The sequence below is a fragment of the Lepidochelys kempii genome, chromosome 2, assembly GCF_965140285.1.
Source record: "Lepidochelys kempii isolate rLepKem1 chromosome 2, rLepKem1.hap1, whole genome shotgun sequence".
NCBI classification, from domain to species: Eukaryota; Metazoa; Chordata; order Testudines; family Cheloniidae; genus Lepidochelys; species Lepidochelys kempii.
The window spans coordinates 45,775,436-45,895,534 of record NC_136381.1 but is presented as its reverse complement, the minus strand read 5'-3'; the positions used below and the strand labels follow the sequence as shown (position 1 = coordinate 45,895,534).

General features: G+C 42.9%; 3 protein-coding genes across 9 annotated transcripts in view; all 3 read left to right on the top strand.

Annotated features, from left to right (window-relative positions):
- Positions 1-11,458: 11,458 nt before the first annotated feature.
- Positions 11,459-36,179, top strand: OTUD6B (OTU deubiquitinase 6B). Of its 4 annotated transcripts, XR_012157135.2 has the most exons (9): positions 11,459-11,649; positions 14,219-14,373; positions 20,754-20,849; positions 23,307-23,619; positions 27,219-27,280; positions 28,131-28,237; positions 29,404-31,314; positions 33,062-33,255; positions 35,765-36,179. XR_012157135.2 is itself a non-coding variant. In XM_073330604.2 (7 exons), exons 1-7 carry the CDS (start codon positions 11,556-11,558, stop codon positions 29,486-29,488), a joined length of 912 nt encoding a protein of 303 aa, XP_073186705.1. In that variant the 5' UTR covers positions 11,459-11,555; the 3' UTR covers positions 29,489-31,863. The 4 variants fall into 4 exon arrangements, 1 of the variants encoding a protein (XP_073186705.1); XR_012157134.2 differs by having other exon boundaries at positions 33,062-36,179; XR_012157136.2 differs by lacking the exons at positions 33,062-33,255; positions 35,765-36,179 and having other exon boundaries at positions 29,404-29,582; positions 31,237-31,863.
- A 4,024-nt stretch (positions 36,180-40,203) lies between these two features.
- LRRC69 (leucine rich repeat containing 69) lies at positions 40,204-94,320 on the top strand. Of its 2 annotated transcripts, XM_073330603.2 has the most exons (8): positions 40,264-40,506; positions 44,480-44,606; positions 52,482-52,554; positions 57,642-57,837; positions 60,246-60,317; positions 64,992-65,093; positions 73,497-73,676; positions 93,986-94,320. In XM_073330603.2, the coding sequence occupies exons 1-8, from the start codon at positions 40,324-40,326 to the stop codon at positions 94,094-94,096; spliced, it is 1,044 nt and encodes a 347-aa protein (XP_073186704.1). In that variant the 5' UTR covers positions 40,264-40,323; the 3' UTR covers positions 94,097-94,320. The 2 variants fall into 2 exon arrangements, with proteins under 2 accessions (XP_078707611.1, XP_073186704.1); XM_078851485.1 differs by lacking the exon at positions 44,480-44,606 and having other exon boundaries at positions 40,204-40,506.
- A 21,345-nt stretch (positions 94,321-115,665) lies between these two features.
- The window catches only part of SLC26A7 (solute carrier family 26 member 7), a 795,743-nt gene continuing 791,309 nt past the window's right edge, over positions 115,666-120,099 (top strand). For all 3 annotated transcript variants that reach the window (XR_013635291.1, XM_078851484.1, XM_073330600.2), the window contains exon 1: positions 115,666-116,173. Coding sequence is in view for 2 of the 3 variants with exons in the window: in XM_078851484.1 (XP_078707610.1) it covers positions 115,981-116,173 (193 nt within the window). In the remaining variant the exon portion in view is untranslated. The remainder of the gene's footprint in view (positions 116,174-120,099) is intronic.

Here is a 120,099-nt window from a genome sequence, read left to right as displayed (position 1 = left end):
TGGCAGCAGCTCCTAGGTGGGGAGCCGGAGGGGTCTCCACATGCCACTGCCTGCAGGTACCATCCCCGCAGCTCCCATTGGGCACAGCTCAGGACGGAGGCAGCGTGTGGAGACACCCCCCCCCGCGGAACATGCCGGCTGCTTCCAGAAATGGAGCGGGTGGGCAGGAAACTGCCTTAGCCCTGTTGCACTGCCGGTGGTAGCGGCGGCCCTCCCGGGCCCTTTTAAATTGTCTAGGGGCGGCAGGCAGGGCTGGGGGGGAACTTTCTGGGGGAGGCACGTGGGGGTGGCAGGCGGGGCCGGAGGAGAGACCCAGCCCCTAATTTTGGTGGAGCTGGGTCCCCGTGCTCTCATATTGGTGAAGCACGGGCACCACGGGCCTACACAACTCGCCACCCAGACTGCTTTTTCCTAAAGGGGTTCCTGCTTTTTCCACATGTTCACAACTTCCTTAGAGCCACCCACAACTGGGCTTTGAGTGCTCTAGAAAAACCATAGGCATTGATTTCAGAAGACTGAGATGAGCTTAGTGTTGCCAGCTTTCACAAATTTACTGTGAGTCTTGCAATAATTGGGGTTCTTAAAGCTCCAGTTTCTGGAGTCAAGTGGTTATGTGAGAATTTTTTTAAGTTTCTAGCCTTTACAATTGAGAAATGTCACCCAAAAATGACAAAATATGACTCAAATGACCCATCAAGGCTCCGAAACCAGAAGGCAAAGAAAAAACAAACAAACAAATTATTTTTTCCTAAATTGTTGATTTTGTCCAGGAACAATGTCAGTCTAACTGATTCCCTGTTACCCAAGTTATCTCATTTATCCTTTTAAAATATTGAAACAATATTAGCTTTCTTCCCAGTCCTTACTCAGTATTCCACATTTGTTAAATATCAAGATCAAAGGGCCCAATATTTCTCAAGTTGGGCACTGAAACATTGAGGCACTCAGAATAAATGCAAAAAGAAAAGGAGGACTTGTGGCACCTTAGAGATGAACAAATTTGTTTGAGCATAAGCTACAGATGAAGTGAGCTGTAGCTCACGAAAGCTTATGCTCAAATAAATTTGTTCATCTCTAAGGTGCCACAAATCCTCCGTTTCTTTTTGCAGATACAGATTAACACAGCTGCTACTCTGAAACCTCTCAGAATAAATGGTTACTTTTGAAAATATTGGCCTAACAGCTCAATTATAGGTCCTAGACTAACAGCTGTGTTGGAGAAAGAAGCAGTTACCAAATGCTCAATTTTTAATGGTATGTTCTCATAACTACAGGCTTCTTACATGGACCTACATATTCACATTGTGTTCTCCTATGTCATGGGTCATTTAGCCTATCTCATAGTCAATTACCAAGTGGTACAGTCCATAACATCATAATTTTGTACTTTAATATTTGTAGACACTGGGCTACCTTTGCAGCTGTTATAGATTGGCATAGCTCCGTTGAAGTTAATGTATCTAGCAGGGCCAGATTTACACCTTACGTGCCCCTAGGCACAGCTAGCTGTTTGCTGCAGACCGGTTAGCTCAGCTCAGGCTGTTCTGGCACCGCAGCGGCCCCTCGTGGGCAAAAGGCAGAACTGTAGCAAATTTTTTGCAGGAAAAAAATCTGCTTCCCTCCCTCAAGAATTCTGCGCATGCTGCAAACGTCACTTAAGAGGAGGGGGCACAACGTGAGACTAGTTTCAGAGTAGCAGCCGTGTTAGTCTGTATCCGCAAAAAGAAAAGGAGGACTTGTGGCACCTTAGAGACTAATAAATGTATTTGAGCATAAGCTTTTGTGAGCTACAGCTCACTTCATCGGATGAGACTAGAGGCTTGTGAGGCTTCTAGGCAGGGGGTGGGACAGATCAGGAGGCTCTCTTCCTCTGGAGAACTAATCACTGCCACCAGCAGCAGCAAAATAGCCCCAAATACTGTAACAGGCAACTGCTAATACCCCCGGCAGCTGGCAGCTAAAAATAGCCCAGTTGGGCTAGAAAATTGCAAGCTTAGCAACTTGTTCTCCTAGAACACCAGCAACCCTATGTGCCTACTGTGTCTAATTGGAAATGTGCTGCTGGTACATAGGCATATTTTGCAATGTGAGGATCGGAAGATCTGGACTAATGTTTTTTAAAGGTTTCTGTCATTTTTGTTTGCATTATACATTTTAGCTCACCCCGTAGGAAATTTGTTGGTTATAGTACTGCCATGACAGTTAAGTATGAAATAAACTTCTCTACTGTATAACCTTTGCCAAATTTGAAAACATTTTAAAAACAACTGAAACTATCAAAATTCACTGATTGTATTCTGCCCATCTATGGCGATATTCCAAAGAAGAATTTTAGTGATAGCACCAAGGAATTTGTGGCAAAGTGCACTTATACTCAAATGAATGTCTATAAATGGGTTTCCATTCTCTTCAGGACAGAGACTGAGCAACTAGCATGATAGGGCCTTTATCCTAAGGACTTTGATCACACAATCACATAACTGCTCTGGAGTGACACACAGTGCCATATCCCACCACCTGAGGACTCAAGACACTTGGGCCTTGCCTTCACTAGGAAAAAGGTGTATTCTTAAACTGAGTTAGCAAACTTGAAATAAAATCCTAGAAAAGACAAGGCAATTTGTAGTTTTCACATGTTTTAGCAGGATGAGTTCAGTGCTTGCTTATGATATGTGTGAAAACTACAAGCTACCCTAACTTCACTAGGCTTTTACCTCCAGTCAGGTAAGTCAAGTTAAAGACACATTTTTTTCCCTAGTGAAGATAAACCCATGAACATGAGTGGACTGAGCAAGAAGGTTAACAAATGATGCTGTTGATTTATTCTAGAATGGATTCTTCTTCAAGTGCTGTCCCTATAGGTGCTCCACTCTAGGGGTATGTCTACACTATGAAATTAGGTCAAATTTATAGAAGTCATTTTTTTTAGAAATCGGTTTTATATATTTGAGTGTGTGTGTCCCCACAGAAAATGCTCTAAGTGCATTAAGTGCATTAACTCGGCGGAGTGCTTCCACAGTACGGAGGCTAGAGTCGACTTCCGGAGCGTTGCACTGTGGGTAGCTATCCCACAGTTCCCGCAGTCTCCACTGCCCATTGGAATTCTGGGTTGAGATCCCAATCCCTGATGGGGCTAAAACATTGTCGCGGGTGGTTCTGGGTACATATCGTCAGGCCCCCGTTCCCTCCCTCCCTCCGTGAAAGCAAGGGCAGACAATCGTTTTGCGCCTTTTTTCCTGAGTTACTTGTGCAGACGCCATACCATGGCAAGCATGGAGCCCGCTCAGGTAACCGTCTCCGTATGTCTCCTGGGTGCTGGCAGACGTGGTACTGCATTGCTACACAGCAGCAGCAACCCATTGCCTTGTGGCAGCAGACGGTACAGTACGACTGGTAGCTGTCATCGTCATGTCCAAGGTGCTCCTAGTCGCCTGTGTGAGGTCAATCAGGAGCACCTGGGCAGACATGGGCACAGGGACTAAATTTGGAGTGACTTGATCAAGTCATTCTCTTTAGTCCTGCAGTCAGTCCTATTGAACCATCTTATGGTGAGCAGGCAGGTGATACAGATTGCTAGCAGTCCTATTGCATCATCTTCTGCCGGGCAGGCAAGAGATGAGGATGGCTAGCAGTCCTATTGTACCATCTTCTGCCGAGCAGCCATGAGATGTGGATGGCATGCAGTCCTTCTGCACCATCTGCTGCCAGTCAAAGATGTAAAAGATAGATGGAGTGTATCAAAACAAGAAATAGACGAGATTTGTTTTGTACTCATTTGCAAACCCCTCCTTTTGCCCCCCGTCTAGGGGACTCATTCCTCTAGGTCACACTGCAGTCACTCACAGATCTAGCCATGTAAATCTAGCCATGTATCAACCAGAGGCCAGACCAACCTGTTTGTTCCAATAAGAACAATAACTTAGGTGCACCATTTCTTATTGGAACCCTCCGTGAAGTCCTGCCTGAAATACTCCTTGATGTAAAGCCACCCCCTTTGTTGATTTTAGCTCCCTGTAAGCCAACCCTGTAAGCCGTGTCGTCAGTCGCCCCTCCCTGCATCAGAGCAAAAGCAAACAATCGTGCATCTGAGTTGAGAGTGCAATCCAGAGCAGTCACAATGGAGCACTCTGGGATAGCTCCCGGAAGCCAATACCGTCGAATTGTGTCCACAGTACCCCAAATTCGACCCGGCAAGGCCGATTTAAGCGCTAATCCACTTGTCGGGTGGAGTAAGGAAATCGATTTTAAGAGCCCTTTAAGTCGAAATAAAGGGCTTCATCGTGTGGACAGGTGCAGGTTTACATCGATTTAAAGCTGCTAAATTCGACCTAAAGTCCTAGTGTAGACCAGGGCTAGGTGATGGTGCATCCCGGCGCCGTTGATCAGAGATCTTCGCTAACAGTGACTGGTCGGGACTCAAGCATCTCCCGTCTTCTTGGAATCTTCCTGAGTGTGTGCGTCGTGCACCCTCCTCAGTTCCTTCACAACTGTCCTCGGCTGAAGACGGGACTTGGGGCAGTGCTGATCCTCTTCCCTGGTTTCTGAAGGGAACAATTAGGAAGAACATTGAAATAGTTAGTAACATCCCAGTTGTTTCCTTTTCTTTAGGATAGTTACTTAGTTTTAAAAAAAAACAACTTTTTTCTTCAAGTTTGTCTTCCTCTGAGACACTCTCTCCTGGCATTATTAGTGGAATAAAGGATTCAAGAAATGCACTTCCAGTCAGAATTTTATGCCAAGGTCCAATGGACACTCATGTTGTGTGAAGTGCCTCAGCGAGACACACGTCCCTGCCAAGTGTGTCCACTGCACGAGCCTCAAAACCAGGCCTCGTCGTGACAGGGACCTGCGGCTGAAAATGCTTCTCATGCAGAAATCCCTGCAGCTGCCTCTGGAGACGGGCAATGGCAAATCCTCTCTCTCACGCTCCCCGGCCAGGTCCGAACGGACTGGGAGCCCGGCTTCACCCTCTCTGGAGCAGAGGCAAGAAGCTCTGCAGGTGCCTACGGAGCAGGGCAATAAACCCTCTCCCTCAGGCTCCCCTACCAGATCAGAACCCACCAGGAGCCCGGCTTCATCCTCTCAGGTGAAGAGGCAAGAAGCCCTAACGTCTCCTCTCAGAGACACTCAAGAGGGTAAAGGATCTCCCGCAGGGTCTTTACCCTTGGGGCTGTCAGCGCTGAGAGCAGGCAACTCTGACCGCCCCTGCACTTCACAAGCAACTTACACAGGGCTCAAAAGCAGGGACCCGACTTCCCGCAGCGGGAAGCTCTCCTCGGCACTGACAATTGACCCAGTGCAGACAAGCATGTCGGCAGCGAGCCTGCCTGCCACCCCCGGAGCAGATTCACACCCCCTGCGGGGCTCTGACAAACGGCTCTCCGCTCCTGCAAAAGTGAAACTAAAATCACTCCAGGCTCCAGCTCACGCTTCATGCTCTGCAGCACACCAGCCTAGGGAACAGCAACAATTCCTGCATCAGCAGGATATCTCTGTGGCCCCTAAGCCTGACTCCGCTCCTAGACATGGAGCACTCACTGTTTGAACAGCAGCTCTCACCACCTTACCTGGATACTTTCACTGATCGTGAGAAGGACACACAGCAGCAGGCAGAGTTTTCCCTGCCTGAGTCTTCCCCTCCACTGGAGCCATACATACCCCAAGACATGGGGCATCATAACAATGAGCCTCAGTTTCCCTACTTTGTGCCCCATGGCCGGGACCCAACTTTTTCCTACCCGGTGCCCTGGCCTCAGTGGTACCCATGGTTGGTTCCTGCCACCACTCCTCCTTGCGCCCCTTCTACCAGACCGCAAGCTCATACTACGCCTATATCTCCAGCTCTATCAACATCTAGAGCTCCTGAACCCCCTCCTGAAGACATGGGATATGAACCCTTCCTGGTTTTACCGGCTCCTGCCTCACCATCAGCCGCAGAAGTCGCCCTCATGCCTCCACCTCCACAAAACGTGAACGACTTTAAGCAATTCCAGGAACTTTTTAAGAGAATAGCACTCAGCCAGGACATCCCTTTGGAGGAAGTCCAGGAGACAGAACATAGGCTTCTCAAAATCCTCCAACCCTCTGCACCTTCGAAGATAACACTACCCATAAAGGAAGCTCTCCTAGAACCAGCTGGTTCTCTCTGGCAGACCCCGCCTCCATTCCACCAACATGCAAGAAAGCTGAACATAAATACGACATGACCGCAAGGGACATCAATTTCTTATTTTCCCACCCACAACTCAATTCTATTGTGGTGGATGCAGCGACGCAGAGAACAAAGCAGCCACACTACCGGCCCACTCCGCAGGACAAGGACTCAAACGCCTTGACCTCCTGGACCGCAAGGTTTATACCTCTTCTACTCTACAATTTAGAATTACAAATTATTCCGCCCTCCTTGCAAGCTATGACCATGACAACTACAACAAGCTCTTTGATTTGCCTCCCATATACCGGACAGGAGAGCGGACTTCAAGTTAGTCCTCGTCGAAGGTCAATTGGTGTCTAGGACGGCACTACAAGTGTCCATGGACATGGCTGATGCAGCAGCCCGCACCACTGCCGTGGCGATGTGCTGCTCTTCCTGGCTCTTGGCATCCGGTATCCCCAAAGATTTGTAGTCCAAAGTGGAGGATCTCCCCTTTGACAAAGATAAACTCTTTTCAAAAAACAAACAAACAAACAAACAAATGATGAAGTCCTTCACACTATGAAAGACTCTAGAGCCACTTTGCGCACACTGGGCATATACCTATTCATCCCCAGGAGACCACGGTATCAACCTTATCAGAGTCCCAGCGCACAACAATATCACTGACCCCAGTCCAGACTGTATGACACTGGGGAAAACCGCAACAGACCTCCTAGGCACAGGCAAAACCAGGCGAAACCAATTACTTCCCACTGCTGGGTAACAAATAATTTTGAAGTGCTGGTCAAGGGTCTGTGCCACCACCCCTTGACTCCGCCGCCTATTTGCCCATTTGGCTACCGCCTCCAAGCTTTCCACCATGTCTGGCAACTGATCACACAGGACTGCTGGGTCCTGGAAATAGCTCAATTTAGGTTATTCCATCCCTTTCCTATCTTCCCCGCCCACCCTTTCCTCTTCCCCTTCGGGACCCCTCTCATGAGCACCTTCTCTACGTGGAGGTGGCTCATCTTCTCCACCTAAGTGCAGTCGAACATGTACCACTGCAACATCGGGGAAAAGGATTCTACTCCCACTACTTTCTAACCCAAAAGAAAGGTGGGGGCTGGAGATCTATATTGGACCTATGCAGACTGAACAAGTTGGTACATGTACAAAAATTTAAGATGGTCACATTGGACACAATAATACCCATGCTGGAACAAGGGCACTGGTTCACAGACCTCGTCCTACAAGACGCCTATTTCCATATATCCATTCATCCAACCCAGCAGACATAGTTTCTGCATAACACTGACTCCATTGTTGGATCATATTAAAGAAGTTCTGTATTAAAATCACAAATGAGTTTGATTCCCCAGAGTTTAAATTCCAGGGTATTACTAATTAAGAGGTCTCTTGGTTTTTGGTACTGTTTCTCTCCCTCTATGTGTGAAACTTGCAAGCTGCTAATTGCGTTAGTACATTCTAAGACAGAGTCTGTTCTCAAAGCAATTCACACAGAGAGAGACTCAAAGCAATACTCTAACAACAGAAACAGCACCCAGAGACTCCCCGCCCTTTTGTTGTATTAACAATTGTGATTAAAATAGAGATAGAGGATGTATGTGGTGGATGCTTGGTGTGGATAATAACTGAATGATCAGGGAGGTGCCAGCCTAAGAATCCAGTGTCCATCGACTGAAGAAGGCGTCAAGTGGAAATAACCAGACGACCCCCCCGGAGGGCAGATTGGAATCCACCCAACAGCCTCAAGGATGGGAGAACCAAAGAACAAGATAACATCTTGGAGCCGTCAGGAATGTGACATCTGCTGATTGATTCAGCAACAGCATGATGAAGCAATTCCCATAGACTGGCATAGGAAGAAATTCCTATAAAAATAGACTCTAAAAAGTGAGAACTTTGGGGTCTGATTCTGCAAACCAACTTCCAGGAGCATCAGATGAACATCTGACAAGGCCCTGCTCCCTCCTCATGTCCAGGCCACCTGGTCAGTGGCTTGGCATGAGCAACTCTAAGGCTGGTAACTATGATAACAACCTTGCAGAACGTGTGTGTGTGTGTGTGTGTGAATGAATGTGAGAATAAATTTGAGATTGAATGGAATGTTATAACTATAACTAACTGCTTACTATGATTCTTTCTGTATTCACAATAAATGTGGTATTTTGCCTTTTTCCCTTTAATAAGATCCTGCTGGTTTTTATTTTATTGGTACAACACCATCACCGAACGCATTGGCCTCCCTACATTGGTGGACAAAACCAGAGAACCTATGCATGGGTGTTCCCCTCCATCCACACTCCCCAGTACTCATGCTTAGCACGGACGCTTCCCAGATAGATTGCGGCGCGCACTTAGGCGACCACAAGGCTTGGGGCTGCTGGTCCCTATCAGAGACGCGTCTGCACATCAATCTCCTAGAACTCAGAGCTGTCAGGCAGGGAGGCACAATATCACTCCCTATGCACAGCAGCCATTAAACTATGGAATTGGTGCATACAACACCACATAAAAGTCACCGCTTCCTACCTGCCCGCGTGTCACAACACTACCACAGACACACTCAGCAGACACTTCTCGGAGGAACACGAATGGGAATTACATCCCACGTTACTCTGACAGCTCTCCTCCCACTGGGGCACTCTGTTGATAGACCTGTTTGCCACTCCTCAAAACTGCAAATGCCATCTATTTTACTCCAGAACGGGACTCAGAAATGCATCTCTAGGGGATGCATTCCTCATTCCTTGAAACAACTCCCTCATGTATGCTTTTTCACTGATTCCACTCATACACAGGGTTCTACACAACATCACAGAGGACAAGGCCCAGGTCATACTTATTGCCCCAGCTTGGCCCAAGCAGACATGTTATCCTTACCTGCTACACATGTCCATCCGTCCTCCCCGGACTCTCCCCAACAGACCAGATCTCCTCTCCCAGAACTCCGGTCGGCTTCTTCATCTGCAGCTCTGGAAACTTCATCTGACGGCGTCGTTCCTTCGTGGTTTCAATCCCACGAATTAGCCTGCTTGGAACAGGTCCAGCATGTTCTCCTGCACAGTGGAAGCGACTCCACTCCTAAGACTTACCCGCAAAAGTGAAAACGCTTCTCCATCTGGTGCTTCCACAGAAGCCTAATATCGCAGACTGCAACCCTCCCTGACATCTTAGACTATCTTTTTGAACTAAAGAGGATGGGCTTTCGCTCAGTTCTATCAGAGTACACCTCACAGCCCTTACCACCTTCCATGACATTCTGGACGGCTATTCACTTTCACCCACCCCACCATGAAACGCTTCCTCACAGGCCTGCAGAATCTCTACCCTGAGATTCATTCACCAGTAGCCTCCTGGAGTCTCAACCTAGTTCTCTGCGCTGTTATGAAACCCCCTTTCAAGCCCCTGGCCACCTCATCCCTGCTCCACATGTCCATGAAAGTGGCTTTCTTGGTTGTCATAACGTGAACGAGAAGGGTTGGTGAAATAAGTGCCCTGATGGCCTACCCTCCCTACACCATTTTCTCTAAACACAAGCTTACTATACGAACCCGCTCCAAATTCCTCCCCAAGGTGGCATCTACCTTCCACCTTAACCAGTCAATACATTTACCTGTATTCCATCCCAAGCCTCACACGACTCCACAGGAAGCTGCATTACATACCTTCAACGTCGGACAGGCTCTTGCATTCTATCTTGACAGAACTAAACCATTTTGTGAATCCCCTAGGCTATTTGTTTCTACAACCGAGAGATCAAAGGGTGATGCTATCTCTAAGCAAAGACTCTCCAAGTGGATCTCAGTCTGCATCAGATCCTGCTATCAGAGTCAGAATGTTCAACCACCAGAGGGTGTTAGGACTCATTTTACTAGAGCAATGTCAACATCCATTGCCTTCCTCCAAAACGGACCTGTTACAGACATATGCAAGGTGGCCACGTGGACAACTACACATTTGCCACACATTTGCCAAACATTGTGCTATCACACGGGATACCATAGCAGACACCATAGTTGGTCATACGGTACTGTCTACCGTTGTCCCTCATACAACTCCAAAATCCCACCAACCATAGTGGGTACTGCTTCACATTCACCTACAGTGGAGCACCCACAGGGACAGCACTCGAAGAAGAAGAGAAAGTTACTCACCTTGCAATAACTGAGGTTCTTAGAGATGTGTCCCCCTGTGGGTGCTCCACTCCCCGCCCTCCACCCCTCTACTTTGGAGTACTAGTACGATTTCTCCCCTGTAGAGAAGGAACTGAGGAGGGTGCAGGACGCACGTGCTCAGGAAGATTCCAACGAGACGGGAGATACCAACTCAGTGCATGTGTCCAGACCAGGCACTGCTACGGAAGATCTCCGATCAATGGCGCCAGGACGCACCGTCACCGAGAGTGGAGCACCCACAGGGACACACATCTCGAAGAACCTCAGTTACTGCAAGGTGAGTAACCTTCTCTTCTTAACTGTTTCCTTTTGGAGTCCCCAGGCCCCCCAACATGCTATAAAAACTTCAGGGCCCACCTGTGCCGCAACAACTTCTGTATAGCCAGTAGATTAAAAGCCAGGGCAGGGGTAGCAAGCAGGGAAATTGCCTGGGGCCTTGTTACTCCGGCTTCTGTTTCAGGCCCCGGCCATGAGCCTTGGGCCTGGGGCCCCAACGAGTCTAATGGTGGCCCTAATTTCTGGTTCATTTGGGCGGACCCCCTGAAACATGATCGCGGTCCCCCCAGAGCCCTGGCTGGGAACCACTGTTCTAGAACTGGTTGAACTGTTACAAACAAAATGAAGGGTTCCCCCCGAGAAAAACGGCCCTTGCTGGCAAACAGAAATTTCGGGGGGGGGGGGGGAATCGTGGCTCTGACACTTCCCAGCACTTGCTAGGGGCGTTGATTATAATGCGTTTCTCCCCCGCACCCCCGATATCAGCGGCCAGGGGGCGGGGGGGGGGGGGACAGACCCAACAAACCCCGAACGAGTCTCACTGGCCTGTCAAACAGAGGCGGGTCGGGTCTCTCCCGCTCTGAGCGACCGACCCCAGGCTCCGCGCCCGGGCAGACCAAGCGGCACAGCCTGGCGCCCGGCGCGGCGGGAGCCCGATCGAGCCGCCCCTAGGGGCAAAGGAACCCCCGCTGCACTGAGCCCCGGCATTCGGCGGCGCTAGGACCGCCTGGGAACGATCCCTGCCCCTGGCTCTCCCCGGCGCGCGTCCCACGGGCAGCCTCCGAACGCCTGAGAGGCGCGGCCCGGGAGGAGCGGGCTGCGTGCGCGCTCCCGGCTGCGCGCGAGCGGGGCCGTCTCCCTCTCACGTCGGGTGCGGTGCCGGGGCCTGGGGGCGCGGTGTGGCGCTGTGCGGGGCCGCCGCCCGGCTCGAGCTCGGGGTCATGGAGGGGCACGGGGGGGAGGAGCCGGCGGCGGCGGCGGGCGACTTCGAGCTGCTCGTCAGGAATCAGCGCAGGGAGAAGCGGGAGCTGCAAGGCGAGGAGCGGCCGTGGGGTCCGGGCGGGCGCGGGGCTTGAGGAGAGGGAGGGCCCAAGGGCAGGGGCGCGTGTGCGGGGCGTGGGGGCGCAGCGGGGCGGGGGTGTCTGTCTGTGCGGGGCGGGGGGACAGGGAGGGCCCAGGGGTCGGGTGGGGTGGAGGGGTGAATGCAGGGCGTGGGGTTGCGGGAGTCGCGGAGGGGTGTGTGCGGGGTGTTGGGGCAGGGGCGGTAGAAAGGGGGTGGAGGGGAAGAGGGGGGGTGTGCCGGACATGGAGTCAGAGAGAATCCTAGAATCATAGAATATCAGGGTTGGAAGGGACCCCTGAAGGTCATCTAGTCCAACCCCCTGCTCGAAGCAGGACCAATTCCCAGTTAAATCATCCCAGCCAGGGCTTTGTCAAGCCTGACCTTAAAAACCTCTAAGGAAGGAGATTCTACCACCTCCCTAGGTAACGCATTCCAGTGTTTCATCACCCTCTTAGTGAAAAAGTTTTTCCTAATATCCAATCTAAACCTCCCCCACTGCAACTTGAGACCATTACTCCTCGTTCTGTCATCTGCTACCACTGAGAACAGTCTAGAGCCATCCTCTTTGGAACCCCCTTTCAGGTAGTTGAAAGCAGCTATCAAATCCCCCCTCATTCTTCTCTTCTGCAGACTAAACAATCCCAGCTCCCTCAGCCTCTCCTCATAACTCATGTGTTCCAGTCCCCTAATCATTTTTGTTGCCCTTCGCTGGACTCTCTCCAATTTATCCACAGGGCAGATGAGAGCTCCTGGTCTGGCCTGGGAAGGGTGGCGGGCAGTGTTGCCTGTAATTTTTGACAGGCCATGTGCGCAAACAATTTCTTCTGTGCAGATTGTTATGGTTCTGTGCAAATTTCTGTGCGCATGGTGTTTTGCCGTGTTTGTGGGGTTTAGGATCTGTGTGCGTGTGCACACGTGCACGGCTTAGAAGGAAACAGTGGTGGGGGGCACCACGTCTGTGCTGGGACCCTAGGCTGTGCTGCTGCCAGAGCTAGCTTTCTCTGCTGGTAGCAGTGCAGCATGTACGTCGCACTTCAAAGCAGTTCATGAGTGTTAACTAAACGTCAAGACCCTTCTGGGAAGTAGGAAATAATTCTTTTTACAGACGAAGAAAGAGAAGCAGAGTGGTGAAGTGATTTCCCCACTTGGTGAATCATTTTGAGAGGCAGGGTTAGGGCCCAGGAATTTGTCTCCCAGTCTATATCTCTGTGTAGCTTTTTTACTGCATTATGGACAACACTTAACTTGAATAAAAGGTACAAAAACTACTACTGGTGCAGTTATGAACAATGAAACCCACAAGTATCAGGACCCAGGCAATTTCCCTGCTTGCTACCCCTGCACTTCATTTCTGTTTTTAATTTAAAAAAAAGAGAAACTGAGGATGTCTGGTCTTCTACGCTATTCTAGGGTAAAGGGAGTTACAAAAAAAGTTCTAATGTCCACTTGCAAACATGCCAATCTTAAAATCTTATTCCCGCAAAGCTAATCAATTTAAAAAGAGTTATAGGGTACTACATCTGCCAGTGATTTTTACAGTCATATCATATTGTGTGAAAGACCACCCAAACCAAAGAGGAAACGAGCTAGCTGACCATACACAAAGTACTGTCAAAGGACCAAAGTCAATACTTAAATAAACCCCCAAACAAACCAAAACTGTTCATTTATAGTAATTTATTGTTATAATAGGTATATTAAAACAAATCACAGATGTGTGATTTTTCTAAGTTGATTTCCATTTAAATATTAATAACAGAGTGGCTCAGATAGTAGGATTCACATCTAGATTTCAAAACTCCAAGATTTGTTCAAAATCTCAGCCCCACTCATTATAGTGCTCTGAATCTATCTGCATAATTTTAATTTTGCGCATCCTTGAAGTATGGGGGTAATGGAATGCAGGGTTTTGATTTGAGCCCATCTGTAGACCCCCAATCCTGCAAACATGTACATATTTTAAGTTCTGATTGGATTCAATGGGGCTTCTCAGATGTGTGATGTTGAATGGTCCGTATTTTCAGAATCGGACCCATAGTTCATTATTTTAAAAATACTGAACTAACTTTCATAAGTCTTGAATATTTATGTTCTTCAATAGAGATTGTAAAACAATCCAAATTCAGAGTTTTTGGTTCCAGACATTTGAGTTATGCAAACAAATTTCTACAGACTTTTCACTAGCTTTTCAAAATAAACAGTTTGCTGAGGCAAAGTATGGAAAATTTTAGCCCCATATAATTTTGAGAAGGCTATGGCTGAGTTCCATACAGGTAGCAAATACTTTAATAATGATGGGGCTGGAATATTTTCTTGCTTTCCCTGGGGTTGATAATTGTATCTTTCAGAATGTATAGCTATTTTAAAATGTAGTAATCATGCTAGGCAGTCTCATAACCTAACTGTTATGACATACTAGTATGTCAGATCTTGATTACCTTATTTATATAGCCCAATTTTAATCACAGTTGCACCAATAAATTTAGCATATTTCATTTATTAGAGGTAAACCATTGATCATTCTACTGGGTGTTCCTACAGCAAAAATTCAAGGTATGAAAAATGCTGTTCCTAAGAATGACAAAAAGAGAAGAAAACAATTGATTGATGATGTTGCCAAACTGGAGGCAGAAATGGAACAGAAGCACAAGGAAGAACTGAAGCAGCTAAAGGAAACTTTACCTGAGCAGAATAAGGTACTAGTCATGTTTAGTCTTGTCTGTAAGGTTTTGGGAGCGAATATGAACTTCAATCAGCTTTCATTGAAATTGTGTAACTGTATATATATGTAACTGAGGATAGAACTATTAAAGGGTTTAATCATAGATTAATAGATTTCAGGTCTGAACCCAGTCGTCGTTGTCGCGCCCCCCGCTGCCGCTCTATCAGGATTATGGTGATAATAAAGCTTGTGTGGTGTTCAGATACTGAGGGTAATGAGTGCTATAGAAAAAACCATATCAACAAATTATTTTTGAGAGAGTTTTAAGAGCAAAATCATATGTCCAATTAAGAGTGTTAGCAGCTCATTCTTTTCTGTCTTTGCTTTTAAAAAAAAATTTAACTTTTAGCTCCCATAGTATGTCTTCATGCTAAATACCTAATCTAGTTGTGTGTCAGTTTATTGATGCTGCTTTTGTGAGAGGTTCAGTGATGTGGTTCTTGTATTGTGATTCTTGTCAAGAATTTGTGCCTGAACTCTGAGCACTTCCTATATCGGGGTGGGCAAACTACGGTCTGGGGGCTGCATCCAGCCCTTCAGACATTTTAATCGGGCCCTTGAGATCCCACCAGGGAGCAGGGTCCAGGGCTTGCCCTGCTCTGACTCTCCAGCCAGGGAGCAGGGTTGAGGGCTTACCCCACTCCATGCATGCTGTGGCTCTGCGCGGCTCCTGGAAGCAGCGGCATGTCCTCCATCCGGCTCCTACATATAGCGGCAGCCAGGGGGCTCCGCACGCTGCCGCTGCCCCAAGCACCACGCCCGCAGCTCCAATTGGCCGGGAGCCATGGCCAGTGGGAACTGCAGGGGTAACGCCTGCGGATGGGGCAGCGCACAGAGCCACGGGGCAGTACGCAGAGCCACCTGGCTCCGCCGCCGCATAAGAGCCAGATGGGGGACATGCCCCTGCTTCCAGGAGCTGCTTGGGGTAAGCGCCGCCAGAAGCCTGCACCTCTCCAGCCCTGCAAACCCCTCGGTCCCAACCGGGAGTACCTTCCTGCACCCCCAACTCCTCATCCCCAGAGCCCACACCCCCAGCCGGAGCTCTCGCTCCCCCTCCCCCCAACCCCAACCTCCAACCCGGAGTCCCCTCCCGCACCCTGAACTCCTTGTTTCTGGCCCCATTCCACAGCCCGCACCCCCAGCCAGAGCCCACACCCCAACCCCCAATTTCATGAGCATTTATGGACCACCATACAATTTCCATACCCAGCTGTGGCCCTCGGGCCAAAAAGTTTGCCGACCCCGTCCTATATGTTCTGTACCAAAAACATTAAAATATTGCGTGCAAAATTTTCAAGTTCTGCAAAATTCTTCATATTGTATCTGTCAAAATAACACAAAATAATCATGTCTGTTTCAATTATTTTGGTAATTTATTTCAAAATATCTGTCTGCAGGTACATCTGTAACAAAACAGACAAATAAGATTCAGGAAATGTTTTTTGACCAATAGATTTCTTACTAGGCATATTAGTACTGAACTTTGAGTAATAATTCATTTAAACTGCAATACAGACATGTATTTCTTACACCCCTGAGAAGCAGTGCAAAGGCTCAGGGGAGTCAGAGGTAGTGTAGGAGCTGAGGGAGAGGGAAGTAATTCCTGGGAAGAAGGAGTGAACCTGGAGGGTTGTTGGGAATGGGTGGGATAAATTTGGGGTGTGTGTGAGGGATTGTTAGGGATTTGGGGGAGCCTCTCTCTCACTGACCCCTAGCCCCTCTCATTCATTCAGATCGACGGACACATCTGCCCCTGCGCATCCTCATCTGTCCCATCACCCCCTCCCCCACTCCCATTTAGCCCCCGACCCAGTCTGTCCCTACCCACTTGGCCCTATGAAACCCAGTCTGTGATCTCCCAGCAGCCCCATGTGCCCCACTCTGTCAATCCCTCCAATATCCCAAGCCTCCTGACCTGGCCCCATGGGCAGGGTGCTGTGAGGAACACAGCTTCTTCTCTGCCCTATCTGTACCAGGCTGCTCCCACCCAGGAGCAGCTGCCCTCTGTTTTGATGCTAAAGCAGTCCCTGGTGGGTGAAAGATGTAACTGTAGGACCTCTCTGTGGAGAAAAAAAAAAATCTGTGTGGGACTTGAATTCTGCGCATGCGCAGTGGTGCAGAATTCCCCCAGGAGTAATCCTATCAATTTTTCCATTTTATGACCTTTATTTGTATCTATTTAAAGACTTCCTTTCTGCTATTAAAACAGTTACATTTGCAGTCACATAATCTTTACAACCTGGTGGTATACTTCTGCTCTTTTCAAAAGTAATTATATATTTTTTTGAAAAATGTGGACCTGTAGGGCAATCTTTCTACAATTACAATCCTTTGTGCTCTGTAAATAATTACATAATTGTGTGACACTTTTTAATCAAGTAGAAAAACAAAGTCCTGCACTGAGGAGCTTACAGTCTCTGTGGGTGCTGTGATGCTGGTAATTCAAGTGCCAGCTCTGACCAAGGCTGTGTGTCATTAGCTAAGAACTGACAAGCTCATAGCTGGAAACCAAAGCAGCTCATCTGTATGTTGGTTTTGTTCAAAACGAGTATTAGTCTTATAAGAATGTATTTAGTGTTTAGATTCAATGAAATGCTAAGTTACTGTGTGCATTAATCTCACTTGTAATGACCGTATTCCATGCTATAAGGAAATATGTAAGTTTTGCTTTATGACTTTGAAAATGTTTGCTCTGAATGTTTCAGAGTAACCGCCGTGTTAGTCTGTATTCGCAAAAAGAAAAGGAGTACTTATGGCACCTTAGAGACTAACCAATTTATTTGAGCATAAGCTTTTGTGAGCTACAGCTCACTTCATCGGATGCATACTGTGGAAAATACAGAAGATGGTTTTTATACACACAGACCAGGAAAAAAATGGATGTTTATCACTACAAAAGGTTTTCTCTCCCCCCACCCCACTCTCCTGCTGGTAATAGCTTATCTAAAGTGATCACTCTCTTTACAATGTGTATGATAATCAAGGTGCCATTTCCAGCACAAATCCAGGGTTTAACAAGAACGTCTGAGGAACAGTGGGGGGGAGGAATAAACAAGGGGAAATAGGTTACTTTTTATAATGAATCAACCATTCCCAGTCTCTATTCAAGCCTAAGTTAATTGTATCCAATTTGCAAATTAATTCCAATTCAGCAGTCTCTCATTGGAGTCTGTTTTCGAAGTTTTTTTGTTGAAGGATAGTCACTTTGAGATCAGAAATCAAGTGACCAGAGAGATTGAAGTGTTCTCCGACTGGTTTATGAATGTTATAATTCTTGACATCTGATTTGTGTCCATTTATTCTTTTACGTAGAGCCTGTCCAGTTTGCCCAGTGTACATGGCAGAGGGGCATTGCTGGCACATGATGGCATATATCACGTTGTTAGATGTGCAGGTGAACGAGTCTCTGATAGTGTGGCTGATGTTATTAGGCCCTGTGATGGTGTCCCCTGAATAGATATGTGGGCACAGTTGGCAACGGGCTTTGTTGCAAGGATAGGTTCCTGGGTTAGTGGTTCTGTTGTGTGGTATGTGGTTGCTGGTGAGTATTCGCTTCAGTTTGGGGGGCTGTCTGTAGGCAAGGACTGGCCTGTTTCCCAAGATTTGTGAGAGTGTTGGGTCGTCCTTCAGGATAGGTTGTAGATCCTTGATAATGCGTTGGAGGGGTTTTAGTTGGGGGCTGAAGGTGACGGCTAGTGGCGTTCTGTTATTTTCTTTGTTAGGCCTGTCCTGTAGTAGGTGACTTCTGGGAACTCTTCTGGCTCTATCAATCTGTTTCTTCACTTCTGCAGGTGGGTATTGTAGTTGTAAGAATGCTTGATAGAGATCTTGTAGGTGTTTGTCTCTGTCTGAGGGGTTGGAGCAAGTGCGGTTGTATCGCAGAGCTTGGCTGTAGGCAATGGATCGTGTGGTGTGGTCAGGGTGAAAGCTGGAGGCATGTAGGTAGGAATAGCGGTCAGTAGGTTTCCAGTATAGGGTGTGTTTATGTGACCATCGTTTATTAGCACTGTAGTGTCCAGGAAATGGATCTCTTGTGTGGACTGGTCCAGGCTGAGGTTGATGGTGGGATGGAAATTGTTGAAATCATGGTGGAATTCCTCAAGGGCTTCTTTTCCATGGGTCCAGATGATGAAGATGTCATCAATATAGCGCAAGTAAAGTAGGGATGTTAGGGGACGAGAGCTGAGGAAATGTTGTTCTAAGTCAGCCATAAAAATGTTGGCATGCTGTGAGGCCATGCGGGTACCCATAGCAGTGTCGCTGATCTGAAGTGTGAACCCAGGCATGGGAATCATCACCCGCAACCAGAAGGACTATCAAAAATTAAGTGGGCCATTGTAAGATAAGTCTTGTTAATTGCCCCATCCACTCATGGATAAGAACCTGCAGAAGGCCTTATCCCATTTTTTGAATGCCAGAAGAGGGAAATAAAAGTAGTGGATGTGAAGGCCTTGTCTACACGACAAAGTTTTATCATTAAAAGCTGTCTTTTGCTGACAAAACAGGAGTAGTGTATGCTCTACAAAGCTATTTTTGGCGGCAAAACTATGCTGTTTTGCTGACAAAACAAAACCACCTTAATGAGAGGCATAAAGCTTTTGTGGCAAAATTAAAGCGAAAAAACATCAGTGTAGACACTGCTGTTGGTTTTGTCAACATAACTGGCTTCCACCAGTATCCCACAATGCCTGCCATGACCTCTGGACTCACTGTTTTGATCTCTGCTGCCCTGCAGGCATGCACACCTCCCTTCCTTTCAAAGCTCCTGGAAGTATCTGACAGATGAGCATGCTCCTTTTGGGGAACAGAGAGCAAATCATTAATGTGGAATGCTCCTGTTCTGCCCTTCACTAGGAACACAGGGGCAGGCAGACTGCTGCTGTAGGGAGTGTGTGTGTGTGTGTGAGACTGCTGTGCTACTTTGACATTCCTCAGCACTGAGAGCTCACAGAGCTGCTCAGGATGCTGCTCGCAGTAAGTGAGGAGGCTGTGGGAGAATTTGGAGGGAATCGCAGAACCATAGGCAGCCAGAGTGGGCTGCTTCAGGAGAGACTGCTGTGCAGAGCAGAGCGGGATGCACAGTTGCCAGCTTTCACATGGTAAATAAACCCCCCGACTTTCACAATAAGCAAAAATCAAGCTAATTCCATTTCAAAACAAGGCCAAAGCAGGCCAATCCCTAAGAACCCCAACTCTCTATGTGACTAGATTCCCCTGGCATGTAGTCTGGGACTGTGGTGGGCCCACTGTGCCCTCCTGACTCTTTCCCCCCCTGCTTGTCCCCCTTGCCCTTGCTTGCCAAGAGCCGATCCAAAAAAAAAAAAAAAGCAACAAGCTACAAGCCAAAAATAGCCAACAAGCAACTCGCAAGCCAATTAGCCAAAAACAAGCCCAATTTTTGCATTTTTTTTGCGAGTTTGTCATGTCTGAGTTGGAGGCTGATGTGGGGGGAAGGGTGTCCTCCTCCCGCACTACCTAAGGATAGGTCAGTCAGCCTGCTGTCTCCCCTGCCGGTTATTGGTCCAATAATACCTCACTCACCTTGTCTCTCTAATATCCTGGGACCAGCATGGCTACCACAACACTGCATACAATACTGAAAAATTTAGCAATTGTGCAGTAAATGAGCTAGGGCTGTAGAGAGAAGGTAAAGCCCGCACCTTTTAATATATACAGGGAATTAGCTCAGTTCAGAGGACCTTGCAAAGTGTGGCAAAAACATTACAGTTCCATCTGGCCTAATATGTCCTAATGATGAGATTTTATTTAAAAGAGTCTTAAGAGACTGTTGGATCGCATGGTTAACATTCAGGAAAGTTGGATGCATAACTTGTAACCTTATCTTTTTGTGACATTTGGCAGATTTAATTATGTTGACTAACTGTCTCAAATTCTAAAGTTTTATGATATTGGATTTTAAGGTTTGCAGTTCAGGTGATCAGGTAAAGGCTCCATTTATGCCTTAAGACTGAGTCTACTGTTGGAGGTTGTCTTTAGTGTAATTTTCACTACACATTATGCTATATGGTTCTCAATCAAAGTGTTCTTAAGTGGATTGGCTTAACATTCCTGATAGTAAAGAATAAAAGGTTGGGGGGGAGGGTGTCTAGGTCAAGGAGTAAATATGGTAAGTTAATAGATAATAGAATAAAGTATTGGCTGCCTTCCTACAAATAAAAGTAAGCTAAAATGGTTTCTCTTAAAATATTTTAAACGTTGATAATACTGTTCAATATTTAAAAGTGTAACCTGGTATTGACTGAAACGTATTTAAGAGACATTTCCAAGGATCTGTTGTAATTCTCCATTCTCACTCATATTAACTAAAATGTTTAAAATTTTGTTTCCCTCTAGCTAGATTCTCTGGCTGATAGTATTGCAAGTTTTCAGCTTGAGGAAAGAGAGCAACAGATACAGCAACCTCGAATATCAAAAGCACAGAAAAGGCGGGTATGACACCAGTTTCAATATTTTCTGCGAAGAAGTGCTGGCGTTTTCACACCAGAGTATACATTTACTAACTTATGTCTAGGCTCAACATCTGCTAGTTCCATTAAGTTTACTTAAATCTCTAAAGAAATGCAGGCATCTTCCCAATGGGCTCTACCAAGTCTAACACAGCTTTGGTGGTAGAGCTGCTTGAAACTTTTGTCAGAAAATTCCCATCAGAAAATGCTAATTCAAGAAACCCATCTTGGATTTGGCAAACTTTAATTGAACCACAAGTTGGTTTCCTGGCAGGCTGCTCGGGGACCCCAGTATTCTAGGGTTTGTGATTTAAGGGCATCTCTGTCAGGGACCCCAGCACATCCAGGGGCAGTGGTTCCAGGGCAGCTATGCCATGCCAAAGCTTCCAGGGTCCCTATGTTGGAGCCAGGAGTCTGGAAACCCTGAGGACCATCAGGGCTCCCAGTCTTACTACCATGGAGCTAGAAGCCTGGAAGCCCTGGCTCTAGCCAATCTGTACTCTGGTCTGTTGCAGAGAACAAGGAAGCCCTGAGAGCTTCTACTTGAGCCAGGACTCTCTGGGCTTCTCAGCTTCTGGTTCTGCAGTAGGGAGCCTGGAAGTCCTGGGAAATCCAGCTGATGACTCCTCAGTGGGGTCATGGGAGCCAGTTGGCAGCTGCTGACTGAAATGAACAATTCTTGTCAGTTTCAACTTGCCAGAGTCCCAGTGAACAGACTCTATTTCAGAAACACCACATTTTGATGTTTCCGAAATGAAATTTTTCAGAATTTCTGATTTGTGGGAAACTTCGAAAAATTTTGTTTCATTCTGATTTGGAATGAAACTAAATATCAAAATTTCCCACAAACCAGAATTCCTGAGTTTTAGCCAACTCTAATTGGTAGGTTACCTGCATGGTTCTTAAAGCTCAGTAGTTCTGAGAAAAGGAAGTACCCCACAAGAATGAATATGCAGAGGCAACACTTGGGTAGCCAGTATATTATCTCAGCTGGAATTGGCCAGGACACTGAAGTTTATCCATCTTTCTTTTCACACAAAAGATATTTTGAGATTTTTAAGGACTACAGGTATTCAGAGCTCCCATTTTATAACTCTTCCAAAAGATGAATGACTTAGGAGAGTGCTATCTACTGAATTGCCAGTGCTTCTTTCTGCAGTTCTTCTGAAGGTCTTCCATCAAAGTACTAACTTCTGAGCCCACTTAACTTGAGATCAGATGGTAAAATGAAAATCTTGGAAATACCACACACAAAAATAAGTCCTCTAGTGAAACAAAGTGAAACAGGCAATGTGTCTCACAGTATTTGCTCTACAAAATTCTTATGTTCCTGCAATTTGGCTTCATGAACTGATCGTAGAATCATAGAATATCAGGGTTGGAAGGGACCTCAGGAGGTCATCTAGTCCAACCCCCTGCTCAAAGCAGGACCGATCCCCAACTAAATCATCCCAGCCAGGGCTTTGTCAAGCCTGACCTTAAAAACTTCTAAGGAAGGAGATTCCGCCACCTCCCTAGGTAACACACTCTAGCATTTCACCACCCTCCTAGTGAAAAAGTTTTCCCTAATATCCAACCTAAACCTCCCCCACTGCAACTTGAGACCATTACTCCTCGTTCTGTCATCTGCTATCATTGAGAACAGTCTAGATCCATCCTCTTTGGAACCCCCTTTCAGGTAGTTGAAAGCAGCTATCAAATCCCCCCTCATTCTTCTCTTCTGCAGACTAAACAATCCCAGTTCCCTCAGCCTCTCCTCATAAGTCATGTGTTCCAGTCCCCTAATCATTTTTGTTGCCCTCCGCTGGAAGTTTTCCAGTTTTTCCACATCCTTCTTGTAGTGTGGGGCCCAAAACTGGACACAGTACTCCAGATGAGGCCTCACCCAATGTCCAAGAGAGGTGAATGATCACATCCCTCGATCTGCTGGCAATGCCCCTACTTATACATCCCAAAATGCCATTGGCCTTCTTGGCAACAATGGCACACTGTTGACTCATATCCATATGATGCTTCAGTATAGCATGGCTTCAAGATAAACTCATAGGCCATAATTTTCAAATGTATGCCTAAAGTTAGGCACCTATATAAACAAGAGATTAGCTGTTTTTGGATTTAGACACTTAACTTTAGGCACCAACTTGGAAAATGTTAGTCTAATTTGCTAATATACTATACAAAGGTTATTATTTCCTAAAGGGTGAATTTCAGTATATTTATTAACTGGAAAGATTCTGACCTTCCTTCGGTGGCACAGTGGTAATGAACACACAGACCTAAATCTGAGCAACAAAATTCTGAATTTCATAGATCTGAGCAGCAAACCAACAGTTGCACAGACACTTGGGACCTCTTGTAAGCTTGAACATTATTTTTCATATAACTTTCATTTGAAATGAACATCCTCTTGTAGCATTCTTTATTGTGTTTTCCATCCAAGGAAAAGAAAGCTGCATTGGAGAAGGAAAGAGAAGAAAGGATAGCTGAAGCTGAGATAGAAAATTTAACAGGAGCCAGACATCTTGAAAGTCAAAGGCTTACCCAGATATTGGCAACAAGGCAGTTAGAGATGAAACAGATTCCATCAGATGGCCACTGCATGTACCGAGCTATTGAAGACCAGCTCAAGAATCAGCAAAACTCCTGGACTGTTGCAACTCTGAGAAGTCAAACTGCAGAGTATATGCAAAGTCATGTTGATGATTTCCTGCCGTTTCTAACAAATCCCAACACGGGAGACATGTATAGCCGAGGTAAGAATTATAGTTTAATAAATGGTTCTTAAAAAGTGTCTTTTTACAAATGTTACCAGTAGTTCTGGAGCTTATCAGTATTAGTTATAGCTGACTTGTGACCAGTTACAGCATGGGTGTCCACTGATCTGTATGTCATACTTCTGTTTGGTAGTGTAGACAGGATCGTAATGTCCTCTGTAACTAAGCAAATGTCTTGAAGATGTTTGTCTACATGTAGGAAAGGTAACTTCAGCCTGGTTATGTAACACAGTTAACCTCATCTATGATATAAAATGGAACTCTGTTACACCTTGACCAGGTAACAATGGTGCGGTAATCGTGTTCCATGAGTGAGCTGAAATTGTAATGTAGATAGGACCTCTAACATAAGGATAATCTTGTTTACAGTTGAAATCCTGCAGGGATCAATGTTACTATTCTCTCTGTTGAATTTTGTTTTGGAAAAAAATATGCCTTTGATTAAGCTGTCTGGGAGACGTACATTGTAAATTGACCTTGGCATGAAATAATGAAGAAGATTTAGTTGGACAATGGCTTTCAAGTCCATCTATGCCTCAAAAGCAAAATAGCTCTTTCTTTAAAGATGCTCAGTGGTACTGTTCATATCCTGTATCAAGAATAGGCATTTAGCAGAAGGGAGCCTTTAAGCATGTTTCAATAGCCCAAAAAATCACTCTACAAAATTTTTTTCAATTAAAGCTTAAGCTTCCGTGGAACCATGATAAAGGAAAGTGTGGTATGTTTTGCTGTTCCTATTAACATGGCCGTTAGAGAGTCCAGAGTCAAGTGTTATTCACATAGTTACCACATGTACCGTAGAGCTGAGTATTAGAACAGTATTGTGAAAATTAGCTAGTCTTCATGTTCACCTCTTGTGATGCTAGCATCCTCATATTCCCTGCCTCTTCATATTAGCTCCCTGAGAGAGAGACAGTGTTACAGGTACTGCTGCAGTGTTGTTAGCAGCACAGTAGCACTTCTGGCCGGCTCTATCTTGTCTTGTCTTAGGCTAAACTTCCTTTCTTAAATTTAAATTACCTTTCTATTTTGAAGTCAATGGTAATTGGGACAAAATACAACATGGTTTTACAAAAGGTAGATCATGTCAAACCAACCTGATATCCTTCTTTGAGAAGGTAACAGATTTTTTAGACAAAGGAAACGCAGTGGATCTAATTTACCTCTATTTCAGTAAGGCATTTAATACAGTTCCACGTGGGGAATTATTAGCTAAATTAGAAAAGATGGGGATCAATATGAAAATTGAAAGGTGGAAAAGAAACTGGTTAAAGGGGAGATTACAATGGGTCACATTAAAAGGTGAACTGTCAGGCTGGAAGGAGGTTACTAGTGGAGTTCTTCAGGGACTGGTTTCGGGACCAATCTTATTTAATCTTTTTATTACTGACCTTGGCACAAAAAGCGGGAATGTGCCAATAAAGTTTGTGGATGACACAAAGCTGGGAGGTATTGCCAATACAGAGAAGGACCAGGATATCATACAGGAAGATCTGGATGACCTTCTAAACTGGAGTAATAGTAATATGATGAAATTTAATAGTGAAAAGTGCAAGGTCATGCATTTAGGGATTAATAACAAGAATTTTTGTTATAAACTGGGGACGCATCATTTGGAAGTAACAGAGGAGGAGAAGGACCTCGGAGTATTGGTTGATCACAGGATGACTGAGCCGCCAATGTGATATGGCCGTGAAAAAAGCTAATGCAGTCTTGGGATGCATCAGGCGAGGTATTTCCAGTAGAGATAAGGAGGTGTTAGTACCATTATACAAGGCACTGGTGAGACCTCATCTGGAATATTGTGTGCAGTTCTGGTCTCCCATGTTTAAGAAAGATGAATTCAAACTGGAACAGGTACAGAGAAGGGCTACTAGGATGATCCGAGGAATGGAAAACCTGTCTTATGAAAGGAGACTCAAAGAGCTTGGCTTGTTTAGCCTAACCAAAAGAAGGCTGAGGGGAGATATGATTGCTCTCTATAAATATATCCGAGGGACAAATACCATGGAGGGAGAAGAATTATTTAAGCTCAGTACCAGTGTGGAGACAAGAACAAATGGATATAAACTGGCCATCAGGAAGTTTAGACTTGAAATTAGACAAAGGTTTCTAACTATCAGAGGAGTGAAGTTCTGGAACAGCCTTCCAAGGGAAGCAGTGAGGGCAAAAGACCTATCTGGCTTCAAGACTAAACTTGATAAGTTTATGGAAGGGATGATATGATGGGATAGCCTAATTTGGCAATTAATTGATCTTCAACTATTAGTGGTAGATATGCCCAATGGCCTGTGATGGATGGGATGTTAGATGGGGTGGGATCTGAGTTACTACAGAGAATTCTTTCCTGGGTGTCTGGCTGGTGAGTCTTGCCCACATGCTCAGGGTTTAGCTGATCACCATATTTGGGGTCGGGAAAGAATTTTCCTCCAGGGCAGATTGGCAGAGGCCCTGGGGGGTTTTTCGCCTTCCTCTGCAGCGTGGGGCACGGGTCACTTGCTGGAGGATTCTCTGCATCTCGAAGTCTTTAAACCATGATTTGAGGACTTCAGTAGCTCAGACATAGGTTAGAGGTTTGTTACAGGAGAGGGTGGGTGAGATTCTGTGGCTTGCGTTGTACAGGAGGTCGGACTAGACGATCACAATGGTCCCTTCTGACCTTAAAGTCTATGATTCTATGATTTTATTGGTAGGTTTATTTCCTGGGTATCAAAATAGATAAACCTTCAGTTTGCCTCATTAAATCTTTAACCGTGATAGCCTTTTTGAAATCCAAACTGATTTTCTTTCATTGTTGAGACGGGTGATTTCTCCAAGAAATGCTTTTTGTCTTGCAGTGTGTAATTTTGTTCAGTTTATTCTTCACCCAGAACATATTTATTAGTGTTTTTTATGAAGAGGTCAGCTAATTTTATTCTTTTAATTTATAAGAGCACAGATCTTACTTGCAAGTAAGATTGGGGATTGCCTTAAAACTGTCTTCTGGAGACATGCATAGAAGGGAATGTTCTCTGGATTCTAAATATTTCAGTTTACTGAAAAATAAAAGTCAGTCTGGAGAAAAACATAGTAGAACTGCAGCTAGTTACAGGACCTGAAAAATTTATCTGACATCTATATTGCACAAGAGCCAAGCCTACTAATTAGATAGAAAGATACTTCCACTGCATGCTGTGTCCCAAAGCTATGACTCCTGCAGTTTAAAGCTATTATGTACCACTTATTGGGTACAATATTTAATTAGATTATATTGTCCATAAAATGTATTCAAGAAGTACTTAAAATATAACTTGCTGTTTCCTGTATTTTTATTACATTATCTTTCCTGTCTTTGCTCTCCTTTTCCCTCTTTTCTTGTCAACAAGAGATCATACTATACTTCTTCCTTTGTCGTAGGTGTCTGTTTGCTATTTGTTTTCTCTTTCCCCACAGTTACATATTCTTATTCCCCTACATTGTGTTCTACTTTTCCAGGCCAAAATTTATTTTTAATTTATCCCATCAATATCTTCCTCACCCACCCACATCCAGGAAAGAGATTTACTGAGAGGTTTACTCCATTTATTTTTTTCCTGCAGGGGAGTTTGAAAAGTACTGTGATGATATAGTCAACACAGCTGCATGGGGTGGTCAGCTGGAAGTAAGTATGGTACTGTTTATTTTTGTTGATGAAACTCTGAAGTGATTGAAAACTAATGGATTTTTAGATGCAAATTCTTAGAAATGCCCCTTCTCCAGTTCAAAGAAGGGGATTTTCTGTAATAGAGAAATTTCTGGAGGCCTAATCAAGCATGGTTGTAAAGAAATATAACAATACCTACTCTTATATAGTGTGTTTTATCAGTATATGTCAAAGCATTTTACAAAGAAAGTAAGTAAGTATCATTATTCCCCTTTTTAACCTCTTGACAAACTTTACATTGTGGTCATATATTTTCTCAGAGCATTACCAGTTTTGTCTGTGTTTGTATTGCTCGCAGCAGCTTAAGTCTTTAAAACTTTAGAAACACCTGTTCTACATATGATGGTTGACAACGTGGAGGGAAAGAATAAAAAATAGAGACAGAAAGTTGGTTTTATTTTCTTTGTTTAAACAGGGTCAACATACTTCACAGCACAGCAAGCTATCGTACAGCAAAGTGTAGTTAGTGAGATTTATAATTAATACTGAAATAAAAAACTTTTTAGCACTTCTGCTCTGTTTTTGCATTTCATTCCCCTTCAGCATTGAAAATAGACTAGTTGCTCTCTCAAGTTCTTGAGAACTAGCACTGTGCTGCATTGCTTTTATCAACAAAGCAGGAGATGGTTCATAGAAACTTTTCGTAGGAATTTAAAAACTAACCACAGGAAGATTTTTGTAAAATCTCACTTCTAAAAAAACCCCTAAATTTCAGGCTTAAACTGACCTAATGGTATGTGTGTTAGAACTAAGTGTTTTTCATGGTATTTAATTATACTTCTCAGTATATTGTTTTCCTGTCTTAAAGCTAAGGGCTCTATCACATATTTTGCAAAAACCAATTGAAGTAGTGCAAATGGATTCTCCTCCCATCATTGTTGGTGAAGAATATTCAAGCAAACCATTAATACTAGTGTAAGTAGATATTTTTATTCCTATTTTTTAATCTTGTTTTTCCCACAGGAGAGTATTTAAGGACTGATAGTAAGTGATTGCAAAACTTCATCTAGCTTGTCTGACTAGAGAATGTTACAGAATGAGTTGGCTTGAAAATGCAAAATAGCCATCAATAAATCAGGTTAGGAAACTAAAGAAGCTTATTGTCAGTGTTCCCTCTAATTTTTTACATCCATGTGCAGAATGAATGTTATGTGCACCAATATGTAGGTGATGTGTGACACATCACCTTCATATTGGTGCACATAACAAAATTCATGTGATGGGGGTGGGGCCAAGGAGTTTGAGGTGTGGGAGGGGGCTCAGGGCTGGGGTGTGGGGGGGAGGGCTCTGGATTGGGGCTGGAGAGGAGAGGGTTGGGATGTGGGAGGGGGCTCAGGGCTGGGCAGAGGGTTGGGATGCGGGAGGTGTGGGTTCTGGGGTAGGGCCGGGGATGACAGGTTTGGGGTGCAGGCTGCCTCGGGGTGCAGGCTCCCACCAGCCCTCTCTCGCCACAGCAGCTTGGGGCCGAGGGAGGGGCTCCTCTCCCCTGGCTGCAGCAAGTCCAGGGCAGGTCGATGCTGGGGCTGGCGGAGAGGTACACCTCTCCCCCGGCCACGGCAAGTCCGTACTGGGGCCGGCGGGGAAGGGTGCCTCTCCCCGCTACTGCAAGTCCATGTTTGGGCCGGTGGGGAGGGGCGCATCTCCCCACTGCAGCCCTGAGCCCCTGTGCAAGGCTTAATAGGCAGCTGTGCAGCTACACAGCTTAGAGGGAACTTAGACGTCTGTCACTTTTCTGTCAGTTGACTGATTCATTAGCAGCCTTCAGTTATTCAAGAAAAGCTATTTTAGTCACAATTATAAATGGATTTAACGTATTATTTTATATAAAAGCTCCATTAATGATGTGTAGGTTTTATCATTATTAGCAAAACTAAAGAAACACTCCTTCCTCATGAAAACATGCAGTCAAACTTCCATGGTTTCCAGGATAATACATTTTTCCATGCTGTCTTTAACTTTAATTGAATGTCTTTAAACTATTTGAGAGTAGAAAGTAGGTATGTGTATACATGTGTATTATGTATGTTTTAATTTTAGTTAAATATTAATTTTTTTAAATGGCTTTTTTGTTTTGATTTTAGGTATATGAGACATGCATATGGATTAGGAGAGCATTATAATTCTGTAAAACTGCTAACAGACACTGCTCCAGAAAATGGTAGCTAGTATACAAGTCATAAGTCCACATGGATAATGGATGCCGCTTGACACTTTGGGCTCTTCATCTGTGGACGGTTCCCAAGCAGACTGGAAAACAAAAGTAACGGGAAGGAACTTTTAAGAGAGACAAAAGATTTGGCTACGTATTAGAAATAGCAGTTTAAAACAGTACCTAGACTTTGCTGATTTAGATCATGTTTTAGAAAATATTCTATAAAATGTTGGCTGTGTAAGCCAGAGTAACTTGCATAGTTTGTGTATTTTGGTTTACATAGCATACTCTGCCACAGTGAAAAGATCAATAGTATATGTTTCAGGTAGCTTGTGGGTTTTTTTTTAATTTCCTGCTTCTGTGCATTTCTACTGAAGAATTGACATGATTTGCAGGCTCTTATAGGTCATTTCAAGTAGATTGTGGTGATCATGGAGATTTTATTAAGGCATTTAAATGACTGTTAAATAATATTCTAGACTGGAATGACCGTAAAGATACTGCTTTAATAGTCCCAACAAGGCATAGCTAAAACATAGTTAAACAATAGTAAGGACCCTCCTAATACTTTAGTTACATAAGAGCCAGAGGCAAAGCCAGTGATGCTGAATATCTTATCCTTATCTGACTCAAAACTTCGCAAACCTAACTTCTGTTTTTATGGATTCTCCTCTTAATTTTTTAATCAGGTTTCGAAAACTGCCTTGTCTTCTGCCACTGGCATTTCTGCTTATGGCCATAGATGACAGAACAGGGGTGAGAATTGATAATGGGACTGCCGGTCCACTTAGTCCCACCTGTAGAACAGGGGACATTCAACTTTTCGTTCCTTTGTAATTTATTTTTCTTTACAATGTTGTCATTTCAGATGAAGACTTAGTGAACTAATCCAAACATACTGTTTATAGTACTGCCATTCCATCAGATCTGCAGTTTGGAATGCCGTTAACAATACTCAGGTGTGGTCTGTACTTAAATTTAGGTCAATGTAGTTATGGTGCTCAGCAGTGTGAAAAATCCACACTCTTGAGCACCATAGCCATCCTGACCTGATCCCTGGTGTAGATGTAGCTAGATCGCTGGAAGAATGCTTCCATCAACCTACTTACGTCGTTCGGGGAGATGGTGTTCTTACAGCAATGGAGAAAACTCTTCTGTCGTAGGTTACATCTATGTTATGGGGTTATACCGGCAAAACTATGGTGCTGTAGTTACGCCACTATAGTCCCTGTAGTGTAGACGCTGCCTTATATAGCCATTTGCAAACAGTTGTAAAAATTGTGATCACTTAATTCTTGTAAGTAACTTTAAAGATGACCTGCAAAGAAATTTGGGTTTGCATTGTCTGTTTTGCTTCTTTATGACACACAGAGAAGACTGAAATATATAAGGAAAGCCTGCTAATACCAGGAAATTATTTTTTTATATCGACTGTTTAAAACTTTTTTACACTGATTTTTTTTAACTGGCTGCATAAACAGTTAGGGAAAAATGCAGTTGTTAAAGATGTAACAGTGCTGCCCCTCAGCTGAGGGCTGAGAGAGTTTATAGTCCACATCCAAGAAATCTGAATTGTACAGTAAAACCAGAAAACAAATTTACATTCCTGGTATTTCTTCATACCTTCTTTATATATCTCAAAAAAGTAAGACACAAACCCAACTATTTTTCTTCTGTGGGTCATTTAATGAAAGCACTTTGTGGTCTTGTGAAAGAGATGCAAATGAGGACTTTACAAATGCCATATTTATTTGTTTTATAGTCAGTCTTCCCACATAAAGAATGTTTGATTATGAATTTCACAGCGTGGAGCTTGCCAGGCAAAACAAGTGTTAACCAGGTATAACATCATTTGGCAATCTTTATTCGTTTGGTATTTATTGTAATAACTGGATGAACCCAATTGATGTCTTGATTGCAGGAGTCAGACTTTTTTTGCAATGCCTGTTACTTGAAATGGATGCATTAGTGAGAGAGAGTTAATATAGAAATCTCCTTTAATGCCATAAAGATTTTCACCATAATACAATAATATACTGTTTTTAGTGTTACCTAAAATTGATGTATTAGGCAGTGCACTTGCTGATTTATGTAGCTGAATAATGGTCAGTTAATTGAGGCTTCATCAGAATTTATTCCTGGGTCACTAATTGAAAGGGGAAAAAGATGATATTGGAATTCTGGAATATGTCTGTATCCAACAATTTGTCCAATTTAAGATGTTTTCAACTTGTACAAAGCAAAAGAATATTTAATTATAGTGAGCAAAGGACCTTTGCTTATGCTGTATGGGCCTTGAATTAAGAAGTTAGAAACTTATTTGTATTTATTGAATTGGATAAGATTTCCACTTATCAGTTTGTCCTGAAATAGATTATCTATCACAGAATTTCTCTGCAGTACTTCCTGTTCCCTCTGAAACTAGTGAACTTAATGATTTTCACGTTTGTCATGATCCTACAACATCGTCATGTCTTAGTCAACCACAAGTTCCATTCAAGAAGACAACTCTCTATTAAAGAAATAGAGATCCAAAAGCTCATTTTTCTCCTGTTTTTAAACCAATGTTATCTCTTAATGTCACCAGTTGTACTTGCCATGGCCTTTTTCAGTAGCATCCACTCCAGCATATTATAGAATTTTTCCATCTTACGTGAAATGTGGCCAGCTAGATACTACAAAAACTCCCTGGTTCACTTTGCGTTTTAACTTTTTGCTGCATATTAAAGCATGGCTTACATGATTTCCATTAAGAAAAGGAGTACTTGTGGTACCTTAGAGACTAACCAATTTATTTGAGCATGAGCTTTCGTGAGCTACAGCTCACTTCATCAGATGCATGCCGTGGAAACTGCATGCATCTGATGAAGTGAGCTGTAGCTCACGAAAGCTCATGCTCAAATAAATTGGTTAGTCTCTAAGGTGCCACAAGTACTCCTTTTCTTTTTGCGAATACAGACTAACACGGCTGTTACTCTGAAACCCATGATTTCCATTGACTCTTCTAAAATTATAGACTTCAACGCAGATCTTTCTTGCTATTCAGTTCACATATTTAATGTCTCCATTTTATCCCATTATTATAGTTATGTCCCTTGTGCCACAAAATATTCCTGCACTTTCTGATTGGTGTTTCACCCTTCAAATACTCATAGAAAGTTATATCTAGAACCCTATGCGGATATGCAATTTATAGCCGCATCTGAGCCGCGGTTCCCAAAAATGGTTTCCGAATATCCATGGATTTGAAGGGCTCTAATCATGTCCCCTTTTTGCCATGTTTAGCCAAGCTGTAAACATTCGCATAAATCAGTGCTTTTAGATTATTCCTGTTCTTTCCAGGCAAACATTTTTTTGTTTTTGATAAAGTTACAGAATTAGTGGCTGAAGGGGTTGCCATAAATCTGAACTTTAGTGAAGCATTTCAATAAAACATCATATCAAACTTTCCCAGAATTAATTCAGGCTGACTTGGTTCAGGCTGCGCATTCATGTGTGTTGAAAACTGGCTACAGGATTATAAAACTGCAGTGGGGAGAGATGGTCAGTGGGATACTAAACATGGGACATTAATCTCTTTATTACAGGTATTATCACTGAAAAACAGAGTGAACAGAAAGAACATTAATGAAATTCACAGTCAGCTCATCAAACAAGGCATTTCAATGCTATCTGGCTCCAAACCTCCTCTTGCTACATTGTTGGCATGTTACCAATGACCTGTGCTTCCTATTGCTGTTCATCTTTGTTACTTGATGCAAATAGGGTGACTTGACTATCGGTATGTAAAATGCTCTGGTCATTACAGCCATGTTCTCTCTTTACATCGTGTACTTTAAGGGGCAGATCAAATATAAACTTTGGGTTTGTAATGTTCTTAACCAAGGTGTAGGCCTTGGATTATGTTTGAGAGCGCTCTGCCGAGATTAGGGCCCCATTGTCTTAGACACTGCACAACCAGGATCTGCCTGAGGAGTTTGTAGTCTGTATAGCGGAGTCACAATGGGTGGGACGGGGAATGTGGGTCTGAGTGGCGGAATGTCTGTGCCTTTTAGCCTTGTGACACGAGCCTGATTCAGTTTACCTGGGCTCTTAAACTTGCTGCTGTGGGTTTTTTTCCCCCCATTGTAGACATAGTCTGAGACAGACTGATGCACATGTGTGGCTGTTGATGCCCAAGATTTGAGGTGGTGATAGTTGCCCTCTGCTTTGGTTCTGCCAATGGAGTGTGGGAGAGGCGGGGTCAGCCAAAGGCTCAGCAGCTAATGGCAGGATGGGGGTAGATTAGAAGTGCAGAGCTGAGATAACACAGAGTCTTGCTAGCATGAGATGGAGGCAGGGGGTGTGAGTGGGTGATGACCTTGACATACCAGCCATGCCCCATTTTCCACAGGCTGTGGCTGCAGCAGGGAGCAAGGAACAGCCCCTTTTACCCCAGGACTCTGCAGCAGGGAGGGTTTGTGGAGCAGGCAGTGAGTTCATGCTCCTTTCTCCCCCAACCTATGGGTGCAGTGGGAGAGTATTGCAGGGGGGATAATGTGCCCGTTCCTCTCCTCAGACTTGGCGCATAAGGGAGATGGTGGGCCTGCATGGTTCTGTTCTGCAAACCGCCTGCTGAGAGCAAATGTCTTGTCTCTGCTTCCCCAGGTGGTGTTGCAGCCCTATTTCCACAAATGGAAGCTTATTATAGCCCTGCTGTGTGGGGCCTAACCTCTGCTCTCCTTGATAAGTGTTCTGTGGAGTACAAGGTGTGGAGGGTGGGCAGGGAGACTGAACTGGGTATTAGTGGGGGAAAGAGATGGCAGAAGACATGCTAAACCTGCAAAAAAAAAAAAAAAAAAAAAACCTACAGAAATTGGGCTTGTTTTTGGCTTAATTGGCTTGTAAATTGCTTGTTGGCTTGTTTGTGGCTTGTAGCTTGTTTGGCTTGTTGCTTCTTTTTTTGATTGGCTCGTGGCAAGCAGGGGCAAGAGGCGGGGGAAGAGAATCAGGGGTGGACAGAGGGCTCACCACAGTCCCAGACGGCACGCTGGGGGGATCTAGTCACATAGAGTGTTGGGGTTCTTAGGGATTGGCCTGTTTTGACCTTGTTTTGAAATGAAATTAGCTTGATTTTTGGTTTATTGTGAAAGTCGGGGTGCTTATTTACCATGTGAAAGTTAACAACTGTGGATGGCAGTGGAGGTATTGGAGGGCAGTGGGGATGTTATGGGACTGGAGGGGGTGAGGTTTGCATTTGGGAATATTGGGAAAATTACAGTAATTTGAAAACATTGGTCAGTATGGCTTTAAATGTCCAGGGTGGCATGTGCACTTCACTTACTGGCTCAGCAAGTCTCTTCTGCTTAACTTGTCATTAAGGTAACTCCATACAGCACCAGACCACCATGTCACAGCCGCACATCCCTCACCTTCCCCTTAACACTGCAACTCCTTACACTATCTTCAGTAGTAGCCAGCGTGGCTAGTACTGCACATTGTTATGCTGTTCCTGTGTTTGGTTTGCTTAGATGTGGTAGAGGGCACTGACTACTAGGCTCTGCTGCTCCCCCAGATGCACCCTTTTCCTTTGGGAGGTGGGGGCTCCTCCTGAGCCCCCCACTAGTGCTTCCCTGGCCACATCCATAGCATTGCACTGTGGCTGTTCCCATGGTCATGTGAGGGGTCTCCAAGGTCTGGGATGGGGCTGGGTCCTGCCACTGTCTGCACGGTGAGGGGATCCCTGCCCAGCGTAGTTACAAACTGCTATTGGCACAGTTTGCTAGTGGTAGCAGTTACTGACATCTAGGTGTTCTTTTACTGGCCTGTCACAACTTGCAGCCTCTCCCTTTCCCATTATCTAGTCCAGGGATAGTAAGTGGTGATGGGTGGGGATCCATCTGTCACAATTTACTATCTCTCATCTTTCCCAATCCTCTGATGTAGGGGTAACAAATTGTGACAGATAGGGAGACATCTCACTACAATTTGCTACCATTGTGAAATATCTCTCTCAGATTTGGACACACAAAACGGTATTTTGGTAATCTAGAAAAACTTTCTACAGAGTTAAACCTCAGGCCTATTGTATGTAAAGCCCTGAATGAAAGTGTTGTTTCTTTTAGTCTCTTTCCATTGTATATTAGGCCATACAGTTTCTATAATAAACATTTAATGCACTCAAGTGAAAATAATGTAAAACTTTAGAGCCTAAAAGTCCACTCAGTCTTACTTCTTGTTCAGTCAGTCACACAGACAAACAAGTTTAATTACCTTTTCAGGAGATAATGCTGTCTGCTTCTTGTTTTCAGTGTCCTCCGGAACGGTGGCCAAAGCATGAAGGGGCATATGGATGTTTAGGAGACCTGGCATGTAAATACCTAACAATGCCAGCTACAACAATGCCATGCGAATACCTGTTCTCATGTTCAGGTGACATTGTAAATAAGAAGCTGGCAGTATTATTTCCCGTAAATGTAAACAAACTTGTTTGTTTTAGTGATTGTCTGAACAAGAAGTAGGACTGAGTGGATTTCTTGGGTCTGAAGTTTTACATCATTTTGTTTTTGAATGCAGTTATGTAACAAAATCTACATTTGTAAATTGCACTTTCACGATAGAGTTTGCACTACAGTACTTGTATGAGGTGAATTGAAAAATACTATTTCTTTTATCATTTTTACAGTGCAAATATTTGTAATAAAAAAATAAAGTGAGCACTATACACTTTGTATTCTGTTGTAAATTAAAATCAAATATTTGAGAATGCAGAAAAACAACCCAAATATTTAATACACTTCAATTGGTATTCTATTGTTTAACAGTGCGATTAAAACTGTGATTAATCACAATTTTTTTGTGTTAATCACGAGTTAACTGCAATTAATCGACAGCCCTATTTACAACACTAAATCTGTACTTTGGTGCGCGCACACACGTTCATTGCCTTCTGATTTTATTTCAGAAACGTTGTCTCGGATCTTTTCCTGAGTGCTGAAATGCAAGAGTTTCAGCCTCACTGTATTTTTTACCTCAGAATAGCTCTTGCACCTTAGTTATCCCACGGTTTTAAAAAAAAAATCACCATTTTAAGCTGTGAGGAAAAGCCCTAAAGGATAGATTCATAAAGAGACTTGGGCATTGTGATACTGAGCATCACAATGCCTTTTAGCTGCCTAGAAAGTCATAGGAACATCACTGTGATCCACAAAGCCTGAATTAGGTGCCTAGGCTCCCTTTACAATGAATATAGAGAGAAAAGTGCTTTAGAATGTGGTCCACAAAAGCCTACATCCTCAGTGGGGAATTGCCTCAACTAATTAATGGGAGATGCCAACTAGAGCGGTGTCTTCAAAGTCCTGTCCCTCTTCAGAGTTCAGTGCCTAAATACCCACTGCAGGTAGGTGCCTAGCTCTGCATAGTGATCCATGAATGGGAACCCCTCCTGGAGTCAAATGGCATAGGTATGTAAGCTGTTTCTTGTGAGAAGGAGCTAGGCAGATGCCTGACTCCAAACAAAACAGCTGGATGAGATGTCCACTTTATAACTTCTAGCCCAGTATTAAAGCATTCACCTGGGATGTGGGAAATCCCTGTTCAAATCCCTTCTTTCTCTCTGCTTGTAGGGAGAATTGAATCTTAGTCTCCAACATGCCAGGCATCTGCTCTAATACTGGTTTGTAAAGTGGTATTTATAAGGTGGATGGTAACACCTTAACATCTTCCTCTGGCCAGATTATGAATGGAACCCAATCCAGTCGGTGGCTTCTGAGCATGCCTACCAGATCAGGCCCCACTTTCAAGGTAGGCATTTGCCTGCATATTTTTCCTGGTTCGTGATCACTCTGGGGCTTCGGTGGGAAACAGGCATTCAGGTGGTTAGAGTAAGGCAGCAATACACATGCTCTGAGGCAGAAACTTAAGATGCCTAGGGAGCTTTTACTCTGAAAGCATAGGTGCTGAGTTTAGGTGTCTAAAGTGTTTGGTGGGAGATTTGGAAATCACAGTGGAGACTATATCAGGGATTTAGGCACCTAAACCCAGACTTAGTTGCCTAAGTACCTTTGTGAATTTAGCCCTGAGTTTCTCTAATGTGGCCATAAGATGTAGTGTATGTGCCTGGCTTTGTTAGATCTTCATAAGAACGTCAGTGTTCTCCTTTTCAAAACACTTCTATGTATTCTCAGCAAAACCATCTCTTACAGGAGACACATGCCATGCTCTTGCATTGATCGGCCACTGATGTAATATGTTTGTCTTAAGCAGATATATGTATAACGTTTTTCCCCTTGAGCTCTGATTGGTTCAGCTACCACACGATGAAATAGGGAACGACCTGCCAGGTCCCTGGCTGATCATGAAAACCACCTGTACAGCTTCAGAAACAAATACGTAGCATGTGTAGTAAATGCCACATCCTATTCCTGGATGTTTTTGGGCCGGGTGACCAACTTTGCATGTGTGCTCAGACACAACATTACAATGTTTTAAGTCATCTGAAAATGTTTTTGTTGCAAGTTATCACACTGTATCCTTGCAGCTTTGTGGACATCAGAGTCATGGACTCAGTGATAATGCAAGAAAGATGTAAGAGACAATGTTGTGTTTGTAAGTTAAATTTTCCTGGAGCATAGTTAGAAAAGACGAGGTTTATATCACGTGTGGTTAGTGACCAGGTAGAGGCTGAGTTCAAAGAGGGATCTTTACAGTTAAAGCACCAAAAATGTGGATCAGTTGGTTAATTATAATGGGAGAAGAGTGACACTATTTTACATACATTGCTTATCAAGAGGATTGCTATACAGCGAGGCCACCATCTATCTATCTGCACAGCAGGATCTACCATGACAGTCAGATCTTCATTCTCCTGCACACACACTGTGCATCGGCAGTCAAAAAAAGCAAATGGGATATTAGGAATCATTAAAACAGGGAGAGAGAATAAGATGGAGAAAATCTTATTGCCCTTATATAAATCCATGGTATGTCCACATCTTGAATATTGCATACAGATGTGGTCCCTTTATCTGAAAAAAGATATACTGGCATTAGAAAAGGTTCAGAAAAGGGCAACTAAAATGATTAGGGGTTTGGAACGGGTCCCATATGAGGAGAGATTAAAGAGGCTAGGACTTTTCAATGTGGAAAAGAGGAGACTAAGGGTAGATATGATAGAGATATATAAAATCATGAGTGGTGTGGAGAAAGTGAATAAGGAAAAGTTATTTACTTGTTCCCACAATATAAGAACTAGGGGCCACCAAATGAAATTAATGAGTAGCAGGTTTAAAACAAATAAAAGGAAGTTCTTCACTCAGCGCACAGTCAACCTGTGGAACTCCTTGCCTGAGGAGGTTGTGAAGGCTAGGACTATAACAGGGTTTAGAAGAGAAGGGGATAAATTCATGGAGCTTAAGCCCATTAATGGCCATTAGCCAGGATGGGTAAGGAATAGTGGCCGTAGCCTGTTTGTCAGAGGGTGGAGATGGATGGCAGGAGAGAGATCACTTGATCGTTACCTGTTAGGTTCACTCCTTCTGGGGCACCTGGTATTGGCCACTGTTGGTAGACCGGATACTGGGCTGGCTGGACCTTTGATCTGACCCATTATGGCCATTCTTATGATCACGAAATATGTCCTGAGTAGTGCAGGGCAGAGAGAGAGCAAGATCACCTTAAATTTTAGGTCACTAGTGGGATTTTCAAAAGCATCTAGCCGCTTTCAACCTTAAAAATCTGGCCTTTAGTTGATATTTGGGAACCAAATTGTACACACATGTGGTGGTGTGAAAAAACACCAAGGTCCTGGATAGAGGCAAAATAAAAGTTCACAAAGGCAATCCTCATTGGTGGATCAAAGGAAGCTGGAGAAGTTTTGACCAGTCCAGGAAATCAGTTAGTCTTGAAGTCATGTAATTCCAAAAAATAAATTTATACATGAGAAAGGAACAAAAAATGTAGAATTAAAAACTAATAGCCCTACAAACAGGAAGTGTTGGATTAGAAACATTGAGATGTGATTGCTGAAGCTACTCGCAACTATTATTTGCAATGATTATGTTATTAAAGTGTAAATAGCACAATGACAGCCCTCTGCACCCTGGTAATGGAGGTTAATGATGGAGTGCTAAGACTCGTGAAAATAACATTTTAAAAAGTAAATAATTTAAAGGCATGAAATTTGGATTACAAGAAAAGGTGTCCCATTCAGGCACTCAGAACAGCAGTCTGTTTGCAAGTTTATGAACTGCTGTGATGCTTCGTGCAGACAAATAAATGGAGAAGGGTTTGTTTTTAACACTAAAAACGTGTCTGAGAATTATAATTTTTGGAGAGGGGGGGGAAGGGAGGTCGAAATATTTCAGGGACTCAAGTCTCCTGTGGCAGCTCAGTATATCTCATCAGCCAAGGACGCGCTGCCTTGTATTGGGGATGCGGGGAGGGTCGTGCACGATGCCTTCGAGAACACAGCCTGGGGAAGCGGGTGCTGAGAGATGCTGCCCTGCCAGGCGGGAGGACGCACGACTCCGCCCCCCCCCCCCCCCATTTGTGCAGCCACTGCAGCCTCGGTCTCACCCTATTTGGGGTCACTGGCCGCCACTGCCAGGCTGTGTCTCAACCCTGTTCTTAGCCCCGGCTCTTGCTCCCAGCCCGTGACTTCGCCCCTCTCCCCCCGCTGCCGCCAACGCTCGATCCACCCGCGCACGCGCAGTTCGGCCCCTGCGCGTCCCTCCGCCATCAGCCCGGAGAGCGGGGCCCGGCACGCGGCGTGTGCGCCCGCCAGAGGGCAGCGGCTCGCTGTCTCGGAGCATGCGCGGCAGCGCGGTAGGTAACGGTCAAGCCGCGGTCGCTGCCGCGTCACGTTGGGGCCATGGTGGAGCGGCTGCTGCTGCGGGCGCGGCGGGGCGGTCCTGGCACCCGCTCGGTGTCGCTCCGCGGGCTGCGGCTGCAGCGCGTACCCCGGGGCCTGGCGAGCCTCCCGGGGCTGCGGGCCCTGAGCCTGCGCGACAACGAGCTGCGCTGTCTGCCCGCGGAGCTGGGCGGCCTGAGCCGGGTGAGGCCCCGCAGGCGGCTGCCACCTTCCCGCCCTGGGCCCCAGCGGATGCGGCCCCAGGGCGGGCGGCGCTACCCGGGGTCGCGGCCAGCTCGCTGGATTTACGGAGCGCTCCCGGCAAGGGCGCGCTGAGCCTCCTGCCGCCCCAGCCCAGGGTCTCGGGTGCGGAGGCTCCGCACAGCTCGCTCGGCGTCGCTCCTCGCCCACGCAGAGGCTGCCCCGCTGCCATCCCGGAGGGCTGCAGTCACCCCCACGAGCCTCAGGCGTGGCCTCTCAGCAGCTCCCCTCGCTACCGGCCTGACCCGTAGTGCCTGTGCCGCTGCCCTTTCTCCCCTCTCCGCCCCACGCCTGCCCCTTCTTCGGTGCCGCGTCTCCCCATCGCATTGCTGACGCTGTGGTCCCTTGGCTGCTCCTCGCATTGGTGGCTCACGGGTAGAATTTTTGCCAATTGGGAGACCTGGGTTTGATTCCCTGCTCATAGAAAGCTTAGTTTTGAGGGCCATACTAGTTGATGATGTGGGGCCCCGTCCGGTTTTATAATCCATGCCTCTTTTTTTGATCACTAAAAATGTCAAAAGCAGGGATGGGAGTTGTGGCAACTCCAGATGTGGAAAGAAGAGCTTATCTCAGACGTCAGGTGGTGCAGAGATCCCTTGACTGTAGCTGCTAGCTGACCTCAAGGCCCCCCTCCATATGTAACTTATAAGAAAGTGCAGGACCTCTGGGGGTCAGTCTTATTGCCATTTGCATCTCATTGTAATAAACTTTTTTCCTAACTTTAGCTGAAATAAGTGGTCAGTCCTGACAATATAACAGTAAGGTGCATACAGTTAGAAAAACACATTGTCTCAAAACCCTAGTTTTTAGTTGGTCATATTTTATTGTAGGTCCTCCTTGGTCTCTTTTTCCCTGATATTTCATTCAGAATTTTGAGCACCCTGGTTAATGGCAAATATCTATCATTAGTGACTGAATTGCCCAGTAATACCTGTCTAAACTATCCAAAATTAATTGAGATGACATGTGGAGATGACATGTATCTTTTTGCGGATACAGACTAACACGGCTGCTACTCTGAAATGTGGAAGCTGTATTTGTAATACAAATGATTTGGTTCTTGAGGTTTGATCAGATTAAATAAGGACTAAATTAACCACCTATTGAATCAAGTGGAAGGTGGTGCTGGGAAATAGTCTCGTACTGTTTATTACCGTATATGTAGTTAGGGTGTGCCAGCTTTTCCATTCTAAGATTGTGTTTTTAATGGATCATAAACTTGATAGTAAAAAGAACGAGGAGTACTTGTGGCATTTTAGAGACTAATGAATTTATTTGAGCATGAGCTTTCGTGGGCTAAAACCCACTGACTGATGAAGTGGGTTTTAGCCCACGAAAGTTTATGCTAAAATAAATTTGTTAGTCTCTAAAGTGCCACAAGTACTTCTCGTTCTTTTTGCTCATACAGACTAACATGGCTACCACTCTGAAACTTGATAGTGGAAGTTTGAATACAGGCTGAAATTTGGCTTTATCATGGATCAGTGTGGGATGATTATACATTTCTTTAAACCAAAATTTTTTTAACATTCTGGTAAAATTCAAACTACTTTACTTTAGAAATACTCAAAACCTGTAACTGTGGCAAGAAAACAAATGCATATATTTTTCCATTATTTTAAAAAGGACTTTTACTCTATGCTGAGGGGACACAGGAAGTGCTGATCGTCCCCCAATGTGATCTGGAGATGTCCTGAGGCAGAGCCTTTGCTATTCAATGTGTGTGATTCTGGAAAAGTCTCTTCATTGTTGCATCCTAGGGTTTATCTATGTCAGCCTCTGGATTTTAGATTTATTTTAGGGCTGTCAATTGATCACAGTTAACTCACGTGATTATCTCAAAAAAATTAACTGTGATTAAAAAAATTAATCACAATCGCACTGTTAATAGAATACCAATTGAAATGTATTAAATATTTTTGATGTTTTTCTGCATTTTCAAATATATTGATTTTTTTATTACAACACAGAACACGTGCTCATTTTATATTATTATTTTGATTACAAATATTTGCAGTGTAAAAATAAACACAAGCAATATTGCTCACCTCATACAAGTACTGTAGTGCAATCTCTATCGTGAAAGTGCAATTTACAAATGTAGATTTTGTTACATACCTGCACTCAAAAACAAAACAATGTAAAACTTTAGAGCCTACAAGTGCACTCAGTCCGACTTCTTGTTCAGCCAGTTGCTAAGACAAACAAGTTTGTTTAGATTTATGGGAGATACTGCTGACTGCTTCTCATTTACAATGTCGCCTGAAAGTGAGAAAAGGCGTTCGCATGGCACTTTTGTAGTTGGCATTGCAAGGTATTTACGTGTCAGATATGCTAAACATTAATATGCCCCTTCGTGCTTTGGCAACCATTCCAGAGGACATGCTTCTATGCTGATGATGCTTGTTAAAAAAAAATGTGTTAATTAAATTTGTGACTGAACTTTTGGGGGAGAATTGTATGTCCCCTGCTCTGTTTTATCCATATTCTGCCATATATTTCATGTTATAGCAGTCTCGAATGATCACCCAGCACATGTTGTTCATTTTAAGAACTCTTTCACTGCAGATTTCACAAAACGCAAAGAAGGTACCAATGTAAGATTTCTAAAGATAGCTATGGCACTTGACTCAAGGTTTAAGAGTCTTCCAAAATCTGAGAGGGATGAGGTGTGGAGCATGCTGTCAGAAGTCTTAAAAGAGAAACACTCCAATGCGGAAACTACAGAACCCGAACCACTAAAAAAGAAAATCAGCCTTCTGATGGCGGTATCTAACTCCTGATGAAAATGAACATGCATCGGTCCACTCCGCTTTGGATCATTATCAAGCAGAACTCGTCATCAGCATGGATGCGTGTCTTCTGGAATGATGGTTGAAGCACGAAGGGACATGTGAATATTTAGCGCATCTGGCATGTAAATATCTTGCGATGCCAGCTACAACAATGCCATGCGAAAACCTGTTCTCACTTTCAGGTGACATTGTAAACAAGCCGTGGGCAGTATTATCTCCTGTAAATTGTAACCAAACTTGTTTGTCTGAGGGATTGGCTGAAGTAGGACTGAGTGAATTTGTAGGTTCTAAAGTTTTACATTTTTATTTTTTAATGCAGTTTTTTTGTACATAATTCTACATTTGTAAATTCAACTTTCATTATAAAGAGATTGCACTACAGTACTTATATTAGGTTGTAATAAAAAAGAAATATGAGCACTGTACACTTTGTATTCTGTATTCTGATTGAAATAAATATATTTGAAAATGTAGAAAACATCCAAAATATTTAAATAAATGGTATTCTATTATTGTTTAACAATGCAATTAATCACGATTAATTTTTTTAATCACTTGACAGCCCTAATTTATTTATGTAATCTGTGTAAGATGTGTGAATTTTTCTGGGGTGTTAAGATTAGTTTTGAGTGTGCAAATATGTGTGTACTAAATAAACTACACTAATTCCTAGATGTGATTAAACATTCCTTTACCCTCATCCCTCCAGAAATTATTGAAATTCCAACGTAAAATTGTTCTTAGTTACACCAGTAACTATTGATTTCAACAGAGTTATACTGCATTTATATTTGTGTAACAGGATCCACCCCTTTTCTTAGTATTGTTGGTTTGTTATATATTTTGTTGACAATTTAATTAGTTATTTTATGTTAACTAATTAGAAGAGTAAAATGGAATTTTCCTAAAACTAATCTTATGCTACATGAAATTGTTTTATTATATGTACTTTGAATGTATGCATTAATTTTCTGTAATATAGGGAGAATAGAAGGGAAATTTAATAAAGGTCTTAATTTCCTGGGCACTTGTGTTTAAAATGTGATCAGCTTATGTTTTTCAGTCTTTCTTTGCTAAGGAGGATACAATGTGAAAGAACATTTATAAATATCTCTTTATAGTTGAGGGAACTAAATTTGGGAAACAATATCTTTGAGGAAGTTCCAGAACAGCTGAAATATCTCAGTTCACTGCAAAAGCTTCACTTGTTTGGAAATAAGATTACTACAATATCGCCCACAATATTTGGTAAATCAAAGTCAAATCAAAACAGACAATTAAGTAATTAGTGTTTTTAGACTTAAACTATAATAATACTTTAGCTATTTTATATATTCAGACTGAACAGGATTGTTTGGTAAAGAGTGCAGTATTTTTCATACCTGTTTTATAAACTTTTTATTGCTCTGTATGGAAAATTGTTATGTTTGGAAGAAAAAGTTACATATTAATGCAGTATGCAATTTTCTTTATATGTCTTATTAAATTAGTTATGTGACCAGTAGCAAGGGCGTCAGAGCTTTCCCAAAAGTGTGTGTGTGGGGGGGCGGTGGAGGGCCCCTGCCCAAGCTGGAAGTCGGAGGGGTCTAGGAAGCCCCTCCCGGCCATGGTGGGGGTGGGATCAAACTACTGTCTGTGTCCCGTGCTCCCCACAGCTGCCCATGCGGCTCTCCCTGACCCAACTCTGGCCCGGGAGTGCCTTGGAGCTGCAGCCTGGCCATGATAAGAGCTGTGCGGGCAGCTGTGGGGAGCCATGACGGACCCTCCACCTGCCTGCGGTATGGAGAGTCCATTCCGCGGATCCCCACAGCTGCCCACGCGACACTTACCACAGCTGGGCTGCGGCTCTGAGGCAGGGTATTCCTGCCCCCCCCCCCCCCCCCGGAGCTAGGTTGGTGAGAGCCACGCAGGCAGCTGTGGGGAGCTGGTGCAGAGTTGTGGACCCTCCACCTCGATCTTCCATGGGCCAGGCAGGGAGCCTGGAGAGCGGGAACATGGCCCGGTGGCTGCTTTCAGCCCTGCTGCACCATGGGCAGGTGGAGAGTCTGCGCAGCTCCCACAGCTTGGCCGGGCTGGGCTCCACCGACTGCTGGCCTGGCCGGGGGTGTGGGGTCTCGGGGGGGGGGGGGGAGAGGAGGAGAAGGGGGCAGGGTTTGCCCCAGTGAGTGGGAAGGCCATGGCCCTCTGTGCCCCCCTATTCCTGTGCCACTGAAGTGGTAACCGTAAGCATTAGCAACAATCTGACTAAATTCTCTTTAACAACATTCTCTGTAATACCTACACACCTAAGCTTTTCCATCTCGGGCAGAACTAGTGATGTTATGCCTTCAGTAGTTGCCTATGGTAGATATTTCACAAGGAAGCAGAAATTTCCTAAAATGCAGCTACCTGGTTGTGCAGTATTGTACAACATGTGGGGGATTACCTCCTGCTTCTGCTTGAGATATTATTTTGGCATTTATAACTAAAAATACAAATGCGTTTATTAATAAATGTTTCCAGCTTCTTTTATTTTAAAAATCTGCCTGGTATTTGACTCCTTAACCAGACATCTGCCAAAAAAAATAACATTTTATTTATTTATTAATTATCATATTTATTGCACTAGCGCTCAGAGGCCCTTATCAGGATTGCAACCTTGTTGTGTTGGCTGATACAGAAACATTAACCATAGGAACAATTTACCAAGGACTGTGGTGGATTTCTCCAACATTGGAAATTATTAAATCAAGATTGGCTATCTTTCTAAAAGATACACTCTAGTTAAAATGAATTAATGTGGTGAAGTCCTCTGGTCTGTGTTATGCAGGAGGTTAGAGTAGATGATCACAGTGGTCCCTTCTTGGCTTATAACCTATGAAGGCAGAGCTGTACAAGTCAGAATGAAACCACCTATCGTCATGGCAAGATTAAATAACTTCAGGGCTCAGAAGTAAAGAAAATGTTCTCAGAAATCTGTGCAAAGCCAAAGTTTTCACACAGGTCTACATATAGATGAATGAATGAATGACAGCTATTATTAACAACCATTTGCAAAAAAAGCAAGAAAGAAAATAAGTCATAAAAAGAGGTACTTGCCATAAGTATGCTGTCTTTCTATGATGGAATAATTGCACCCCAAAGTCAGTATACTACATCAGTACCAGCATAAGTTATGAATGAGCAATGATTCATTATCCTTATGTGCCTTTCTTCAGAAAGAATATATATAAAAGAGTCAACTATTTATTTGTATCCAGTGTTGTTATAGCTAAGTTTGTCCCAGGATATGAGAGAGACAAGGGAGGCAAGGTAGTATCTTTTATTGGACCAGCTTCTGTTGGAGAAAGAGACAAGTGTTGGTGCTACACAGAGCTCCTTTTCAGGTCTGGGAAAAGTATGCAGAGTGTCACAGCTAACAACAAGATGGAACAAATAGTTTAGTTCACCTCTACCCCGACATAACGCGGTCCTCAGGAGACAAAAAATCTCACCGTGTTATAGGTGAGACCACATTATATAGAACTTGCTTTGCCTCCTCCCACCCCCCCTTTTCCTTGTTCCCTGACTGCCTCCTCCAGAGACCCCCCCTATCCCTAATCACTCCCAGGACCCCACCCCCTGCTCCCTCTCCCCTGACTGCTCCAACCCCTATCCACACCCCCGCCCCCTGACAGGCACTCACCGGCAGCGGCAGGAAGCGGAGCAACGCGGCCCCAGCTCACTCCACTCTGCCACCTCCCAGCCGCGGCGCTCCGCCTCCTGCTGCCGGTGAGTGTGGGGAGGTTGGGGAAAGAACGCCCCCTGCACTCACCTGCATCGGGAAACGGAGTGCCATGGCTGGGAGCTGGTGGAGTGGAGCGGGCTGGGGCCGGGCTGCTCTGCTTCCACCGCTGCCAGTGAGTGCAGGGGGGATCCCTTCCCCCAAACCTCCTCCCTCGAGCAACGCTGTTGGGGCTGGGACGAGGGAAGCAGAGAGGGCTGCTCCTGGCCCCCATCTAATCCCCTGTGCCACTCTGCGACTGTGGGGCCCCCAAAAGTGCCCCCTGCAGCGTCTGCCTCCCAGACCTTTGCAGGGGGGGAGCCCCTGACCACCCTTGAGACCCTCTGCCCCTTATGCAACCCCTCATCCCTGGCCTGGCATCCTTAACATGCTGCTCAGAGCAGCGTGTCAGAGCTTTACCTCGTTGTATGCGAACCCGCGTTATATCGGGCCGTGTTATATTGGGGTGGAGGTGTATAAGTAGTTAGTATACATTCTAAGGGACCATTCAGGGTGAAGTGGGCCATTAACAGCTCTGTAGTCATAAAAGGGGGATTGCTGAGTTATGGATTGTTGCAATAGGCCGTAAATCCAATGTCTATGAATATCATGGTTTTTCAGGTGTCTATCAAAATTATGAATTTAAGCTCCCAGGCTTATTTTTTGAAAGTGTTATGCAAATTTCCTTTAAGGATGAGGACTGATAGGTCAGACAAAGTTATCACTTTGTGAAAAGTGTTCGCCCAGACGTTATATGGTGTTTTTACCTTTAATCATTTTCCGGCGTGAGTTCATTTGAGAGCATAGTGACTGTCCGGTTTTGCCCACATACTTGTTATTAGAGCATTTAGTACACTGGATGAGGAACACCACATGTTGTTGTGATAGGTATGTGTAGGACACAGGGATCTTGATAGGTGCATTGTGTGGGGTGTCATAACCATACAGCTAAGGGTAGCCTAGAATTCCTCCTTACCTGTAAGGGGTCAAGAAGCTCAGATAACCTGGTTGGCACCTGACCAAAAGGACCAATGGGGAAAGAAGATACTTTCAAACTTGGGGGTGTGGGTGGAAGGCTTCGTATTGGTGTGTTCTCTTGGGAAGCAGAGAAGCATCAGGTCAGAAAACTCCTTCTCCTATAAACCATCCTCTGCTACCATTTCAGGGTTCCCTCCCCACTCTGAAATCTAGGGTACAGATGGGGGGACCTGCATGAAAAAAACCCTAAGTTTATTTCTACCAGCTTAGGTTAAAACTTCCCCAAGGCAGAAATTCTTTGCCCTGGGACGGTATGCTGCCACCACCAAGTGATTTAACAAAGGATCAGGGAAAGGACCACTTGGAGTTCCTATTCCCCCAAAATATCCCCCCAAACCCTTACACCCCCTTTCCTGGGGAGGCTTGAGAATAATATCCTAACCAATTGCACTACTGCTGTCGGAGACATTGGCATGGGGTCTGGTTCCACCACCTCAGTCTGGTCTCTGATAACACAGACTGGGCCCTTGTTGAAGGCTCAGGAACAGAGCTAGGTGTGACAGCTCCCTTAGCCTGGCTGCGGGTGACCATTTCCACCTTCTTGGCTAGCTTCACATGGTTGGCCAAGTCTTCCCCCAGCAGCATGGGAATGGGATAATTATCATAGACTGCAAAAGTCCACATTCCTGACCAGCCCTTGTACTGGACAGGCAACTCAGCTGTAGGAAAGTTTAAAGATTTTGACATGAAGGGTTGAATCGTCACTTGGGCCTCTGGGTTGATGAATTTGGGGTCCACTAAGGATTGGTGGATAGCTGACACCTGTGCTCCAGTGTCCCTTCACGCGATAACCTTCTTCCCGCCCACGCTCACAGTTTCCCTTTGCTCTGAGGGTACCTGGGAGGCATCTGAGTCTGAGGACCTTTGGTGTGACTCTGGTGTAATGAACTGCAGTCTGTTGGGTTTCTTGGGGCAGTTGGCCTTCACATGCCCCAGCTCATTACATTTAAAACATTGCCCAGCTGACTGGTCACTGGGGTGAGGTGGGTTGCTGGAGACTGGTGTGGGGTGACAGAGTGTTTGGGTTTTTCCTTGGGATGTAGGTGGGGCCTTGGGCTGCCCCCGGTGATAAGGTGTTGTCTTGGGTTGCCCCTTCTGATAGCTGCTCCAACTGCTGCTAGTTTTTTTTCTTTTCCGCCACCTCAACACATTTGGGTCCAATCTCCCCCGTCTCGATTACCATTTTGGGTTTCCCATCTAGGATGTACCTTTCTATTTCTTCAGGAATGCCCTCTAAGAACTGCTCCATTTGCATTAGGAAAGACAGATCTTCCAGAGATTTAACGCTTGCTCCTGATATCCAGGCATCCCAATTTTTCACAATATGGTAGGCGTGTCAGGAAAATGCCACATCCGGTTTCCACTTTAGAGCTTTGAACCGCTGACGGGCATGCTCAGGTGTTAGCCCTATTCTGATTCTGGCTTGTTTTTAAAAAAGTTCATAACTGTTCATGTGTTCCTTAGGCATTTTAGCCGCCAGCTCTGCTAAGGGTCCACTGAGCTGCAGCCTCAGCTCCACCATGTACTAGTCTGTAGAGATGCTGTACCCAAGGCAGGCCCTTTCGAAATTTTCTAAGAAGGCCTCTGTATCATCGCCTACCTTGTAGGTGGGGAATTTTCTGGGATGGGAAGTGGTACCTGGAGAAGGATTGCTAGGGTTGTCTGGTATATTCTGCTTAGCCCCTTCTATCTCTAAGCGTTTTGTCTCTAACTCCAGTTCATGCTTCCTCTCTCTTTCCCTCTCCTCCTGAGCATGCTGCTGGGCCTCCATAGCTCTCTCATGGGCAGCTTTTTCTGCCTCCATCCGTCTATCATGTTCTTTTTGTTTCTCATCAGCTTCAAATCTGGCTAATTCTGATTTCTTTTGGACGTCACCATCAGTCATCCTAGCCTTTCTGTGTTTAATCTAGCCTACCCGGGAGCTAGAAAGAAAAAAAAAAGCGTGTGAATTTCCCTGCAGGAGGTTAACTACCCTGTCCTCAGGCAGAGAAAGAAAACTCCAGCCTCTCACAGCTTAAAAATAAAAAAATCCTAAAAAACCCCCCCCCCTGCTTTCCAAGCAGCCAAAAGGAAAAAAAAATTGTCCTTTTAAAATCCTACTGTGCTTTTGGTTCAAAATGATCCCACTGCGCTGCCACCACCAAGTGATTTAACAAAGAATCAGGAGAAGGACCACTTGGAGTTCCTATTCCCACAAAATATCCCCCCAAGCCCTTATACCCCATTTCCTGGGGAGTCTTGAGAATAATATCCTAACCAATTGGTTACAAAGTGATCACAGACCCAAACCCCTGGGTCTTAGGACAATAGAGAAATCAGTCAGGTTCTTTAAAAGAAACATTTTATTTAAAAAAAAGGTAAAAATCACCTCTATAGAATCAGGATGGAAAATAACTTTACAGGGTAACAAAAGATTCAAAAACACAACAGAACTTCCTCTAGGCTTAGTTTCAAAGTTACAAAAAACAGGAATAAACCTTCCTCCAGCAAAGGAAAAATTCATAAGCAAAACAAAAGATAATCTAACACACCTTGCCTGGCTTTTACTTACAATTTTTGTAATATGAGAGACTTTTAGGGTGGTTTTATAGGAGAAGGAGTTTCCTGAGCTGATGCTTCTCTGCTGCCCAAGAGAACACACCAAAACAAAGCCCCCTCCCCACCCCCAAGATTTGAAAGTATCTTCTTTCCCCATTGGTCCGTTTGGTCAGGTGCCAACCAGGTTATTTGAGCTTCTTAATCCCTTACAGGTAAGGAGGAATTGTAGGCTACCTTTAGCTGTATGGTTATGACAGGTGTTGTTGATCGTTATACCAGTGGAAATATGTTTGCAGGTTTTGCATCTGTTCTCGCAGGGTCTGATGCTGCTTTGAGTTGGTGTGTCTTGGTCAGTGGGGAGCTTGTTTCTGATGATGACCTTGGAGAGATTGGGGCATTGTTTGAAGGCCAGACGATGGGGTTCAGGAAAGATTTCAGGATGGGGTCCCCATCGAGTATGGGTTGTAGATGTTTGTTGATACTCAGGATGGCTTCCATTGTGGGGTGGTAAGTGACAGCTAGGGATGTGTGATCAGCAGGGGTTTCATTTCTGTATTGAAGCAAGTTCTCTTGGGGTATTTGGGTGACCTGTTCTATGAAACTTCTCTGGTGGAGTGTCCTTGTTTGGTGAAGGCGATTTTGTGTGTGTTAAGATGTATATTCTGGGCTTTCTTCTTAGAGCATATTCTGTGGTATCTGAGTGTCTGGTTGTAGGTAAGGATTTCTTGGGTGTGTTTGGGGTGGTTACTGGATCTATGAAGGTGTGTGAGGTGATCAGTGGCTTTCTTGTACATAGCTGTCTTCAGGGTTCTGTTTCTGAAGCTGATTGTTGTATCCAGGTAGTTGATGGTTTTTAAGGTCAGGCTTGACAAAGCCCTGGCTGGGATGATTTAACTGGGAATTGGTCCTGCTTTGAGCAGGGGGTTGGACTAGATGACCTTCTGGGGTCCCTTCCAACCCTGATATTCTATGATTCTATGATGCTAATGTGGAAGTGTTCCAGAGAGAGTTTAATGGATGGCTGGTGGTTGTTGAAGTTGTGGTGGAAATCTATGAGGGAGTTTAAATCTTTTGTTGAGAGGATGAAAATATTATCAGTGTGTCTCAGGTATATCATGGGTTTCATGGTGCATTTGTCCAGAAATTTTTCTTCAAGGTGGCCCATGAGTGATCACCTTCAATGTGACCTATGGATCACCACTCCTACCTTCGTAGGTCCAGCAGTAACCACAAACACACCAAGAAAATTATTATTTACAGCCAAGTACTCAGATATCACAGAGTATGCTCAGAGGATCTTGTATTTAGCTGTGATACCATGCCTAGCTTTCTCAGACAGACCTAAAGAAGAGCTCTGTGTAGCTCGAAAGCTTGTCTCTCTCACTAACAGAAGTTGGTCCAATAAAAGATATTACCTCACCCACCCTTGTCTTTGTAATATATTTTGTCATTCACACACCATAATAAAATCCTAATAATTTTACAATCCTTCCACATGCAAAGCTCCCATTGACTTCAATATAAATTGTGCATACTTGAAGTCTGCAGCATCTGTATGTTAATTTAGGGAAGTTAAACTTTACCTGTCAGATGATCTAGTAATTTTACAGGATATTCACCTGTTATAAATGCCTGCCTTTTAAGCACTCTACAAGGCACGGAAAGTAAAGAGAGTAGATTGTCAGCCTGCCAGAGGGGGGTCATTACGTGTATGTCTAAGGAGAAAACCAAGAGAGAGTGAGTGTAAAGATGAATAAAAATTGTACATTTTATATGCATTTGGGTAAGAATGTATTTCTTAACAGATGGATTAGAAAAATTGATACTTCTCAATCTGAACAACAACAAGCTTAAATATCTTCCTCCAGAAATACACAGGTAATTTTGGTTATTATGTGGCTTACTCTGTGTTGACTGTATATTGTACATGTTATACTCATGTACAGTTTTTGTGGACATTAGATGCAGTATTTTTCTATGGTTATCATTTTGACAAACGACTAATTTCAACTGTTGGGAAAGCTTCTGCTACGTTTTCATTTACAGTTGAGCACCAAGAAATAAAAACTGTAGGTGTGTTTTGTTTTTAAAGTGGTCATTTCCCTTGTATACTCACTCTTACATGGTCAGGTTACCTTTTTGATACTTTTCTTGAAAGGGATGCACTATGAACTCCTCCTCATTCTCAGGAATGGAATATAATTGTCTCAAAATACTTTTTTGTAGATCTTTTGAGAGTTGCGGTTCTGACTTGGTTCCTACACACAGGCCTTCCAGCTAGCAATTCTACTAAAGCCAATCTTTTAAATATTCTCTCTGAACAGTTTGGCTTTTGTGTGTTATCTTTTAAAATATGCTGAACTACAAAATTGAAGCTGTGTACTGTTTCTTATTACCATATACTTCTCATTTCTTGTGCTTTAGCGAATGAAACTAGGTATAGCTATGCTATTTCTTTCTAATTTTTATCCCAGTCTTCTTTTATAGCAAGAACTTTTCAAGAAAGCCTTAGCGTGTAAAGTTGTTAACATTATTGCAAAAATTTAGCTTGTGAGATTAAAAAGCACAACCTGGGTTATGCTATTATTGCGATTGTGCCACTTAGGCTAGGTACTACATAGGAGGACATCATGGTTTCTTCCCTGGAGAGTTTGCAGTCTTCACAAAAACAAAAGCCCCAGAACCCAGACTAAGGGTGGAAGTTCAGGAGGGCTGAACTCAAGATGAAGAGTGGCCACAGGAGAAGAGTTGTGCAGGGTCTTAGTGGTAAGGACGAGAAGCTTGAATTTGATGTGATGTGGAAGGACAAACCAGTGCTTTAGGAAAGCAAAGATATGCTTTAGGAATTATTTTGGGGAAGTTATGTGGCCTGTGGTATACAAGGGGTCAAGACCAGATGAACACAGTGGTCCTGTCTGGCCTTAGAATCTATGAATCTTTGAGGTCGAGGGATTCAAGGACAGGGGATGACTTAGATGGGGCAAAGATGATGATCTAACTACTGTGGTTTTTTTATGGGCTTGAAGGATATTATGGATGTCAGAGAAGCTGGAGAGGATGAAGGAGGTCTTTTGTAGACAAAAGGTTAATCTCATAAATATTGTGGAGGGTGAAGCCCCCTCTGGCCACTAATTAGTCAAGTTTTTCTGACCAAGAAGTTCATCCTGTCTGTTCTGTAGTTGGGTGAATATGTTGTGATCTTCCCAGTGTGGTGGTGTATATTTTCTTCAGTGCATTTTGAACAGAAGTTATTTTACCAAGTAAGCACATCAAAAGTGTCTTAACTGCATAGAAGAAAATGTTCAGTATGTTCAAGCAGAATAACATTAAGTTGGAATGAAAAGTACAAAATCTTTACTAACATTTCAGTTACCCAAGTAATCTTATCCTTTAAAAATATACCCTGTTTCAGACACACAGGACCATGTTTATCCCTGGTTGTAATGCCATTGATTTCAATGTTGAATTTGGCTCAAGATGTTTTCACACTGGAAAATGTTAAGAACCATTTTATCAGAAAAGCAGCAAATGATTTTAAAATAATCATGATTACATTCTGACATTTTTGTCTGATTTTCCTGTCCTCAGTTTCTTGGTTTGCTTTTTCTGACCCATACATGTAGTTTGTAATGAATGATTTTTGTACCTTCAAATGCAAAATGCTCCATGTTTTGTACTCAAAATGGGAAGAATCTAGTGATAGAATCTTTTTTAAAAAAAAATAACTGGAAAGAGGAGTAAGAGGAAGAAAATATAAGTTTGGGTTATATAAAGCTCTATGCACCGTTAAGATCGTACGGAGTCAGACTAAAGGTCCATCTAGCCCAGTATCCGGTCTTCTGACAGTGCCCAATGCCAGGTGCCCCAGAGGGAATGAACAGAACAGGTAATCATCAAGTGATCCATCCCCTGTCGCCCATTCCTAGCTTCTGGCAAACAGAGGCTATGGACACTATACCTGCCTATTCTGGCTAATAGCCATTGATGGACCTATCCTCCATGAATTTATCTAGTTCTCTTTTGAACTCTGTTATAGGTTTGGCCTTCACAACCTCCTCTGGCAAGGAGTTCCACAGGTCGACTGTGCATTGTGTGAAAAAATACTTCCTTTTGTTTGTATGAAACCTGCTGCATATTAATTTCATTTTGTGGCCCCTAGTTCTTGTGTTATGAGAAGGAGTAAATAACACTGCCTTATTTACTTTCTCCACACCAATCATGATTTTATAGACCTCTATCATATCCCCCCTTAGGCATCTCTTTTGCAAGCCGAAAAGTCCCGGTCTTATTAATCTCTCATCATACGGCAGCCGTTCCATAAATAAAATAGTAAACGGATGGTTAACGGTAAGCATTAGTCTCACTGGTTAACTACCCTAGCTGTTAACCCTAGCTGTGCTGGCCAGCTGGTAGGCGGCCGGCCAGCTGGCGGGTTGCCGGCCAGCCAGCCAGAGTGACCTCAGCCATGCTGGTAGGCTGGCTGGAGCAACCCCACCCAGCCAGCTGGAGCAGCTCCAGTCCCAGATGTTAGCCACTGGCTGGCGGTAGCAACCCCAGCTGCCGTCCAGCCGGCGGGAGTCGCTCTGGCTGCGCCGGCCCCCAGAGCAACCCCGGCAGGCGGGTGGGTAGGAGCTGCCCCAGCTGCACTGAGCCGGCCGGCGGGAGCTGCCCCAGCCCCAGCTGCACCGGGCCGGCCGGTTGGCGGAAGCAGCCCCAGTCGCAGCCAGCTGGAGTAACCCCAACCCTAGCCGTCAGCCGGTCAGAGCAACCCCAGCTTTAGCTGCTGGCCAGCCAGCGGGAGGAGCCTCAGCCCCAGCCCCAGCAGTTAACCGGTTAAATAATATAATTTTAATAGTTTAAACAGTTAACTTTTTAAAATAATATTTACATCCCAAACTAGATATCTTACTGTGAGTACTTGTACATGAATAGGTCATTGATTACTTCTTAATATAATTTTTTAATTGTTTGTAGTTGCTCGTAAATGATATTTTCTGTAGCACTTGTGTACTTTTCCATTGAGCATATGTTTTGTGCTACCTTTCAAATAGTGCTGAAGTCAACACGACAATTGACTGTGTTTCAGCATCGCATTTAATGTAGATCTGAGAAAATGTTTTTTCCTTTTTAAAAAAATGTTAATTTTGAGAGCGATGCCAGATGGACAGTACCAGAAAATTGAAACCCTTTACTTATAGAATAGTTACACACCACAAGCAGCAGCAGTACAAGCTTTCTCTTACTGATTCTGCTACAAAGTGTGTAAAAGCGTGTTTTAGGAGGATCACAGTTGAGAAAGGTACTTGACCTTCCTGTTGTGGCTGCTGATAAAGGTGCCATTTCACATGGTGCCCACCAAGACCATTAACTCATTTTACATAGGTCACCTGTTGTTGTTAGGACAATTTCTTGTCAGTACCTCAACAGCCATACCCCATTGTAACCCCAGCTTGCCTCCAACTACTTGTTCATTGACTGCTGCAGGATGAGCATGTGTGTTTCGTGAACACAATAAGCCCTGGTCTACACAACAAATTTATGTTGGTGTAACTACATCACTCAGGGTGTGGATACTGACATAACTCCTAGTGTAGACAGCGCTATGTTAACAGGAGGGCTTCGTCCTTCGACATAGCTGCCACCCCTTGGGGAGTTGGAGTACCTAAGCAGACGGGAGAAGCTCTCCCCTCAGCATAGGTAGCGTCTTCACTAAATGCTACAGCACTGTAAGTGTAGAAGAGCCCAAAGTAGTTTATTTAATATATATTAGTAATAGAAGAGTGGATTTAAAAATAATAAATGTTTGGAATTCAGACTGCAATTTCTTCTATGCTTTTAATGTCTCTGGCCAATTCCTTTGTTTTTGGAGCCTTTAATAAGAGCAAACAATTTGTGGTTATCACTGTATACATATGGATACTTTAAAAACATACTTAAAACATTTTGGGAAAGATGTGTACAAATGGGAGAAAGTCCAGAGAAGAGCAACAAAAATGATGAAAAGTCTAGAAAACATGACCTATGAGGAAAGATTGAAAAAATTGGGTTTGTTTAGTCTGGAGAAGAGAAGACTGTGTGGAGACATAACAGTTTTCAAGTACATAAAAGGTTGTTACAAGGAGGAGGGAGGTAAATTGTTCTCCTTAACTTCTGAGGATAGGAAAAGAAACATTGGTCTTAAATTGCAGCAAGGATGGTTTAGGTTGAACATTAGGAAAAATGTCCTGTCAGGGTAGTTAAGCATTGGAATAAGTCGCCTAGGGAGGTTGTGGAATCTCTGTGTTGGGGATTTTAAAGAGCAGGTTAGACAAACACCTGTCAGGGATGGTCTAGATCAGTGGTTCTCAAAGCCGGTCCGCCGCTTGTTCAGGGAAAGCCCCTGGCGGGCTGGGCTGGTTTGTTTACCTGCCGCGTCCGCAGCTTCGGCCAATCGCAGCTCCCGCTGGCCGCGGTTCACCGCTCCAGGCCAATGGGGGCTGCAGGAAGGGCGGCCAGCACATCCCTCGGCCCCCACCGCTTCCCGCAGCTCCCATTGACCTGGAGTGGTAAACCGCGGCCAGTGGGAGCCGCGATCAGCTGAACCTGCGGACACAGCAGGTAAACAAACCAGCCCGGCCAGCCAGGGGCTTTTCCTGAACAAGCAGTGGACCAGCTTTGAGAACCACTGGTCTAGATAGTACTTAGTCCTGCCGTAAGTGCAGGACTAGATGACCTCTCGAGGTCCCTTCCAGTCCTATGATTCTGTGATTGTATGAAAACCCTTAACAATTACCCACTAGGGTTAGCTCTTAACAGTTGGCCAGCATAAAGTTCAGTTTATATAAATATGTTACTCAATATAAAAGTATATAATAAAAAATAGAAGTAATCCATGTACAGCAAATTCTACAGTAAAAGTTTAAATAAATTGATACATATTGTAGCCTACCATGGCTGTACATTGAAATCCTTTATTAATTTTACAGGTTAGAAAATCTTGAAAACATGAATTTAAACAATAACCAGCTGGAAAGTGTTCCCAAAGAGCTATGTTCCTTGCAAAAGCTCTCTGAACTCCATCTATCTCACAATTGTCTCATCACAGTACCTGAAGAGATTGGATACATGACGAATCTCAGAATGCTGTGCCTGTCAAGAAACCAAATAGGAGTGCTCCCTGACGTGAGTAATGTTGTGCTTTCAATGGTAGTATTTTCTTTTTCAGTGAATATGGATATCTTAAGAAAGCATTTGAATACCACATCTTTAAGGGTGGAATTTTCCAAAGTGGCTTTGTGATTTGGGTGCACATGTCAGACTTTTATGACTAAGGCACATTTGATAATCCCACCCTTAGAGATATGTTGTTAAAATACTGTTTTCTTTAGGAATATGGACATCTCAAATTTCATAAGGATTAATAGATTGGTTTAGTTATTTCTCAAAATAGGACCAAAACCTTATTAGTTAAATTAGACAAGTAGGGGTCAAATTTTCAAAGGGCCCCAACTCAGCTTCTCTATCTTTGTGCACCTAGTTTTGGCCTTGCAACTTCTATGAAACTCAAGAATTGAAATATTCATGCCCAGAGCAGGGGAATTAGATGCTTGGCTACCTTATTTATTCACACATGCCACGTGCATGTACCAATTTAGGTTTCATAAGCATGCAGAGTTAGACCATTTTTGAAAATTAGCCTGTTAATTCTAGAAAATCTACAAAGAGGGCTATACTTTGAAACATACTAACTAGTTGCTTGCCGAACAATGTGTGGTTGCTCCACTAATCTCATTTGAGAATCAAGAAGAGATACAGGTGTTTAGTGCCCTTGAAATCTCAGGGCACATTTCTCTATAGTGGTCCTGGCTGAATTGATAGAAAGGTTTTGAAAGTAATTGTAAAAAAGAGTGAAATAACATCCCTGACTGCAAGGAATCTCATTACATAAAGTCTGAAGCAATAAAGAACCAGAAGCAACTTATAATGCAAATTCATTGTATTCATTGTTTTGACATATACTAGGCAAAGACTTAAATAGACAATGTCAGCTAGCTTCATGATTCCTCAAAGTGACGCCTTTAAGAGAATATGTGGTAGCTCTGTTATAGCTGGAAAGGATTCTACATGCACAGGTGGAGTATAAACACCTTCATAGTGTGTGTATTATAAAACAGAAACATAAATGTAAATACTGTTCTGCCTCTTTATGGGTCCAATACATACAACAGCATTTCTCTCAGTCAGAGTTGGAAGGCTGGGCTTGCTTTAGTCAAATCTAAATAAAGGTCTAAAATGCATTAGATATTAAATGTTAAAAGTCTAAACTCTGGCTCATTCTAGTCAGCTTCCACAGAAGAAAAGTAACCTCACATACTGGTTTTCCTTTTAACTCAAGCCCCCCTTTGCAGATGCACTAAGCCCCATTGCCTTTTGAAAATTTGGCCCTAAATGCATATCCACTGAGAAATTTCATTTTGCATTTATTGTACTTGTGCTTAGCTTTCATTTGTCATCCTATCAAGTTAGAAGAAAAGATAAAGGACATCTGTCAGTTTAAAATAATCAAAATAAATATGTATTTTTGCCTAGCATTTTAGTTACAAATTGCTGTATTATTAATGTCAGTAAGTGAGTGGTCTTCATCTTACGTTCTCAGGAATATTGCATATACTAATCCTGCCTGTGTCTAGTAGATTGTTTCTGATTGGAATTGTAATACTTTTTCTATTACCCCTTGCTCAGCACCAGAGGACAATCAACAGTATGTGCATCAAGGAGGAGGAAATAAAATGTGGGACATTTAAAGCTTGTATGTGATGGAATTTGCTTTGTCTTGTTACAAAGAATACTGGAGTATTGGATGTACATTGCACAATGTTTGTCTTTGATTTCTGTATTCACTTTGTCATCTGTAAAAGCCAATCAATAAAATGAATTGAAGATGGCTGCCACAAAAGAAAATGTTAAAAACATTTGTTAATACCATTGTATCTTGGTAGCTGCTTTCAGCTACTGCTTGAGTTGTCATTGAAAACACTTAAAAAATACCAGCAGAAACTAAAATCCTGTGTATTCAAACAGATGCAAGCAATTATCTTAAGAAATGAAAATTGAGTTAGATATTGAGGGCTGGAAACCAATAGTAATTCTGAAAGTGAAGGAGCTCTATTTAAAAGTTTTTTTTTAATTAGAGATAGGAGTCTGAGAAGTGTGGATTCACATGCTGCTCAGTGTGGTAAACAGGAAAAGCCTTGATGTAGAGAAGAAGATACTGGTATTATAAATAATTCAGAATGAGGTGCGAGGGAGGATGTGTGGGAGGGGGATAAGAGATCCATGGGAATTTTGAATGATAAACGCAGGTGTTATTTTTATAATACCAAAAGAATGGATACCTTCTTCCCTTTTGTAATTCATTTTCAGTTTTCCTCCTGTTTTCTCTTTTATCTGCTAACTCAGTTTCTCTTCGTCAGTACTGTTGCTTCCTGATGCCCGAGACTGCTCTCTCGTCTCATGGGGATTTTAACTTCACGTTCACTGTTGTTGATATTCTTTAATTTTTATTACGTTGTTTCCCCCCTTCCATCTAGGGCCTTTGCAAATTGAGAAAACTAAGAATTCTAGATGTAGCAGGGAACAAAATTCAGATTTTCCCAATAGCAGTAAGTATTATTTTCTATATGTTATTCTCTAATATGAAATTTCTGCTGCAGATCTATTAAATGAATTATATGGGCAGCCTATGTAACTTGTAGCGATTAATAGCATTGAGTTCCCTGGCAAACAGGAGGGAGTGTGCCTAGTGCTATGCCCCTTTCAGGGATGCAGCTTATTCCACTCTACATTATCTGCCTAGGTTTCATTGGCCAGTGGTGTCAGGGTAGCTCAATAATCCCAGTTCCTCCTTACCCTTTGGCGTAGCTTGTGCTAGGACGGAACATTTCCTTTGTTTTAGTCAGTTCATGGATTGCAGTTGTGCCTAACTGCTGCACAAGCGGGCAAGGAGGCTTCTCATACCTTTTCCCATATTTTGCTAACCTGCAGAGCAGCTGGGAACAATCTGGCCCTTTATCGCACCTCTTTGGATTGATTTTAATAGCAACCCTTTGGTAATCTGAATTTGTGAACATTTAGCAATCTAGCCTATGATCATGGATTTAGTTCTAGTTTTTGCTCTCTAGCTGATTTCTCTGCTGCAAGAATCGTTTAGATACTTCAGTATATTTTTCCACAACTCTCAGGTAATCTTCAGGGCTGCTGCACATTTTGCTGTTTCTGGAGTCTTGGTTGATCCATCAAAGTTGAAGCTTGGCTAAGGATCTTTGAAAAAACAGGGATGGAGCAAAGAGGGGGAGAATGGAGTAAAAGGTTCAGGGTGGGGTTCTGTATTGTTAATTCAAAATGTAAATGTGATCCTCTTCCGTGAAAAAATATTATTTTAAGGGAAATTATTTACTGACTATTTAAACTTAATTTTAAGAGTCTGAACAGTTTTAGTTTGGGTGATTAGATGCAATCATTTTTTTTATAAGACAGCACTAGGTGCAGGAGGCTCATTTCAGTTAGCATTTTCAGTACAGTATTCACAGACTAAATTACTTCTGCAACAAGGATAGCCCTCCTAGCAACAACAAGTAGCGCTCTTCCTCTATTACACGGATACAATTTATGTAACTGAACAAGGAATTCTGATAAAGCTGTAGCGTAAACATTAGCAGCAAAATTAATCTGGAATATTTCAAGGCCTTTTTGTTTTCTTTTAAACAAAGTAAGTATATATAGGTAGAAATCTTTAGTGTATAAACATTCCTTTTTTGTGGTAATATCCATTTCAAAACTTTATGACAAGGTCTTAGGACTCTTTAGCAAAGTTCTTCAGCCCCTGTGGGTATACTTTCATAAAGAAATTGAGAAGAGATGTGTCAGAGGAAACAATAATCCCATACTAGGAACCCTTAAAAAGAGGAGATGCTCTATAATCAGAGGTTCTCAACCTTTTTCTTTCTGAGCCCCCCCCACCATGCTATAAAAACTGCACGGCCCACCTGTGCCACGGTAACTGGTTTTCTGCATATAAAAGCCAGGGCCGTTGTTAAGGGGTAGCAAGCAGAGCAATTTCCTGGGGCCCCATGCCACAGGGGCCCCTACAAAGCTACATTGTTCAGGCTTCAGTTTCAGCCCCGAGTGATTGGGCTCAGGGTCCTGGACTTCAGCCCCATGTGGTGGGGCTTTGGCTTTCTGCCCTGGGCCCCAGCGAATCTAATGCTGGGTCTGCTTGGAGGCCCCCCTGAAACCTGCGCGAGGCCCCCTTAGGGGCCCTGGTAGTAGTTGAGTTGAGAACTACTACTCTATATAACCTGAATCATGATGGTTTGCTAGGCTCTATGGGACCACACGTGATCAGAGTATGCAGTTTATTTTAACAGATACACAGATGAGCTGTTCTTGTTTTCTCATGCCAAATTGAAATTTGAATGGCTCTAAAATCGCCAAGAAAGATAGAGCTGTTTCAGCTGTGCTTGTCAGAGTTCTATCCCTGGAATTCAAGAGGGATTCCCATTACGTCACGTGATATGAGATCAGACTTGGTGACATCTGTGTTCTGGTAGTATAATTCTAATGCAGCAAAATAAGATAGAAAAGCTTTATTTATTAATGGAGCAAGTGGGAAAAAGGTAAAATAATAAGTATCTAATGATTGAAATGTTGATGAATTCCAGCAGTTTTGAAGGAAGTCTTCCCCTTTTCTCATTATCAATGTTCAGTCTATCTCTATATCTATTTCAAAATGCAACACAAGAGATAGGTCTGTTTTCTGTATAGCAGAACAGAAACCTGACAGCCTTTTGTTTTCTATGTAAGAAAGCAAAGACAAAACTCTAGAAAGTGCCTTTTTCCCCACTGGGAGAAATGTTGAATCTTTTCTCTTCTATACGTTTATTTGACTACAAAAACCCATTAAAAGAGTCTTTGCCCAGAAATAGTTTTGGCCAAGAGGGAGATTGTTTAGCTTTCCTCTAGGTTTACTTGGTGAGCCATAATTCTCATGTCAGTGTATACAGTGTTTATTAATGTAGGACATTTGCAACTTTCAGTACTTCAACTTTTCTAATTATCTTTTATATAGCAAGATAGTTCCAAAAGGGGTTATTGTCCAAAATCTAAGTATTTGCATAATTTTTTTCATGTTTTCATAATTGTCCTTCTCTGGATTTTTGTTCAGTAGTCACTGGAGTAGAACTCAATTTTTCAGCTTTGTAGAACGTTTCTTCTAAAGTTTCTCTGACAATGATTATGGATTTTAATGAAATACCTAAACCAGCTGTTCTCAAACTTTAGCAACCAGAGGACCCCCATTTTGATTTACATTTTTTCGAGGACCCCCCAAGCCCCACACTCCACTTCAGGCCCTGCCTCCACTCCACCCCTTCCCCCAAGGTCCCACCCCATCTCTTCCTGCTCCTGCTCCATTCCTGCCCCTCCTCTTCCCCACCTCTTTCTGCCTCTTCCCCTGAGCACGCCCCATCCCCACTCCCCTGGCCCTCCCAGTGCCTCCTGCACACCGCTGAACAACTGTTCCGTGGTGTGCAGGAGGCACTGGGAGGGAGGGGAAGGAGTTGAGGGAGGGAGGAGTTGATCAACGGAGCCCGCGGACTCCAGTTTGAAAAATGCTGACCTAAACCATTTCAGCACCGTTTTCGGTGGCTGTGTTTTTAGTAAGCTTCCTTTGTTCTGGGATATCTACAAATTGTCCCAAATTAAGACCCCTTGCAGACAACTTGTTCTTAAATGCCTGTACTTTATATGTAGGCTTGGCAGAATTTGTTTTTTTTTCTTTAAAAAATTAATGGATGATATTGATTTTTATCAATTTAAATTTTCACAGTTGCAGGAAAATAGGGGGTTCAGACATTTATTTACTGATAATAGACATTGAGATTAAAAAAGTTAAAAGCTTTATAAATTGTTAAAACACAAATTATCAACACCACGTATCAAAATATAGAAAGTAAATATCCTTAAATCAGAAAATCATATCTGTTTTGACTATTCATTTGCTAGATCATTTGTAACAAGTCTTGTTCAAAATAAGGCTTGCCCTGAAATAAGACCTTATATTTTTCTTAAAATAAAGTCATTACTCTTAGAAAAGGAAACAAGAATGAGTACCACTGATCTTATAATAGACTTTCAGATACTCTATTAAATTGTCCTTGAAGCTATTAACTGAGGGAACAGATTGTTATGTGCATTATTCCAGTGTGCCTATTATATGTTCCAACTATGATGCAAGAGAAGTATTTGTGTACCCGCTGTTCTATTTTACTGGACAAAATGAATTAGAGAGATAAGAGCAGTACAATTTTTTTTTTAAAAAATATAAGATTAGCAGATTGTTCCATTTTGTTGGTGAGGGAGCCAGAAACAGAATCTTTAGTTTTACGTGTTTTCCTTATACAGTGAGTTAAATTATGTCGTGCTTTTATTGACCTCCATGCATTTTTCCACAGCACTGTATACTTCAGAAACAAGAATTTGTTAGGCATACCGTAAAACAAGTGAACAGTGAACTTAAGTTTCCGTGTTTGATTAAGCCTATTTCACTTAGGCTTTCTTAGAATCCTGGACGACTTCTGAATAGTATATATGGGAATGATTTGTCCAGTCTCATTTCATTTTTTAAATATTTATTTAGAATTTTTTAAAAAAATGAATAAATTCTTGCTATATAAATAAATAGCAGAGACCCAACAATAATCATTACAATAGCAAACTTTTGCTTAGAGAAACTTTATACAGATCTCTCTATTTAATAGGCAGTTACTTTATTATAAAATGATCATCTTTACACTATACGTGACCTCAGTCACACTCCAAGCCTTTCACTTCCCTCTTTACCTTGAGAGGGTATTCCACTGGGATTGCAGAGTTGAATATGGGAGCGTCAGAATTAAATGCATGTGGAGAAAATCATTCCTGTTTAACAATAGAGGACAGGTTTTTTAATCATTATTTTAATAGTTTCCACTGTGTTAAATGCAGAGATTTTGATAATCTGTAACTATCATGTGATTTTAAATAATACTCTAGGCACAAGATCTCTCTTGTAGAACAACCAGTCTTGTCTGATTTACATTTTTATATTATTTATTAGCAAGAATAATGGCATATGTATTTCACTTAAATCTTGTATGTTTTTTCCAGCAGATGAGTATATCTCCTGCTTTCTTTACATTCATATTTGTTAATTTGTTTTCCTTATTTAAATAAAAATAGTATTTGAGATTTTTGTTATCTTTTCTGACATAATTACACTATTTATTTTATTCAAATAGATGGAGGACCTTATGCTGATGGAACTTTACTGTGAAGATAATCCATTGCTCCAGAAACAGCCTGTTTCTGCCATACAAGAGGAAGAAGTTTGGTCTCTTAAGGTGAGCAATGAGATAATTCAACTAATACCTTCATAATTTTAAAAATTCAACATTTAAAATAAAAATAAAGATTGAATAGTATTCTTGTCAATCTAACAATTCTAAACAGTTTCTGAATCTCTGTTCAGGTTATTCTTCATGAACTACATGGTTTGGTCAAATTTTCTTTTGTCTATAAGATTGTTTGATCATAGCTGATTATAACTATTCTGCTGAAGAATGTAGGAGAGGCGGAGGTGAAAAGATTGAAGGGAGAACAGATGAGGGCATTGGCATTTACTTAGCAACCTTCCATTTACGTTTGCGTATTGCTATAAAACAAAATTCTGCCCTGACCAAAGGTTTTATGACGGCAGCCTGGGAATAGCAGTTTAGGCAGTAACAGTAGATGATCGTAATGGTCACTTCTGGCCTTAAAAATCTGCTTCCAGTTTGCTGTTATATGATCCTTAGTTATTTGACTCAAATGCAGGCAAGATACTGAGCTTTAATCCATAGCAGGTACAACTCACTGTGTGACAGCATCATTCATCTCTTTTTGTCAGCTTATTTTTTTCTTTGGAATTGTAAGGCTGCTGAAGGATGATATTGAAGCTGCTAATTCCAGCCATTACCCAGATTCTGTTCACTCCTCTCAGAAGAAAACTTCGCTGTAGTGGTTCATGTGTTAATCATCTCAGATAAAAATTTTTATAAGCAACTTAGGCATCATTCATTTTAATTGAAAATGGGAATTAAGTTCCACTTAGGCACTTATGAACATTTTACCGATCCAGGCGAAAGTACTGTAATTCTTTCTCAACATGGACATGAGAGTGACAAAAGTTGCAGGTAGTACACAATTTGGTGGCTCTTCTCTGAAGTTTTGTGTTACTAGCATTCTTCAGGAAATCATTCTCCATTTTACTACCACTGTTACAGTTTCACCACTAGTAACTCTATAAACCATCTGCAGGCATTTTTGTCACTCATTTCTACCTGCTCTGAGGTACACTGGAAGCAGTGCAATGGAATGAGATCTCTTGAAAAATGCTCGTGTAGATGCAGTCAAAGGTCCTATGCCAGTGCTCCATAACCTGCCCTGGCACTCTGTGCACTACTGGGTCTAATTCATTGTTCTAATGTATAAAATCCTCAGTAGGCTACACCCAGGTTAACTCAGACTGCTTCTTGTTCAGGAACCTTACACTATAGCTACCCCTCACCAGTTATCAGAACTTTGATACAGATTTGAGAAAGTAGAAGGCAAAGCCTTCTTCACCTCAGGTCCAGGACTGTAAGACACCCACTTAAAGGAGATCAGAGAATGCCAGCTCCAGGTTACACTGCAAGGCACATCTCTTTGCAATATAACCCCTCTAAAACCAGAACAATAGAAAAGTTTGTGATGTACTCAAAACTAGCAGCTCAAGATCAAGCAGAACAGAGACATGACATCATGCTCAAGGGAGGAGATTTGAGAACATCTAGTTTAAGTTGGAGTACTTATTGCCCTAGGCAGCTCTTAACTGCATTTTTAATACTTTTATGCTGCTTAGATAAGGCAGTGCTAAGCAGCTTATGAATGCTGGTAAATAACCCTGAGCCAGCTTCAGTGTGTTGGTACTAAATCTAAGTCAAAGAGATGTATGCTGTGACAAGTATCTTCTTGTTATAAATGCTATTTGTAAAATCTGTTTAAAATACAAGAACATATTAAAATTTTAATGAATTGTCAGTCTTTTTTGTTCTCAAGGATGGGAGAGGTTCTTACTTGGCATGCACTCCAGCGAACTCCTATTGATATCAGTGAGAGTTTTGCTTTTGTAAGAACTGAATGAAAACAGAGCCAAGATCTTGGGATTTGGCCCCAGTGGTACCTGTTACACAGCCAGGAGTTTGTTTTGGATGAAAGCACAATATGCTCAAGGCTAACACGTGTACATGATTTACATCCATACTCTTGTTGTAGGTAAGATCAGATTTACTAGTTTTTACCTCCAACAAGAGCAGGTTCTTTGCAGTGGAACCGGGTAATAGAACTGTAGAGTTCTTTGGCTGTGTCACTGAGCAGTCAATCCTACATATTTGTCGATTTCTTAATTTAATTTCTATCTAATTACAGTATGTAAAAGTTAATAATTTACTGTTTTCTCATGCAAACTGTGGTGGACCTGAGGTTTTTATGTAATAATTAGGGCTGTCGATTATAAATATTTGCGCTGTAAAAATGATAATAAATAGTATTTTTCAGTTCCTCTCATATAAGTACTGCAGTGCAATCTCTGTTATGAAAATGCAGCTTACAAATGTAGATTATTTTTGTTACATGACTGCACTCAAAAACAAAACAGTGTAAAACTTCGGAGCCTACAAGTCCATTCAGTCCTACTTGTTTTTCAGCCAATCACTAAGAGACAAACAAGTTTGTTTACCTTTACAGGAGATAGTGCTACCCTCTTCTTATTTACAGTGTCACCAGAAAGTGAGAACAGGCATTTGCTTGGCACTTTTGTAGCCAGCATTGCAAGGTATTTATGTGCCAGATATCCTAAACAGAAGTCTTAAAAGAGCAACACTCTGATGCGGAAACTACTGACCCTGAACCACCAAAACAAGAAAAACAATCTTCTGCTGGTGAATTTGACTCAGATAATGAAAGTGAACAAGCATCGATCCGTACTGCTTTGGATTGTTATCAAGAAGAACCCGTCATCAGCATGGACCCATGTCCCCTGGAATGGTGGTTGAAGCATGAAGGGACATATGAATCTTTAGTGCATCTTGTGATGCCTGCTACAACAGTGCCATGCAAACACCTGTTCTCACTTTCAGGTGACATTGTAAACAAGAAGCGGACAGCACTATCTCCTACAAACGTAAACAAACTTGTTTGTCTGAGCGATTGGCTGAACAAGAAGTTGGACTGAGTGGACTTGTAGGCTCCTAAATTTTACATTGTTTTGTTTTTGAATGCAGTTTTTTTGGTACATAATTCTATATTTGTAAGTTCAAATTTCATGATAAATCAATTGCACTACAGTACTTGTAGTAGGTGAACTGAAAAATACTTTTTCTTTTGCTTTTTTACAATGCAAAAACTTGTAATCAAAAATAAATATAAAGTGAGCACTGTACACTTTGTATTCTGTGTTGTAATTGAAATCAATATATTTGAAAATGTAGAAGACACCTCAAAATATTTAAGTAAATCCTATTCTATTAATGGTTAACAGTGTGATTAATCAAATGATTAATCGTGATTAATTTTTTTAATCGCTTGACAGCCCTAGTAATAATTGTATGATGTACATACAGTAACTGTATGTGAAGTACTTAGTGAGTGAATCACTATGTAGCTGTATTGGGTTATTGAGTTTTCCCATATGAATATATTGGTTTAGTTTAATAGAGGCTGTTGGAAAAATGAGCAGGAAGCACTAGAGAAGTAGCCTCAACAAACACTTGTGGGCTATTACAAGACAATGGTTGAGCTATTAGGACTGAAGATGCTACTTTCTGTCAAAGTCACATGGCTGTTTTGCCAGTGCTGGAGCCTAGAGATCAAATGAATATTACACATTTAAAAAACGTGGAAAAAGGGAGGGAGTTGTCAGTGAGCGACTCCTGCTGGGAACAGACTGACACAGACAGGTCCTTGCAGGCATGTCTGAAGGCTTGGGGCCTTCCCAAGCTTCCACGGAATGGTAAGCCTTAGGGAGATGTCATGTGTCTAGACTGTTTATTGTTTTAAGATCTTTTTCTCTGAAATGCTTTCGTTATAAATAAACAATACATTGTTCTAAGAAGGCTGTCTGGTCCCTGGGTGCCACTGATCATAGCTCCCAAGGAATAGAACCACAGATGAGCAAGTCAGGCTTCCAGAGGTGGTAATGGTTTCACCACGCACGGAAGAGAAATAAAGCTTCAGTCATTAGTCTTTGAAGATCCTTTCCTCCGGGCATGTGTTATTGTCCACAAAACAATATCAACTGAGAAACAATGTGCAGTAATTCCCATAGGCTTTTTCTGCTTTAACCAGCCAGGAGGGGAGAGGACACAACCTTCCAAGTTCCTCTTTGACCCAGTTTCTCCTTCCTTTTATACTCTCCTCTCCATTCCCTGCAGCCATATGCCAGCAGGAAGACTATAATACCATTGTCATGATGGCCTCTGCTCAATATGATATATTTGCATATTCTTTTTTTTGTACATGAGGTCTCCCTTGGTCTTAATAAGGAAATTTAGGAATATATTTAGTAATACAAATATTAATTGTTATATAAAGAAAGCATTGCAATGCACTAGCCAAAAAGAGTAATTGTTTATCTCTTGGAAACTTACTAAGATTACTTATGTGAAAATGTTAACTTTAAAAAAAAGTCTAGTGGAGGATATATCAAGAATAAGCTGGGCTTCTGAGTTGCAGCAGACGACTGTTTTTTGTAGCTTTTATAAAATTGCTATTGTAAGCAGGGTCTGAATGAGCTCTCCTGTGACACCTAGTGATGAGCTTGGGGAAAAGACTTCAAGAACAGACTGTATTTGCATAAACACAACTACTCTGCCTAGGTGTGCAACAGAGGGAACTGCTCTGCCAAAATGATCAGTTGTGGCTGGTGGTGGGTTACAAATCACTTTTAGTACTGAGTGTAGGGGTAATGGAATGTTGTTATCCTGATTGTTTGAGTAAAGGGCAGCAGAACTGTACTTAGCCTGCTCTGATTGAGGGGGTCACTCTCAACTAAACCTCACTAGCTAAGAAGGGGATAGGAATGCCAAATCCCAGTGAAAGGCAGGGAAGTGAGGACAGGTGTTTGTATCTGGTGGTGTAGGCTCTGCCTAAAGAGTTGTAGGCATCATTTGACTGTCCCCCCCTCTTCACTTTTAAAGGTGTAGGCCTGTCTTGTCATAAGTAACTTGCCTCATTTCTTAGTAGGCTTGATAGTGAAGGTGAATGGAAGGTTAAGTTGTAAATAGGGGCGAGACAAGCAGTATGCTGGAGTCAAAATGTCTGTTCTAGCTAAGATAAGCAGTAGCAACCTGATAGGCATAATGGACAAGATAAACGTGGAATATAAAGAGCAGGTTCCACATGAACAGCATATGGACAAAACATGCTATGCAGGGATTGGTTCCTGCAAAGTAACCAATCCAATCCAAAATGATGTGATGTAATGTATAGCAAATGCAATATCGTGTGTAAATGTATATAAAGGAAGAGGTTTTCTGTTTAATTTTGGATGTGTGGTATGGCCTATACCCACCCCCTTATGCTTGAGTCTGATCAACTCAGTGTAGCCTTGCTGTATGCCAAATAAAGGAACCTGAGTAATGAAATCTTGAGTTGAACTGAAAATTTTGGATCCCAGAGAACTGGATAAAGTGTTCTCCCAGAACTGGACAATGTGTTCTGGCTAAACCAAGTGGAAAAGGTCTTGGAGGGAATCCCAACAAAAGGTAGAATGGATTAGACTCAATTGAGAGGTTTTGTTTTGTTAAGTGATTAGTAGACCTGAAATCACTGATAATCAGGTCTAGCTGCTGAACCTTAGAGCTGGTGAGGGACAGTGTTGCGGTGAAAGAGACAACCCATCCTGCAGTGAGGTTCACCACTGCCTGCTGAAATCACTGACAGCTGGGTTAACTGGTGGAGCCAGTAAAGAGTGGCAGCAGCAGTGACAGAGTGAATGGCGGCAACTGTGAGTCAGTTGCAGAGGCGGCAGCAGCAGCTCAGTCATTGCTTGACACTGGCCCCCCGGGAGGGAGGTGAACTCACCCTCTGAACTCTGGGCCTTTGCTGACCAAGGACAGCAACTGTGAGCGGGGTGCCGTGGAGGGAGAGCGCAATGGCAGATTAAAGGAACATTTGTTGGACTTTTACACCACAAGATGAGAAACTGAGGCAAAGGACACAGCCCAATATACTTTGGGGTGGGTGTTTGTTCATGGTCACGTGCCTTTGAATTGTGGTTGTGGTGTTTTCCCAAATTAATGCCAGGTTCCTTTTCCCTTTTTATTAAAAGTTTTCTTTTGTTATACCCAGACTCAGTGTTTGCGAGAGGGGAAGTATTGCCTCTTAGAGGCATCCAGGGTGGTGGTAAATTTTCCCAGATTACAGGGTGGGTTCTGGAGCCAGTTCTGTTTTGTATTGTTAAGAGGAACTGCTAGATATTGAACCCAGACCTTGGGACTGCCAACTCCACCTGGCAGAAGAGTTACACTACAAATATATTAGCTTACCCTTTCAGTTTAGTAGCAAAATAATCTTCATCGTCAAGGATTTCAAAGACTAACAGAACATTAACAAAGGCCTATAAATCAAAGTAATTAAGCTGCGATGATTAACTTCAGTAAAAGTTTCAAGGACTTGAACAATCTAGACTATTGAGTAGCTGTGCCACCCTTACCCTGCAACCTTGGCTGCCTTATGATGCTTTGGTGAGGGAATTCCCACGTGGGCTGCTCACAAACAGCCTTCCAGCATGCAAGCCACACCCTAAGTGTTTGCGAGTAACTGCAGCTTGCCAGCCACATTTAAATTACTCTCTGGCTCTCACCAGCCTTCGTTATACTGCAGTTGTCCCCAAACTTGTGCCTCTCCTTACTCCTGTTGGTGCCAGCCAGGGCTGGCAGCAGGGCTGCAGCTCAGGGGGCAAAGAAGCTGAGGCTGGGGCCACAACTGGGGCTGGGAGTGGGGTTGGGGACAGATCCAAGGGTGGGGATGGGAGCGGACCCACGCCGAGACTGGGGCGGGCCAGGAGCCGGGGACGTGGCTGAGAGCAAAACCGGAGCAGAGCTGGGGGCGGAGAGGGGTTGGGTGGCACTTCCTTCCACCACCCGTGGAGGCTAGCCCAAGCCCCGCTGCGTACCCCCGAAGGTTCCTCTGTGCCCACTAGGGGACCTGTAGTCTAAGGAAGTCTTAAGATAGTTTTAGTCCATTCATAAAATAACCATAATTTTCCAAAATCCAGCTTTCTCAAATACTAAATCTGAAACAGAGGGAGGGAGGCCATGTATTCTCAGAATACATTATCTCTTGATAATGCTCATTTTGCTTGTCGATTATCAGGATTCTAATACATTGAATTGTACTTCCTCTTCATAAGGATGGATTGAAATGCTCTTGTGTCCCTAAAACTCATGATTTTATGAGATGGTGCTGAAAAGTCATATATGCCGTCCATTCAGTGACACTAAGAATAGTAATGATGCATGAATAGTTGGGAAATTACAAGTTACATTAAAATCAAGTTGTATAAGAATTTTATAGAAGTCTATTTCTTGGAAAAGAAACAAGTGTACTTTGTCTTAAAGGCACAGCTATAAAGAGAATGATCTTATGAGGACTGGCCAGTTAGATTTTCAAGTCCACGTTAATATCTGCACAGGACAAATATGCTGTAGTTTTGGTCAGATTTCTTCTTTGATACACTTGTATATGAGTATCTGGAAAGTCCTTTTAGGCTGAGCAGTATATGAACAAAGTAATGATTTAAAGCTTGCTCTAGTACACTTTGCTCCACCAGAATCCCCACTGAAATTCAGTGAGAGTTCTGCCTACGTCCGGATTGCTGCATTAGTCTAAGAATGCAATACTTGAACAAAATTTAGGAAGTATTTTAAGCATATAACATATCCATTACATTTAAGTTGAATATTAGGTGATGAATGTAGACAATAAAAAATATAGTAAGTTAAGTGGTGACTTATACAGTGCCATAGATGTGCATGACCATGTGTGGAACAATAAGACAGTCCTTGCCCAGAAAAATGTGCAATCTAAATTTTAAAATAATCATGATGACAAAGGGATTTGGGGGAAGGGAGGAAGCTAGGAAAACAGAGGACAAGAGCAATGTAAATAAGATGAAGCAATTGCTTGATGGCTCTAGTGGGGGCGTTTTTTATAGATTTTCTTTGCTGTTTATAAACAATTTTTTAAAAATAATCATAGTAATTTTTTTAAAAAATTCCTTAATTCCTTTTTGTGCAAAAGTGACTGACCGTGCTAATGGAGGTGCAAGGGTCATGCATGTGAGAACACAGCAGGATGTAGGAGGGATTTGTGGTGTGGGAAAGAAGAAAAAGATGAAAAGGGGAGAGGGAGAAAGTGAGAAATGTGAAGACAAGTTCAGGTGGCAGCAAATTGACTGAGCAGCACAGAGTTAATGAACTGAATAGCAATGGCAAAGCTGCAGTGGCAATGACATTATGGACAGTGCAATTAATGGCAGCAGCAGTACACGTAGTTCACCATTGTTCTAACTGCTAATTGGTATTTAGGTGCATAACATGATTTCCAGTGTTGGGATTAGTCATCATTCAAAGTTTTAGGTGGCAAAATAGTATTTATTTTGACCTAATACCACATATTGTGAAAATATTTCAAGAGTTGTATTCTGTATCTGTTAAATTATCCAGGAAATAGCGGCAAGATTTATTTTCAGTCAGTTAACCAAAGAGGACTCCATTCTACATACTGCAGTAAAGAAGAACTTGGAAGCATGCAATATACTTTCCAAAAAACAAGAGTGTGCTCAGTGTGGGCAAGGATTCCTGAATACGTGGCTGGAATGTGTACGTTTTGTGAATGTCGGACAGGTAAATCACCCTTTTATGAATTTCTCCTTAAATTATAGGTCTTGGTCCTGCCTGAAGATACGTAGTAGCATAAAATAAACTCACGTGCAGTTGTTTCCTCTTCACTTGAAGATCTCTGAGCTGAAAAATCATGTAAGAATGGGTTCACAAGCACAGGAATGATTTCTTTACAAAGTTGGTGTAGAGCTGCATATTTGTAGGCAGCACTGAATCCATAGTCTGTCTAACACATGGTTGCAGGAATACATTGCTCCCAAGTGATTTGGTCATTTGAAGATAAGAATCTTTGTGGATACTGTCATAAATATAAAAGGGAAGGGTAACAACCTTTATGTATGCAGTAACATAAAATCCCTTCTGGCCAGAGGTACAGACTTTATTTTACCTGTAAGGAATTAAGAAAATCAAATAACCTGGTTGGCACCTGACCAAAAGGACCAATAAGGGGGGAAAGAAGATACTTTCAAATCTGGGGGTGGGGAGAGGTTTTGTTTGTGCTCTCTTTGTTTTGTTCCCTCTCGGGACAAAGAGAGAGACCAAGCAGGTAAACCAGCTCCTAAAAAGATACCTGAAATGGTACATCTAAAATTACAGAAATTGTAAGTAAAGGCAAGGAAATGCATTAGAGTATCTTTTGTTTTAGCTTGTAAATTTTCCCTATGCTAAGAGGTAGATTTATTCCTATTTTTTGGAACTGTGAAGTTGTGTCCAGAGGGCAGTCCTCTGTGTTTTAAATCTTTTATGACCCTGTAAAGTTACCTTCCATCCTGATTTTGCAGGTGTGATTCTTTTACTTTTTTCATTATAATAAAGTTCTTCTTTTAAGAATCTGATTGGTTTTAGTGTCCTAAAGATAAAGGGTCTGGTCTGTACTTTTATTAAAGGCAATTGGTTGGTATATTATTCTCAAGCCTCCCCAGGAAAGGGGGTGAAGGGGTTGGGGGGGCATATTTTGGGGAAATAGGGACTCCAAGTGGTCTTTTTCCTGAATCTTTGTCTAAATCACTTGGTGGCGGCTGCAGTCCAAGGACAATGAAGGGATTAGCTCCTTGGGGAAGTTTTTAACCTAAGCTGGTACTTATAAGTTTAGGGGGTCTTTCATGCGGGTCCCCACATCTGTACCCCAGAGTTCAGACTGGGGAGGGAACCCTGATGTGGTGGCAGCGCGGTGGGATCATTTTGAACCAGAAGCACAGACCTCAGGATTTTAAAAAGGACACATTTTTTTCCTTTTAGCTACTTGAAAACCAGGGAGGTTTTTTTTTTAAAGGACACTTTTTTTTAAAGCTGAGAGCAGCTGGAGGTTTTTTTTTTCTTTGCCTAATGGCAGAGGAGTTAAGCTATAGCAAGAGAATTCACAGGCTGTTTTTTTTTCTTTTCTAGCTCTCGGGCTAGGCTGCGGTAAGGTCAGGAAGGTTAGCAAACATGACAGAAAGCGAGGTCCAGAAAAAAATGGAATTAGCCAGATTGGAAGCTGAGGAAAGAAAGAAGGAACATGAAAGACAACTGGAATTCAAACAGATGGAAATTGTTGCACAAGTGGCCAGAGAGAAAGCTGCTAAGGAAGAGAGGGAAAAAGAGAGGCAGCATGAACTGGAGGAGAAGGAAAGAGAGAGGCAGCATGCTCAGAAGAAGAGGGAAAGAGAGAGGAAGCATGAACTGAAGGTGGTGGAGTGGAAACGACGGAACCCTTCAGCAGCTGGCTCCATTTCCCCAAAAATCCACAAATGGGAGCAACTATGTCCACAGTATAAGGAATCCAGTGATATTGCTGAATATTTCCTCACCTTTGAGAGACTGTGCATGCTCCATGGAATTCCTGAAGATCCAAAAATGACCTAATTGACTGGGTACAGCAAAATTGACTGGAAGAGCTCTGGACATATTCAACAAGATGCCTATTGAGGATGCTTCTGACTATGGTAAATTTAAGGATTTGGTTTTAAAACAATTTCAAATTACACCTGAAACTTACAGAGTAAAATTTAGAGCCCTTAAGAGAGGGACTTAGTAATGTGGCTTATGTAAACCAGATGAAAGATCTGTTAGATAAATGGGTCAAAGGAAGGGGCGTAACTAGCTTTGAAGGAATATGTGATTTGGTTGTACAGGAGCAGTTCCTGACTATGACCAATGATGATGTAAAACAGTGTTTATGAGATAAGAAAATGGACTCAGCAGAAAGTCTTGCGTCTTATGCTGATCAATACAAGCAGTCCCAGACCACCAGAGAGGCGGGGCAAATTGGAACAAAACGGGTGGAGGTAGCAGAGAGGAACAACCCTGGTTGCAGTTTGGGCGGATACCAGAAAGGACACCCCGAGACCATACCATACCACCAGGGGCAGCCCAAGGCCCCACCTACACCCCAAAGAAAATCCCAGACATCTTATCGTCCCACCACACCATTCTTCAGCAACCCACCTCACCCCAGTGACCAGTCAGCTGGGTGATGTTTTAGATGTAACGAGCTGGGGCATGTAAAGGCCAACTGCCCCATGAACCCCAGCAAATTGCAGTTCATTGCACCAGGGTCACACCAAAGGTCCTCAGGCTCAGAAGCCTCCCAGGTACCCTCAGAGCGAAGGGAAACTATGAGTGTGGGCGGAAAGAAGGTTATCGCATGAAGGGACACTGGAGCACAGGTGTCAGCTATCCACCAATCCTTAGTGGACCCCAAATTCATCAACCCAGAGGCCCAAGTGACGATTCAATCCTTCAAGTCAAACTCTTTTGACTTGCCTACAGCCAAGTTGCCTGTCCAGTACAAGGGCTGGTCAGGAATGTGGACTTTTGCAGTCTATGATGATTATCCCATTCCTATGCTGGGGGAAGACTTGGCCAGCCATGTGAAGGTAGCCAAGAGGGTGGGAATGGTCACCCACACCAGGCTAAGCAAGCCTTCACACCTAGCTCTGTTCCTGAGCCTTCTACAAGGGCCCCGTCTGTGTTACCAGAGACCCAGACTGAGGTGGAGGAACTGGACCCCATGCCAATGTCTGTGACAGATGTAGTGGATCCAGTCGCAGAGACTCACCCAGAGCCTGTCCCAAAACCGGAACTGACAGAGCACCAGCACCAGAACCATTGCCAGCACTGAATCCAGCACTTGCAACCCCAACACCAGAGGACACCACCGAGACTGCACTGGCAGCAGCAGCTAAACCTGTGCAAGAGGCTCTGCTGGAGCCTAAATTACAACCTAGTGCACCAGCGGAAAGCGGTTCACAGAGAACGGAAACAGCCCCATCCCCTGCATCGCTTCCAGAGGAGCCAAGCCCAGGTCCACAATCCAGTGAGGAACTGATGTCTCCAGCATCAAGGGAACAGTTCCAGGCAGAGCAGGAAGCAGATGAAAGCCTCCAGAGAGCTTGGACGGCGGGCCGGAGCAACCCACCGCCTCTCAGCTCTTCTAATCAATCCCGGTTGTTGTAGAAAGAGGACTTTTATACAAGGAAACTCTTTCTGGTGGGCACCAGGACGACGGGCATCCTCGAAGACAGTTGGTAGTTCCAACTAAGTACCGGGTAAAGCTCTTGAGCTTAGCCCACGATCATCCTAGTGGCCATACTAGGGTGAACAGGACCAAAGACTGTTTGGGGAGATCATTCTACTGGGAGGGAATGGGCAAGGACGTTTCTTCCTATGTCCGCTCTTGTGAGGTGTACCAAAGAGTGGGAAAGGTCATAGCCCCTCTCCAGCCACTCCCCATAATGGAGGTTCCATTTCAGCAAGTAGCTGTGGATATTCTGGATCCTTTCCTGAAAAAGACACCCAGAGGAAAGCAGTACTTACTGACTTTCATAGATTTTGCCATGCGATGGCCGAAGCAGTAGCGCTAAGCAACACAGGGCTAAAAGTGTGTGCGAGGCATTAACAGACATTTTTGCTTGGGTAGTTTGGCCCTCCGACATCATTATGAATTCGGGAACTAATTTCATGGCAGGGATCATGAAAAGCGTTTGGGAAGCTCATGCGGTGAATCACTTGGTTGCCACCCCTTACTACCATCAAACAAATGGGCAGGTGGAAAAGTTTAATGGAACTTTGGGGGCCATGTTAGTAAATTCATAAATGAGGACTCCAACGATTGGAACCTAGTGTTTCAGCAGTTGCTCTTTGCCTACAGGGCTGTACCACCATTTGAACTTGTGTATGGCCGCAAGGTTAAGGGGCCATTACAGTTGGTGAAGCAGCAATAGGAGAGGTTTATGCCTTCTCCAGGAACTAACATTCTGGACTTTGTAAACAACCTGCAAAACACCCTGCAAGACTCTTTAGCCCTTGCTAGAGAAAACCTAAAAGATGCTCAGGAAGAACAAAAGGCCTGGTATGTTAAACATGCCAAAGGGCGTTCCTTCAAAGTAGGGGACCAGGTCATGGTCTTGAAGGCGCTCCAGGCCCATAAGATGGAAGCTTCATGGGAAAGGCCATTCACGGTCCAAGAGCACCTGGGAGCTGTTAACTATCTCATAGCATCTTCCACCTAAAGCCTAAAGTGTACCATGTTAATTCTCTAAAGCCCTTCTATTCCAGAAAGTTAAAGGTTCTTCAGTTTGCAGCCCAGGGAGGAGATGACGCTGAGTGGCCTGAAGGTGTCTACTATGAAGGAAAAAGTGATGGTGACATGGAAGAGGTGAATCTCTCCATGACCCTCGAACGTATGCAGCGACAGCAGATCAAGGAGCTGTGCACTAGCTTAACACTGATGTTCTCAGCCACCCCAGGACGGACTGAACGGGCATACCAGTCCATTGACACAGGTAATGCTCGCACAATTAGAGTCTAACCTTACCAGGTGGCTCCTCAAGCCAAAACTGCTATAGAATGGGAGATCCAGAACATGCTACAGATAGGTGTAATCCACTCCTCTGAAAGTGCATGGGTATCTCCAGTGGTTCTAGTTCCCAAACCAGATGGGAAAATACACTTTTATGTGGACTATTGTAAGCTAAATGCTGTAACTCGCCCAGACAACTATCCAATGCCATGCACAGATGAGCTATGACAGATACCATTTCAACTTGTACATTATGAGTATCATCCTTCAGTGTGCTAAGCGCTGCCGGAAGAAGAAGGGGCTCAGAACCTTGCAGTGTTGGCCCTCTGTGAAATCTCTTTCACTGTAAACTTTTCTGCATTTCCCAATGTGGTAATGAACTCCCCCAACAACTACAGACCATCACAAACCTTGCTATTTTCCACTCCAAATGCAAGCAGCATTTCTTTGACCATGCGCCTTCTCTAATATAAACACAGAACAACTGGTATATTTATATTTAAAAAAAAAAACAAAGAACCAAAAACCCAAACTAAAAAATGAAACCCGACCTACCAAACTAAGAGAGTCCACTGCATATATATCTCCCTCTGGGGAGAGGACGACAGAACAAACAACTTGTGACAGATGTGTAATGCGCTATTGGAAGGCACTTGGATCCTACAGTATGAGCATGGTATGAGAACCTGTATAGAATAGAAAATAGATACCAGGAGGAGACACACTTAAGGGAAGACTGTGGTTAAATGAAAAAACCTGTAGCTGTTTTAGGACACAACGATAGTATTCTAAGGGATTTGAGGTAATGTCTTCATTTTAATTAAAGATAATCCAGAATTCCAGATTCTCTCATTTGTTCTGATCTGGCAGTTCAAAGTGACCACGAAGCCACCAAATCTGTTGGAGGATTCCCCCAACTGAAGTAGAATTGCTGTAGCTGGCTGCCATCCCCCCTTCTATTGCAAGTCCTGGTGAAGTGCAGGAGTATGTTCAGGGTTGTTCTCTTATCCTTCAGTCCCTGGCTGCTGGATGGCCTTTGAGTTCCACAGTGACCCAGCATATATTAGAGCAGCCCCAGGGATATTCCCTTTTGTACTATGTTCAGTAATACTTAATCAACTCTGTGTTGATTCACTTTGAATGTTTGAAAAGGCTTATGTGTTCTATGCTTAACCTCTCTAATTCATTTCTTAGCCAAGATATAATGTTTAGCTCTTTGAATCTTTGCACATAAATCATTCTACTGCAAAATATCTCCACTAGTCTACAGCAGTTGGTTGTCTCGTGTCTGCACTGGACCCAGGGCCTGCTGAAGTTGTTGCATAAGAACGCATCTGGTTGGCCCCAACCCTTTCTTGTGTCATAGCTGCCCAGATGGTCTCCTTTGACAGCAATATTACATAGCAGTAGTAATCACTTCCTTCCTAAGGAGCTAATTTTTACCACAACCGGGCAAACGGCAAGCTCTTCTCCCCCCCCCCATCCCTTTTGGCTTTTTCACTTGAATTTCATTTTATTTTTGTTTTTATTTTGTCTCTCTGTATTATTTCTCTCTCTTCAGCAGCATTGCACCTCTAGTAGCAATTGCAAATTTCATTAACATGTTATTTTCTTCCTCTTCTAGACTAGTGGGGAGGAGATTAAATAAGACTGGACCTTGTAACACTGACCTTTGCCACATACTGCTAGGCACCTCACTTAGCCAATACACTGTCTTTTTTTAACTCTTTATTTCAACCAGTTTTCAATCTTCATGACAGAACTACCATCCCAACAAATTCGGATTATGTTCTCATGACACATTTTTTAATACAGTATCAAATACTTTACTGAAATGCTTTACCACCCACTTGTAGCTAAACTACAGCCACCAACTCTATTACACATAAATCCCTGTGGTAGTGTGCCTCAAACCTTCTCTGAAAAGAACTCTGAAATGCATTCTCTGCCCATTCAGTCCTCAGCCTCTGCTTAGACTGCCTGCAAGAGTTCCAACAGTATGATTTTTTTTTAAGAAAATAGACCTTTTCCACGAGGAACAGGACTTGGACCAACAAACAGATTTCACATAGGCCAACACCTTTGGTTGTAGTAACAGCTTTCAGTTATTACTGACTTTGGCTGTCATGAAGCCCCAGTGACTGAGAAGTAAAAAGCTCTGAATTCCATTAGCAATTCCCTGAGCCAGCTAGGCCTCAGGTTATGTATGTGTTCATATATATATATGAACATTTCATTTCTTTTTGTTGTTTATCTTAACTTTTCCCTATATCCTCTTAAAGTCATGGAGTTTAGAGAATAAACTACTTTCATGTTGGATAATGAACTTTCAACCCTGCATTAAATGATGTAATATAATTAAAAACGGCTCTCAAAACCTATCAAAATAAATATGCCTTCCTCCAAATGAGTGTGACTTGGATGATCAGTATTATGGAAAAATAAATGAAATTTTGTTACACTTTGTAACATTTTGTAAATGTAATTCAGTAACACAGCTGAGCAGCAGGAAAGCATACATCACCTTAATTTATATTGTTAATTCTACTAATGATTTACAGCATAAAAGACTTGCTTAAGAGCTAAAATTACCTGTTTGAGTTATACATAATACAGTCAGCAGTTGAAGTTGACAACTAAATAGACCAAGTCACAAAACTGTTGTAATGTATTTGTATATGTTACAGCTTTGTATTTGTTTATTGCTATATATAATTAAGCACAAAAGGAGGACAAATTATACAGAATTCCTAATTAACCATGATTGTTCTAGTCATGAACATGTGCATACTGAGAAGTATGACTAAAGTTCACTAATAGTAAATATACAGTATTTTATTTAATCTGCATAGCTGCATTACGACTTGCTCTCTTTCGTTCAAAAACATTGACAACTAAGGGTATGTTTACACTACGAAATTAGGTTGATTTTATAGAAGTTGATTTTTAGAAAGAGATTTTATACAGTCAATTGTGTATGTCCCCACTAAGCACATTAAGTCGGCGGAGTGCGTCCTCAATACCGTGGTGAGCATCGACTCATGGAGCAGTGCACTGTGGGTAGCTATCCCGCAGTCTCCTCTGCGCATTGGAATTCTGGGTTAAGCTCCCAATGCCTGATGGGGCAAAAACATTGTCACGGGTGGTTTTGGGTACATGTCGTCAGTCTCCCCTCCCTCCCTCCCTCCCTCCCACCCTTCGTGAAAGCGATGGCAGACAATCGTCTTGCGCCTCTTGGGTTACACGTGCAGATGCCATAGCACAGCAAGCATGGAGCCACTCAGCTCACTGCTGCTGTTGTGAGCATTGTAAACACCTTGCGCATTATCCTGCAGTATGTGCAGAACCTGGCTAGGAGCTGCCAGCATGAGGACGATTGTGAGGAGGACATGGACACAGATGTTCCTGAAAGCATGGGATGTGGCAATTGGCACATCATGGCGGCAGTGGGGCAGGTTGATACAGTGGAAAGCCGATTCTGGCCCCGGAAAACAAGCACAGACTGGTGGGACCGCATAGTGTTGCAGGTATGGGATGATTCACAGTGGCTGCAAAACTTTCGCATACGTAAGGCTACTTTCCTTGAACTTTGTGAGTTGCATTCCCCTGCCTTAAAACACAGGAATACCAAGATGAGAGCTGCCCTGACAGTTGAGAAGTGAGTGGCGATAGCCCAGTGAAAGCTTGCAACGCTGGACTGCTACAGGTCAGTCAGGAATCAATTTGGAGTGGTCAAATGTACTGTGGGGGCTGCTGTGATCCCAGTAGCCAATGCAATCACTGACCTTCTACTAGCAAGGATAGTGACTCTGGGAAATGTGCAGCTTATAGTGGATGGCTTTGCTGCAATGGGTTTCCCTAATTGTGGTGGGGCGATAGTTGGAACGCATATCCCTATCTTGGCACCGGACCATCTTGCCAACAGTACAGAAACCTCAAGGGGTACTTCTCAATGGTGCTTCAAGCACTGGTGGATCACAAGGGACGTTTCACTGACATCACTATGGGATGGCCGGGAAAGTTGCATGACGCTCGCATCTTTAGGAACTCAGTGCTGTTCGAGCAGCTGCAAGAAGGGACATACTTCCCAGTCCAGAAAATTACCCTTGGGATGAAGAAATGCCCATAGTTATCCTTGGGGACCCGGCCTACCCCATGCTCCCATGGCTCATGAAGCCGTACACAGGCAGCCTGGACAGTAGTAAGGAGCAGTTTAACTATAGGCTGAGGAAGCGCAGAATGGTGGTAGAATGTGCCTTTGGACGTTTAAAAGCTAGCTGATGCTGTTTATTGACTAGGTTAAACCTCAGTGCAACCAACATTTTCATTGTTATTGCTGCTTGCTGTGTGGTCCATAATATCTGTTAGAGTAAGGAGGAGAAGTTTATGGTGGGGTGGCAGGTTGAGGCAAATCGCTTGGTGGCCGATTTTGAGCAGACAGACACCAGGGCGATTAGAAGAGCACAGCTAGGCGCGCTGTGCATCAGAAAGGCTTTGAAAACCAGTTTCATGACTGGCCAGGCTTCGGTGTGACAGTTGTATGTGTTTCTCGTTGCTGCAAACCCATCCCCTTTGTTGATTTTAATTCCCTGTAAGCCAACCACTCTCCCCCCTTCAATCACAGCTGGCAAAGGAAATAAAGTAACTATCGTTTTGAAACCATGCATTCTTTCTTTATTAATTAAAAAAAAAGTGAGATAACTGACAAGGTAGCCCAGTCGGGTGGGGGAGGAGGGAAGGACAAGGCCACATTTTTGATTTGCAGCCACGCTAAAAATCAAAACTGTTCGAACGAAAGCCTTCTGTTGCTTGGGCCATCCGCTGAAGTGGCTCGGTGCCCGGAGCTTCTCCCCACCCCCACCCCCCCGCCATATTGAAGGGCAAATTTATTAGTGCTTTTTTGAGTGTCCCAGATATGGGATTTGGACATCTCATTGGAGCATCCAGATTTGAACAATGGAAAGATGTTTGAAATCAACAAGCACAATCTTCATGCTCATCAAGTTCTCACCAAGGAAGTTCTTTTGAGTGTATAGGACTTCAGGCAAGATTTATTTAATTTTGCATTGAGAATAGTGGATTGTGAGATATTTGCAAAAGTCACAAGGTTAATAGTAGACCTGAGATACTGTCTTCTTGTTTTCCTTGTTCTGGGATAATATTTTTATCTTCTGTACCATGATGCCAAAAAGATATGGTGTAGCCTTTCCGTCTGGATAGCCATGTTTTCAGATGCATATATCCAGATCTGGGAAATTAACTGTAGTTCTGACTAATCTGACCCTAATTTGCATCTTTGGTGACCCTGCATTACTCTCATACTTGTAGTTTGGAACTGGCACATTCAATAGTAATTCTCAAGCCAGGTTAAGATACAGGACTTAGCAGCTTTTCTTGTTTGCACCCAAGTTAATTATTCTATAGCTATCTGCGTTTGTGATCTCCCTGCAGTGGTGCCACACGTCGCTAGCTTGGCCAGTGTAGCATACCATGTGATGTGTCACGAAGCCCAGTGATAGCCAGAGAGCTCCATTTTAAAAGAAACCCTGGCACATAATGTTATCTTCTGATAATGAGTTAACTAAAGCATGCCACCACAGTATTTATATATTGTATCTGAACCTATTGTTCATTCCTTGTTTGCAGTTCTTTACATTGGAATAGCCATTCTTTCTTGAAAGCCTTACTTTCACCGCCGTGGGGTTTTTCTTCCTTAAAAATAAGGAGGAGCTGGAGTCTCCATTCTTAATTACTTTTCAGTGTGAAGAAGTGCAATACAGTAGTACTATTACCATCTGTTTCCTGCCTTTTGACTACTTTTTGAACCCAACGAATGTACTGTAACAAAGTTGAACCTGAAAAACTAAAATCAGTGAGCAAAATCAAACCACCCTCTACTCTGTTTGTTAATAAAATGGTTGGAACTTTTATAATACCTTACATCTGAGGATTTCATGCTTAAGAGGGTCTTATTAAGCTTTATGACACCCTTCTGATGATACCCATTGCACAGATGGGTAAACTGAAACGTGCAGTTTGTCTGAAACCATAAAAATCAGTGGCAGAGCCAGGAATAGAATCTAGGATTTCTGAGTCCTCGTGACCTGTCCTAACGACTAGACAGCACTGTCTCATTGTTTTCTAGGTAACATAGAAGGAATGAGAAACTACTTTTGGAAACTAAATGGACATAACAGGACAGACTTTAAAAACAAAACACAAAGGGCTGAGTTATACCTACATTGTGCCCCTGAAATATAGGGGTGTGAAAAGCACTGCTCAGCAGCAGCAGCTCCCTTAGACAGGTGGAATTCCCCCAGGGATGCTGGGGATGTGTGGGTCAAAGTGGCCCCCGCTATAGCATTTCCAGGGTTCAGTGCGGACTCTGTTTGTGTGGGCCAGCTTTGTTGAGCAGTGAGGAGGGGATGGGTTATGGCTCTTGTTTTTCCTGAATGCTAAGCACCTAAGGGTATGTCTACATTACAAAATTAGGTCGATTTTATAGAAGTCGATCTTTAGAAATCGATTTTATACAGTCGATTGTGTATGTCCCCATGAAGCGCATTAAGTCGGTGGAGTATGTCCTCAATACCATGGCTAGCATTGACATACGGAGCAGTGTACTGTGGGTAGCTATCCCACAGTTCACGCAGTCTCCGCTGCCGATTGGAATTTTGGGTTAAGCTCCCAATGCCTGATGGGGCAAAAACATTGTTGAGGGTGGTTTTGGGTACCTGTCGTGAGTCGACCCTCCCTCCATGAAAGCAACAGTAGACAATCGTTTTGCTCCTTTTTTCCTGGGTTATCCGTGCGGACGCCATACCACAGCAAGAATGGAGCCTGCTCAGCTCACTGCTGCTGTTGTGAGCATTGTAAACACCTCACACATTATCGTGGAGTATGTGCAGAACCAGACTAAGAGACACCAGCACGAGGAAGATTGTGATGAGGACATGGACACAGGTGTTCCTGAAAGCATGGACTAAAGGATGACCCAACACTCTCACAAATCTTGGGAGACAGGCCAGTCCTTGCTTACAGACAGCCCCGCAACCTGAAGCAAATACTCACCAACAACCACATACCACACAACAGAACCACTAACCCAGGAACCTATCCTTGCAACAAAGCCCGTTGCCAACTGTGCCCACATATCTATTCACTGGACACCATCACAGGGCCTAATAACATCAGCCACACTATCAGAGGCTTGTTCACCTGCACATCCACCAATGTGATATATGCCATCATGTGCCAGCAATGCCCCTCTGCCATTTACATTGGTCAAACTGGACAGTCTCTACGTAAAAGAATAAATGGACACAAATTAGATGTCAAGAATTATAACATTCATAAACCAGTCGGAGAACACTTCAGTCTCTCTGGTCACACAATCACAGACATGAAGGTCGCTATCTTACAACAAAAAAACTTCAAATCCAGACTCCAGCGAGAAACTGCTGAATTGGAATTCATTTGCAAATTGGATACTATTAATTTAGGCTTAAATAGAGACTGGGAATAGCTAAGTCATGATGCAAGGTAGCCTATTTCCCCTTGTTTTTTCCTTCCCCCCTCCCCCCCAGACGTTCTGGTTAAACTTGGATTTAAACTTGGAGAGTGGTCAGTTTGGATGAGCTATTGCCAGCAGGAGAGTGAGTTTGTGTGTGTGTGTGTGTGTGTGTGAGAAAGCCTGGATTTGTGCTGGAAATGGCCCACCTTGATTACCATGCACATTGTAGGGAGAGTGGTCACTTTGGATGAGCTGTTACCAGCAGGAGAGTGAGTTTGTGTGTGTATGGGGGTGGGGGGGTGAGAAAACCTGGATTTGTGCTGGAAATGGCCCACCTTGATTATCATACACATTGTGAGGAGAGTGGTCACTTTGGATAAGTTATTACCAGCAGGAGAGTGAGTTTGGGGGTGGGGGCGGAGGGTGAGAAAACCTGGATTTGTGCTGGAAATGGCCCAACTTGATGATCACTTTAGATAAGCTATTACCAGCAGGAGAGTGAGTTTGTGTGTGTATGGGGGTGGGGGGGTGAGAAAACCTGGATTTGTGCTGGAAATGGCCCAACTTGATTTTTGTGCACATTGTAGGGAGAGTGGTCACTTTGGATAAGCTATTACCAGCAGGAGAGTGAGTTTGTGTGTGTGGTTTTTGGAGGGGGGTGAGGGAGTGAGAGAACCTGGATTTGTGCAGGAAATGGCCCACCTTGATTATCATACACATTATGAAGAGAGTGGTCACTTTGGATGGGCTATTATCAGCAGGAGAGTGAGTTTTGGGGGGGGGGAGGGTGAGAAAACCTGGATTTGTGCTGGAAATGGCCCAACTTGATGATCACTTTAGATAAGCTATTACCAGCAGGACAGTGGGGTGGGAGGAGGTATTGTTTCACGGTCTCTGTGTGTATATAATGTCTTCTGCAGTTTCCACGGTATGCATCCGATGAAGTGAGCTGTAGCTCACGAAAGCTCATGCTCAAATAAATTGGTTAGTCTCTAAGGTGCCACAAGTACTCCTTTTCTTTTTGCGAATACAGACTAACATGGCTGTTACTCTGAAATGTGGCAACTTGGACATCATGGTGGCAGTAGGGCTGGTTCATACAGTGGAACGCCAATTCTGGGCCCGGAAAACAAGCACAGACTGGTGGGACCGCATAGTGTTGCAGGTATGGGATGATTCACAGTGCCTGCAAAACTTTTGCATGCGTAAGGCCACTTTCCTTGAACTTCGTGAGTTGCTTTCCCTTGACCTGAAGCGCAGGAATACCAAGATGAGAGGGGCCCTGACAGTTGAGAAGCGAGTGGCAATAGCCCTGTGGAAGCTTGCAACACCTGATTGCTACCGGTCAGTTGGGAATCAACTTGTAGTGGGCAAGTCTACTGTGGGGACTGCTGTGATCCAAGTAGCCAATGCAATCACTGACGGTCTGCCATCAAGGGTAGTGACTCCGGGAAATGTGCAGCTCATAGTGGATGGCTTTGCTGCAATGGGGTTTCCTAACTGTGGTGAGATGACAGACGGAACGCATATCCCTATCTTGGCACCAGACCACCTTTCCGACCAGTACGTAAACCGCAAGGGGTACTTCTAAATGGTGCTGCAAGCAGTTGTGGATTACAAGGGACGTTTCACCTACATCAACATAGGATGGCCGGGAAAGGTGCATGAAATTCACATCTTTAGGAATTCGGGGGTGTTCTAGCAGTTGCAAGAAGGAACTTACTTCCCAGACCAGAAAATTACCATTGGCGATGTTGAAACACCAATAGTTATCCTTGGGGACCCAGCCTACCCCTTGCTCCCATGGCTCATGAAGCCGTACTCAGGCAGCCTGGACAGTAGCAAGGAGCAGTTTAACTACAGGCTGAGGAAGTGCAGAATGGTGGTAGAATGTGCCTTTGGACGTCCAAAAGTTCGCTGGCGCTGTTTGCTGACTAGGTTAAACCTCAGTGCAACCAACATTCCCATTGTTACTGCTGCTTGCTGTATGTGCCGTCTGTGAGAGTAAGGAGGAGAAGTTTATGGTGAGGTGGGAGGTTGTGGCAAATCGCCTAGTGGTTGATTTTGAGCAGCCAGACACCAGGGCGATTAGAAGAGCACAGCTAGGCTCGCTGTGCCTCAGAAAGGCTTTGAAAACCAGTTTCATGACTGGCCAGTCTATGGTGTGACAGTTGTGTGTGTTTCTCGTTGCTGCAAACCCATCCCCTTTGTTGATTTTAATTCCCTGTAAGCCAACCACCCTCCCCCCTTCGATCACAGCTGGCAAAGGAAATAAAGTAACTATTGTTTTGAAACCACGCATTCTTTCTTTATTAATTAAAAAAAAAGTGAGATAACTGACAAGGTAGTCCGGGTGGGGTGGGGTGGGGTGCGGTGCGGGAGGAGGGAAGGAGGAAAGAACAAGGTCACATTGCTTATTGTAGCCACACTACAAATCAAAACTGTTTGAATGACAGTCTTCTCTTGCTTTGGGCCGCCCCTCCCATCCCCACGTTCTTGGGCATCTGGGTGAGGAGGATATGGAACTTGGGGAGAAGGGCAAGTTATACAATGGATGCAGTGGGGGTTTGTGCTTTTGTTGGCTTTCCTGCAGCTCCAACATATGCTTCATCATGTCTGTTTCTCCCCCATTAGCCTCACATTGCCTCCTGCCTCTGCTCTTCGCGCTTACTTAATGCTTTCCTGGCCTCTGCCTCTGAATGCCTCCATGCATTAAGCTGTGCCCTGTCAGTGCGGGAGGACTGCATGAGCTTGGAAAACATGTCATCGCGTGTGCATTTTTTTCGCTTTCTGATCTGCGATAACCTCAGTGTTTGGTTTCCATGCAGCCGCAGTAAACCTTTTGGTACACGGGGTTGGCTTCATACACCTTCGTAACATGTGGGAATGGTTTCAAACTGCAGCGCCATCCTTTCCCATAGCAAGCAATGCTGGTTGGGTTTCACGTTTAAAAGGAGGGGCTACGGTTTTCGGGTGGATGTGCAGCACACACCTCCCCCCACCCCACCGCGTGACTATTCTCTTGGATGATCCCTTCACCCCTCCCCCCGCCGCGTGGCTATTCTCCGGGATGATCCCTTTTAGCCAAGCGCGAACAACCCAGCATGAACATGGTCCTTTTACTGTTCCCTTACAAAAATTCCTCTATTTCAACCAGGTGACCATGAATGATATCACTCTCCTGAGGCTAACACAGAAAGATAAAGACCAAATGTTGCTTGAATGTGACCAAAACCCAGGACCATTCGCTGCCATGCTTTGTGCTGCAATGATTCCAGACTACTTGCTACTTGCTTGGCGCGGTAAAGTGTCCTACCGTGGAGGATGAAATAAGGCAGAGTACCTCCAGGAGAGCTTGATGGAGATGTCCCTGGAGGATTCCCGCTCCATCCCCAGACATGTTAACAGACTTTTCCAGTAGCTGTACTGGCCACAAATGCATCCCAATTCTTCAGGGCAAATCAAACAATTGCTTTTAAAGCCTCTAGTGTAGTACAAATGTGCACTCACCAGAGGTGTCTTCTCTTGCTTCAGGGTCTGGAAACCTGCCTTGGGAGGGTATTGGCTCCAGGGTGATGAAAAGGTCCTGGCTGCTGGGGAGAACGGATTCACCGCTTGCCTGCTGCGCATTCTCCTCCTCCTCCTCCTCATCCACAAAATGCTCCTCCTCTCTTGCAGGTGTCCATGGACAGTGGTAGGGTCCCTTCTAGAATGCCATGCAGCTGATCATAGAAGCGGCATGTATGGGGCTCTGACCCGGAGCAACTGTTTGCCTCCTTTGTCTTTTGGTAGGCTTTCCTGAGCTCCTTACTTTGACGCGACACTGCTGTGTGTCCCTGTTGTAGCCTCTCTCCACCATGCCCTGTGTGATTTTTGCAAATATATTAGCATTTCTTCTTTTTGATCAGAATTCGGCCTGCACAGATTCTTCTCCCCATACAGCAATCAGATCCCAGTGTCTCTTGTTTTGTCCATTCTGGAGCTCATTTGCGATTCTAGGACTGCACGGTCACCTGTGTTGCTGAGCTCGCCACGCGCAGGAAATGAAATTCAAAATTTCCCGGGGCTTTTCCTGTGTACATCAGAGTTCAAAGTGTTGTCCAGAACGGTCACATTGGAGTACCTTGGGATAGCTCCTGGAGACCAATACTGTCGAAATTACATCTGTACTACCCCAAATTCAAACCAGCAAAGTCGATTTTAGTGCTCCACCCCTCAGTGGGGAGGAGTACAGCAGTTGATTTTAAGAGCCCTTTAGGTAGACGGAGTGGGGTTGGTTGTGTAGACGCATTGGTTATAAAATCAACCTAACACAGCTAAATTCGACCTGACCTCATAGTGTGGACTAGGGCTAAGCCTTATAAGTTTTTGGTAACTTCCCAAATACTCTGCTCTCCTGCTTTACATGTATTGGTCTTTTTAACTCCATTACCATTTTATTTTTCTAGTTTTCCTGGTCAGATGATAGTATTCATGGACATGTAAGAGATAGGATTCTGCCTGTAGTATGAAAATCAATTTCTGTCACAGTGTACATCTTTACCACAACAAGTATTATTCTAAATTGTCTGCTTACAAAATATTTATTACTTAAGAGGACATTGTCATGTCTTTTAGACCAAAATGAAGTCATTTTATTTCATCAGCAAACAGGAAGGACCCAGTGTGGTGTTCTCTTGAGTTATGAGTTGCTCTGCAGGATGTGATTTGTGCACTGTTCAGTGCAGAAAATATATGCATGCTTGTTGAGAGATTAAACTTCCTAAAGCAGACCCTTGTGAATGAGCAGCTGCATATAAGATGGGAATAGCAACTCAGATCTAAACTTTGGGAAAAAAAATCCAGTTGACCTTTTAAAGGGATGTTGGTTGGCATGAATAGTATCCTAATGCAAATTTTCAAATGGAACTCTGTCTCTTAATTACATGAATGCAATCATTTGTGAGTGTGGTAGCATTTGAACCTGGAACTGGTAGTGGAGATAGATTTAAGTATAAAGCCCCTATTTTGATAATTTGACCCTCTGTTTAGAAGCAAGCCTGCCAAGTATCATATGTCATCATCTTTTTATTCTTTATTTCTGAGTGAGGAATAATGTGTATGCCCATGTTCAAGCCTGATTGTCATAGCATGCTGTAAAAAATCCTTGAGGCTTCTCCACAATAGCAATTTAGGAATATGGGTACTAATTTTACTAGAGCAGATAAGGCCAGAAAGGTTAAATGACTAGTCTGTAGTCTGATGAGTTGTACTGGAGAAAGAGAATTGGGCTTCAGGAGGAACTAGAAGCTGGGGTGTGAGTATAAGTCTGTGGGTTGCTCCTGCGTGTGGTATAGATAGAAACAGTAAAATCCTGAGCATGTTTTCTTGGAAACAGCTTTATTAAATGTACTGCTTTTCTGACAGCTCTGCCTCCTTGTTGCATCATATATTGCTAATGAACCATTGTCTAAATCAGGGGCGGGAAAACTTTTTGGCCCAATGGCCACATTGGGGTTCCGAAACTGTATGGGGGGCTGGGCGTAGTGTATTAAATTGATCCCCGTAGGAATGTGCTACTTACCGTGTACTACTTAACAGCTGCCAGTCTTGGTGCTCTAAGCAGCATGGTAAGGGGGCGGGGAGCAGGCGGGTTGGATAAGGGGCAGGGGTTGGGGGTGGGATAGGGGTCGGGGCCGACAGGGAGCGGGGGGGTGGGGTCCTGGGGGGGCGGGTTGGGGCGGGAGGTCCTGGCAGGGGGCAGTAAGGGGACAAGGAGTAGGGAGGGTTGGATGGGTCTGGGGTTCTGAGGGTGGCAGTCGGGGTGAGAAGTGGGAAGGGGTGGATAGGGGGTGGCAGCCAGGCTGTTTTGGGAAGCACAGCTTTCCCTACGCGGGTGTAGTGTATTAAATTGCTCCCTGTAGAAATGTGCCACTTATGGTGTACTACTTATGGCTGTCAGTCCCGGTGCTCGGTAGGTCGCACGTTCCTATGGGGAGCAATTTAATACACTACACCTGTCAGCTGTCACAGCTGCACTGCCTGGCAGGAGGTCGCAGCCCAGAGCGCTGGTGGCATGGCACACTGAGGCTGCAGGGAAGGGGCTAGGGGCGAGCCTCCCCGGCCGGGAGCTCAAGGGCCAGGCAGGACAGTCCCGCTGTCCATAGTTTGCCCACCTCTGGTCTAAAGTTACACAGCACATCACTGGCAGAAAGTGAGGGATATAGTCAGGTCACCAGATACCCAGTCCTTCCTCAAAGCCACTAGAGCATGCTGTCTCTGAACTCCTTGGTGGAGTTCAGACTTGGGATCACATGAATACATATGGATTATTATTATGTAAATGTAACTAAACTGCTGAGCTCTGTTTGTTTGGGTTTTTGAATCCATTAAGCTTCCAATCAAACTGTATGAAGGTAAAACTACAAGGACCGGTTTTTTCAATTCATGCTTGATACAGTACTTGAACCTGCAGACCCCTGCATTTGTATTGGCAAGCTGGTTCATTCATTCTGTTCGTTCCCTCTGGATGACCTGGCATTGGCCACTGTCGGAAGACAGGATACTGGGCTAGATGGACCTTGGGTCTGTCCCAGCATGGTTGTTATTATGTTCTTATGTTGGTTTACTTCCACACAATTTAGTGTCTGATATGAAAATTTGGCCCTACAGATAAATTCAGACAGCTTAAATATATAGCTCTTAAAAAAACCCAACTCCCCACAAAAAACTTAAGATTTTGGAATAGAGAAATAAAACTCATTTAGCTGGAGTGTTCATTATGGGCATTATTAAAGGAGACTTCTTGTACAGGTTGGTTGGCTTCTTGTACAACTACCCAGGACAGGGTTGTTTAACCAATTTAAGGTACACTCTTTCATCTCATAATTTATTTAACTAATTTCTGTAGGAATGAACATGACTTGAAAAACTACAATAGAATTATTAGAATTTTATTAGGTTGCTAATTCAGAGCTGTCATGGCCATTTTACAAATAACTACACATTTTAGGACCCAACAAGCTATTGAAGTCTATGAATGTGTTAACTATGGTAAAGGGCAGGGGAAAAAAGGTTTAAAATTAAAATGAATATTGCAAATGAAATAACGTTGTAAAATTAATTTAAATTTTTAAAAGAGAAACTCTTGTGCCCTGGATGGTCTTCGAATGGATGGGGCTATGGACTGGGACTTACGAGGTTCTGCCACTGACCTGCTGTGTGACTTGGATAAGTCACTGTGCCTCAGTTTCCCCTCCTATCCGTTGTCTGTTTAGATTTGTATGCTGTTCCAAGCGGGGACGATATTTTACTTTGTGTACAGACAGTGCCTGGCACAGTGAGGTCCAATCTCAGTGGGGGCCTCTATGCAATACTGTAATATGACACTTCAAGAAACGTAGTAGTAGTAGATCCCTGTATTTCTCAAGTCGTTGAACTTCCAGAGGTCTGTGGAAACCAGTATAGCTCCATTTCTTAAATGCTTGCTTTATTTAGACAGAGTGGAAGAGGCAAAGCTCTCAATGTCTTTTATCACCTCATTTTCTTGGTGTAGTGTCTTGATTTTCAAGTATATTTAAAAAACAAAACCAAAAGATCAGTAAATTTTCCACAGACTCCTCCTATTGATCCATTTTCACGCTAGATTATACATATTAGACTTGCATTAGCACCCAGTCTTGCTGTTTTTACACTGGCAAAACTCCTGTTCATTTGTTTTTATTAATGTGCTCAGTGCTGCAGCAGGCACAAAAGATGGCCCCAAGGATATCTATTTTAATATTACTCTTCAAGCTAAAACTATAATGTGATTTTGCCTGTAGAAGGCCTGCAGTATCAGACCTTAGAAGAATTACTTACTTCATTTACAGGGTGTTCAGAAAATTGGGAGTTATTAGTTTCTTATGAGACAACTTTATTGAGAGTAATATCAAACACCAGTGTTACAGCTCTGCCTTAATTGTGTATGTAGTGTAGAAATATTTTCTATTTTTGCAATTTTTACATTGAATTTTATTGTATTGTTTTTTTTTAAAGAAAATGAAGATAAGCAGAAACGTGCACCTCTTGCCTGTAAGGACATTGCTGTGCTCTTACAAATGCTTTAACCATCCTGGCCATGGATTCTTTGGAATTGCTGTACCATAGAGCAGGCAAGGAATTCACTCAGAACATCAATCAGATTGCCCTCTTTGGTATTGTTTACCCTTACCCGAGAGCTAGTTCTTAGAGTTCAGTATTGTGTCTGTTCTCAATGTAAAATATATATTATGGAGAGATAATGAATTACAAAGAAATGATCTCCATATACATAATTATTCCGTTCAACTGTGTGATGCTGATGTTTTTTGGCAGACTTAACACAGCTTCTAAAAGTGGATGAATTAAACCAATGACATTGTTTAAATATGAGTTTTATAGTGTAAATTGTAAACAAATTGTATTGTGGCTTCATTGACAGATGTCTTGTTATGTTCTAATGTGAAATTATTTGTTTTTCTGAGAATTTAGGATCAAATTTTAAAGCTTCAAAGAAATATATGGAGACGTGTCAAAGTGATTCCTTATATATTTTTTCATTGCCATTATAAATCCAGTTTTTTAGAAGTTTTGTATCTTGGCATACAAATGTCTTAGCACAGGAGCAAATATGTATGAGTGCTTTAAAAATGAAAAAGAAAGATTACCAGTTTTAAGATTTTTTTTTTGCATAAAACAATTTTAATTTTTAAAGAGGCACATATGCCTCATGGAAAACTTTGAGAAAACATTCTATACAGAAACAATTCTTAGATGTTTTGTTTTTTGTGGTTTCTTTTCTTCCCTGCTTTCTGATCCTTTTGGATGTTTTTAGATTGAAACAGGCATTTTTAAATCTTTCTCCCCTAAATTTATAATCCTCTGTTAATGTCATTAACCTGTCCTTTGCAACGAATCATAATGTTACGAACAGGGACCCTTTTTCTGGAAAGTGCTCAAGCATGTGCTTAAATGTAAGCACGAGCAGTCCTATTGATTTCAGTGGGACTGTTCATCTGTTGAAAGTTAAGAATGTGGTTAAGTACCTTTCTGCATTGGGTCCAGAATGATTTCAGGTGAGAATAAGCAGGAACAGTCACATATTTAAAGAGCAAAGACTGTTTTTAAACAATATGTTTCCTAGGAGTAAAGAACAAGTTAACAAATACCAAAAAACTCAAGCAGAATTTTCTCTAAATAGAATATTTTTGTAATTTTTACATTTCCATGAGGCATCGGTGGAGCACCAAAAAACATTTCTCAAGAACTTTGTCTCATAATATGGTGTACTCACTTCAAGTGAAATTCATTGCAGACAGAGGGCATGTCATGGAACCAGTACGGTAATGCTGTGCAGATAATAGTGGGCGCAGGCTGAGTGAAGGGAGGTTTCACCATACCTCTCTGAAAGTACAAACAAGAAGGAGGGCATTGAGGATAGACTAGGGAACAAACTGCCAGTTCTGTGCATATGCAGATTCAGTGACTAGGAACCCCAGACAGGGGGCATGGAGTAGAAGCTGCGAAAGGTCTCCATCCTCCACAGTTTCCAGGTAGGACAGTCTTATAGAATGTGATCACTCAAGCTGTGAGAGAATCCCACTTTTATTACATTATCAAAAATGAAGAAACAGATGTAGATGGAACTTTGGATGCTGAAATTCTGCTCTTTCACATGGACAGGAGCATCTGCTTTGCATTGCACACACTTGGTATACATACTAAATATGTTCTAAATACACATTTACATCATAGGTCTCGACTGTCCTATTAAATAACTAATGCCCTGAATGAATAACTGCCTGATCAATATTTCTGTTGTATTTTCTCAGTTAATAGGCACTTCAGAGAGACATTTGGTTAGTTTGGTTTTAAAATAATTTGTTTTTAAAATAATTCAGTTTGACACAAATTGTCTGAAGCAAGAAAAGTTAAATTCAAAGCTGTCTTAGCCTCCTCCTTTTATTGCAGTGGAGTTATTTATACTTGGCTTCTAATACAATATGTGCTGCATTTTTTCCTTTTTGGCTAAGGTCCAGATTAATATTGGTTTAATATCTGTAAACATCCTCTTTTGGGGAACACTACATAAAGTTTCCAACAGGATGCATTCAATGAGCTAATAGATTTGTCCTGTCTTTAATTACAATGATTATATTGCCAAGGCATAAGAAGATGAGTTAAGCAGTATAAGCCTTAACTTTGAAAAGCCTTGCCTGTATCAGATGTGTCACAACCTCACTGTCACTCAGTGCCTTGTGTGTTAATTTCTTTGTGCAAGTATCTGTGAAATACATGATAAGATGAACAGAACACTTACACAACCTAGAAATGCCCTCCAGGTACCCAGTGAAACTGCAGCTTCAAGAAACTAAAAATGCTGCATTTTTGGCCTCCCTTCATCTCCAGGGAGGGGAGTGAGACACCAGTGACCTTCATGAAGATCTTGTTTGGGCGTGAATGGGATTGCATAGTCCTTGGGAACACACTTTCCCTGTAGAGAGAGAAGGACTCCATTGGTGGTGTCCATTTGATTCATTGTGTAATCATGCTGCAGGGCAGAATCACTGACTGCTCCTGAAGAACACTCTCTTCTGCTTAAATCAGCGTGACTAATACATGCTGTGCTTATGCTGATGTCTGTGATGTGCGGAATCATGCTCCAGGCCACCAGATGAAACAGGAGAAGAATATTTTTGTGTATTTTTGTAAAGATTCATCTGAAGATAGTAATAGTGACCATGACACAGAATATTCCATGGGGATTAATAGGATTTGGGGCCATCTATAACTCTCAGCTAGTCCTTGACTCCCAAATAGCATTTGTTATTACAATGAATGTCTCCCAGCAATGTTTTTGCCTGGAATATCTGTGGGTGTCACAAATCACAAACATCCTGCACAGTAGTGAACTATCTGTTAAACTCCCATTTAAATCCAGTCAAAACTCCCTTGTATTCAGTGAGAGCAGGTTCTTCATACCCAAGTCGTGAGCCCTGTGGAAATAGTATTTGTTTCCACCTTAACTCAGAAAGAAAAGGAGGACTTGTGGCACCTTAGAGACTAACAAATTTAGAATCTCAAACTACTATAGGTAAGTGAAATCCAGCGGGTCTGATGTAAACTGATGGGGAATGTGAAAAATGAAGGTTCACCTGCTATTTAAGGTCCAAAGGGTATTTTACTTTCTTTGATGTTTTTCCCAGATGTCTTTCTGCTATGCAGGCCTCATGTAGCACAGAAGGATTTTCAATAATCTTGCTGCTCCTGCTAGCAGGAATTAATAAAAAAGGAATGAACCAATAAGGATTACCATTGTTCTTTTCATTGTGCAGTTTATATGGCTAACTAATTATGCTTGTATATCAATGCCAGTGTGATGCTACTTGTGTAACCTCCATGTTACAACAGGCAAAGAAAATAAAAAAGTTGTAAATACCTAAGCACACTGAAGTGTCACCACTGTGATGTCATCATAGGGCCCCTGGACAGCGGTCAAAGGGCCTTCATAGCACTATTAGTAAGAAATATAGTTTCACATAATAACCAAGGAAAGACAGACTGAAAAGATTTTCAAAGTTAAATTTACATTAATCTATAATTGTGAACAAAATATTTATGCATAAATAAAATATTTGATATATGGATTTTCACAATACTAGCCTGAGTTGCAGCTTGAACACCCCTTAAAAAGGTTACTCTGCCTCTGCAAAACTCTTCACATATGATACAGTCCCTGGAAGCTCCAGTGAAGTGAGGCTACAGCTGTGATATAGGCAGATGTTTGAACACTTGGGAAACACAAAGACAGCCTGATAAGGAAGGTTGTGCAGGAGGACGTGAAACCTCTGGGTCTATGGGGTCAAGGAAGGATCCATCCGAAGCAGATAATGGTAGTTGGGTGGGTACAGGGTCTGATCTGAGTGAAGAAGCAGTAAATATCCAAGTCAATGAGGAAGAATGCCAGGCTGGTAATAGCTGGGTGGAAGGGAGATTGGTAACCAGGAATAATGGGAGCCAGTGGTAGTAAAAGAACCCCCCAAATATAAATTTGCTTCAATTTAAAATCAATCAATTGAATCTATCATGCCTGTAGGTTCTCTAATTCAAGTTGTTTGCTGCATCTGGGATAGGTTGAAAAGGGACCTATGCAAGGGGGATTTCAAGACAGCAGGCACAGAATGCTGTATTGTCTGTGCTCAGACCATGCTGGAACACTGGTGATACTTTAAAAATAATTGATAATGTCTGACGTAACAATTGATCACTTGAGAATGCCTTTAATGCATTTGAAGGTATGTACCAATTCTAACGTTATAGAAATATGTTGCACTTGTATAGATTGTGACATATATTGCAGCCTATCCTTGGGACCGTATGGTATTAAGTTCATGTATCATGGTGGGCCAGGGATTGTGTGCAGGTCCAGTGAGGACGGTTCCCACAGCTTCAGGAACAAAAAACAGTGGGGGTTGATTAAGGTGAATCAGCTAGGTTGTAAACACCTCCAGAGAGGAACTCTCCCTGGGAGGCTTGCATATACTGGTTCAAACTGGGTTTTCCAGAAACCAACAGACAAAGAAAAGGGCTTTTATTATTTCAAAAGAAAAAAAAGAAAAAAGCTGGGTTTAAATTGACTTGGGGCCGTCTGTCTGACTCAGCAAATGGACAGGACATTCTGTCTCAGGGATGGGGGTACTAACCCTTGCAGTGGGGTTGGAAAGACATTGGCTTTCTAGGGCCCCATAAGATTAACAGGTGACCTGTGGTAAGTATTTATCATGAATGGACCCCAGTCAGACCTGCTGGGAAATAGCAGTGAAGTGCAGAGCGACAGCAAACCCAAACCTCTGGTCTGAAGGGAGAGAGATGTGGGTCTCTGCCCCCTGAGAGGTGATAGCTGAGAAGCCTAAACCTTGAGTGGGTACCCTCAAGGAAGAACAGGAGGGGGTCAGTTAAACCTGAAACTGTGACATATATAAGCACTTTTAAAACAAGAATATTAAAGCATTTTACAAATAATTAAACCATATAACATATATGTGAGGAAATGATGAATTAACCATTTCAAGACTGAAAATCTTGGCCCATAGCCCATAAGTCCTCCTAACAGAATTTCAAACTGTATATTCCAACATAAGTACATGTGATGGGGTAGTGTGCGATGGAGGGCAGTGGCTTCTAGTGGTCAGCCCACCCAGCCACCTGGTGTGGCCCTTTAAGGGCTTGGAAGCGTCCAGTAGATATATAGGGAGACTTTAGAGTCCCAGGAATGGATGATGCTTGAGGAAGGAATCTTGATACTGTATCATCAAGGGCCTGAAGCCTTGCAGAGAGGGCAGGGCAAGGATCCTCTCACCCCATCAGTTGGGGAGGAGTCAGGAGAAGGGGACCAGTATAAAGGCTGCCTCCTCCCTCACAGCAGGGGCATACTGTCCAGAGAAGGCGGCTGACTGACTCCTCCAGAGTGACAGGCTAATTGGAGAGAGTGTTCAGTTGAAGGGTGCTGGATAAAGCCTTGCAGCTGCCTATTCCAAGCAAGAGGTCTAAGACACAAACCCCAGCTCAAAGAAGAGGGCTGAGGGGGAACTCCTGCCTGGAGCGGGAAGATATCGACTGCTGTAACGGTGCGAGACGAGGGACTGCTCACACACAGCCCAGCTGCTTCAGAGGAGGGCTGGGAATGGTCTTGGAGAAAGTGCCTTCATGGCTTAGTAAGGAGAAGCTATGAGGAATCGGCTCCAGGCGGGGATAGTAGAGACCTGGTGAAGACATCGTCAAGCCGCGTGACAGTAGGGGCAGTTCAGGGAAGAAATAGAGGGATCAAAAACACCCACAGTCCTTATCTGCCTAAAACAGGGTCCTTGGGCTGGAACACAGAGGAGAAGGTGGGCCTGCATTCCCCTGCCTCTCCCCCAGACCAGAAAGGGGTGAATGGGTGTTCAAGAGAAAAAAGGCCAAGAATGATAAGCTGCAGATAGATGCTGGAAGATGGGCTTGAAGGCCATTAGATTTTGAATTTCCTATTTGGGGGCTTTTTTGTTTATCCCTGGAAGGGAAATGGACTGAGCAGTGACCTGACGGGAGGGCTAAGCCAAGTATATCAACAGACCGTTATAGCACAAGAACAACTAAAGAGGGTGCTAGACTGAGAGAACCCCTGCAATTGCGTACCTGGATGCTAGGAGGCACTCTGGAGGTCAGAGGTGCGATTACATACAGCTATGCCATTTAATAGACCCCTAATCAAAAAATCAGGAGCATCAAAAGTTTAAAACCGCCCTCCTACACGAACAATTTCCCACCCTTACAATTCTCCATTTTCAAATATGTGGGGAAAAAGATGAGCTTTTCAGTATGTCATGAAAATCATCAGACTTGAGGTATTTTGGAACAAGGGCATGTGTGAATTTCAAAGCCATGGGGTTCTCACAGAGTATCTGGCTGTCAGCATCTTTGCATTTAGAGCAATGGAACTTCAGCTCAAATGTTTCTGCTGATCTCATCTGTGGCAGCGAGGCACAGAGAGCGTGAGAGAGGGTCTCTCAGGCAGGAAGGTCCTAAGCAGTTACTTACCTAATAAAATGAAAATGTGTCAATGTAAAGCGAATAGATGGACTAATTTAGATACTAAATTGTTTGTGGCAAGCAAGAAATTGATTTAATTTAGCAAGGAACAATGGATCTTTGCAAAAACTGTTCTTCCCAAAAGAGTGTTAGCAAGCGAGGAGTGAAAGAACTTAAGTGCATCTTTAAATATATATACCAGGGAAGAAAGCACTGGGAAGAAGTTTTACTTTGTTAGATGCACAATTACTTGTGCAAAATGCACACACAATTCTGTGCCTATATTTGCACATGCAATTACAATGATTAAATGCACAAATAGATAATTTAGATAATTTGTGCATGCTGTTAGCCTGTTGTGCAATATTTTTTTGTACAAATTAGATATGTATTTTGACTGTGCATCTATTTTATGTGTAATCAGGCCATTAATGTTTAATCAAAAGATAATACTTTAGTTTTGAATTATTATACCTACAACATCCTAGAAATATGTAGCTCTTTCCTGATCAATTACGAAGGAAAATTTCAGTCAAATCTATAGGTAGATACTTTAATTATTTATCCTTTGAAAATACTTAAGATCAAGAGGAACGCTCCTATATAATCCATCAATCTTGTGGTAAACAAAAGGAATGTGAAATAAAGGCTAGTGACAAAACTTAGGCATGTGCAAAAGGCAGAAGATTTTTTTTAATGGGTGTTTTGATCAGAAATGCACAATCTTGTACAGATTTGGTCCTTTAATGAGCCATCTATTTTTTTATTTTTATGACAGACCAAGGATCTAGCACACTGACTGTGTGTTCAGAGTTGCAGTGCACATTGGATTGTTTTAATTCCTGTTGCTGAGAGAGAAACAACTGGTGCAGTAAAAGCAAGATTCCTGACTGCAAAGCACTAGGCAAGTACACCATAAGTTTCTATTTGGTTTGGTTTCTTTCTAGCGCAATGGCAGACTCGGAGGAAAAAATTTACAAACAGCTGACTGTTATGACCTACTCTAAAATGTTTTAAACCTGACAATCATTTCATGAGAGTCTGTTTGATAAATAGAGGCTTCAGCCCTTTTGCGTAAGTCATAATTTGATGTTTATGAGGCAAACAAAGGAGGTGCAGTCCAATTGTGTTAGATATATCCATTTCCTAAGATGATTTTCCTTTTCAGTAGTATGGTTGTTTAGAAAATCACTTACTCAAATCTATTTCTGCCCTCCTAGATTTATTTTTGAGAACCAATAAATGCTGTTATAGTTCAGGATACTATTAATAGTAGGTTTCAGAGTAGCAGCCATGTTAGTCTGTATTAGCAAAAAGAAAAGGAGTGACTCTAAGAGACTCTAAGGTGCCACAAGTACTCCTTTTCTTTTTATTAATAGTACATTATTCAAACAGGACTTTTTATGTTTTAGTATTACTGATTTCTTAATGTCAGCAATAGCATAGCCTTGTGTACAGTATTTTTGATTTGCATTTTTATATGCTACTAATTAGCAATTCAGCAAAAAACATCTTCAGTAAGGAAAATCGCGTGTAAGACTTGCTGAGCTCATGTTACAAAGTTAGCCTTGGATGCTTTATTTAGAGCATACTGTGAATTCTTCATTTTGAAAGATGGGTACGTTTCTAAAGTGTTTACTTTGCTCTACACAGTAGCAGTCTCAGAAATAAAGTTTCATATATTTGTAGTTTACAATGGAAAGAGAAAACTAAAATAAATGGTATTGTGCTTTGTTTAAATAACACATTCAGTTTAGACATTTTCAGTGATCCTTCTAATAGTTTATAGGTCTCTAGACTATATCTAGGCATTCTTCTTTGAATGCATTTGGCTGACAGACTGGAACTTAACTGGTTCCAGAAGGTAATCCGGAATCAAGAGTACTGGCTATATTATTACTAACTTAGACCTGTGGCCCCTTACAAATTTTTCTTTTGAGTGGCTTTGTTTTCTGCCACAATTATAAAATAATAATCATATTACAATAGCATCCAGAGGCTCCAGTTCAGATTAGGCCCCATTATGGTAGCCACTGTCCAAAGACGTGAGGAAAGATGGCTCCTGTTGGATAGAGCCAACAGTCTAAATAGACAAGACAGATAGTGGGTGGTAGGGGAAAACAGAGGCACAGATGGGTGAAGTTCTTTGCCCTATGTCACACAACAGATCAGTGGTAGAGCTGGGAAATAGAACCAGGTTCTCCTGAGTCTTAGTCCAGTGTTTTATCCATGACTAGACCACACTGCTTTTCAGTGTGTCCAAACTATAGAATGTCCTTTCAGCTCTTCCTCTAGAGGAACTGCAATAGTACATAGAAATGAATTGGTTTATAACAGTACTGCACACTGTTGTGTTGGAGAGCCAAAATGTGTATGTGAATGGCAATGGGAGTATAGTGTCATCAAATGCTCTAAAACTGAAGAAATCCATAGGCAACACTACACTTGCTTTACTTGCCACTATACTTGCCACTTAAGTTTGACACAATACTCTGTAAAACACCACAGCAGCAATATCCATCAGATATAATCATAGAAAGCTGAGCTGGAATTGCCCAGTACATCAGTCACTCCATGTTTTCACCCCCCACATACATACAGAATCCTGGGGAGCAATGACTTTGCAAAATATTCATGGGTGGTGTTGGATAATCAGCTGAACATGAGCTCTTTGTTGGACTCTTTGGCCAAAAGAGCTAATGCCATCCTGGGATACACAAGCAGGGTAAGAGTAGAGAGTCTATTTTGCCTCTATATTTGGCACTGGTGCAACTGCTGCTGGAATATTGTGGATCAGTTCTGGTGCCCACAATTCAAGAAGGATGTTGATAAATTGAACAGGGTTCAGAGAATGATTAAAGGATTATAAAACATGCCTTCTAGTGATAGACTCAAGGAGCTCAATCTGTTTAGTTTAACAAAGAGAAGGTTAAGGGGTGACTTGATCACACTCTATAAGTACCTACATGGGGAACAAATATTTAATAATGGGCTCTTCAGTCTATCAGAGAAAGGTATAGTTGATCTAATGGCTGGAAGTTGAAGTGAGACAAGTTCTGACTGGAAATAAGGCGTAAATTTTTGACTGTGAGAATAATTAAACCATTGGAACAGTTTATCAAGGGGCGTGATAAATTTTTTTTATCATGTCAATTTTAAAATCAAGATTGGATTTTTTTTCCTAAAAAGTATGCTCTAGGAATTATTTTGAGGTAGTGCTGTGGCCTGTGTTATACAGGAGGTCGGACTAGGTGATCACAATGGTCCCTTTTGGCCTTGGAATCTATGAATCTGTCAACAGAATTGAAACTGAAACCCAACAACAGAGCATCTGAAAACGACTTTCTGAATAGCATACACTCTTTTCAATTAGTGCATACCTTAGGGGAGAAACGATAACCCTCCCCCATCGATGTTATGGCCACTGGTTATGCTGGGTAGCTCTCCTTTTGGAGCTCATCAGCACTGCCCCAGGAACCAACGTAAGAGTTACTTTATCATTAACATTCTGTCTACTGTAACAGTTAGAGCACCAGGGTATCCAAGCAGTGAGTGGAATTATGCTGGAAAATGAGAACAATTGTGTTTTTCTCTTGAGAGCATTTCTTTAGCTTGTTTCTTTGTTTTGTTTTAATTTTTTTTTGTAATACTCATTCCTGAGAAAGGTGTGTTTTAGGCTTTGGCTTTGTTTGATATTTATCTAGGTATTTATATAGCTGCCATCTAGATATTTATATGAGTGCCAGCAAGAACAGGATTCTGCCAGCGAGAATGCTTAGAGTCTGGGAGTTCAAATTTGGGTCTCTCTATCTATTTTAGGGTATGTGGCCCCCATTATAGACTCATAGACTTTAAGGTCAGAAGGGACCATTATTATCATCTAGTCTGACCTCCTGCACAATGCAGGCCACAGAATCTCACCCACCCACTCCTATAATAAACCCGTAACCTGTGTCTGAGCTATTGAAGTCCTCAAATCAGGGTTTAAAGACTTCAAGGTGCAGAGAATCCTCCAGCAAGTGATCCATGCCCCACGCTCCAGAGGAGGGCGAAAAACCCCCAGGGCCTCTGCCAATTTGCCCTGGAGGAAAATTCCTTCCCGACCCCAAATATGGCGATCAGCTAAACCCTGAGCATTTGGGCAAGACTCACCAGCCAGACACCCAGGAAAGAATTATCTGTAGTATCTCAGATTCCACCGCATCTAACATCCCATTATAGGCCATTGGGCATCTTTACCACTAATAGTCAAAGATCAATTAATTGCCAAAATTAGGCTATCCCATCATAACATTCCCTCCATAAACTTACCAAGCTTAGTCTTGAAGCCAGATATGTCTTTTGCCCTCACTGCTCCCCTTGGAAGGCTGTTCCAGAACTTCACTCCTCTGATGGTTAGAAACCTTTGTCTAATTTCAAGTCTAAGCTTTCTGATGGACAGTTTATATTATGATAGTATCTGAGTGCCCGACAATACCACTGTTGTGATAATGAAATGCTATTATCCACATTTGACAGATGGGCAGCTCAGGCAGAGAGAAACTAAATTATTTGGCCAAGGTCACACAGGAAGTCTGTGACAGAACAGGGAGTTGAATCCACGACTCCTAAGTCCCAGGCTAGTGCCCCTAATCACTGGACTATCCTTCCTTCACAGCCCTGTGTGCTACAGATGTTTTAGGTCATGGAGGGGGAAGTGGTCTCTGAGGTAGCCATGTCCCAATTTGTTAAGGGTTTTGTATTTTAGGACTGGGATTTGGAAATTTGGTTAAGTGCATGGAAATTCAGTGGAGTTTGCAAAACGTATCTATGATGTGTCGGAGCTGGTCTTTATGTGCTGCTGAACGATGTACTAATTGCAGCCTTTTTGTGCTGGTCACTTTCAATGCTAGGTAAATTGTACTGCAACACTAATTTGGAATTCCTCAAGATTGAATGATCACTGTTGGCTAAAATCTCTTCTGAGAGAAGAGGGTGTGGGAGGTGCGGTTTTCTAGTTAAATGAAAATAGAAGGCATTTCTGGCTACCATGACAGTATTCATGTCCAAAAGCAGAAAAGAATCCAGTATGACCCTGAGGCATGGTACAACCATAACAATCTACTCTCTGATTCCGTCTGTCATTGTGGTTAGTGTGTTGGCAAGCTACTTAACATATTAGATTCCTGGGTACAATTGCAGTCTCACAGCTGCAGTAACAGCCATGGACTAGCTCTGCAGCTGAGATTATGGGAGGATTCTTTTACTCCTACAGCTTTTCCTCTGTAGCAACACCCAATGCACAGCACAGAATTTGGATAGAGAGCATTTGAATCTTAAGAATAAATTGATGAAAATGGCAAGTCAGAGCTAAAATAGGAAATGGGAAGGAATTCAAGATCTCTTGTTGGGCAGAACAACCTCTGTCAAAGTGAAGACTCTCCCAGAAGTGTTTGTTTCAGGTATAACCTCACCAGTAAGTCTTGTGGCCTTGTGTAAGTCTTGAGAAATGTGGTAAGTCTTATCAAGCTCATTGTGGGAGATGTGCCCTCTCTGATAAACAGAATTATTTTGGGGTCCTAACAACTTGACCTCAAGGTAATGAAAATCAGTTGTAGGGACAGATATAGCTGGTGGAAAATATAGTGTTGCTGTTAAGATATTTGTTGTGGCTTGCCTAGGGTAGACATACAAATGGAGTTCTCCGCTCACACCCATTCTGGGGCTGACTAAAAGGATTTGGTGTACAGTTGCCAAGAAGTTAACAATGTTCACATCCCTCTTCTTCTATCAGGAGAAACCCTGGGCTTTTACCAAATGTGAACCAGTCCATAGCATTTGTGGAGCCAGTGGACTAAGGTCAATGGAGCAGCTTTTTAGGAGAATCAAGGAAACACTTGAAGGTCTGGACCAGTGGCTTGCAAAGCAGGGTGGTTTTTGATTGAGACAGTCTAGACTAAAGGTTGGATAATTATTTGAGGGTTTGTTTTCCCTTTATTAGTCCTGTAGCACCTAGGAACCCTAGTCATGGACCAGAATCCCATTGTGCTTGGCATGAGTAACGTCATTATTAAACAACAACAAACAGAGAGCAAAAAATGGTCCCTGTACTGAAGAGTTTACAAGCTGAATAAACCAGACAGGGTGGGAGAAGAGACATAACACACAAGCAAAGTGAACGAGATGATAGCGACAAATTCTGTTGTGCTAGTTCCAGGATTATTTTTGGTGGGTTCAGGTAAGAGGGGATCAGCTAAAGGGAAGGGAGAAGGGACACTGAATGGAAGGAGGCTGAGGGGGGCCAGGGCAGGGGAGAAAAAGGTGAGAGGAGTGAAGTTGAGGTGAAGAGAAAGAGACTGTGAAGGAGGGGGAAGGTTGGAGCAAATAGCTAATCAGCACAGGGCAGAGAAAGTCCAGCCAAATCTGTAGAAAGTTCTCTCTGTGTCCAGAGGTGCCTGCTTTGGCTGCTTCTGCCCTTACAGGCTGGCTGGAGTCTCTGGCTGACTCCTTTTTGCAGCTTTCTCCCAAGCCCACATGGCAGGGTGGAAGGGGCCATTCACCTGGATTTGGAAGGTGAGCTTTGGCGGAGGGTGTGGGCTCCGAGTGGGGGGTCCAGGCTCTGGGGTGGGGCTGCAGATGAGGGGTTTGCGGTGTAGGAGGGTGTTCTGCGCTGGGACCGAGGGGTTCAGAGGGCGGGAGGGGGATTAGGGCTGGGGCAAGATGTTGAGGCATGGGACGGGGTTAGGGGTGCAGGATCTGGGTGGTGCTTACCTCTGGAAACTCCCGGAAGCAGTGGCATGTCCCCCCTCTGACTCCTAGGCGGAGGTGCAGACAGGTGGCTCTGCGCGCTCCCTCGTCCTCAGGTGCCACCCCTGGAGCTCCCATTGGCTGTGGTTCTTAGCCAATGGGTGCTGCAGAACTGGCGCTTGAGGCGGAGGCAGTGCACAGAGTTCCCTGGCTACCCCCACGCCTACGAGCTGGAGGTGGGACATCCCGCTGCTTCCGGGAGCTGCATGGAGCCATGGCAGGCAGGGAGCCTGCCTTAGTGCTGCTGACCAGACTTTTAATGGCCCGGAACCTTTTGAGGGTCCCTTTTCGACCGGGTGTTCCGATTGAAAACTGGACACCTGGCAACCCTATCCACTTTGGGCTGCGAGCGTTTTCATCTCTGCCTTGCCTCTGATTTATGCTACATGGGAGATGGGAGGGTTCAGCTTTAGTTTACACTAGGGACTGTTTACAGGTGGCTCACTAGTAGACATTTAAGGGAACTAGTGCATCATCAGATTTTCTATCTTTCCTGGTGTTTCAACGCCATCTGCTTATGGGCTTTACTGCCTTCTCAAAGGCCTATAAGGAGAGTTGTAGCTATTTTCCTGCTGCTCATTTTGGTCCAGTGGCAGAGTTCCTGTTACTTTGTATGAGATACTTAGCAGTGAATGTGACTGATATCTTGCTAGTCTTACAGCAGGTCAGCTCTCTGCAACTATCTTTAATTTCTCTTGACTTGCTCAGCAATGAATGCATTTGCAGTAGATTAAGTAAGTCTCTTTTAGCAAGTATCAAACTTCAGTTTCTACATACGATGCCGTTTAATTATACAGCTAATATTGCCCAGTTTAGAGAACCTTGTTTATAGAGCCAACCATTGTGGACACTGTCCTTGTGATCCTATTCATACAGCGTAATCAACACTAATGTACCTAACAAAACCACTGGATGTCACTGTTGCTTCATGCAGTGTTGTAGCTGTGTTGGTCCCAGGATATTAGAGACAAAGGAGGTGATGTAATATCTGTTATTGGACCAACTTCTGTTGTGGGGGGGGGGGTGAGAGAGAGAGAGACAGGCTTTCAAGCTTACTCAGAGCTCTTCTTTGGAGCCTGGAGGAGACAACCTGAAGAAGAGTTCTGTGTTAGTCTGAAAGCTTGTCTCTCTGACCAACAGAAGTTGGCCAATAAAAGATATTACCTCACCCATTGTTGCTTCACACAGTTATTGAAAAACGCAACATAATTAACCTAGCAATGTGGAAAATCTTGTTTAGAGACAAGCCTAGGGTGACCAGCTAGCAAGTGTGAAAAATCGGGACGGGGGTGAGGGGTAATAGGCACCTCTGAAAGAAAAAGCCCCAGATAACGTGACATCTGTTCACCCTAGACAAGGCTAAGCCATAAAGTCACATCAGGACCTGAACTTTTCCACAATCAGGCTGGTTGGATCTGGGTTTTTGTTGTGGGCCGTTCTCTAGGTTTCATAAGGTCTTGTGATAATTCTGACTGATGAATATTAAATGAGCTATTAGTGTCAGACATGGCAGATCTTGAAGTATTGTATGGTGAAGGGGCTGTTTTATCTTTCAGTGAAATCTTTTCTTCCAGGGGTTTGGGATTTCATTAATTATATATTGTTAGGGTCAAATTTAACAATGTATAATGTTTTGGTCCAGAGGCATTTTTCAGGATACATGTTATTAAAAACAGGTTTCATTTATTTTCGTAGAGTTGTCCAAATACATAAATTTGGATGTTTTGGAGCTAGTGGACTATGTAGGCTTTCAGTACACAGACAGAAATAGAGAAACAGAAGACTGCATACAGGTTTTGATAGCAGCTATGAGCATGTGTAAATAGCTGGAACTTCAGTTGTTTAGTTCAATGTTCTATGGAGTACATGTGATCTATAACATTTTTTCCCTGCATGGACTTCAAGTTCATTCAGTAAATGTTTAATATTTTTAAAAGTACTAATTTTGTCATGGCTTTTCTGTTGCTCCATTTTTCAGTGTTCTGTTGTAAGCATGCCAGTAGGTTGTATAGTGCTCTATCATATGCTTCAGCCTGAACGCTGGGGTTGTGCAAACTGTTTGACTTGAACTGGAAAAGTATTTGATCAGCCTTGGCTGAATTCAGCTTTCATTCTCGAAACTGCCTGTGGTTGGTTAAACTTATTTTGTGTCTGCGGACTGTCCTTCAAAGCTTTTTTTAGAATTCTTTACCTTCGTCCATGAATATTGGTGGCTGCTGTTTGGTGAATATAGAGTGCAAATTTTCTTCTTGGGAAAAGTTACAATGGGCAAGTCACGTTAATGTCTAGCAAGTGACTCTTCCTACCTCTGGTGGTAATAAAATCTGTAAACTACATTCAGACCCTTGTGACTGAACATCAGCATGTAACAACCTGTTGAACTTGAACTTGCCTGTGAGATTGCACCCACATTCCACCATGGGTGAATCAAGTTAATTCAAACACAAATTGTTTCAAGGGCCTGCAAACCAGTTTTGACACACAAGAGCTTCCTACACAAGTTATTTCCGTGTAGAGGAGTCACTTATAAGTCACTCTTTTCCTGGGATTCTTTGTTGGGAGTGATGTGTTGGGTTCTCCCATTCCGTAGCAGAGCCAGATTATCACTTCCCCTAAACCCATGTATCCCCCAGCCAAGAGATTTATGCAGATCTTGGGGATCTGCTGGAGGTAAGGGCTATACTCACCAAGGTACTCTGTCTCTCCAAGAACTTGTTCTGAACTAAATATGACGAGTTCCCCAGATCTAGTTATAATGCATTCATTTTTTTCCTCTTTGTGTACAATCTGTGTTCTGTGTTACCTATACTGACACTGTATACAACATTATACATGCTGTGCAATATTAGAATCCATGCTACTGTATGTTATACAGAAAAAGAATTATCTGATCACTTGAAAGAGGGGCTGTACAGTGCATAAAATGACCATAAAAGCTTTTTGAATGTAACAGAGGGTTACAATAGCACATGCAGCTTAACTTAAACCTACAAAAGCAAAGGCACTCAAATATAAGCCTGCCATTTTGTCCTTCAGTGACCCTAAGAACTGCATCTTATATACATGGGCTCTCTTGGGAAGGCAGGAACCTTGCAACACTGGTTCTTCTACATTAGGAGGTACAGTATAAAGGAACTGCATGGCTTGAGGCTAAATAATTAATGGCAGCCTTTTAACATGGAATTTCTTTGTTGTTTTTGTTTTCTGGTGTGTATTTAAGTTAGGACATTATTATTTATCATATTATGATTTTGGAGTGATGTTTTAAAATGCTTCTTATTTATTTGTGATCTAAATACTTTTGTAGTGATTTTTTGCCATTGGGTATACCTAAGTTTTAAGCATAGATTTATTTTCATCTGGACATCCAGACTCCTGGCCTATAGTAGGGCTGGCCAGAAAACTCTTCTGTTTTGAGGTTGATTTTCATTTTGGATTGCAATGAAACTGAGACCTTTCCAAATACAAGGGAGATCAACAGTGACCCTATGGGATGGGAGAGATCCAGGTTTAAGTCTCTACTCCAAAGCAGACAAATCATGGATTTGAACCTGGGTCTCTCAAATCTCAGGTGAGTGGTCTAATCACCACACTACTGGCTATTCTGGGGTTGGGGGGTCAGGCTCTGTATCTCCCCATAGAAATGAAATTCCATCCTGGACCTGAGAAACCTTCCTGACAGAATTTTCATGAAAACTGATATGTTTCCATGAACTATTTTGGTTTCAATGGAAAAAAAAGTAGTTGAAATTTAGCTCTAGTCTGTGGAGAGGGCTCTGGTATGTTGCCATTCTTAGTGTCATTCTTATTATTGCCTCCAATGAAAGAGGTACTTTAGTGTGCTCAGGGTGACTAACAAGGACAGTATTGTTAGGATGAATCCTGATATAATCCATCTTCTACGCCTGAAAAGTAAATCCCTGCAGTAAAATCCAGTTTCTATTAAAATTCCACATTTGCCCTGGAACTCAAAATTCTCATGAAAAGAATCTATTTTCTCTCTTCTTGACCCAAGGAGTTCAGTCATCCTCTAGCCAACTATGTTTATTTTCCAGAATTAAATTCAACACTGTAGTTACGTTCCTGAAAAATGCTACTTTAAGTGAAACGATGTTAAGTGAATCCAATTTCCCCATAAGAATTAATGTAAATAGCGGGGGTTAGGTTCCAGGGAAATTTTTTTCGCCAGACAAAAGACTATATTTTATATGTATGTATACACACACACACATATACACAGTATAAGTTTTAAACAATTTAATACTGTACACAGCAATGATGATTGTGAAGCTTGGTTGAGGTAGTGGAGTCAGAGGTTGGAAGAGGGTGGGGTATTTCCCAGGGAATGCCTTACTGCTAATTGATGAACTAGCACTCGGCTGAGCCCTCAAGGGTTAACACGTTGTTAATGTAGCCTCACACTCTACAAGGCCGCACAAATGGAGGGAGGGGAGACAGCATGGCAGACAGATTCACACGCTTCGTGTGTGTGTGTGTGAGAGAGAGAGACAGGTGTTACCCCTTTAAGTACGCTGACCGCACTCTAAGTACATTGCCTTTTTAAGTAGATCAGCAAGCTGAGACAGCAGCTGCTGCCAGCAAGCTCCCTCTGTCATGAGCCCTGTTGTGTCCTCCCCTGCTCTTGGAGATAGGGTACAGGAACGGGAGGAGGGGGACAGCCTGACATTAGCACCCTTCTTCCCCCCTGGCCCTGCACTGCAAGCAGGAGCTCCCAGGAGCAGCTCCAAGGCAGAGGGCAGGAGCAGCACATGGCAGTGGGGGGCGGGACAGCTGAACTGATAGCCTGTTGATAGCCTGCTGGGTAGCTATGCACAGGGAACTATATATACACCTCTACCCTGATATAACACGACCCAATATAACACGAATTTGGACATAATGTGGTAAAGCAGCGCTCTGGGGGCCGGGGCTGCGTGCTCTGGCGGATCAGCGCGTCACTGTGTCTGGCTCCGACATGCTGCTCTGAGCGGTGAATTAAGGGTGCTGGGCCAGGGCCGAGGGGTTGAATAAGGGGCAGAGGGTCTCGGGGGGCGGTCAGGGAGCAGGGGGAGTTGGATGGTTCTGGGGGCGGGGCGGTTAGGGGACAGAGAATGGGGGCGTTGGATAGGGCGAGAGAGTCCCGGGGGGCCTGTCAGGGGGCGGGTGTGTGGATAGGCGTCGGGGCAGTCAGGGGACAGGGAACAGGGGGATTGGGGGGGTGGGGTCCTGGGGGTGATTACGGACGGGGGGTCTCTGGAAGGGGCGTCAGGGGACAAGGAGCAGGGGGGCTTAGACGGGGGTGGGGTCTTGGGAGGGGTGGTTGGGGCGGGGGATCTCTGGAGGGGGTAGTCAGGGGACAAAGAGCGGAGGAGTTGGATGGGTCAGGGGTTCTGAGGGGTCAGTCAGGGGGTGGGAAGTGACTATTAATAATGGAAATGCTCGAGGCTAAAGCAAGTTCGTTATAATGCAGTTTCACCTATAACGCGGTAAGATTTTTTTGGCTCCCGAGAACCGCGTTATATCGGGGTAGAGGTGTACATATATACACACACACACATATAGACAAACCCCATTCCATGTTATTGATGATGGACAAAAGTTTGTTATTTTGTTAATGATCCAAAAGATCAGATACATATCCAAAGTAGCCAAATGTAATGGCTCTGCAAACATGAGACTGGAAAATCTCAAAAACTGGGTTTCTCAAAATGTTTCAGCACTTTGGTGTCAAAGGGTTAAGGAGTGGGAAGTGTGATCTTGATTTGAATTGGTTCTTCCACTCCCCAGAGCTTGTATGAGTGTTTCAAAATATCCGTGGACACTGTTGAGTTGCAAGTATTTCTACATTTAGATTTGCATTCATATTTCTATGTGTATGAATAGATATATCTCTCTCACACACAGACACACAAATACTAGGGGTTTTTTGCTTAATAAATGTTACAATTAGACATGCTGAATCTTGCATCAAAATTAAAGAACAATTGGGTGCCTCTAGCTGTGGATTTGAGGATTTCTGTGTGCTTTTTACCATGTGAAAATAAGCAAAGGACTAGGTTGTGAATCTCTGACCTGACCTTTTAGATGAGTTAGTGAATGTAAAGACCTCAGTCCCAGGAGTCTTTGTATGGTGTGAACAGGAAGCACAAAGTGGTTGTGCTCCAGTGCAACTGTGAGTAGATGTCATATATGGGTGCAAGAACGGTTAATCAGTAAATGTCTACTACACTGAGCAGAAATAACACTCATTTCCCATTGCATGATTATTCCCTTCCTCAGAAAGTATATAAAATAAAAAAGGGGCAGGGCAGAGAATGGCATGTCTGGATTACCTTTAACATTGATTTTTCCATATGAATGAGGAATTAATTAAACACTCTCCTCCCTGAACTCACCCTTTCTCCTGGCAATAACTTTGAGGCTGTCCAGCATTTGAGGCTCATTAGTGTAGGGTTGTGATTCCTTGCTTTCCTTTGTGCTCATTACTTTTTCCCTTATGCTTTTAAATGCAAAGTACTCATGTGGAGTGTTGTCAGATGAAGTCCAAAGTTTGACAACCTTTTTTTTTTAAAGTTTTATGTGAAGAATCAACTGTTGTTTGAGCTTTTATGTATGTATAATTTTATAGCTCGCCCTTGGATCTTCTAGGCTGACACAGCATTGCTGTAATATTTTGGTCATGGTACATATCGACAGTGTGATTGAAAGAATATCATATAACAAAAAATCCAATTAGATTGCAGTTCAAATAAAAACGTAATATACTACAAAATCTGAATTGTTATAGAATCTGGAAGTTTAGTACAGTGCTTAACAGTGATAAAAATTAAACACACAGACAACAGAAACAGAGTGTGGCAGTGTGGATTAAAGAAACAACTATATTAGTTTTATTTAGAAGATGAATGAGGCCACTTTTGGACCCAGTCGGGCAAACACTTAAGTACATGCTTAATCTTATGCATGTGAATAATATCATTGACTTTAACATCAAGCTCATGCTTAAATATTGGTAAGATCGGGGCTTTGGATTCCTGTGCACAATTCAGTGTTGAAAGAACATCAAGTGTTCAAAAATCATGAGTCAAGCCCCACAATATCATGAGATTGACTTAAAAATCAGGAGGTTGTACAAGATAGTAAAATCAGAATTCTGTTTGTTTGCTGTCTATTTGTTTGCCGTCTGTAGGGATCACTTTTCAAAGATTTCCTCCATAATCACGAGGCCTAGAAACCTACTTTTGCTTTTTTAAATTAAGGCTGAAATCTTCCCATACTAATACGATTCAATGAGCTGGTGATTTAAGAAGAACACCAAATAGTGCAAAACTCACAATCAAATCACAAGAGCTGGCAACATTGCAGTGTTGTTCCCCTTAGTTTGCAAGCGCTGTCTAAAAAGAAGTGGAAAATATGTGTGAGAGGTCATTTGGAATGCCACAGAGACTCCAGAATGAAGATGGAAAGAACAGGCCTCATTGGTTATACACCTTGTACTCATACTTTGCTACTGAACTATTGCTTAATATATTGTCTCTCTAGTTGGCACTACCTATACATGCAGACCGTATTTTTTTCATAAGAATGCCATTGTTTCCCTGCTCCAGTGGAGCCAGTGTAACACACAAAACATTGAAATGTCTGGACACTTATATTGCTATCTTCTTCATCACTGTGGTGTCTGTGCACCTGAAACAAGGGGTATGAATTTATTGTAAGATAAGAAGGTATTTTATGTACTGTCTCAGTAGAGAGTGTATGTGTCAAATAAACTGCCAGGAGCAGCAATAGAAGATAACCGAATGAATAGTTGTAAAAAGGAGCTGGAGACACAAGTATTATTGTCACTGTGCAGCTAGAACTGATAGTTTGCAAATCTTCCACAGTGCAGTATGCATTTTGTTATCCTACCTATCGCTGGTTTAATCTGACCCTTCAGTTTATTTTTAAGAACTGTGTGTTTTTTTTCAGCGCTTTTTTACAGTGACCAGAAGCTTAATGCTTAACTTTCTTTCTCTGAACTATTGCTTTGATTAAGGTATCATATAGCAGCAAACGTAAGAAATGAATACTGTAAAACTTATGCAACATGTTTGGTAACTTAAATGTAGTTAGCGCTTAATGCATGGCGAATACATGCCTCTGAATGCAGAGAGAACGGTTTTGTATGCATTTTCCTCACAAGAGAGCATAAAGCTGTTTTCTGTGTGGTTGTCAGGGAGAGGCTTGTCTGGCTGGACGCTTCCTGGTTGTATTAGCATAACCCAGCCCACATTGAACATACGCCCAGTACTACCTCATTTTACCACTGGCCTGAGGCCAAAAGCAAAAGCACTACAGTGAATAGAAGGGGGGAAATTACAGAGAAGAGAATCATAAACTTACCTAAGAGTAGACCAAATTTCCAAAAAGAGAAGAAAATGTTATATTTAATATGAATAGTCTTTCCCTTTCAGACGGCTATTTACAAGGTTAAAAGCAAACCTACTTATCAAGTATATTGAATACAAGAAAACAGCTGCAGAATGTAAGTGCTTCTGTTCATCTCTTTCTATAGCTTTGAAACTGAAAACTCTCAGAAGAAGAACTGAAGACTGGCACTGAACAGGATAATTCTGCAGTGATAATTTGTTAAGAAGAAACTTTGGGGGAGATAAAGCATGGCAGGGGCAAAAAGGAGAAAGAAAAGTGTAGTGTGGAGGAAGATCCATGCTCTTCGCTATGAAGATATCAAACTGTGGTGTGTAAGAAGGCTGCCTATTTTGAAGTGGGCACCCAGTTACAATTTGAAGGAAAACTTGATTCCTGATACAGTCTCTGGGATGATGCTGGCAATTCAACAGGTACCTCAAGGTACAGTAATACATCTGATTTTTGACATTTTAAGTAGCTTTAGTCAGACCATTGTCACTTTTCAGTAGAGTTTTTATTTCTTGCTTCTTAGTGTTACAATGAAGCATGGGTTAAAAAAAAACTACAAAAAAGAATTGTACATTTGAATTAGACCCAATCTAATGGGATGTGTAGGAGAGAGTTTTTTACATCCCTCACTTTTTATACATCGTAAACGAACATCTTTTCTTGTTTTTGACCAAAGTCTGTGAACAGGGGATTAATGTTACTATGTACCTATCACTTTGACAGTAACACAAGACATATTGCAGTGTATGAGAGAGCAGTGACACAAGGATGAATGCCGGTGTTATGCAATGTATACCAGTGTAACTGGCCATCACTTCCCACTTTCAAATCATGAGCAAACAAAGAGCTACAAAATAACTTTGTGTCTTGAAATGTTGTTTTGTTTTAGAAGTAAGCATCAATATTACACAATTACCTGTAGGAGCCTTGAGAACTGCAATAAACAAGTCACAAAACATTGCATATATAAAAAAGGATCTCTGCCAAAGATATTATCTGCAGACAGGATCCTGTATTCATGGAGAGCTTGTGATTTCAGTGTGTATGTTGGTCTAATGAGATGTACTGTATCACACTACCTATTGCATCTCCCTTTCCAGCACTAATATAAACTAAGGGTGGAGCTGTAGTCTATTTTGGTAGCCATAGGTAAGTAATGCCAATCTGGATTTATCTGGTGATTTTACAGGTGAAAAGTACAAACTAATGAATGATTCCAGAGAAATAAAGTCTTCTATCTATCTAACATCATTGTGCCCGGCCTTAGGCAACACTTTATACCTGTCTCTGGTAAATGCCATGTTATTTTCTTGCCTGCCCAAAATGGACTCTCTAGCTACTTCTCTGATGCACAGTATAGATGTTATTTCTTTACAATGTCGCAGAATGGCTAGCCTTAACTATCATTCATGCTGCTCAATTATAAGCACTTCTTTAATTGAATTATTCTGTAGCTGGAACCAACCGGTTTGTGTAAGTATTAGTGCTTTTAGGGTAATTAGGAACATCTGCATTGGCATGATTTAACTTTAAGAACCTTAATACTGTAAAAGAACAGGAGTACTTGTACTATAAGTATCTAATTTCACTGGTATAGTCTTATACAATTGTAATGAAAATGCTGCTAATAACAATATGTTAAACTCCAAAAAAAAAAAAAAATCAAATTAGGGACAATTATACATTACTAGTAGTTTTATCCAGCATTATCTTAATTGAATCTGGTTCCCAAATATGATTTAACTTACAAAGTAAAATTTTAAAAAGCTCAGGTGATGCTGGAAAAATGCTGCATTTCCAGATTATTCCATCTTGATTGTTATGTAATCTAGAAAGAATGTGATACAACTTTAAATTAATCCTGTTGCTTAAAACCAACAAACAAAAAACCTCAAACTTCATCCTCCCCATACAAAACAAAACAACTCACAAATAAAATTTGAGAATAAATTGTCTTTCTTTTTTGACATCAAAGGTGTCCATTTTGCTTGAAACTATTTTGAGTGTGTGTGTGGGGGAGAGAGAGAGAGAGAAATATATTTTCAGACTTTTTGCACCCAGTCTTCTCATAGCATTGCATCTCTTGTCTGGTACTGGGGCTATACTTTAACATTAATCAGAGATTAGGAATAGACAGAAAAAAAGAACCAATCCAGTTTGCTGTATAGCATGAAGAAGAAGAAAGTACAAATCTTGTAAGCCTTATGTGCATGGGGTTCTTTTCTTATAATACAAGAACAAAGAGTTATTTGGTGAAAATGAAAGCAGCAAATTTAAAATGGTTAAAAGCAATTAAATTTATAAACAACTGATAATTGACAGATGGAACTCACTGCCACAAGATATTGAGGCTAAAAGCCTAGTGTGATTCAAAAAAGGATGAGCTATTTATATGGATATTGAGATTATCCTGCAGTTATTTTAGATGGGATAAAATATTTTTAAGGGTTAGATGCCCTCAAGTTTCAGGGCATAAATCAACCACTAGCTTGACAATTGTCCATGTTGGGAATTTTTGTGCCTTTCTTCTAAATCATTGGATGTGGCCTTGTTCAGAGACAAGATACTAGACTAGAGGGAGGACTGTTCTTATCTGGTATGACTGTTCCTGAGTTCCTATGTCTGAACAAAATGTCAGGCAACATGGCCATTATCTCTTTTTTAGGGGTAGGAGAATAAGAAGAAAGGAAGTCATTGTCCTTGCATCATGTTCCACAGCTCAAACCACAAAGATAATGCTCAGAGTTAAGGCTATGATGTAGTCATGGGTATTTATTGTATAAGTCATGAACAGGGCAGTAAACAAAAATTCATGGCCCTGTCACCTGTCCATGACTTATACTATAAATACCCCTGACTAAATCTCGGGCGGGGGGGGGAGTACCGGGGGGAACTGCTGGGGCAGTGTGCGGCACTGCTGAGGGGTGGAGACTGGGGGGGGGGCTGCTGCTGGGGCGGGGGGGGGGGGCGGCAGCACTAGCTGCCGGGGGCTGCTGAGCAGTGGCAGCTCTGGCCGCCCAGAAACAGCTGCCCAGGGCCACCTGAGCAGAGGCAGTGTGGCTGGCCCCGGAGCTGCTCCAGCAGCACCTGGTGCAGCTGGCTGCAGGGCTGCCCAAGCGGCTGGCTGCAGAGCTGCTCCAGCAAAGGCAGGTGTGGTTGTCCCTGGGGTCATCTGAGCAGCGGGCCCCGGAGCCAGCTGCTTGGGCAGACCTGGGATCAGCCACCACTGGCAGCTGCAGAAGTCCGTGACAGACACGGAGCCCTACTTGTAGTGAGTTATTCTTCCTACAGTATTTTGAAACCATTTGGATAGAGCTGCAATTCAATAGCAATTTTTGCTATTGCTATCTGCTTTATATAAAAGTATAAACTTAGGAGCAAGGAAAGATTGAGAACAACAATTAACAGGTGCAGATAATGTGTGTGCTTTGATAGCGGCCATTGTAGAGACAGTAAAATGTCCATCTCTGTGCATTTAATAGAGGACCAGAAGCAAAAAGACATCCCCCCCTGCCAAAAACAAACAAACAAACCAACAACAAAAAACCCAACTGACCCTTCAATCCACAGAGCAATCATCTTTCATGTCCTCTGTATATTTTATGCTTTTTACTTTAGGTAGGATTTTAAGAGCTACAATCTAAATTTCAAACTACCAAGTGATTTTCGAGTGTCTCATTTTTGGGTGCCCAAATGAACCAGCTTATAGGTGACTGATATTCAGAGGGCAGGTACCCTGCATACTTCCCAAAGATCAGGCTGCGTTAAGGTGTGTGAAGCTGGGCACTTGAAAGTGAGGCACCAGGACTCATAGATCACTTTGGAAAACTGTAGGCCTAAAATTTTCTCATAGACCATACTGATTGCACTGTGTGTGTTTGTGTTTATATAGGGAGTTGTAGGGGGTAACATCCAGAACTTAGAAAGAAATTACTTAGAGAAAGTTTTTTCTACTTAATTTTGGTTTGGTTTACATTTTCGTGCTTTGTGGAAGAGGTGAGTTTTAGGAGCAACTTAAATTCAGTGGGAGATGGCTTGGCAAATTGGGATAAGGAGAGTGTTTTATACATAGGGGGTGGCATCAAAAAAGACACTAATAAGGTGTCAGAACTCATATCACTGACTTTACATTGTCTGCTCTCTGGCTTCCTCTGGGTGGATGGGATTCATCAAAGGCAGAGCCAGAGCATAATATGTTCTGGCAGTTCTGGCCCAGTGGAATAGTTCCTAAGAGATTGTTCCAGATAGTTTGTACCTTGGGGAAATTTTAACCTAAGCTGGTAAAAATAAGCTTAGGGGGTTTTTCATGCAGGTCCCCACATCTGTACCCTAGAGTTCAGAGTGGGGAAGGAACCTAG

Bases quoted from the DNA above. Each gene is read 5' to 3' on its own strand.
- OTUD6B (XM_073330604.2), top strand. From the start codon at position 11,556: ATGGAGGGGCACGGGGGGGAGGAGCCGGCGGCGGCGGCGGGCGACTTC. The intron at 20,850-23,306 runs GTATGACACCAG...TTTCCATCCAAG, and splicing joins CAAAAGCACAGAAAAGGCGG to GAAAAGAAAGCTGCATTGGA. The intron at 28,238-29,403 runs GTAAGTAGATAT...TTTTGATTTTAG, and splicing joins AGCAAACCATTAATACTAGT to GTATATGAGACATGCATATG.
- LRRC69 (XM_073330603.2), top strand. From the start codon at position 40,324: ATGGTGGAGCGGCTGCTGCTGCGGGCGCGGCGGGGCGGTCCTGGCACC. The intron at 57,838-60,245 runs GTGAGTAATGTT...CCTTCCATCTAG, and splicing joins AAATAGGAGTGCTCCCTGAC to GGCCTTTGCAAATTGAGAAA. The intron at 65,094-73,496 runs GTGAGCAATGAG...TAAATTATCCAG, and splicing joins AAGAAGTTTGGTCTCTTAAG to GAAATAGCGGCAAGATTTAT.